General features: G+C 35.8%; 4 protein-coding genes and 1 long non-coding RNA gene across 5 annotated transcripts in view; 4 read left to right on the forward strand and 1 right to left on the reverse strand.

Moving 5' to 3' along the window:
• Nucleotides 1-467, forward strand: part of LOC121416602 — a 3,262-nt gene extending 2,795 nt beyond the window's left edge. Inside the window, exon 2 of the long non-coding RNA XR_005970212.1 lies at nucleotides 1-467. This exon is cut by the window's left edge and continues 420 nt beyond it. This is a non-coding gene — a long non-coding RNA (uncharacterized LOC121416602).
• A 17,303-nt stretch (nucleotides 468-17,770) lies between these two features.
• LOC121417369 (cornifelin-like) lies at nucleotides 17,771-45,447 on the forward strand. The gene is made up of 5 exons (XM_041611056.1): nucleotides 17,771-17,906; nucleotides 39,086-39,144; nucleotides 39,752-39,836; nucleotides 42,410-42,549; nucleotides 45,187-45,447. The coding sequence occupies exons 2-5, from the start codon at nucleotides 39,088-39,090 to the stop codon at nucleotides 45,292-45,294; spliced, it is 390 nt and encodes a 129-aa protein (XP_041466990.1). The 5' UTR covers nucleotides 17,771-17,906; nucleotides 39,086-39,087; the 3' UTR covers nucleotides 45,295-45,447.
• Nucleotides 45,448-52,075: 6,628 nt separating this feature from the next.
• Nucleotides 52,076-75,223, forward strand: LOC121417370 (cornifelin-like). The gene is made up of 6 exons (XM_041611057.1): nucleotides 52,076-52,181; nucleotides 59,283-59,315; nucleotides 68,131-68,186; nucleotides 71,908-72,001; nucleotides 72,649-72,788; nucleotides 74,688-75,223. Exons 2-6 carry the CDS (start codon nucleotides 59,300-59,302, stop codon nucleotides 74,793-74,795), a joined length of 414 nt encoding a protein of 137 aa, XP_041466991.1. The 5' UTR covers nucleotides 52,076-52,181; nucleotides 59,283-59,299; the 3' UTR covers nucleotides 74,796-75,223.
• Nucleotides 75,224-82,754: 7,531 nt separating this feature from the next.
• Nucleotides 82,755-108,396, forward strand: LOC121417372 (cornifelin homolog). The gene is made up of 5 exons (XM_041611058.1): nucleotides 82,755-82,900; nucleotides 90,336-90,435; nucleotides 98,681-98,774; nucleotides 104,672-104,808; nucleotides 106,152-108,396. Exons 2-5 carry the CDS (start codon nucleotides 90,352-90,354, stop codon nucleotides 106,257-106,259), a joined length of 423 nt encoding a protein of 140 aa, XP_041466992.1. The 5' UTR covers nucleotides 82,755-82,900; nucleotides 90,336-90,351; the 3' UTR covers nucleotides 106,260-108,396.
• A 5,720-nt stretch (nucleotides 108,397-114,116) lies between these two features.
• LOC121416603 lies at nucleotides 114,117-116,244 on the reverse strand. The gene has a single exon (XM_041610093.1). It carries the CDS (start codon nucleotides 116,106-116,108, stop codon nucleotides 114,447-114,449), a length of 1,662 nt encoding a protein of 553 aa, XP_041466027.1. The 5' UTR covers nucleotides 116,109-116,244; the 3' UTR covers nucleotides 114,117-114,446.
• Nucleotides 116,245-144,179: the final 27,935 nt, after the last annotated feature.

A 144,179-nucleotide genomic window follows, 5' to 3' on the forward strand; every position in this document is an offset into this window, starting at 1 on the left:
AATGTAAATATTCAACCAGAAAAAAATATTCATATCAGTAAGTCCATCGTGACTAAAATCAACAAATCGTTTGCATACAGGTATTTTCTTTTAAAGTGTCTTCTAAAAATTGACATAATTTTCTGGTATATAATGTAGAACATGATTTCATAGTTACATTGTTTCTTTTATTGTCTACGAATGATTATCTTTGTGGGTAGAACTAAATAAAAAAAATCAAACATAAATGCGTTACAATTTCTCGTGTTTAAGGTAATTAAAATATTTAGTTAAGAAAGTGGTGTGTCCGATTGAGCCGAGATGATTGCTAACGTTGTCCTGGATGAGTTTGGTCTAGGGAAGCTTTAAAATGCCAGCCACCTTGACGAGGTGGCAAAATATTTTACCTTACCATATCGACATAATGTTCTCTAATTGGGTAATGTCGCTATGCAATGTTACAAGAATAAAGGAGTTATGTCAACATAGCGAGATACATTGTTCTGCTAAATCATTTTAATAGCTTAATATGTTGAAATATTTCATCTCAACAAGTCGACTTGGAAAAAAATGCTGACACGACGAGATATATTGTGTTGCCAAGCCGACTTAGAATCAGCTTCATGTTGACAAGGCGGTACGATTATCTTGCCAGGTTAACTTATGCGAGTTATACTTCAACGTGATCCCATCTCGTCATGTCAACATAACTTTTTATAAATGTACCGTTGCAAGGTAATCATATATATATCGCCATCTTGAAACACAAACTTTCGGGGCCGGTTTTGGAAGGTAACCTATCTCGTCATGCCGATGTAATAACAAAACTACCAAGTTTAAATTGGCAAGACAACGTATCAGACCATGTAGACCTAATACCGTTATTTAGCCGACATGCGTACATTGCAAGATCAAATATTCCGACATATCGCCAAGTCCATAGCTTCCTTACACCCTAGTTGACAAACGAGGGGGTTGAGATGTTTCGGGTCTGCAAGAACAAGGGCATTGCGCCATTGAGACCTCTCAGGTAAGACGGAATTTCTTCTCCATGATGCTAGACAGATTCAAGAACATAAAAATATATAATATCAATTGCCCTTCATCATGTTCATGACAATGGTCAACCAAGAAGAAATTACCGAAAGTTGGTGAATCAAAACAGCTGTTTCGTCCTTCATGGACCCTGGAAAAAAAAACGGGCGGCGGATGTGCGATTTTTCGTCAGCTTCGAAACTTACACCACGGTCAGCTCTACGGCGGCCGTACGGCGAGTCGAAAACCGCAGTTTTATTCATTATTACTAAAACCACGAAGATATGTAGCTGGTAGAAACAAAATTTTAAAAATTGTTAAAACGGCTGTTTTCGAGTCGCCGTACGGCCGCCGTAGAACAAATGGGACGAATTTTCAACAAGGACCTCCAAGTTGTCGATTGCCATCATTGTCATTTGTGCGCACATTTTCAATACTTCTCCCCTTCTTGGATCCGTCGGGCGTCGCGACGCGAAAAAATGCTTCAGTTAGACCGGCGACATCTTATCCAGATCAGCAAAAGCTATTGTATGACATATAAAATTCGCCGTTTTCGTTGATGTGAATTTAGCAACAGTTCCGATCAAGAGTTGGATGAGATTTGAACACAAATTGGAGAGAGAGAAAGAGAGAGAGAGACTTGGGCAGCAGGGAAGTCTCTTGACTCTTGCATGGCGGAAATACCAGGAGGACAGGGGGGGGGACTCAAAATAGTAGGGGGCACAATATGAAATGCCCCCCTACTGTTTCTGGTCTTTTATGATGGTAAGAAATACATCTATTTTAGTACGAGATGACCTTCAATTTGGGATGATAACCTTTTTGTTTTTATTTTTGGTTTTGCTTGTCAAATTTTCAAGCCCTTGTCACCCCCACCTTTTGGGAGAGATTTACCAACTCTGGACAACGATATATCTAAAATTATTGGTCCGGTGCAAATCTTTGGATTATCTGCTGTCCCATTTCACCATCTCTCAGTTATGGTTTGACTAACATTTATATATGGTGCACTGTAGAGATCGCCCGGGGGGGCCACTTCCATTCACGAATGGATACCATGCGCGACCAAGGGGTCTCGAAAAGCACCCTAAACACGTAATATCCATATTCTGAAAATGAACCCCTTAACAAGTATTGGCGTGTGAAACCCTACCCTTAACAAGTATTGGAAACAAAACGATACTCTTGGCAAATATTCCCTGAAATGAACCCCTAAACAAGTACAGGAATGTTTTATTTTTACGGTTCCTTCGGTCGTCGGCTTTACCTTATTTGGTTAGTACGACCCCACTTCTACACCTCGCGCAAATCGGACTCTAAACACGAAGTGTTGGGGCAAAAATGATCCTTTATAAAACATTTTAATTTGTTTTATCATCCCCGCAAATTAGACCCTAAACACGTAATTTTCCTAGCGAAATAGATACCCTTTTTTCATTATTTTTGTGTTTTTGACACCCTTATCACGTTACGTACGTAACGTGCCCTATCGTGAAAAAGACATCCTTTTTACGTGTTTTTTTGGTCGCGCATGGTATCCACTCGTCAATGTAAGTGGCCCCTCCCGGGAGAGATCGGCTCCGTAGTGAATGCGTAAACTCTTATTCATTGAATGCACGGAGCGCTGGAAGGCAGCTCGAGCTAAGAAACCCGAGGTAATAATTATAATGATAATGATAACAATACTAATGATAAGCAACGGAATACTAGTGGATTATTTCTGGTTATCTAGATTTTTAATTTTTTTTCTATTTATCCTCAATTGAGGTACTTTATTATTCATAAAATATCAAAAGATACAGGTTTTTACATTTACAAAATTCACATATCACACGACAATATTTTACAAGAAATACAAAAAATACAATAAAATATGTTACTTACACTTCCAGTCACAATTCCTCGGCCCGCTGTCACCCGTCGAGAACCAGAGAACAATAGATTCAGTGGACTGAATCCATTGTTCTCCGGCTCCAACAGGCCAACCAACAGCGGACCATAAAAACCGCGACTGGTAGTGTATTCACTCAAAGTAAAAACGTAGCTTCCGCAACTCAGTTTCATTACATCTTTTCTGATTATACTTTAAACTTAGGTGAAATCTTATTTCTGCTTTCAGATCTTTCAATAGATAGTTTCCATGTAACACATGTTTCTTTTTATCATTACATTCTTTGACATAATTCTTATATACAGTATATTGGGCATAATTAAGGATGAAATTGACGAGTTTTGTTTTTCAGTTGCCTATATCATATCCTATAATAATAATTTTTTCATTAATGTCAATATCAAGGCCAAAAATATTCCGAATAAGACACGAAACTTTTTTTCCAAAATAACCTCACTTTTTTGCATGTCAGTAAAAAATGACATATAGTTTCTCTGCAGTTGCAAGTACAACATAAATTATCATTCAAAATTCCCCATTTGCATAAATTGTCTTTGCTGGGCAATATTTTGTGAAAAAGTTTAAAATTAAATTGTTTTATTTTATTGTCATTAATTTGTTGAAATTTGAATTTAAATACTTCACTCCAATCAAATTCGTTTGACAAGTCTAAACGATCTTGCCAAAAATGTAAACAAACGGGTTCTTCTTTATATTTATCCACTAACAAACTATAATAGTGTTTAGCTGACATTTTCTCGACATTTATTGAGTCACCTGTTTCTAACTCAATCACATTGGGTTCTTCTTTTTGTAGCCGTTGTGGGGTTCTTGTATTACGTAATTTCTCTAACCAGAAGTGTGGAAATGCTGGATATCTAGATGGATGGCGCTATATAAACATCTATCATTATTATCATCATTATTATTATAATCATTTTCATTATTATTATCATCTTCATCGTCATCATTACTATTATTCCCGGTATAGCTAATCCTATCATACACTCAAACATGTCCTAATCCTACCAAACTACATCTATCCATTGAAACCTGTCTCTATGAGTAGGATAGGACTATAATTTTGTTCTTAAACAATAAAGTCTGTATATACAGAGTAAAATCACAGCACTTTTTATTATATCTTACAGTATTGTTAAAAAGAATCAAACAATTTTTTCAAATCTTTAACAACTCAGTTCATCTTTTAATTTTCGATTCTCAATGAATGGGGTATAGTTGTTTAAAGTGTTTAATCAACTATAGTAATTTTCCTGTATTAAGAAACGTTGAGCATTCTTTTTTCTGTGGAGGCCTATACGTGACATGTATCGAGGAAGTTGTAGTGCAAGGCCGACAGACTGTCACCAGATTGATCCATAGGTATTTGCTTTACATTCTTCCTCTCAAACTTCTATTTACTTATAATGCGTTTTACTTTTGTCTTCACCTGAATAAAAGTTTGATTGAAATTATACGCTCTGTAACAAATAATCCATTCATGTCTTACCAAGCATGAAATATGACGGCGCCGAGGCCAATAATGTCTTTTATCTAAACCACACTGCGTGCAAACAACCATTCAATGCTGTAGAACTCATAAAATCAGAGCTAATCAGGGGCCGCGGAACGGGAGGGGGGGGGGGGGAGGGGGGCCATCTTTCTTCCAAAACCGTGTACAAAAACTTAAAAAATTACCATATGATTATGATTTTTAGCATGGTCAGCCCCCCACTTTTGGCTCAGCAGTAAAAAATAAGCGAAACTTTGAAATGTCATAACTTTCTTATTTTACATCCGATTTTGATGAAATTTTCAGCATAGTGCTTGACTAATTTTTCTCTATTAATTCAAATCAACATTTTTCTGAGGTGGACTTGACCTTTTAAGGAATCAATTTCTACCAGGTACCCAATCAATTCACCTGGGTTGAGTGCAGCATAATGTGGATCAAATTCTTGCTGAAGGAATTAAAATACGCCATTCGCTTGTAATCGAACCCATGTTTTTCTTATGAAAGGTCATGACCACTAAACCGCTATAGTTGCAGTATAGAATAACCCCGGAAAAGTCATAAAAATAAGGCTTATAAAAAAGGGCCACCAAATAACAAATTATACAGTGCATCTCACAAAAAAACAAACCAAGATTGAGCGATGATTTATCATAACTTTATCATAAATAAATTAGACAAATCACCTACCAATGTCAAGTAGAAAATTTCCTCCTTTATCTAAAGTTACTTAGATTATTCCTCAGTCACGCATGAGTGAGCAAAAAATTAGAAGACAGGTTACTAAAAACTTAAATGGCGGGGGGTATCTGAATTTCAAAAAAAAATCACGTTCCTAAAAAGTTCAATATCTGCTGTTTCATTTGATACCTTAATCCCAGAAAATGGTCAAGAAGTAAAAAAAAAAGTTCTGTTCCCTCGAAACAATGCCTGTATTCCCATAATTTCATTAGATAAACGTGTTTTTACACGGTTTCCCACAGAACAAGCAAAATGCGATTTGTTCCATAATCGAATCGCGAACACTCGTGAGGTGTGCGGCGGCCTTTAGTGATAACAATAATTGCTCGAAGAATACTAGTAATACAGAGTGATTACTGAGAGCACAACACTTGTGCAATACAGGTACACAATTATATTCATGAGAATCTTACAAATGTCAGTTTGAACTTGCAAAAAACATATCTTTGTGACTTTTCTTTTCTACATCCAATTCTGTTGTAGAAATCAATGGTAACAAAACAATTCATCTGTCCTATTCGGTTATCTTATACTAACATACATATTTGTATCTCGATTCCTTTCATTTTCTAAAAATGTGAATGGAACATATCATTTTATTTGAGGTTAAAATTAATTGAAGGAATACTAATATAATCATTTTGAAAGATTGCAAGCCTTTATTTCGGAGTAAAGGCCAAATTAGTTCCAAATCGTAGCCAATCCTACGACTGCTATGACGTCATTACGACTAGATATTAAATTCATTTTTATTCTAAGAAAGATGATAGCATAGTCACAGATTTGAACATGGGTATTCGTACGATGATTTAAAACATTGCATAGTAAGATATTCCAAGTCTCAATATAAGCATCAAATTCTACTACATTTTTTTCCTCTGAAATCGGGTCGCAGACCAATCGTAAGGTGTGCGGTCGGCTTTAAGGATAGTGCTTAAGTCAAACAGTGACGTACAGATGGGAGCTTAACCCCCCCCCCCAAAAAAAAAAAAGAAATATCACGACCAAGAAAAATTAAGGGAAAAGGAGAGAGGAGTGTAGCATGGTATTTTATGAATATCATTAAAAAAAAGTTATCACAATATTATTTGTAAAAAAAATCCTCTTTTTGCTCGCTAGAATTTTTTTTTTAAAGAGAATCACGCGATGCGCCATATCTAGCCCCCTCAAAATCTTTGTCTTATGTACGTCCTTGAAGCTAAAAATATCACTTTGTTACTCAGAAGCATTGCGTGACAAATGATTTCGGCATATAATACCTCATTGTTAATTGCACATTTTTAATGAAGTCGCGTTTCAATTTCGGTAACCATGAAATCAATTGAACTGAAAATGTTTGATTGTCATTGCACTTTGCATCCAAGAGGCGGAATAAGCTTGTTGAGAATGCTTAAAACTATTCCCACACCGGTCACACTTCGTAATTCCGAAGGTTCGTAATTCCGAAACACGCAAATTGCCTATACATGTACCTCGATGTTCGTTAATCCGAAAACGTAAAACGGTTCGTTAATCCGAACATTTGTGGCGTTATTCCGAAGGTTCGATAATCCGAAAACGAAATAAGGTTCGATGTTCCGAATGTCCATTAATCCGAAAACGAAATAAGGTTCGTTGTTCCGAAGGTTCGTTAGTCCGAAAACGAAATAAGGATCGTTAATCATTTCGTTTTCGGACTAACGAACCTTCGGAAATACGAACCTTCGGAATATCCGAAACTTCGGAATAACGAAGCTTCGGAATTACGAATGTATGCGAAACATTTTCAACCTAGACTATCCCTTTAAACAGGTGATGAAAAGCAAAAGGGAGTCCAAGGATAAGAGCAGTCAAATTCAACGCACGAACATCATCTTCGGACAGGGATCACTGCACCTTTTTTAAAACCTTACCATTCAAACAAATCAATGGAATTGATGACCCAAATCATTTTCATTGATTCTGACTTGAACTCTGTATTTTCATGGATATAGGCCTATGAGGCTGGTGAGCAACTTCTTTCTAAACGGTTACACTGTAAAAACTGTGGTGTTAAAACTGACACCAATCGGTGTTAATAGAGGACCACACCTGAGGTGTTAAAATTACACCCTAAAGATGGAACATAACACCAAAGAGTGTAAATGTAACAACAAAGGTGCTGTAATAACACCTATAGGTGTAAAACAAACACCATGAATTTAACACCGTGTCAAATAACTGGTGTGGTCCTGTATGTACACCGGTTAACACCACCCTTTTTGCTGTGTACATTTTGATTTCTATCACCCTGTAAATATAATACTCACTAAGGTACACTGTTTGAAAATTTCTTCTACCCCCCCCCAAAAAAAAAAAAAAAAATCCTGAAGCAGGGTCTCGAGAACACCTGTAATCTTACACTGTTAAAAAAAAACAGATTTTACAGAAGAAAAACTAAAAAACAGATTTTAGAAAAAGAAATAACCAAATCAGTCTGTAAATTGTTACAACAGGAAAGATTTTTTTTTTTTTTTTTTTTACAATTTTACAAAAGTGTGTTTAAAAAAGTTGAATAACAGTCTTATCACACAGCAAAAAATGTGGTGTTAACCGGTGTACATAGAGGACCACACCAGATATTTTACACCGGTATAAAATTGGTGGTGTTAGTTTTGCACCTATAGGTGTTATTACAACAAGTTTTGTTGTTACATTTACGGTCTTTGGTGTTATGTTTAATCTCTAGGGTGTAATTTTAACACCTCAGGGTGTGGTCCTCTATTAACACCAATTGGTGTCAGTTTCAACACCGCAGTTTTTACAGTGTACTTCACTTTGTAATTTTTTTTTTCTTTTTAACCCTTCCACAGGGTTCCTTTATTGAAATCATTATAATACATATTTTCAAACAATACATAATTGAATGATTAACACAGTATATGACACACAGGTTAAATATGTACATTACAATATTCCATGAAATTGTAATATTTGTATAAAAAAAGAAGAAAAATCAAAATGAAAATGAAAGAAAAAATTCATACAAGATATATACCCCCAACACACACATATATATGTGCGTGCGTGTGTTTTAGAATGTCATCTGAGAGATTTAATGTAATAAAATGAAAGATGACAATTTTTTTATGAATTTCTTCTCTTTCAGATTTGTTTTATATATATACTTTTCCATACTATAATAAGATTTTATTTCAGACAAAATATGGTCGAAAACTGGAAGACAGTGTTTGCATTTTGCTGCAAAAATTTGTTTTCTAACTATTATAAAAATACAATTAAGAGCTCCATTATTGTTTCCGTAAAAACCGAATAATTTATTCTGGTTTAAAATTTTGATGTGCAAATTGTTACGAGAAAACCAGATTTCGAGTTAAGACCATATTTCGTTTGTGTTGGCACAAAAACGAAAAATATGCATAATAGTTTCTTCATTATTATTACAAAAAGTGCATAAGTTATCTGTAACTAATTTAAATCGTAACAACGCATCTTTCATATAAATAATTCTATTCACTATTTTGAACTGAAACCACCTCATGTTGACATCTGCAGTAGAATAAAAGGGTATTTGAAAGTAAAACCTCCATATAGTGTTGTCAAAGTCAAACGTCTGTTTCCATTTTATGAGACTTTTGCAATCTTTCAACTTATACTTCAAAAAAATATTGTAAATGTAAGCACAACCTTTTTTCAAAAGCAGTGCTTTTGGAATAATAGGTTCCATAGCTTTTGGTATTACATGTTTATTGAAACTATATCTAATGGCGTTGCATAAGCCATAATATTGAAGAAAATTTACTTGTACATTGTATTTGCGTTGAAAATCAAAATATGAGAGAAAATCTCCATCTGTTCCTAAAATATCATTAACAAAACGCACCCCATTAACACATCAAGACCTGAAAAATATTACATTATTATTCATTTTAATTTTTTGGATTATTCCAAAGGGCTTTGGACTTTGTAATCTTACACTGTTATAAAAAAAGACGATTTAACAGAAGAAAAACTTAAAACAAGATTGTACAGAAAGAAATAACCAAATCATTATCCGTTAATTGTTTTAACAAGAATTTTTTTTCACATTTTTAAAAACAATTTTACACAACAGGTTTGTTTTTAAAAAGGGGAAGAACAGTCTTATTACATTTTTTTTTTAAGTTACATACACCAAATACCAATTTTATTTAATTTTACACAAATGCATGTAAGATTACACAGTGCAGTAAGATTGCAGGTGTTCTCGAGACTCTGCTGCAGGATTTTTTTTTTTTACACATTTGAGTAAAATTATAGAAAATTGGTATTTGGTGTATGTAACCTGAGAAATCTATTGTAATAGAACTTTTACCTTTTTTAAAAAAGACATGTTCTGTCAAATTGTAAAAAAAAGTAAAAAAAAAATCTTTCATGTTATAATAATTTACAAAAAGATTTGCTTGTTGCTTTCTGTAAAATCTGTTGTTTAACTTTTGTGATGTGAAATCTTCGGGTATTTTTTTAACAGTGTAGGCAAAAACAGGTCAAAATAATTTTGTTAGAGTAAAAAGGGGAGCAACACGACACAGAACGCGTTTAAGAACATAAAAATGTATTGTCAAATGTGCCTTCGCGACAATGAAAAACCAAGAGGTCTGTCGAAAATTGGTAAATAAAAACAGCAGTTTCGTCCTGGACAATGGAAAAAGACATAGGCTTATTTGCGATTTTCCATCAGCTCCGAAACTAACTAGGACGAAATTTATTCATTCATTTATTTTTTTGCTTCTTTATTTATTTATTCGTTTATTTATTTACTTACTTATTTATTTTCCTTCTTGACTTCGTTTTTGCGTCGCCGTGCGAAAAAGTCCGCATTATTTTGGCTGAAAACCAATCGTTTCTAAAAGATTGCACACTGAGATTAAAAACGCACTGTAATTGGTGAACACTCTGATCTGGGACCTATTTCATAAAACATGTTGTATTAATCGAAATTGCAATAACAGATAAAAACTATTGAAATTCTTCAATAGGATTGGCTGGTCGTATATTTGTTATAGATATCGTGCATTCGTATATGCATTTTTTTTTTAATGAAACAGAACCTTGATCCTTGGGGGAAGGTCGAATTATTTTATAAAAAAGTCAAATGGTGTTTTTGCATTGCGACGCAGAACTCTTTCTGGAATATGTGAGATGTATTGTCGAGTGCCCTTCCTGACAAAGAACGACCAAGAGGTTTTTGTCGAAAATATGTGAATCATAACAGCAGTAACTGCTGTTTTGATGAAACTGTTCCGGCTTGCACTCAGACCAAAGGACACACTACAATGTACTTGCAATTTTACGCGTCAGCTCCGAAACCTAGGACGACACTGCTTTACCTGTTTACTAATTTGCGACAAAGACATCCCAGCTGTTCATTGTCAATGGACGGGCATTTTCAATAGATTAACTGTGTTCTTTGAATAGGTTCTGTGTCGCTGCGCTAAACTAACTAAAGTCTGTCCTGCGAAAAAATAGACCAGTTTGCAGTTACTTCATGGGCAATTTTAGTCAAATGACCTTTCATTTCTTTCATCATGATAGGCAGATTTCAAAGCAAGATATTACTTAAGCTTGCCTTTCAAAGCAGGATGAAGAAATTGAATAGACCAGGTGACTAGAATAGCACACCATTGAACACTTAATGAAGGTATTTCCTACTTTGAATGCATATCTTAGCATGTTGCACAATATACTTGACAAACTGTGAAATACCAGTCGTTCGTGGAAGCATTGTTGTTTTTTGTGGATGTGAATGAAAACGACAATTCAAAAGAATATATGAATAATCAAGACATCAAAGTTGGTGCTTGTCTCATCAGATTTTAAAGCACCATGTCACTTTAGTACAAATGACTTTCTTCTGATCATGCGCAGAAAGGAACTACGAACTGGCTTATTTCGAAGTAGATCGTCAAAACGCAGCTTGGAATTGTGACAGGTCACTTCACAACTACAAATAATAATTGAGGCAACGATTCGGCATTTTTTTTATTCACTCAGGTTCGGTCTTCCTGTATGCCCTGTTCAGAATGGAATTGAATAATAGAGGAGTTTGTCATGGTGATAATAAAAATGCAATCAACAATGGGGAAAAATATATCATACAAAATGAATTTCGAGAGAGGGCGCTTTCTTTATATCCTCGCTCCACATTTTTTTCTGAAAATGTGGGCAAGCGAGTTACTTTGTCCTATACTTAGGTTTCAGGGGAGAGTTTCACGAAGGGGCTTGCCGGGCGTATTATCCGACAAGTCACGTTTCATCCGGTAGTTACCATAGGAGCTGAGCTCCACAGCCACTCAAAGCCAAGGAAAGATGTAAGATCTGCGATCTCCTCAGACATAAGTGTTGCTAAAACTTTCCTCTGATATCTTCTTTCTTTCTTTTTATGACATTTTTTCCTCCAAAAAAATGTCTAAGGACCCTCATACTTTGTAACTGTTGTGAGAAACGGTTGATGATAAACTAACAGTAGATTTTTTTTGTGGATCCATGCGAATAAGTGTTCTTGTTTTTTCTTCAATTCTACAGAATATAAGATTTATTTTAATAATTCTCTGTATGATTTTAAGATCAGGCTTATTAGTTATTATATTTGGACATAATGAAAGTAACACCCAGAACGCTGACTTGGGGGACTTATTGCAAGAAAATTTAATATCATGTCGCAAAATACTAGTGTAATCTATAACATGCGATGTTATTGTGTTACAAATCATCTTGATCATTCTACTTCGTGTTCTACTTACGTTAAAGTAGTGGCGAACGTACGGACCAACTTTTTTTATATTCATTTTGATGTGATTTGATATAATTTGATTTATCATTTCTCGGCCTTTGAAATGTCATTCGTATAATACATTTTTCATTACATAACAAGCATAATATTTTGATTACTATTATCATGAACAGATTTGGCATGAATCATTAAGAAAAAATTGTAAAATGTAATTCTAAATATGCATGTATCTGATCTACTACCAAATTATTTTTAACATTCACATAGGTTGGCTGATGATGTCATATCCAAACGTGTTCTTTTTTATTTTGGAATTAGGTTTATTCATTTTTTTCCATCAAGAACCAAAACTTATTGTAATAACAACTGACTAAGTGAAACAGATATTCATTGCTCCAACTAATTTCATTACAAGGGAGACATATCATTCGCACTAGTACACTGCAAAAACTGTGTTGATTTCGCATACATTCGTAATTCCGAAGCTTCGTTATTCCGAAGGTTCGTAATTCCGAAGGTTCGTAAGTCCGAAAACAAAATGAGGTTCGTAATTCCGAAGGTTCGTTAATCCGAAAACGAAAAGAGGTGCGTAATTCCGAAGGTTCGTTAGTCCAAAATTGTAATAATTAACGAACCTTATTTCGTTCTCAGACTAACGAACCTTATTTCGGATTAACGAGCTTTCGGAACAACAAACCTTATTTCGTTTTCAGATTAACGAACCTTCGGAACATCGAACCTTATTTCGTTTTCGGAATTCCAAGCCTTCGGAATTACGAAGTGTAACCGTGATTTAACACCAGCCGGGAATCTATATATGTCCACACCGGAGAAGTGCTAAACAACACCAGTTTGGTTTTGGTCTAACACCAGATAGGTGTTCATACAACGCCAATTAGTATCAATACAGCATGGGTTTGATTCCAAACTGGTGTTGTTTCAATACTTCTCTGGTGTGGACTTCAGTAGATTCCGGTCTGGTGTTAAATCAACACCGGAGTTTTCGCAGTGTATAAAAAAAAACGATTTTATGTAATAACATAAGAAAAAAAGGAAAGTGGGGATGTGACATCATCAGCCTATCTAAACATGACGACGCGCATATAACTGTTTTCTCATTATATTGCTAATCTTTACAATTTAATAACGTCGCTATTTTTTAATCAGATTTTGATGATATTTTTATCTTTTGTTTTGTGAATTTTACCCCATTTATTTAGATTTAAATATTTTCAGCCCGGACCATCCCTTTGATATTGAGTAGTGAATTAGTGTGTTATCATTCAAAAACTGGAATAATATGTTTTAAAGGAATACTCTCGTGTGAAGAAAACTTGATTTGCACACATTAGGTAGAATCAAACGAACAAAACACTGAAAATTTGATCAAACTCGGACAACGAATAACAAAGTTAACATATGGCATTTTAGAGATTAGCATTATTCCAGTGATACAGTTCTATGCATGGCTACATTCAAATAGCAAACTACTGATGTCATATCCCCACTGGTTCTTTTGTATTTTATTACATTTTCCCCTTCAAGAACCAAAAATATTGGAATAACAACTGACTAAGTGGATAAGATATTCATTTGCTGCAATCTATTTCATTACACTGGAGACATATCATTATCATTTACACGTGTATGAACGAATGAAAAAAGAAAGATTTCTCTCGCATAAGAAAAAGGAAATTGGGGATGTGACATCATCCACACATTCAATGAATATTCATGACGGCATATATACAACTGTTTTCACATATTATTGCTAAACTTTAAAATTCAATAACTTTGCTATTTGTTTATCAGATGTTGATGAAATATTAATCATTTTGCTTTTTGAATTTTACCCTATATATTTAGATATCAGCATTTACACATTTATAGATGCACTGCTCAGAACGTCGCATTATGCAGGCTTGCATGATATGAGAAGTTAGGGTTTAAGTCCAACCCAGAAAAAAAAATGTTGGTTTGAATAAAATAATAGAGAAAAATCAAACAAGCATTATGCTGAAAATGTCATCAAAATCGGATGTAAAACGAAAAAGTTATGTGGTTTTAAAGTTTCGCTTATTTTTCACAAAACAGTGATATTCACAACTCAGGGACATGTAAATGAGACAGTCGATGATGTCCCTCACTGTTTCTTTTGTTTTTTATTGTTTGAATTATACAATATTTCATTTTTCACAGATTTGACAATAATTAGGACCAACTCGATTGAACCATATAGTATTTAACAATGCTAATTGCACACGTTCAGGGAGGAATTAATCGTTGTTTCACGCGACAACACAATGAGAAAATTGGAATATTTCACTTAATGAAATGCTAAAGAAATAGTGAGTGATGTCACCAGTCTCCTCATTTGCACACCGAAAAGGATGTGAATATAACTCTTTTGTGAAATTAAGCGAAGCTTTAAAATAATAATACTAATACATAAGATTTATAAAGCGCTCTCTTCATCTTGACAAGATGCTCAAGGTGCTTCAGAGCGGAACAACAAAAAAGCTATTTACATATACATGTCATACATGTCTGAACAATAAGCCAATATCTATCAAAAAACACTTTTATTCAGATATGTTTTCAGGTTGCCCTTGAAGGTGGTCACTGAAGTCTGGGTTTTCAAACTGTGTGGGAGAGAATTCTACAGGCTAGGTCCTGCATGTCATAACTTTTTTTGATGAAAATTTTTGTTTTATGCTTGTTGGATTTTTTTTATTCGAATCAACTTTTTGTTGGAGTGGACTTGTTCTTTAAAAACTTGAGGTGGCGCTACTACAGGCTGCCTGTCGGCATGGGGGAGTCACATAAACGTCATGTAGACAAGATACTTAGGGGCGGGCACATGAGAATAATTCAACCGCGCGCAAAGCATGCCGGACAGGCGTAAGTAAAGATCACATGAGTTTATTGATTAAAATAATTCATTAAAAATAGACAAAATGTGTGTATATTAAGATAAAAATGATAGAAACAATGTCATATTTCATACCCTTTTACAATTAAGGTCTTTGGGGAGGCTAGACTGCATTTTTGTATTTCATTTTAATTATTATTACCCACAATGCAGTTCGGATTTTTCTGGCAGTAAACTGGCAAAAATTATGGTTATTCTTATTTCAGGCCATTTAACTTTTGATTGAGCTGGACAAGTACCCGATTGACATATCAAGTCTTAGTGTACTGTTAGTTGTGACTAATGTCAACGAATTAAACCAAAATCTATCGTGGGATTGATTTTTGATGAGCTACGTATGATTTAACATGAGTGAATGGGGGTCTGTAATATCCATATGAGCCCCTTATCGCACAGAAAGAGGACAGATATTCCATTTTTTATTTGTTGGTTGTTAATTTTTTGGTTGCTCATAACGCCACTGAGGGCAACAGAAAAAAAAAGAATCTGCAATTAAGTTTTTATATTGTACTGATTAATTTGGACAAGTTTGAGTTTGTGTTTGAAAGTATTGAGTGTTTTATAGACTCATCCAAAGAATTGGATAAATGAGGACGTGTGTATATCATAGTTTTCTATTTAGATAATGTTCTCAATATCAAAGGGGAATGAAACCCTTGAAACAGATGAGTGGGCTTGTGCGGAAAGAGAGAAATCAAAGAATAAGATCAAAGAAAGTTTGAGAAAAATCGGACAAACAATTAGAAAATTATGAGCATTTGAATATTGCAATCACTAATGCTACAGGGATCCTCCCATTGGCAATGCAAGAAATATGCGTGATGTCACATGTTAACAACTTTCCCTTTGATGGACTAAAAAATACTCCCAAATTATCCCTTTTTGCTCTTTTTTATGGTGATACCAACTCTTTAGCCATAATATATTCATCTGTATTACAAGCCCTCCTAGAGAAAAAAAAATCATGATCGACTCTCAAATTCATCATTTCAAAAAATAGAACAGTCACCTTGGTCCTCCTATCAAGAGACAATTAATGGAAGAAACCACTCTTCATAATGCCACGAGTAATTCCTTTGCTCTGACTGGTCCGAAGTTTGAGAACCCCCCCCCCCCCCCAGACCTTATAATATATTACTAGACCGAAAGCTGCGCGCGTGTTCAACACAAAACAAATGAGATTAAGCTCCGACTACCGCGATCATTTGAAGACAAAAATAAGCCCTCATTGACATTCATGAGCATAAATATATTCATAATCCGGCCTTTTCATTGGATAAGAGTGTCATTAATACGCGATTTCCCCGATTCATGCTTGATTCGCTGTATCCTTCGCGTCACGAGCGCGTAACAAAATGAATACATTAATGAATTTTCCAAGTTGACCTTTGTCATTGCGCTGATGTGCGTACTGTCTAATACACGTAAAAATTAAAACCACAGTTGACGATGGAGCATCTTGCGAAATTAATATTAATGAGGGCTTATTCTAGCTTCTAATGGATTAAACAAAATGGCGGTAGCTTCGGGGGCCTGCCCCCCCCCCATCGATGCTACTCGCTCTGTCAAGCGAAAATTCGTCTTGAAACTTTTTAAAATATTTGGCTGTTTTGGCTAAAGAAATGTCACGAATATGATACAATGAACTACCCGTTCTTTAATTGTATACCTGTTTTATATATTTAGCATGGTGTTACCCCTCTTAAAAACACATTTTTTATACAATTTTTGGTGTTCCTCCCACTTTTCTCTGCATCTCCCTCCCTATCTTTATATTTATCTATCTATATACCTTTCTATCTATCTATTTCCCTTTGCTATCTCATCACATTTCCCATGTTTCCTCTTTGTATAAAACTAAATTCATCTTAACCTCTCCTTTTTCCTGCTTATTTAGGCATTTTTTCCTTCAAAGTATCAGTTTTGTGGAACTTTTTTCCCTGGAATGTAATGACACGAATTTATGCAATCGATCATTTCATGTTTTTGTTTTCTATATTGAAAATCTGTTATTCATTTTTGCATGTACCATGTATGAATGCTTGTGTAGGACATAAAGAAATTAAAACTTTGAACTGTAAACATGATCCAAGTGGAAATCGAACCCCGCATCTGAACTAGTTCTTCCGATATTCAACAGATCATACGTGCTTAAAGATACACGTGAGATTTTTGTGATGAGTGTGTGGGATAATGATGGTGCGAGGGTGAGTGTGCGTGCGTGTTCGTTCTTCCTCCACTAAGTAATTTTGTAACGAGATCCGATTTCAGTTGTATTTGCATAGAGTCATAGACGTTGACTTTCGATATATATATATATATATATATATATATATATATATATATATATATATATATATATATATATATATATATATATATATATATATATATATATATATTCCACACACACACACACACTATTTATTTGGCCATATAAAACAAACATTGTACAATGTAAATGCAAAAGTACAATTTGAAGTTGAATAATTAAATATGAAATTAAAGTGGAAATGAAAGCAAAGAAGAAAAGAGTAACAACATTGTTTTTGTTCTATGCCCAGGGCTCGCAAAAGTAACATAATCAATACTATATTTTAATATCTACCTACATCTTTCAGTTTCACGTATTGACATGGAAAGTACAGGAAAATAATTTAATTAATTCCGAAAGTTAATGTGATTTAGGAGTTGATTGTAATCTAGCTATTCCTGACGAATACGTAGGACGTCCAAAATTTGAGTACATATAACTGCAATAAATACTTCAATAGCAAAAAAAAAGAAGAAAATGTTATATGTATCCCGCTTGCATGATCACTACGGAAACGAGTCTGGATACCGAGACTAGTTTAGGTTCGTGATTTGTTTCTGGAAGTCTGGCCTTGATCACTTTCCACCCCAACCCGACATTCCAACACGATAATAAACCCTGTATAAAACATCAGGGAATCAGACTGTGCTCTTGCACTCTTCCGAAACACACTGGTGAAGCATACACAGCTCATTGCAGAGTACTCTCTTCTTCACTTCGCCTATCGGCAAAGCTCAAGTTTGTTTTCAGGTAAGCAAGCTGCTCCAATTCCAATGATTTTTTTTTATTGTATAATTGACTCTGATATGGTGTTGAATTGACGATACTTTTCATGCCCACACACACATATATATATATATATATGTTTATTTGAATTTGAATGTTAAATCATATGTTGACCCGGTTTGTTTTCAATAGGATGCTGGCATAATTTATGATTATCGGGTGTGTGATATGACTCGATGATAATCTTTCAGTTTGATGGGCTGGGCTTGATGGAGCTGGAGCGATGCTAATTGGGTTCCATATGACATTTGCTCTCGCGACGAATTCCCCGCTTTTGAATTCAACATACTTGTGGAATGGCCAACTTCAACCCTTGGTTTAAAACTAATACCTAGTATAACCCTAAACATAGTAACATAAAACCCTTTTACAAAGCTAACCCTACATCTTCATGATCGACTCGGGATCGACTTTAGACGATATTATTCCTGGAGCAATTATCGCAGGAACAAATGTCGTGCCACCGCTGTTTTTTTCCAAGCATACGGGATTCCAACTAGGCTCTAGTTGCATGGAAACCCGTATGCCTGGAAAAATAGCAGTGACACATCTCGGTATCCAGACTCGTTTCCGTAAGGGTGCACGGTGATCATACAAGCGGGATACATATAACTTTTTTTTTGTTATTCAAGTATTTATTGTAGTTATATGCACTCAAATTTCGGAGTCCTTCGTATTCGTCAGGAATATAGCTAGAAATGATTTATTGATTCAATAGTGATAATTCAAATATTGAGTGAGGGGCATTTGCATATCACTAAAATGTTCATATAGACCCCAACTGTTTGTGAAAAAAAGCAGAACTTGTTGTAACTTGTGCCATTAGTTTCTTATTTTACCTCCGATTTTGATAAAAATTCCAGGTTATGCTTGTCAAGTATAACCTGGAATTTTCATCAAAATCAAGCATAAAATGGAATTTTTATCAAAATCGGAGGTAAAATAAGAAACTAATGGCACAAGTTACAAGTTCTGCTTTTTTTCACAAACAGTTGGGGTCTATATGAACATTTTAGTGATATGCAAATGCCCCTCACTCACTATTTATGTTGCTTTTTATTGTCTGAAGTATACAATACATCATTTTCTTAACAGGTTTGACAAAAATGGGATCTTTGTTTGACATGACAATGAGGGAAACATTAACAGCAAGAATAAATGGTGTTTAAAGTTCAGCCAACAAATTAATTTTTAAGCTATTAAAGATCAAGTCCACCCCAGAAAATTGTTGGATTGAATCGATAGAGAAAAATCAAACAAGCACACCGCTGTATATTTTCCTCAAATCGGATGTAAAATAAGGAAGTTACGACATTTAAAAGTTTTGCTTACTTTTCACAAAACAGTGATCTACACAATTCAGTGGCATGCAAATGAGACAGTCGATGATGTCCTTCACTCACTGTTTATGTTTCTTTTGTCTTTTATCATTTGACTTTAATATACAAAATTCCATCAGTATTGAACAATGCCAATTCCACATATTCAGGGGGAATCAATTGCTGTTTCACTTGATAATGAGGAGAAAATTTGAATATTTTATATAATAAAATACAAAAGAAATAGTCAGTGGATGACATCGTCAGTCTTCTTGTTTGCATACCGACCAGGATGTGCATGTAACAGTTTTGTGAAATTAAGAACAACTTTAAAATGTCATAAAACTTTCTAATTTTACATCCAATTTTGACGAAATTTTCAGGGTTATGCTTGCTGGATTGTTTTTTTTTTTCAAATCAAATCAACTATTTTTTGTTGGGGATGGAGTTGTCCTTTAACTCGTTTTCTGGACGATGAATTGTTATGAGCTCTCAATTGGTCCCGAGTGATACACTTTTTATTAGCCAAAATTTTGTTTGTATGATTCATGCAATCCGAAGTTTGTCATGCATATAGCAGGAGCAGGAGATATATTTTATACCGCATACTATAATGGGAAGGGCGTGGGCCAGTGGTGTTTGAAGAACAAGTCCACCCTAACAAAAATATTAATTGAATAAGAAAGAGGAAATCAAGCAAGCATAACACTGACAATTTCATCAAAATCGGATGTAATGCAAGACAGTTATGACATTTTAAATTTCGCTTAATTTTGCAAAAACAGTTTTAGATGAAGGTCTTGGTCAGTATGCAAATGAGGAGACTGATGATGTCACTCAAATATGAAATATTCCTACCGCCTCCCCATTCTCATGATTCTTCTGTGAAGCAAAGATTTCTTCCTCCCTGAATATGTGGAATTACCATAGATTTTGAGCTATAAGCTTAATCATTTTTCGTTGTTTCATTTGTGTGTGTGTGTGTGTGTGTGTGGAGGAGGGGGGGGGGGTGGTGACAAATTTAGGAGGTCCGTTGCCCCCTATTAAGGCCCCTAATCCTCCCATACTAAACTGTATGCTTAGGCCAGCGATTATTTTCATGTCAGATCTTTGCATTGGTCGAGCTCGATGAACTGGAACGAAGTCGGACAATGAAACGTTTGGAAAGTGTATCACTCTAGTCTGGATCCATTACGAAATTGGATCAGATAAAAAGTTTTCTAATCTCTTGCTACATTTCCGTCCTGGGGTTCGTTACACAAAGCTTAGCAATGATCGTAGAACATGTTTTCTACGATTGATTCCATTGACTACAATGTACAATCAATCGTTAAATTCAAGCGTACGATTGATCGCTGACCTTTGTGTTACATGATCCTGATTGTGTCTCAGTCACACGTGGGAAACCAAATCCACACCGACCGATCCTATTCTGTTGAAAATGACATAAATGGTTTTGATCGATGTCGAGTAAGATTCTTTAGTGTGACTTCCCCATTTAGCATTACATTGCATTGGCGTAATGAGCCCCCCCCCCTCCCACAAAAAAACGAGGGCAGACATGACAAATAAGGGGCAAAATTCATAAACAGCGGCTACGAGCGAGCGAAACAAGCGCGGTAGCAAACACTTCGACATTTTCAAAGACAGATCAAATTTTCGGATAGCTTTTCATTATTACATCACTTTCAGAAGATATATTGCACATTGTCTCTTTCTTTTTCTTTGTTCTTTTTCTCATTTTATTACCATTATATCTTTTCACGTTTTCTGAGGGGACGGGGTACATGGCACCAACCTCCCCCCCCCCCATTGCCCTTCCTACCCTACAAAATGAAAATACAGTAATCAAAGTGTAAATTGAAAGGCTAAGTTCGGATTATTTCTGAATGATTCTAACGTTCAACCTGTCACATAATTACATATATTTCCATTTTATTCCACAAGGAGACAGTGTCGTGCTTGCTCGCTTCGCCCGCGCAACCTGATGAGTTAGCTAATTCGTTAAAAACTCGCTGATTTTATTATGTTTCCCACCCGAGAATAAAATATGAAAATATTGTTATTTTCTTTTCTGAATTTTTTTTTGAAGAATATATATAATAATATCGAGAGCTGGTTTTTATCTAGCGATTTTTGCCCGAGGATACAAATCGTGCAGTGCATTCAAGGAATTAACCTCACCTGGGTCAAGTGCAGCACAGTATTTCTTGCTGGAGGAAAACACGCAATGGCTAGGATTCGAACTCACGACCCTCTGTTTGAAAGGCGAGAGTCAGAACCACTAGACCACGGCGCGCCCTCCTATATGACAAGGAACGTATTGACTTTGCTTTACCTTCATTCAAAGGAATGTAGAGGTGATCAGGGATTTTTGTGAAATGGTGCAATATTCATTTTGGTATAAGGAAATAAATCTTGACCTTTATCTGGCGGGGCGGATGAACAGATTAAAGTCGTGATTTTTTTTATCTGAACTGTAAGTTTCTCCGACCCGGAACTATCTTTTACTTTCGTTTCCAGTTTCCGCGTAGGTGATAAAATATGATGACAAACCAGAGCAGGTTTGTGTTGCAACCTGTTGCAATACACTTCCTATTGGGGCTACCCCCACCTAGTCTGCAGACACAGACACTGATTGAAACTTTGATCAATGATCAACAAGTGGGTCTCCACGCAAAGACTAGCACGTACAAAAGGCACAAGGCATTGTAAAATGCACTTTCAGAGTTTCAGACTCTTATGCTCCGGGCTGAAAATGTAACTTAATAGAGTAAAATTCAGAGCAAAATGCTGAAAAGTTCATCAAATATCTCCAGCCTGGACCATCCCTGTATAAACTCGAATTAGGGGTTTGCACACCAGACTAAGCACACCCCCTCCTCCTCAAACACACCTAGTAATCTACTTTTAATGCTTTCTGGATTTTGAAATTCTTGTCATCTTTTATTACGTATAGTATTGTCAGTAATTGAATTTGTCAACATAATTTGCTTATTCAATTCACCCCACTTTTTATGGAGTGAATATATATAGGCCTATTTGTTTTTTATACGATCCTCTGGGTGTCATACTGTCATACCCCTCAGATAATCAAAATAGAGTTAAAGGTATTGTTTAACTTTGTGAGCAGCCGATTTAAAAAATCTCAAACCAAGATGAAACATGTGCACAAGTGCATGTATTAGAACTAATAAACCCTGAAAACAACCATTATTGAGAATGAAAAGCCAAAACTACAAGGCAAACCCCGACTTTGTAAATAGGTGTCTTATAGACGCCTAAATAGTACACATAAGTGTATGGGACGAAATTAAGAAGGTGTTTCCGGTCACTTTATACTTCAATTTTTGAAGCGCTAAATAATTATTTTCGAACGCAATTTTTTCTGGGCTTCATTTTTGTAACATATCAGAGACACAGGTAACAAGTTTGACCTTCTAGCTCAGATTTTGTAAGTCAAACCAATGTTAACCAATCACTTTAATATTGGTTCTTTTTCAATACCAATCGTTTAACTTGTATTATTGCCTAGAGCACCACTTCCAATATTATTTTATCACGTTTTTCAATATTTTCATCATCAAGCATTTTATCCTTGCTTCGCGCTTCGAGGACCTCTTCCAATAATTCGCGGGCTTTTTGTTTCCATTATCAGTCATTGCCTCCTTGTGTCGAGTACCATTTCCGATATGTATCGTGTTTATGTCAGCCTGATACCTTTATCCAATGTCTAAACCTTAAATGGGGATTATATTACCTTTTTTGTTTGTTCCGTTTCTTTCATCTATACATAGCTTGACTTAATTTGTCACCTTTCGTTATCATTCCGATGATATATTTAATAGTGTTTTTTAATAAGATATTATGTTCAACTAGCCCAATTAAGGGTGTTGATATTAGCAACTTTGATACGGTGACTGTCGGTACAACGATTTATGAAATTTTATAGTCCTTTTATTTCTGCTATATGCAAACAACTTTTGACCATCGTGCCTCTTTAATTTTTGTTTAATCTTATTTGATCGCTGATGTCAAAAATACTCAGAAAGGCCTATCATACAATATGCTGTTTGAAAACAATAAATCCAAACATCACGAGTAGATAGACCTATTTTGGTGCTAGGTTTGTCTTCCCAACTGTGATGTAGGTCTTTTCTATAGGTTCCATGAGAAAAAAAAAAATAAGAACTAAGAACTAACTTCAAAGATATCGACATTGCGGCACTGTATAAAAATAGGATACCGACTTTCGTGTCTTTGAGATAAAAGCAGGCATATTTCATTGAAGGGACCGCCCTTTCACACGGTAAAAAAATGGTAATTTGAATGATGATCCCAGTGAAAAATAAGGCAAATGACGAATATTTAGCACGTGTGAAACCAAAGTAGAACATGATTAAAATCACGAGCGCGATATAATCGCAGTCACGATTACAATGGCACTCATCATTACAAATGATGATTCAAGATTCACGTGTGAAAAGGCCCGGAGTTTGATCTTATCATGGATCCTACTATCAACCCTGCTTCATGGCAGCGTCCGTGATATGATGAAGTGCGTCAAGGTTTTGAGACCTGCTGGTAGTCAGGGGCGGATCCAGGATTTTCAGAAAGGATGAGTAAAATTTTACAAGCGAGAAAGAAACGGTGGAGGGGGGGGGTCTCCTTCGTGTATAAACTACATATTTCCATTAAGAATACATGGGGTGAGCGGCGTGAGCCTGTGACTCGCATATTTACGTTAGAAATCTTATTTATGGCACATCCGCCAATGCTGGTAGTGGTATGTGGTATCGTTTGACCCAGAAAGAGTGAAGGTCAATCCAAACCCGGATTCATCTCTTCCCGCCTAGCCACCCCTCCCCCTCCCTCACCCTACCCCCTGTGACGAGGTCACCAAAGGTGGGAATCATATTGAAAATATGATAAAATGACATCGCCATGGACTTTTCCAGTCGCTGCCCACGGGGATTCTGAAAGAGTGTACAAAGTGTCTTGAAAATAGAATTGCCAAAAGATGCATATGTGTTTGATCTGCGTTCAAAATTCTCGTCAATAGACAAAAATACAGCTGGGAAGTCTCTGTCAAAAACTGGGTGCAACGGAATACACTTCGTTTTTGCTTCATAATCGAAGAAAACATATTGTTTTCCTTTTTAGGAGGCGAGCATAGTAGGCTTACCTGATATAAGTATTCTGAGAGAAATGCAGAAGCAGGAGCAAATTGGTGGGGTTTTGATGAAGGATACTACCCGCCCTTTTCACACGGTAAAAAAGGCAAACGTAATTTGAATGATGATTCCAATGAAAAGCAAGGCTAATGGCGATTTTTTTTAGCACTTGTGAATCCAAACCAGAACATGATTAGAATCAGGAATGCTAACCACAAGTTACGAATCCAAATTCTACTCCGGAGGTGAATTCCCGTAAGTTCCACTCAGATCACCGTTTTCGTGTGAAAGGTCCGATGATTCTAAAGACGAATTGCAAACATCACAACAATGATGATTCTAGTTTCCCGTGTGAAAAGACCCTACGTCAAAGTGATTCAGTCACGTGTGCCGCCAGATAGATCATCAATCACGCATACCATTCGGAGAGATGTAGAGGTGTTGTGGCTCAGTGGATAAGTATTCTGACTTTGAACCACAACGTCCGGGGTTCAAATCCCACCGCAGCACTAACGTCCTTTGGCAAGGCATTTATCTACATTTGCCACTCTCAACCCAGGTGTAGTAAATGGGTACCCGGTAGGAAGGAATTCCTGGAATGCTCGTTGCGCTTGATCAGGGTATAGCCGTGCTAAAGCCGAGGTAAAAGAATGCAGCGCTTTGAAACATTTGTATTAAGCGCTATATAAATGTTGCATATTACTATTAGTATTATTTTGATACCCCTTCTGTAATGAAAAAATTGTGACCATCATATTCGTTTCAAAATGCAATTTATGACATTGATATTACATGATTTAATCAGAATCATGTGAAATCTGGGAGGGCGCTGTTTGTACAATGTCTTTCAAGATGTAATTTTTGTATCCCTTGCTTTGAAGCAAAATTTCGCCGTGTGGATTTGTGATCGAATCTCCTGGATTTACAGAATGTTCTTTTGATATAATATACACTATCCTTATATAACAATGGATCCTTCAAAGAGTACACGTCAGCTGGAAAACACTCCAAACAAATCGTCCCCGCTCTCCAAGAAGCCGAAAATTGTTGACTCTAGTCCCACCGCTTCCCAAAGCCGTATGGTAACGAACGCGGACGCTGTTCCCAAAGGTCAGTACAGAAATGATTCGGCTACGCATTTGGCTTCGTCTAACACTAGCGCCAGGCGTTCTCTTGGTTTAGAGTCCACAGATGCTCCTCCTACCTGGTTTGTCACCTTTTTTAATGACTTTGAATCAAGATTTGACTCACGCATTGAAGCTTTGTTGGATAAAAAATTGTGTGATCATGATGAAAGAGTCAAGAGCATTGAGTTTGATATGGGGTCCCTGAAGGATTCTGTCAAGCAGTTAGAGAAGGAGAAGGAGGTGCTCATTGCCAAATTGGATGACCTAGAGAATAGGGGAAGGAGAAAGAACATTGTTCTGTTTGGGATTCCTGAACATCCAAACCAAGATCATGAAGATTGTTTGAAAACTGTCACCGATTTCTTACAACATGCCGATGTCTCGAAGGATGATTGTTCGCAGATAGAAAGGTGTCACCGTACCCCCACATATCGATCTGAGACCAGCTCTAGGCAGCCGAGAAGAATCCACATTGCCTTTTCTTCCTTCACAACCAAAGAACGGGTGAGGAAAGCGTGCGTGAAGAAGCTGAAGGAGTCCAATTCCAAATATCGGGATCGAAAGGTCTTCGTTGCTGAGGATCTATCAAAGAGAGTCCTTCAATTACGCCAGAAGAAGCAGGAGAAGTTCAAGCATCTACGATCAGAAGGAAAAAAGCCTTTTTTCGCATACCCAGACAAAATTCGGTACAGAGACCCAACCACTGGGAAAGTCTTTTCAGCAGATTGATCCTATTGTATTACAGAATGTCTTTTTCAAATGAAAACATCTACTAATGGATCTCATGAACAGTCTTCCACGTAGTTCTACATGTTTAAAGGTTGAACTGAATGGACATGCGTTATCTTTTTTAAGTGATATTTATGGACTCTGAAATTGTTTAATCTTGTATGATATTTCATAATTTTTTACCTTTTAACAAGTAGAGTGAGAACAGCTGTTGTTATGGCTCGTCTTATTTGTTTATGTCTTTGAATACAGGCTGTTTAACTGACTTATTTTTGATACTGATTATCTCTCATCTATCTGTGCACAGGAGTGAACTTTATTGTTGTATTGATATATATTTTTTGAAGTTTACCTGTACAGACACTTCTTTATCTCATGTGTAGATACTACGTGTATCAGTGAAGCTTAATGCTAGTTTTTATCTCCCTTCCATAGTGACATTTTTTATTACATTTATAAGGTAATGTCTTTTTCATATCTTTTGAAAATAATGTGCACATGTTTTAATGTACACTTTGATATATTTTCAAGTTACTACCCCTTGGCTTTACTCTCCTTTGTGATGGGGATCTGAAGAGTTTTCTTTTTTGTTTGCACTGTTTTCTTTTTTGTTTACAGTGTGTTCCCAAGAGATGTTTTTTCCCCCATAAAGCTACTCTAGGCATTTGTGAGCATTTTTTATATATTGACTCTGTTATTCCGATTTACTTGTATACCATACATGTACGAGTGTTTTGATTTCTGTATTGGCTACTGACTATTGCTGATGATATATTGTGTTTTTTTTTTATTATGCCCCTATGTAGATCATGATTTATATGTGATTCAGAGAGTCCATTTTGTTTGTTTTTGTGGTTACACGGTGGATTTTGCTCAAGGCTGTTTCATATTTCTCGTTGTATGCACCTTTGGACCAGGGCTGAGACTGATTTGAAGTCACTGGCCACTATTCTTGGTGCCATTTGCACCCTCCTTTCGATTTTACCTAATTTGTTGTTGTTGTCCCCCTCCCCTATTTGTAATATGTTTAAATTCAAAGCAGTTAATTGCTCACTTTGTTTGTATACAAGCTCTTATTTGCTAGATATGGTATCTTGTGATTTTACATGGTGGCAAGCAGTCATGTGCCTTTTACAGTGTTTATTCTTATTTCAATTTATCGTGCAATGCAGATACTTCAAAGAGTGGTATGGAACCAGTGATATTGTAGAATTTCATTTATGTCATTAAAGCTTAGCACATTTAACTGTCGGGGTATCCAAGATTATGTAAAAAGAAGAAAAATATTTCATTACTTGAGGTCAATTGACAGTGATATTATTTTTCTTCAGGAGATACATTCCTCCCCAGAAGACGAATCATTTTGGAAACAGCAGTGGGGGGAACATGCTTGGTTCTCAAGCCATACTTCCAATAGTCGTGGTGTCGCTATTTTGATTCGTAATCATGTTTCGCTGGTAATTCACTCCTCGTTCGCCGATCCAAATGGAAGATTTTTGATTTATTCTGTAACCATAAACGGTTTATCTCTTTTACTTGCAGGAATACTTACGGCCCCAATAACGATGATCCAGATTTTTTTCTAGATGTTTTTGCTAAAATAGAGCAGTTTAATTATACTTCATTAATCTGTGCTGGTGATTTCAATGCAGTGTTGGGTCCTCTGGATTACCGAGGTGGTAGACAAAGACATGCTAATGAAAAAGCTAGTGAAATTATTCAAGTATTGATGGAAGAATACAATTTATGTGATATTTGGAGAAACTTTCATCCTCATTTAAAACAATACACTAGGCATCAAATTAACCCAAAGGTTCTCTCCAGATTAGATTTTATTCTTGTTTCTGAAAATTTTGTTAACAATTGCTTGCAATCAAAAATAATTCCTGGGATTCAATCAGATCATTCTGTAGTTACCTTGAACTTTAAAGATGCTCATCCTCAGAAGGGACCCGGGTTTTGGAAACTCAACTGTAATTATTTGCATAATGATGCTGATTTTGTAAAAACAATGAAAGAGACAATTAATTATTTTAAAACAGATAATTGTAACAGTATGTGCAACCCACATATTATGTGGGATGCCCTCAAATGTACAATAACAGGTACTTGTATAGAGTATAGTTCCAGAAAGAAGAGAGAGAGGAAAGCTGCCAAAGATAAATTGTTCAAAGAAATAGACAATGTAAAAATGCAAATAAACAATGACCCAGATAATGTGATTCATATTGAGCACCTAGAAAGTTTGCATAGTGATTTGGACAAGATATTAGAATATGAAACTCAAGGCTTAATTATTCGATCAAAATTGCGCTGGGTAGAAGAAGGAGAAAAAAGCTCCAAATATTTTTGCAATTTAGAGAAAAGACATGGTGAGAGAAACTCCATTCATAGAATCAAAAATGTTGATGATGAAATAATTTCAAATCCCCAATCCATATTAGATGAAATTAATGACTTTTACCAAAACTTGTATAGAAAACAAGATACACAAAATTTGTACAGTACAGACACCTTCTTGGAGTCTTTTGAAACGCCAAAATTAAACGATAATGACAAATCATTTTTGGAGCATCCTCTTACTAAAAAAGAATTATATGAGACAATCACCTCTATGAAGCATAACAAAACCCCAGGGTATGATGGTTTACCGGTAGAGTTTTACATTGTTTTTTGGAAAGATATATCTGATCTGTTATTGGATTCATTCAATTTTTCTTTAGAAAATGGCCTTTTGTCTACATCACAAAGAAATGGTATTATTACTTTACTTCCCAAGAAAGACAAGGACCAGTTTTATTTGAAAAATTATAGGCCCATATCATTGTTAACTGTGGATTATAAGATTTTAGCAAAAACACTGGCAAATAGACTAAAGAAATGTCTCAATGATCTTGTTCACCCAGACCAGTCTGGCTTTTTAAAGGGTCGCAATATTGGGAATAATATAAGATTGATTATGGATTTGATAGAATACACAGAACTTCATGACATTCCAGGTGCCATTCTTTTATTAGACATTCAGAAAGCATTTGATAGTGTGGATCATGAATTTTTGTTGAAAGTTTTAAAAAAATTCAATTTTGGGGATAAGTTCATTGGTTGGATTAAAACTCTATATTGTAACCGCAAGAGTTATGTTGCTAATAATGGATTTTTTACTAAAGCTGTTATGATGGAAAGAGGAATTTTCCAAGGATGTCCAATCTCCCCCTATTTGTTTTTATTAGTTATTGAAACAATGGCTCTTAGTGTAAGACAAGATGTAAACATAAAAGGGATCCCTGTAGAAGGTCAAGAGGTAAAAATATCCTTATTAGCTGATGATTCTACCTGCTTTCTTGATGGTTCACTCTTTTAACAATCTTTTTGATTTGCTTAATAAGTTTGCAGCTTGTTCTGGTTGCAAACTTAATATAGCTAAATCTGAGGCTGTTTGGGTGGGGGCTAAAAGGGGCTCACAAGTGAATCCCTATTCTGAAAACGGTCTTAATTGGAAAACCGATACATTCAAAACTCTTGGAATTGTTTTTTCATTAGATACCAGGACAATGTTTGATCTTAATTATAAACCTAAACTGAAGTCTATAGAGGCAACCCTTAACTGTTGGCGTTGTAGAAACTTATCCTTAGTTGGTAAAGTTTGTGTCGTTAAAACATTATTATTACCTCAGCTATTGTATCTTTTTTCTGTGCTATGTATACAAACTCCAACCAAGCTATTCAAGGAGTTAGAAAGGATTTTCTTTAAGTTTATTTGGAGTGGTGGGAGAGATAGGGTAAAAAGAAAATGTTTTTATAATGATTATTGTTCAGGTGGATTGAGAATGATTGACCCTTATGTTTTTGCTTTGTCTCAGAAAATGGCATGGGTGAAACTTCTTCTTGATAAAGAATATGTTAGTCTGTGGAAGACAATTGAATTGTCAGTACTAGAAAACTTTAATCAAAACAAAGATATTTTGTGGAAATCCCATGCTCCTGATTCCATTTTGAAAAGTCTTCGTTGTTCTCAACTGTCAGAGTGTATTAGAACATGGTATATTTACAGGGAGGAAGCAGTGAAGAAGGAGTTTAATACAGTATTTTCACATATGGGGTCATGCCAATGTTTATGGTATAACAAACATATTAGATCCAAGACAAAGCAGTATTTTTTTAACCAAGAGTGGTTTGATTGCGGAATAAATTTTGTTAGCGATTTATTGAACCCCCCACTCCCAGGAAGCAAGCTTTTTGAAGAACTAATTCTTGACTTTGACATTTCTCCAAGGGGAAGGAAAAACTTCAACTTTTTAATGAAAAATATTCCAAATTCTTGGTTAAATATGTCAGATTGGGACAATGAAGAAATTTTTCATAAAATAGTAAACAATCTATGTCAAGCAAAGAAGGTCCCAAAGTATGTTTACCCTATTTTGCTCGGGATTTTTAGTCCAACAAAACACACTGATTTCTGGGAAGAACTGTCTTTGTCCCCAAACTCTGAAGAGTGGGATAAGATTCATTTGAGAACTTTCAAATGTTCAATAGACTCGCGTATACGTTCTTTCTATTTTAAACTCTTTCATAAAGCTATCTCCTTAAACGACTTCTTACATAAAATTAAAAGGAAGGATTCTCCGAATTGTACATTCTGTCACTCCCTATCAGAAACCATTATCCATGTATTTATTGATTGTGACATTGTGAAAATCATTTGGAACGAAATAGTTCTTGAAATTTCTCGACATACCAAGAAGGTTTTTAATCCGTCCCCCTTTGAAAAGATTTTTGGAGTTAAAGATGACAAATTTATCACTTATATTTTCCTGATATTCAAATATTATATTTACTTATGTAAATTCAAAAATAACATTCCTTCATTTCAGGGTTTTAAAGTCTATTTGAAAACTTGTAAGGAAACAGAATATCGCATTGCCAAAAAGAAAGGTACTCTTGCACTCCACTTTAGGAAGTGGAAATATGTGTTCTGATGTACACTGTACTTGTGTAAGAAACTGCTTGTATATTAGATGTACTTGTTTACTAGCTGAGCTCCTTTATTCCATGTAATACTGCTTTGTTTTGATTCATTATGATTATGTTATTTTTTTATTAGGTGGTCTGTCTGTGACAGATCACCTATTGTTTTCGTCAGAATTTTCTTTCTTTATTTCTTTATTTCTTTCTTTATTCTTGGCACCTATGTTTGTCGCCAACTTTTCTCGAAATTGGCTAAATCAATTTTGCTGATTTTTTCGTCATATATAGAATCTATCATAGAGACCTCAAAATAAGCTTTTCAAGGTCATATGGCCATGATGACGTCATCTACGCGCCATTTTGTAAAATTCTTCATTTGATCATATCTTCATTATCAATTATCAAAAATTAACAATATTTACATGACATTAACTTCATGTCAAGGGTCAACTGTCAATGTCATCAAAGGTCACCTGGAGGTCATGACGCGCGCGTACGCGCGCGTCAAAGGTAAAAAAATCGTCCAAATGACCTATAATTTTTTTTGGGTACGTTTCAGGTCATTTTAAGCATTTCAAAAATTTGCGCGCGCGCACGGATGCGCGCGCGTTTCCGCGCGTTACACCTTAACGCAACGCAGAAAAACCGTTTCTTTTAATATCTTTGCATTGAAAATAAAATTCTGAACAATTTGATACCTTGATCAACCTTCTACGACCATTAATATAGAAATTAACACCCGTTAAAGTTTGCAGCACGTGTGCGCGCGAGCTCTCACTATAGGCCATATATGGGCAAAAACATGCCTATTGTAAATTCACTGTAGCTCTTTAGAAAGTCCGTTGACCCCCAATTTTTTTTTCATATATCGATAGAGTATTAGTTGTAGATTTGATTTCATGTCACCATTGTCCCTAAATTATATCGTGACGTCATCAAATAGGCGCCCAAACTAAATATTTCATTTTTTTCAAAAATGACGTCATCAAATTTATGCAAATTTGGCTGTAACTTCTCGAATATAGATCATTTTTCGCCCAGATTTCAATATGTTGTAGTTTATAATGTACTCTTTCTCCTCAGTTACATGAATATTCGTTTTGAGAAACGCATCATTGCGTAAAACAGCGATGAAAAGAGGCATGTCATTTTTCCTCATTTTGCGTGTAATCTCTATGGGACATGACTTTTTCCCAAAACTAGATTCGACATTCCTCTATTTCGTGAGCCATATCTCCATTTTTTCTTGTCAGCTTTCCTTGAGCTTTTAACATGTTGTAGCTGAGATTCTGGGCTATCGGAAGTGTGCCCTTCATTTTTTGATCAGATGCCGGGATCATGCCCGTATTTCACTTGCAAAATTGGAATTGTAATTCTCAAAATTGCTTACGTGTAATCTCTATGGGGAATATCGTGGCTCAATGGATAACGCATTTGACTTGCTTTCTCGAGGGCGGAGGTTCGATTCCTGGGGTAGAAAAGATGATTTTTTTTTCATTAGGTGGTCTGTCTACGACAGATCACCTATTGATTTCGTCAGAATTTTCTTTATTTCTTTCTTTCTTTATTTCTTTATTCTTGGCACCTATGTTTGTCGCCAACTTTTCTCGAAATTGGCTGAATCAATTTTGCTGATTTTTTCGTCATATATAGAATCTATCATAGAGACGGCAAACTAAGCTTTTCAAGGTCATATGGTAATGATGACGTCATCTATGCGCCATTTTGTAAAATTCTTCATTTGATCATATCTTCACTATCAATTATCAAAAATTAACAATATTTACATGACATTAACTTCATGTGAAGGGTCAACTGTCAATGTCATCAAAGGTCATGTAAAGGTCATGACGCGCGCGTACGCGCGCGTCAAAGGTAAAAAAATCGTCCAAATGACCTATAAAGATTTTTGGGTACGGTTCAGGTCATTTTAAGCATTTCAAAAATTTGCGCGCGCGCACGTATGCGCGCGCGTTTCCGCGCGTTACACCTTAACGCAACGCAGAAAAACCGTTTCTTTTAATATCATTGCATTGCTAATAAAATTCTGAGCAATTTGATACCTTGATCAACCTTCTACAACCATTAATATAGAAATTAACACCCATTAAAGTTTGCAGCACGTGTGCGCGCGAGCTCTCACTATAGACCATATATGGGCAAAAACATGCCTATTGTAAATTCACTGTAGCTCTTTAAAAAGTCCGTTGACCCCCAACTTTTTTTTCATATATCGATAGAGTATTAGTTGTAGATTTGATTTCATGTCACCATTGTCCCTAAATTATATCGTGACGTCATCAAAATGGCGCCCAAACTAAAAATTTCATTTTTTCAAAAATGACGTCATCAAATTTATGCAAATTTGGCTGTAACTTCTCGAATATAGATCATTTTTCGCCCAGATTTCAACATGTTGTAGTTTATAATGTACTCTTTCTCCTTAGTTAACATGAATCTTCGTTTTGAGAAACGCATCATTGCGTAAAACAGCGATGAAAAGAGGCCTGTCATTTTTCCTCATTTTGCGTGTAATCTCTATGGGACATGATTTTTTCTCAAAACTAGATTCGACATTCCTCTATTTCGTGAGCCATATCTCCATTTTTTCTTGTCAGCTTTCCTTGAGCTTTTTCCATGTTGTAGCTGAGATTCTGGGCTATCGGAAGTGTGCCCTTCATTTTTTGATCAGATGCCGGGATCATGCCCGTATTTCACTTGCAAAATTGGAATTGTAATTCTCAAAATTGCTTACGTGTAATCTCTATGGGGAATATCGTGGCTCAATGGATAACGCATTTGACTTGCTTTCTCGAGGGCGGAGGTTCGATTCCTGGGGTAGAAAAGATGATTTTTTTTTTCATTTTTTTTTCTTTTTGCCACCTCCTTCATGATAATTAAAAGGTATGAAAGTTAAAATATGATAATTAAAAGGTATGAAAGTTAAAATTTAGCAAGATAAAACAGATTATAATTGTTTTTTTTCATATCACATGTATTTTGTGTGTAATCTCTATGGGGCATGACTTTTTCTCAAAGCTAGATTCGACATTCCTCTATTTCGTGAGCCATATCTCCATTTCTTCTTGTCAGTTTTGCCGGAGCTTTTAATATGTTATAGCTGAGATTCTGGGCTTTCGGTAATGTGCCCTCCACTTTTTGATCAGATGCCGGGATCATGCCCGTTTTTCACTTGCAATATTGGAATTGTAATTCTCAAAATTGCTTACGTGTAAAGTCTATGGGAAACATTAATAATCACATTGAGCAATGGTCAAAATTTATTCTTAGGATGTCTAGAATCAAGATTATCAATCATATCTAAATTATTCATTTTATACATTAGCCGACTCTGAATGAAAAATCATGACAGACCACCTAATTCGTCCGCATGACGAATTAAATTCTAGTTTTTTTTTTCTTTTTGCCACCTCTTACATGATCCTTTATGATAATTAAAAGGTATGAAAGTTAAAATTTAGCAAGATAAAACAGATTATAATTGTTTTTTTCATATCACATGTATTTTGTGTGTAATCTCTATGGGACATGACTTTTTCTCAAAACTAGATTCGACATTCCTCTATTTCGTGAGCCATATCTCCATTTCCTCTTGTCAGTTTTGCCGGAGCTTTTAATATGTTATAGCTGAGATTCTGGGCTTTCGGTAATGTGCCCTCCACTTTTTGATCAGATGCCGGGATCATGCCCGTTTTTCACTTGCAATATTGGAATTGTAATTCTCAAAATTGCTTACGTGTAAAGTCTATGGGAAACATTAATAATCACATTGAGCAATGGTCAAAATTTATTCTTAGGATGTCTAGAATCAAGATTATCAATCATATCTAAATTATTCATTTTATACATTAGCCGACTCTGAATGAAAAATCATGACAGACCACCTAATTCGTCCGCATGACGAATTAAATTCTAGTTTATTATTGTGATTGATTTCGATTGTATTTTGATATTTGTGTAATCATTTTATCGATTAATAAAAACTTAATGAAAAAAAAAGAATCATGTGAAATCTGCTCGCATATAACGTCACAAATTCGAGAATGAAAATTCATACGCATAAGCGCTCTTATCCCTTGTTGAATTGTCATCAAAATCTTCACCAATATGGATTTAATTCTGTTAAACTCAAATCATCGCAATGTAATACCTTCAAAGTCAAACAATCTAGGGAATTTAAAATTTCTCAAGTGTTTATTAGTGGAGGGATCGTGGTGTAGCGGTTACGTCACTTGACTTTCAAGCCAAGGGTCGAGGGATCGAATCCCCACCCTGCGCTAATGCCCTTTGGCAAGGCTCTTGCTCCGTGTTTGTCACTCTCCACCCAGGTGCCTGGTAGGATGCGAAAATCAGTGTGATTAGATTAGCATGTGTGCACTGATAAACGGCTGCATGGCCAGGATACTCCCAAGGGAGTGGAGATGGTGCACTTTATGTCTGGGACAGTCAGTGGTGGATCCTATCACCAGGGCAATAACAATCACAATATATGCGCTTAGAAACCAAAGTATGAAGCGCGCTTCGTAAATGTAGTTCTTTTGGCTTTTGCCATTATTTTTTTTCATTGTTGCTGTTGTTATTATTATTTATCATTATTATTATTACTGCCATTGTTATGATTCGTAGTAGTACTATTGTTGTCATTATTATTATTATTAAATTATTAAACAGTACATAGCCTGTATGCAATGTACCTGAGGGTCCCTACATACGTTGCCAAAGGGCAGAAGCCTTTCAGGTCTGATAGCGGAAATGGTGTTTGGCAATATTTTCAGTATCGATTTGATGACCAGGGATGTATGTTGTATTAACAGGATGGATAGAATCGGAAATTCAGTGTATCAAGATCATCCGGTACGCAGAATACAGCCAAGATTGAGTTAAAGGGGGGATCAAATCAGAAAGAAAAAAAAACTTTCAAAACAAAAAGAAAAGTAAGACAAGTGTAAAGGCCCCATACGTGAAAGTCTGCACAATATCGGACATGAAGCAAGAAAGTTATGAAATTCAAAATTTGTAATGATTGGTACACATTAATACCCATGCATGGATACTTCAAATTGACCGCATTGGTGATGTCATAGAGATTTTCATTTCACTTGACAACCTGCATGCATATAACATGGGGGTCTCCGTGCTCATTCCCAAACATTCCAGCCCACTGGCCAATGCATCGTGATCTCTAGTGTTATTGGTTGACGCCTTGACAAACTTGGCTTCTACGACCCTTTCCCCCGAAACGATGTGACCTCTAACACTAACATTAGTCTGTCTACTCAGACTCTATAAATTTTACAATTTTTTGCATTATTATTGTTTTTACTAGCAGCAATTACCCGTGGTAGCACAGGGGGTAGGGGGTCATTCTTCCTTGTCAATGTGTGTGTGTGGGGGTGACATTATTACTATGACTCCTACTACTACTACTACACTCTAAAAAATGAAGTGCTAATTTAGCTCTTACAGAGCGTGTATAGTGACTTCACTTCGGAATGCTGATTTGTCTAGTTTAAATTTGAACTAGACAATTCAGCACTCCGAAGTGCAGTCACTATACACGCTCTTTAAGAGCTAAATTAGCACTTCATTTTTTAGAGTGTACTACTACTACTACTACTACTACTACTACTACTACTACTACTACTACTACTATACTACTACTACCACCACCACCACACCACCACCACTACTACTACTACTACTACTACTACTACTACTACTACTACTACTACTACTACTACTACTACTACTACTACTTCTACTACTACTACTACTACTACTACTACTACTACTACTACTACTACTACTATTACTACTAGTTCTACTAGTTCCTTTACTTCTACTACTAGCACTATTACTACTCTTAATATTATCCTCATCACTATTATTATTATTACTATCATCATCATCATCATCATCATCATCCTCCTCCTTTGTTCCATGGAATAGGCAACGTATGTGCGCCTCGTAAAACATATAGACCCAGGCCGGTATCATCATTTAGTAGTTCGCCAGCTGCGAACCATCAATGTATAAAAGGCGAACGCAAATGTTGAGATTGATTTTCAAGGGGTGCGGGAACAGGGGGGGGGGGCATCATCCTCTTCCGACTCTTTTCTCTATAGATATGAATGGATATACCAGATTTGTCTCTTTTCCATTGACCTACTTGCTAGATGTTAGATATATATATATTTTGATAGTAATATGCAATATTATTTGCAAAATTAGCTAAATATTCTGTATTAAATTATCCAGCAAATATACATGTTCCCACTTTACCCCAAAGTAGGTTAACTTTTTTTAGAGCGTGGTAGCACAGGGTTGTGTCATGCCATTGTCCCTCTTCATCGATACGAAGATTAAAATCATTTAAAGGTCATATCCACCCCAAATATCATCATTTGAATTAATAGACAATGATCAAACAAGCATAATGCTGAAAATTTCATCGAAACCGGATGTAAAATAAGAAGGTTACAGCATTTTAAAATTTCACTTATTTTTCACAAAACAGTGATATGCAAATGAGAGAGACGATGATGCCACTCACCATTTCCTTTGTTTTTGTAGTATTTGAATTATACAATATTTCAATTTTAGCATGCAGATTTGACAGTAAAGACCAGACTTGACTGGACCACAAAGTGTAATGGTAGTTCCACATGTTTAGGAGGAATAAAATTTTGTTTATCATGACAATAAGGAGAAAATTTAAAATCTTTCATATAATGAAATACTATAGAACAAGTGAGTGAGTGATGTCATCTGTCCCCTCATTTGCATACTGACTAGGATGTGCGTATAACTTTTTAGTGAAATGAAGCGAAACATTAAAATGTCACTGATAACTTCTTTACTTTACATTGGATTTTCATGACATTTTTTAGTGCTATGCTTGTTGGATTTTTCTCTTTGTATTCAATTTAACTTTTTGCTGGGATGGATTTGAAGTGGAGATTGGAAGTTGATCTGCAATCATTTGAGTTGCAATTATGTTGGTGATACATATGTCTTTCTTGTTTGGAAGAAAGTGACAGAGAAGTTAAGACAGACATGACGAAGAGGGCGTGTATTTCTATATATTTAAACCTGTAATCTAATTAACCCTCTAATTAACCTTTGAAATAATCTTTCATCCTTTTTTAAAATTTATTTCTTGTGCAATTATTATGTGCAAAAGAGATTATTTCTATTCTATTCAGGGACAAAAAGACATCTTTTACAAAGTATTTTTTGTTATTTTGTCGATTGATATATATTTTTTTTCTCTGCTTTCGCATTGTTTTAGAAGAGAAATTTGGCAGTTTTATTTCGTTTGTAATATTTCTAATCTCACTGATATTGATATATTTATTTGTTTGATTGTTTATTGATTGTATACATGCAAAGAATCTTTATTTATATGAATTGTGATTGTAAACTTATTGATTTGAAAGAGGAAGAAAATAAAATATTATTCAAAACAAAAAATGTAATCGATACGTTAATATTAATCCTTCTTACCTCTGTTATGTTTATTTCGTTAGCCATGACGTAGAGGGCGTGTATTTCTATTTATTTCAACCTGTAATCGATACGTTAATATTAATTCTTACCTCTGTTATGTTTATTTCGTTAGCCATGACGTAGAGGGCGTGTACTTCTATTTATTTCAACCTGTAATCGATACGTTAATATTAATCCTTACCTCTGTTATGTTTATTTCGTTAGCCATGACGTAGAGGGCGTGTATTTCTATTTATTTCAACCTGTAATCGATACGTTAATATTAATCTTTCTTACCTCTGTTTTGTTTATTTCGTTAGCCATGAACCAACCAATCACACAGCAGCCAGGGCTCGCCCCACCGGCCACAGACTTCCAGGTGAGTGTTGATAAGGCACTTTTTGCATTTGCTACCGGCAAACTATCTACACCGCATCGATTCCTTGAAAAATGTAATTAAAATCACAATGGAGATCTGAGATCATCCGAAGATTTGCACCCGACGAACAATTGCAAATATGTGATGTGACCCAGCACTGTGTGATTTTTGATTGAGAATATTTGGTCATAATATTAAAACTTAATTTTTTGTGTGTTTTCTGAAAGAGTATACTCTCTCCTATTTAAAGTTAAAAAAAAGTGATGTACCAATTATACCTAAAATTTAATTTGTTATTTTTTATGAGACCTATTTTTGTCTTTTTGAGTTAATTGTAATTCATATTGTATTACTAGATATGTCTTGTTGTTATGTAGGCAACTATGGTTTTATACAAATATCGACTATGCATTGGACACTGTAAAAAAAAGTGCTAATTTAGGACTTACAGTGCTTAGTGACTGCACTACGAGTGCTGATTTTCTAGTTCAAATTTACACTAAAAAACCAGCACTTGTAGTGCAGTCACTATACAGGCACTGTAAGTGCTAAATCAGCACTTCGTTTTATACGGTGTATAATCAGTTGGGTTTCATTCTCGTTTCAGATGACTGTAAACCCTCTGATGCCACGAGGCGTTCCACGCGCTTGGAGCTCTGGTCTTCTCCAGTGCTTCGATGATATCCCGTCATGTACGTATAAGCCAGTTCGTAGTTCAATTTCAAATTTTCAATTTCAATTTATTTTCTCAGTAAAATCCATACAAAAACACAACATATACAAAGCATCGTATTAACAAAATAGAAAAACAACAACAACAAATAGAAATAAACATTGGATTGAATATGAGAGGGACAGCAAGAAAGGAACGAGCCTTGTGATTAGCTGACCCTATAACATAATAATCATACAAAGACTTTAATAACAAAGAAAAAAAAATCACTAAACTACAACATAAAGGGGGGGGGGGGGTGCCTAACATGCCTAATTCAAATTTATACAAACAAACTTTATGAATAACTATTTAAAATAATTTGCCTTGATTTTGACTTAAAAACATTTAATGAAACTGATTGCCTGGTCGGAAAGTTCCTTTCTGCGAATGATCAAAAGATTGTACGCATGATCAGAAGAAGGTCCTTTGTACTAAAGTGACATGGTGCTTTAAAATCTAATGAGATAAGCACCAACTTTGATGTCTTGATTATTCATATATTCTTTTGAATTGTCGTTTTCATTTACATCCACAAAAACAGCAACAATGCTTCCACAAACGACAGGTATTTCACAGTTGTCAAGTACATTGTGCAACATGCTAAGATATGCATTCAAAGTAGGAATGCAACAAATACCTTCATTAAGTGTTCATTGGTGTGCTATTCTAGTCACCTGGTCTATTCAATTTCTTCATCTTGCTATGTAAGGCAAGCTTACGTAATATCTTGCTTTGAAATCTGCCTATCATGATGAAAGAAAGGAAAGGTCATTTGACCAAAATTGCCCATGAAGTAACTACGAACTGGGCTATTCATAGGCCCATACACTGCGAAAATTCTGGTGTTGATTGAAAACCAGCCCGGAATCTATATATGTCCACACCAGAGAAGTGTTAAACAACTCCAGCTTCGTTTTGGTCTAACACCAGATTAGTATTAGAACGGCATCGGTTTGATTCCAAACTGGTGTTGTTTCAATACTTCTCCGGTGTGGACGTATAGATTCCGGGCTGGTGTTTTTTGCAGTGTATTCTGAATTCGGGTTTAACTTAAACCCAGGTTTAAAGTTGTGGTTTAAGTATCAATAGCCAATTGAAATACAGAAATCACTAACAGTACAGATATCACGTTTCAGCTCTTTTGCATCTCAAGTCATTCATGATGGTCCAGGACGTATAAAAAGATGATTGTCTTCACCATTGACGAATCGGGAAAGAGCACAGTAAACCTAAGGAACATATAATTTAGTAAAATTTTGAAAATTTTGGCTTCCCATAGTTTTAGTACAGACATTAGACCGTGGTTAAACCTAACTTCAGAATACATGCCTTGCTCTCTCTAGTTCAGTCTACATCCGGAAGGGAATTTTTACACTGTAAAAACTGTGGTGTTGAAACTCAAACCAATTGGTGTTAATAGAGGACCACACCCTGAGGTGTTAGAATTACACCCTAGAGATTGAACATAACACCAAAAAGTGCAAATGTAACAACCAGAGGTGTTGTAATAACACCTATAGGTGTAAAACTAACACCACCAATTTAACACCGGTGTAAAATAACTGGTGTGGTCCTCTATGTACACCTGTTAACACCACAGTTTTTGCTGTGTAACGGTTGCTAGGGAAGTATCCCCACCCCCTCTTGTTCTCATTTTACAAATTTAAATATGATGAATTTCGTTTTATTTAATTTATAATTTTTCGGGGCATTACCTGTGTTCTGCTTTGGACTTGTATTTGTTAAAGGTCAAGTCCACCCCAGACAAACTTTGTCAAATTCTGATGTAAAATAAGAAAGTTATGACATTTTAGAGTATCGCTTATTTTTTTTTTTTAAAAAGGCACAATTCGGTGACATGCAAATGAAGCAATACGTATAAATGTCAAGACTGTCTTATTTTACCTCTGATTCTTATGAAATTTTCAGTGTATTGCTTGTTGGATTTTCTCTTTTTATTCAAATCAACTTTTCATTTGGTTGGACTTTTCCTTTATATGTCCAAATTTTTAAGTCTCGCAACTGTGACTGGTATGTCATTTTATTGTTTTTGTTGATTTGTTCCCATTTTCATTTGAAAGTAAATCACCGTTAGCACCATATCCCGTTTCGGTATATTTTTATTTTCCTTAATAAAGAAAATTCTGAGTGGATTTATTTATTAACATTGCACACTTAAGACATTTAATCGTAAAGCCAGTTTCCTGACCCATAATGCTAGTGTAGTCTAGTAATGTAGACCAACTTGAATGATAACATGCTAATTAACTACTCAATACATTTATGCCGCAATGATCATGTTACCAAGTATCAAAATAATTACTTTCAAAACTTTCATTTTCTATATACAAATACAACTATAGGTCAATTTATTCTCTATAACTGTAGTGTTAGTAGATATCTGAAAACGTATATTTTAAGACTATGTATTAATAAGACACCGTCAATGTAAGACCACACAGTTCACTCCCCCTTTGAGTGAATATTTTGAGCAATATTTTCCCTCAACCATCCGTGGATTTCTATTATTTCCTTGTTGCCCTTTTCTAGGTCTTATTGGATTTTTCTTCCATCCCTGTCATCAATGTTGCATTGCTTCTGATATGGGAGAGAGTTGCTGCGTCCCAATGTGCCTGCCTGGCCCTCTGATATCGATGAGGGCGCTTCACCGTGGACGCCACAATGTGCAGGTAAATCTTGCCAAAGGCAAATTGCAGTTTACTAGTTTGATTTAAATAAAAGCATCAATATTTATATCATTTTGGTAAATAATAATAATAGGCATTTATATAGCGCCATGTATCTAGAAATATTCTATTCCGAGGCGCGTTATTATTATTACCCCGGCTTTAGCTCGAGCTGCCTTTCAGGTTTCAGCGCTCATGCATTCAAGGAATTAATCCTGCCGGGTACCCATTCACCTCACCTGGGTCGAGTGCAGCACAATGTGGATAAATTTCTTGCTGAAGGAAATTACGCCATGGCTTGGATTCGAACCCACGACCCTCTGTTTCAAAGTCAGAAGTCTTATCTACTGGGCCACAACGCTCCACAAATGTGAAAGAAGACATCTGGGGGCCGTCTTACAAAGAGTTACGATAGATCCAATCAATTGTAACTCTTTTGAAATCTATTAATGTCATACATTTCATAGGAAATTTGCACAATGCCATTTGTAAACAAAAAGAAGCACAGTAATTTTTTTAAGAAAACAACGCATGAATATACGTCATTGCTAGAAAATATTTCGAACAAACATGCAACATACCAGCTGTCATTGCTGGCCGTCCATAGTTGCGATTGATCGGATCAATCGTAACTCTTTGTAAGACGGGGACCTGGAAATCTTTCAGTTCTGAGTTCTTATCATACGGTTGTGTGTTCGAATCAATGGCATAGCGTCCTTCACCCTAAAAGGACTGGGATGTTGAAATGAATTGAAGACTGGGGGCAAGGTGCCCCCCCCCCCCACCTCCCTCTCTGATCTCGGCCACCGTTCACGCCGAGGTTTGGTACACACTTTTGTTTCAACATGAACTACAATCGGGTATAAAAAAGGTCTGAAAATAATTATGTTTTGTAAATAAACAAATTATGTGCAGATTTATTTGTGAAAAACATTATTTGCAAATTAAAAACCCAATTTCACTTCAATTTTTTCCCAGATGTCATCTTTGTAATCTAATTTAAAGATTTCCACAAAGCCTTATATATTTTTTTTCTTTTTCTTTTTTCATTGTTTCTTTCAATGGAAATTATTACAGACCATTTAACAACTAGATTGAACCCTTAATTAATCAAGCAGACGAATTCGAACAAAAAGTAATCATAGTTCCATGAATTTCATGATCTCCCTTAGACATAGTACACAAAGTATAAAAATGATCCAGTTTGGGCATGACATTCTCTAGTAAAAAAAACACGTGGCGTCACGATGTTAACCCGTATGTCGCGAATTTGGTCTCAAAAGTTTCGTGAGAATTAAAAAGGAAAAAAAATGCGGCGCTATCTCTTTGCGTTTCGGAAATATCGCGCGAAGCGTTGAGGGGGCCACCATCCCCCCCCCCCCCCCCGGTCCTTTTAGGGTTAAGCACTTTCCACCCAAGTGTTAAATGGGTACTCCATATAATGTAGACCTGTGCAGTATGCCTAGTACATGTGAGTATGAAAACTCATGTTGGATCCCCCCGCCCGCCCGGAGTGGAGAAAGTGCATGGTTATTTTCTCCAGGCAAGCCGGTATCCAAAACGATAGATGCTGGCTTGAGTCGGCGAGTAGAGATGATGAGTAGTAGTCTACTACTCATCATCTCTACTCGCCGACTCAAGCCAGCATCCCCTCGTCAGCTCTACTACTCAAGCTGTTCTAACTCAACATTCCTTTTGGTTTACAGCCCTTTTCAGGACTACTTTCAAGAAAGAATATTCTACTTTCAAATTTCCACTTTCTCGCCTATCCATTTCTTCTCTTCTTCTATCTACTGAATCTATAACACCCCACGTGGTGTACCGTAAACCACGTCAGCAATTGTACATGCCACCATGCAAACCTTCAAACAACATCTGACTCAAGAGCAGGCATGGCATTTCGCATCTTACCGAGTACCCATGTATCACCTAGGTGGAGAGTGGCAGAGTGTGGATTGATGTCTTGCCAAAGGAAGCCAGGCTGTGGTAGGATTCGAACACACACGAGCCACTGATTTCAGGACAAGAGCCTGAACCGCTATACCATGACGCTACATACATTGTAATATTAAAGCTTAAAAGTGCCACCGAGATGTTGAGATAATTATCTTGGGAAGTCGACATCATGATAGCAAAATATCAGATGACGTGATCCCGGATCTCATCATGTCGACATCTTTTAGAAGAGATGATCAGATGACAAGATCTTCGAGCCATGATCATGCCGTCTGACTATCTCTTTTAAAAGATGTAGACATGATGAGTTACGAGACCATGACATCTGATCATCTCTTCCACTGGATGTAGACATGACGAGATAGATCTTGTCATCTGATCATCTCTTCTAAAAGATGTCGACATGACGAGATAGAAGATCTTGTCATCTGATCATCTCTTCTAAAAGATGTTGACATGACGAGATCTGGGATCTTGTCATCTGATCATCTCTTTTAAAAGATGTCGACATGATGAGATCCAGGATCTCGTCATCTGATCGTTTGCTATCATGATGTCGACTTCCCAAGATAATTATCTCAACATCTCGGTGGCACTTTTAAGCTTCCATAGTGTAATGCGTCTTCAGACGACTTGTCTAAATGGAGGGATCACATTCTGTCCATTTCCTTTCATTTTATACAGGGGTCCCTCCTGAACGACTGTTGCACGTCCATCTTCTGTGGCTGGTGCGCCGGATGTCAGCTTGCACGCGAGGTACAGGGCATCAAGAGCGGACGCATCCCAGCATAAAGCCCTTACGGATGACCAATAACCTTCTAGAGCTGCGCTGTGTCATGAGATGGCTGGCAAATGAATGGGGCAACGAACCTCTGTGGTCTATCTTGTCTGTTATGAGATGAGAGAATGGATGACGATATTCAAGACATTTCAATATATTTTCTTCTTTTTTCCTTCCTCTTTTTATATATTTTTATCTCCTCCTTTTGATGTTGCTCTCCTTCCATTGCCTTTATTGACACCTTTTCTTCCTTTTTTTTCTGTCACTTTCTTTCCTTTCATTTTTTTCTGACTGTCTTTATTTTCGTTATTTATTTCCTATTCTCTCTCTCTCACTCCCTCTCTTTGCATACCTTTCTATCTCACTTTGTTTTTATTTCCCATTCCCCTATCTCCCTTTCCTTTTCTATCTCCACCTCCATATGTTTGTCTCTCTTTCTCTGATTACTCTTCTTCTTCCATTTCAGTTCTTACATAAATGATATTAACTTTGTGAGAAAGTCTTCCGGCAGCTTTTGTCTTACCCTCTTTGTACTTAACGTTTATATAATGTTATATCGGTTACATGCCTCTGTAACATAACTAATACGTCAAATAACATTGATGAGTAGTGTAACACCAGAAAACTACACAGTTTATAACGTTGTCTGTGTTGTTTTTGTTTTCTATTATAATGTTCAATAAACCGCCCCTTAGATAATTGCATTTGTGTTTTGGCGCAAACTTTTACTTTCTTTTACTCTTAGATACACAGATATAAAGAAGTTATAGGAATGGTTGGCATTATTTCTTTACTCATGGGGTTGCCAGTACAGAAGCCTGTTGAGCCCAGGTCCCTCCGCATAAAAGTTACCATTATAATAACCTTGGTAACTTGTATGGTTTATTGATTTCAATCGGTTAGTTAACATTGGATGGCAAATTTACCAACAAAATTGGGCCCAGGCCTGGGCCCGTTGAGAAAGATTTGCAATCGATCGCAACTCTAACAATCATGCGCAACTTGATTTCCAACCAATCAACAGCGCGCATTTGGGACTTGCGTTTGATTTTTTGACTTGCGTTTAAACGCAACTCTTTCTGCAACTGGGCCCAGATCTTTTCCAAGGCGATCGTCTGCATAGGATAACTAACTTCCCCCCACCCGAAAACGGTAATGGGTTATATTCTTATTTATAGCTTTAACACAAAGTGCCTTAGTTTTTATTGATAGTACTAAAATCACGTGTGCTAGTTTAGATGATATAACTATGTAATCATTCCACGATATTTTGTATGCCTGTAAATCTGTATATATTCCGTGTCCAAGTTGTTACATCTTGAATGTTTTTAGATTAGTGATATTGTTGTTAGTTTTTTTATGTTTTTACAAAATGTAATATGCATGTCTTCCCGCATGTTATGTACAGAATGATAGAAAAGAGAAAGTTACCCCTATCCCTTCCATGAATTCTATCGAATTATTAACTACTATTTCGTCTCTCTCCTCCCTGAATCTTGTTGACTTTGCTGATTCAGTTGTAGAAATTCACACAAACTTTTAAATGTAAAACAATATTTGGAAAATGGCGTTCATTTTAATCACTTGGTAGTTACGGTAAATATTTGTTTATGTTTTTGAAATATTATAGAATTTCCCATTAACTGGTTTTGTAACAACCAGTGCTGACCGCACAGAAACGTTGTTAGCCTAACATGGCACTAACAGTAAGCTCAGTCACATCTTTCGGATTGTTCAATATTAAGCAATGCATTCTTGTAACATTAGGTAACGCCGCCACATTACCGGTTGTAACAGGGCCTCTATTAGTGAATTGTTAGCGCTAACAACGTTTCTGTGCGGTCAGTTCAGGCCGTTAGAACAATGTGATTCGATGGTGCTATGAATAAATGCATGCTTACGGTAAATTATATGGTTTTTACCCGATACAGTTTTGTAGTTTTATATTGAACAATAAAGCTTGCTTTGTGGCAAACGAAAAAAACAACGTTGTTCAAAAAATATTTTCTTACAAAATGTCCATCTACGTTAATTTACTTAAATGAGTTTATATTATTCGCTCAACTCAGGATGGCCATGTGGTGTTACAGAAAGACGTAAATGTTTGGTTGTCGTGGTAGATCTGTAAAAACACATACAAAATGAAATGAAGGTTAAAATCGGTGTATTAAATGTCAGACTAGGGGACAAAAGAAATAGCTGTAATAACACTTCAAAAACATTGAGTAAAATTTTTACCCAATATTGGGTAGAAAGGGAACGGACATGTTTGCTGGGTATCCCCCCCCCCCATATTGGGCTATTTCAACGCAACATTACGTAAAATGTACAAAACATTGGGTATCTTTTTACCCAACCAACCAACATGCATGTTCCCATTTTACCCAATATTGGGTAAACCTTTTTTAGAGAGAAAGTGAAACGACGTTAAGGATAATATTGACTCCGGTCAATTTCAGAACTTGAACTGACTGTAAATATTGTTTTCTCCTATTTTAAGTGAAATATTTTTACCACTGACTTGTCACCTGTGATTCTTCTCCCTATGATATTTGTAAAACACGAAAACTTCTTTTTTTTTTATTTTTTTAGTATTACTTTGAAATATGCATGAATATTACCTTCCGACATTCCTGAAGAGAATCGTTTAGTTTCAATATTTCCAAAGACACACTTTGTTTCCGCATGGGAATGAGGGCGGGGGGGGGGGACTGCACGTACAGAAGAATGGGAGGTTATGTGGGGGTGTGTGCATGTGTGTTCCGGGGTACTGGCGTGATAGCGAGAGGATGAACTCCTCGACCATTTCTACAGTACCAAATAAAATCGAAAAAGCATAGTATCATAGACATCTTATGAGGCGTAGGTGGGAGACAGATGTAAAGAGAGAGAGGCACACACACCTACACAGGGAGAGAAGGGAGAGGGGTAGACAAATTATTAGAAATGTGTAAAGGGTAAAAAAATTCCCCCAGATGATGACCCTACAAGAGGACACCCTGAGGTATTAATATTATACACTAGTATGTAATCATACATATATATTATATATAAGGTGCAGTAATAACACCCATAGACACTGATAGGTGTTGAATTTAACACACTTAACACTTCAAAGTAACCCTAAATAGACTGGGCCATTTCGACGCCTAAGAAGACGGGGGGGGGGGCTGATTCAGCCCCCTCTTATGATCTCGGCCGTCGATCGCGCGATCGCGGCGAAAATTGGCATGCGCGTTACCCATGGCATTATCTGCAAAACTATAACATCAAATTCTGCAAAAATCTCATGTCTCATTAATTATGCTAATTTATGCGTAAAATCATAAGTTTGCTCTAATTAATAAAATAATGCCCCCGAAATGTAATTTTTGTTTCACATACTCTAGATAGGCACCTGATCATATTTATTTTAAAAAAATTAAACATCACATTTATTTTCCTATGTATTCTATTGTTTTCTAAATTTCTTATGTATTTCTTTGTTTTTCGACTTCTTGTTTTTTGTTGTTTTTTCAATGGAAATTGTCGGGGACTTCATTTTGACCATAAAAAAGATAAAATTAATTGATTTTAAGCAGTAAAAGGAAAAATAATGATACATTTATGAATTTTGGCTAAAAACACTATTTGCATTGGATATGTACACAAATTCACGTTTTTGAGTAATTTTGGGTCTGCACGCACTGACGAAATGTTGCGTAATTTCCGAACCGCGTACCCGGGGTCACAATTTTGGTCTCAAAAGTTGCGCGAGACATGAAAGTAAAAAGTCAGCGAGCGACGCGGTCAAAAAATTTTGTGCGGCAGATTTATCGCGAAAAATGTTGAGGGGGGGAGGCTGAATCAGCCCCCCCCCCCGTCTTTTTAGGGTTAAAGAGGTACTCCGGGCTGACTAAATAGGGTAAAATTCAAAGAGCAAAATGCAGGAAATTTCATTAAAATTGAATAACAAGTAATGAAGTTATTGAATTTTTAAGATTTTAGGGGCTGAAACAGTTCTAGGCATTGGCATGTCTTCATGGACATTCATAAGGTGGGCTGATGATTTCTCATCTCCACTTTTCATATTATTACATGAAATCATAATTGTTTCATTTTTTCATGCATGTGTTAATGATCTATCTCTATTATAATGAAATAAGTTGCAGAAATAAATAAATAATGCACTCAATCGGATGTCAATCCCACTTTTTTAGTTCTTGGTAGAATTTTTTTGTGACAAACCTAATTTCACATAATAACATGCAAAAGAACAAGTGGGGATATGACATCATCAGCCCATCTAATAAATATTCATGAAGACATGCATAGAACTGTTTCACTGGAATAATGCAAATATTTGAAATTCAATAACTTTGTTATTTGTTATCTAATTTTGTTCAAATATTCAGCATTTCGCTTTGAAAATTTTACTCTATTTATTGAGATATAAGTATCTACAGTCCGGAGCATCCCTTTAATATTACACGATAGTATTTGATTACATTTCAACTAAATGTGTGTGTGTGTGTGTGTATGTATATGTGACTGTGTGCGTTCGTAAGTGTAAGTGTTGAAATAAACATACTATCACAAATTGCTTGTGTGAACCTTTATGTGCACTACACTGTATGTGCACTAATCAACATCGCAGTTTATGCTGTTCAGAAACGAGAGGTATATGAGGGGATATACATGTACTAGGGGAGAAAAGAGAGACAGGGAAAAGTGGCAGACTAGTAGGCATATTATCAAGCGCATTAATTGATGTAATAACAAACAGTACAAAAAAAACAAGTCTATAAAGTGTTCACAGAATTTATACTCATGAGTAGAAATTGAAGAAAGTATTTTTTTCTAAATAAGATAAAACAAATAAAGGATTTGTTGCATACTTTTCATGCAATTCTGGGAAGATTTGCAATTTTAATAGAGATACAATTATAACAAAAAAAGAGAAAGAAAGAAATGGTCAGGCAACGCCCCACTCTCCTTGTGCGCATGACCATGGCGAAATAGAAAGAGAGAGAGCATAAGAGAAACGGAATGACGTCATTGGGAACTGTCAACTGCCTGAATAGTCAATGAACGACACTCCTTTTTACAGTGATAATTGAAATATGGTGACAATGGGCATTTTTTTATTCGTTTTCGCGTCTTATCAAATCCTCAATCTATTCAATCTCGTTTGCAATGGTAATTCATAATCATGCATTGGTAGTCTTTTCATTTAGGCCTTAGCACAAGTCACAAGTTTTTATTATTTTCTCTTTAGAAAAAATTACCCCTCGGCCCACGAATTGATGCCATAAATTATTTTTTGTTTGGCAGCCGATATAACATGGTTAATGAATGGAACGTCTGTTATGAATGGTTTAAACACATTTTGAAACTTGGGTCGCTCTTGGATAGTAAAAAGTCGTATACTGCTAAAATGATAAAGGTATAATTGTTAGCTTGCTTTTCGATTTCAGAAGTGAATGTGAGTAGTTGGAGATTATGCAGATATTGTTTTCGCAATACATAAATTATATTTCTCTCTTTCTTGTCCCTCACCTTTATCATGTTTATCATAAATTATAGTATAACGCATTTGCGTTTCAGCCTTTCTCTCTCCTTCTTTTCCTCCCATCACCCCCCCCACGCCGCTCCACCTCCAACTCTTCCTGGCATATTAAAATGAAGACATCTTCATCTCTTTATTTTTAATCGTCTGAGTTTTAGCCCCCCCCTTTCTATCTCCGACTCTCTGCAGTTACCATTTATCTCTGTCCCTTCCCTTCTTTTATCTACATTTTTTTTAACAAGTTCTCACCTTTTTACCGATAATGCATATAGCATTTCCATTTATTTGAAAGCAGGATAAAAGAGCATTGTCGATTAAATGCCTTGTTCACGGGCGTAGCTGCCGCGGTCGGGGATCGAACCCCGGACTTTTTCATGTATAGCCAGGCGCCTTAGACCACTCGGCCACAGCACCTCCTTCATCTTTATTTTACCTTTTCTAGTTCCCTTTTTCTTCCCTCTTTCCCCATCCCCCCAAATACAATACCCGTGACCTAGAGACGGTTGGAGGCGAAGGTGTGTGCCATTGTCACGGCAGAGAACAAAACACCATTCAATTTCGATCGAGGAAAAATCTACATTTTTATTTCTAAAAAAGAGTGGGTGTATGAAAAGGAGAGAGAGGGAAGGAAGAGAGAGAGAGAGAGACTGCCAGGCAGAGAATAGATATAGGAATGGAAAGATAGATCGAGAGGGAGAGAGGGATAGAGTGGAAAATAGGCAGAGAGAGAAGGGGGTGGGCAGAGGGATTGACAAAAAAGGGGTTTGGGGAACTGGGAGGCAAGCGATAGAGGGGGAGAGAGAGCAAATAAAGAGATTGAAGGAAGCCGGGGAATAAAATTGACACAGAAATGGAGTGAAGTAGAAGGGCCCGGAGAGAGTGTGTGTGTGTGAGGGTGTGTGTTCTGAGAGAGAGGGAGAGATAGAGGGGGAAGAAGGGAAAATAAACGGAAAGAAAGAATGAAAGGAAGGAAGAAAGAAATAAAAAAAGAAAGAAAGAAAGAAAGAAAGAAAGAAAAAAGAAAGAAAGAAAGAAAGACAGAAAGAAAGAGAGAAAGAAAGAAGGAAAGAAAGAGACATACAGACCGGCATATGCAGACAGAGAGTTGGGGAGCTCGACAAAAGAGAGAGAGAAAGGGAACGAAAGAAAGAGAGAAGAGAGAGAGGGAGAGAGAAAATTATGGAACGTTCACCACATTTTACTGCTTTTTTTGAATACCAAGTATAAACATAACGGGCGTCCCTGGGGCTGATCAACTGGTGTGTGACACTACTAGCAGTGCTAATACTACGGTCCTCATATTCCTGGCGTGTGTACATATCTACAGGTTCTTACCGCTCAGTAAATAGGGTAAGTCTTTTTTCAATTCACGGAATGAGATAAATTCATTATTGCATGGTATTTTGATATTTTCACATGCATTAATATGAAGAAGATTAATTCTGTGTGCAAGCTGTGCTTGATTTAGCGACATTTTTTTAGAATTGTTTCTGAAGTGGGAGGCAGGTTGCATTGCGAAAAGCAATGGGCGTGGCGGCGCGCTTAGCCATAACATGTCGATGTTCATTTAAAAAGGATTGACGAATGCAAAGTTTTGTAATACATTTTACAACTACAATAGATTGATGTGGAACGCCATTGGATCATGTTGATATCATTTAAATACAATGAAAAAAAATAACTGTAGATGTTTTTCTTGTAATTACATTGCATATTTTTTTTTATAGCCAAATAAATGATAATAATATTATTGTGTCGGTATGTATTCCACGTTTGTTGAATAATATGTTATATAATGTAATGCGTTGGCTCAGTTGGTAGAGCGTACGACTCACAACCGGGAGGTGAGGGGTTCAAACCCTGGCCGCGTCAGACCAAAAGACGTAAAAAGATGGGAGTTGCTGCTACGCTGTTTGGCCTTCAACGATTAAAGGGATAGAGCTTCGTCGATCTGGCGCTGCACGGTGGCCGTCGGGCCGACGATCAATTGGGCAAAGGAAATTGTCGGAGTTTTTCATTTCATGTCTATTTCGAACAATAAATGATGTATTTATTCATATATCATGATTTAATGTAGTTCTATAAAATGCACATGATAGCATGATTATTTTTCATTCCATAATAGGTGTAATGAGGCACGCCCAACAATCATAGATGCCCTTCAAATCACAAAAATGGGTATTCTCTACTTATGCTAATTAACATGCATTTTTTCAATTCCTTTGAATTGGCATGCACATCAATAACAAAAGCGAACTTTTTGTTTCCAAACCAATATGTTGATAGCGTAGTCACTGTACAGTTCAAGCTTGTTGTTTGCTGTAATGAACCTAGCTGCTCTTATATGTTAATTATTACGCATATTTTCTGTTTTATTACAATTACCCTCCAGTGTTGGCCCAAGACGGCAAGGTCAAGAGAAAAGGGGTATTTTTCAGACCAATGATACTCCATCTGCATTATGTTGATATTCGAAAATATTTCGAAAAAAAAAATTGTCCGTTATACATGTCAATGCCATCAGCTCCAGTCTTTCCTTATTTGTTGCAATCTCTATACTTCTAAATAATGTCCTTGTTTTCCATATAATCAAATTAATACCTGGGATGAGTAGGGTTCATCGATGAATCATTAAGCACTGCGTTCAATTTCATACATGTACATGTGTGTACGCATGCATTTACACACACATACAAATGCACCCATACATACACACACATCCATGCTTACATTCAGCTTATAAAATAATAAAATAATATAGGGAATTTATATTGCGCACAAATCCACCTTGCTAGGTGTTCAAGGCGCTCCTATATTACCCGGCTAAACTAGGCGTTCAGAGCGCACACAGCTTCTTAAGGAATTACTTCCTACCGGTACCCATTTACCTCACCTGGGTTGAGTGCAGCACATTGTGAATCAGTTTCTTGCTGAAAGAAATTACGCCATGACTGGGATTCGAACCCACGACCCTCTGTTTTAAAGTCCGGAGACTAATCCACTGGGCCACAACGCTCCAATAACATATATAAAGCGGTTCTTTTAGGTTATTATTCAAACATGTTTAAAGCGCTTAATAGCAAATAAAAGTTCTGCTATCTAGTGTTTACAATGTATTAAAAATGGGGAAAGTAAATATTTGTTTATTTTTTCAATGTTTCCACTGAAGGGCATGAATGTATGTTGTTAGGATCATAAAGAGCACAACATTATTTGCAGTTGAACATACGACCAATAAGTAACACTTCCTGGGGAGTTCGTTTTTACAGAGAATCTGAAATAATTTTTCGTAAGTGATTCAAGGCAACAAAATGGAGTTGGCTTTGTGATATTATTCTGATTTGGTTGCAGTACTCATGCCCACGGTAATATGTGGCAAAGATATTTTCCGGGGGGGTATCAAATATATTGCTATACACATGCCTGACCAAATTATTTCCCAACACCCTATAAATGAGTTTTTCCTCTGGGTGCAAAATAACCCCCTAACCAAGTCTTTTCGCGGGCTTCATTTACACATTTTGGCCCATTTTAAACAAGAATATGACCCCTAAACAAGTGCAGTGTAAGGATATTTTTAATCATTTATTTATTATTTTTTGGTGGCGGGGATCCCATATAGTAGTATGATTTTTCAACATATAATATTCACTCATACATGTAGTACTTATTAAAACAAAAAATGGTTTCAAAATTGGTTGGCTCTGTTTAACTTGTTTTCCATTTTCATTTCCTCCCTATTGGTGTCCCGACTTTAACATTACTTTAACCATTTACTTCAATAATTGAAACGAATTTATAATAGCGCTACATTGGAATTGCATAGATATGTCATGATGATCCTCCATAAATAGCAAAGTACATAAAATAAAAATAATGATAATAACAATAACTTAGTCTTATGTAGCGATTTTCATTAAAGCCGTATCAAAGCGCCTTACAATCTAGAACACTATAGAAAATATACAAGCAACAAACAAAAGTGAATTAGAAATAACCATCTATATAGATTAGATCGATTCGTGTTTCCACATATATTTCTGGAGAGTCAACGCCATCCTTGGATTTTGTGTATTATTTAACGGCATATATTACCATGGTAACGGATAATCATAGAATATCTTGTCTGATAAGCGCCGTCGGCAGATGAGTACTCATGTATTATGCAAGTGTTTATATGTCGCGCTTATATCACGGCGCTTATACTTATGTAGCCATATTGTTATCAATATTTACTGAACGATTGTTATAAACATGTATTTCATATATCCCATGTATATGCAACTTTCTTCACAGATAATCACATTTTTCATTTTTTTCACAAGACTCCATGAGACACGTGTATTCTAATTCTTCTTTCCATTTTCATAATATTGTTTTATCGCTAATAAAGCATTATTGACCTTTCATTTTAATTGATTGTTCCTTAATTTGAAAATAAATGTTGTTACCATAGTAGTTTAAAATGAAGTAGGCTTGATTATGGTTATACGCTGTGGGGGCAAGGGGCAGTCCCCTCCCCGCAAGATTGAAAACTTAACCAATTGCCTACCAGATCCAGGTGATCCCTATACAAATCATATGAGAATGACAAAATTAAGAAGTCAACAGGTTAACTTTTCTTTTACTGAAATTTGTAACAAATTCACCAAAGGTATGTAAGAAATCCTTGTATTTTATTTTGAAAAAGATGCAAAAGCGCCACAATGACAAGGTCGGTTGCTTTGCTCCCTTGGTTTTGATTTGTTTTTTCTTTCTCGAAAAAGTTTACGCTTGTTGCTACACCCCCACTCCCGAAAAATATCTGCGTACGACCATTGATTGGAAATGCAAGACCTCACAACGATTGTGGGTTTTTTTAGAATGTCAAAATTTCAAAAGCCCCTACTTTTTACAGATCTATCTTTTTTTTTAACCCCTTTATCTTTCCCTGTCCCTAATCTCTCTCTCTTTCTCTCTCTTTCTTTCTTTCTCTTCCATTCTCTTTGAATATATAATTCAAAGGTTGCCGCTATTTCCGGAATCCAGTTTCCTGTTCAATTTTTGCAATAGCTACATTAAAAAGTAATTATTAAAAAAAAATATTTAAAAATCGAGATTTTATCCAGGGGCCCTCAAATACACAATTACACCGTGTATCCATGCATCTATTTCACAACCAAGCCTTGTTTTATGCTTGCTATGTATCCGTTACCAACAATAATTAGTGTAATAGAACTGGAGGCTTTGTGCTGGGTGATTACAAGTAAATGGATACTCACTTTCAGAAAGGCGTCATGATCAAAACCAATAATATCAGGATGCATGCGAACCACTGGCGTACCTCCGCGGGGGTAGGGGGGGGGGGCAGGACAGGGGGGCAGTCTGTCCACCATGACGAGTCACAACCCATGTAAAGGACGTATCCCGCCCCCCCCCCCTCCCCTGACGAGCTTGAAGACCTTTTTTTTGCTTGTCAATTTTCTTTATGGTACTTAATCCTATATTTGTGTTTGAAGACCTTCTTTTTTTCGGGGGGGGGGGGGTTGTCAACTTTTTTTCTGGTACGAAATCCTACATTTGTGGTTGAAGACCTTTTTTTTGGCTTGTCAAATATTTGGGCCGACGGATTTGCCCCCCTCCCCCTTGTGGAAAATCCTAGGTACGCCACTGATGCGAACCCATGTTATAACCCAGTATGCTGATGATTTGATTGGATTTATAGCTCACCGGTTTGGTGCTTTCAAGCTGATTAATCCAGGGGGGTCACACCAAGAATGAACCCTTTTTGTTTAATGCAACCATTTCAGAGTTAAATTTGTTAACGAAGTGCGGTGTTCTGGTAGCTCTAAAGTGCTAATGACTTGACGCGGTGGCAAGTTATTCTATCTTACCAAGTTGGCTTAGGGGGTGTTGCAAGAAAATATTTGCGATCAATTGCGAATATTCTGTTGCAATTTTACAACTGATAGATCAGCGTTAGCTGAAGCAAATCAGATTGAACTTCTTGTTTCAAGGAGCAGATTCGCAATCACTAGTTTGCATTTACCTGCCGATTGGTTTAGGGACCAAAAATAGACTTGCGATTGATCGCAAGTTTCTGGCAACACCCCATTAGAAAGTGTTGCATGTCGACTTGGTGAAATACACTTTCTCGTCAATTCGACTTAAAGTTGTATGTCGACACACGTTACGTTGCCAAGCAAACAGTTTTTTGCAATAGGGCGAACTATGTTGTGGACGTATCTTACCATGTCAACATATAACCTTTTTATAAGGCATCTTTTCCACTCCCTGGAGAGCATTCCAACAAGAGTTCCAAGACTTGATTTCTGGGCATGCTGCATATTTCCCATCCTACCGCGTCCTATCGCTCTCACATTATGATAGACTATCAAATATAATCCTAAGTCTTTTCACTGAGAACCGGTCATGGTGGCTCAGTGGTAGAGCGTCCGCCTCATGAACGGGAGGTCGTGGGTTCGATCCCTGGCCGAGTCATACCAAAAACTTATGAAAATGGAACCTTCTTGCTAGGCTTCTTGCTAGGCGCTCATTATTTAGATTGGAGAAGGGTTTTAATAACATATTATGTTAAGCAGGGCCCGATGGAAGAGCAGTTTTCTAACTGAAGTGCTATGGCTACCCTGGGTAAATAAATGTATTATTATTATAACTATTGTATCGCATGGGAAGGAAAGAATAAGATCAATAAAAGTCTAAGAACATTTGGAAAATCAATAAGACAGTTTTGAGCATTTCAGTGTCGAAATTACTAATGCTATCAAGGGCGGAAATCTCTTCCCAATGATAGGGAGACCAGGGGCTGTAAAATTTGACAAGCCAAAAAAAAGAGGTTATCAGCCCAAATGTAAGGTCATTTGGACCAAAATAAATTTTGCCAAAAAAAAGGGTAATCACCAATAAAAGATAGGTCATCTCTGCAAAAATACATGTTTTATTTCGATTTTGAATAATAGTATGGGGGACGGGTCCCCCTGTCCCCCCCCCCTGGGATTTCCGCCCATGAATGTTATGGAGATCCGTGTGTAATAAAATCCCTACGGGAATAGAAACTATAACTCCGTTTGGGGAATGAAATGTTATATCCAATCTCTATATAGGCAAAATCTGTATGCTGTTCAACCTCCAGGTAAGCAGGTATCTGTTTGATATTTTATTCCCCTCAAAACTCATTACTTTATTACTCACAGTGATATTGCAGACTTAATTTGTATCTAAACCATGTAGGCATACGCTTGAATGGTCCTCAACCTATGGCAAAAGCTAACAAGGTCCCCTCTCATAAAAGGCTGGATGAATCATTCCAAATTTTCAACAATGCGTCATTTCACTTCACCTGGTTTCGTAAGCATTCTGAATAAATATCAGAATGTTTACTCAAACAACTAGATGAAAAGAAAATTGTCAGTGCGAGCTATTCACAGATTAATGGAACGAATTATAATTTATCATGTACATGGTTAATGTTCATGATTAGTGAACATTAATGGGCCATCCTTCATAATATATGATTGTTACGATTTGTACAATTTTATCATGTATATATTTTATTCGTTTTATATGAAAATAAATACAATTTTAGCGCCGTAATTCTTCTTGCCCTTTCTAAATTTTCATTCTTTCCATTAAAGATATTGTCTTTCTTTCCCGATATTCCACTCCCCCTTTCGTTGTCTCCCCTCCTTTTTATCAGCTTCTTCTCTTTTTTTTAAGCATATCATGCATAATTATCAGTTTTCGCCTTTAAAGGTATTGTTTAACTTTGCGAGCAGCCGATTTTAAAAATTCTCAAACCAAGATGAAACATGTGTACAAGTGCATGTAATAGAACTAAAAAAAAACATGAAAACAACCATTATTGAGAATGAAAAGCTAAAACTACAAGGCAAAACCCCGATTTTGTAAATAGGTGTCTTATAGACGCCTTAATAGTACACATAATTGTATGGTTTGAAATTAAGATGGTGTTTCCGGTCACTTTATATTTCAATTTTTAAAGCACTAAATAATCATTTTCGAATGCAATTTTTTCTGGGCTTCATTTTTGTAACATATCACAGACACAGGTGACAAGTGTGACCTGCTAGCTCAGATTTTTTAAAAGTAAAACCAATGTTAACAAATCACTTTAATTGTGCATTGATCATGTGAACAGGTAGGGTCCATGATGTGAAATAGTACCTTTATCAGGGGAACCGCATTATTTAATCTTTGCTTTTAGTGGACCTCTCATTTCCATACACTTACATTTCTTTTTTTTCTTATACTTTATACAACAATGTATATAAACTTTGATTCATATTATATTTTCCTTTTACATGGAATTGAAATAAAAGGTATTTAATTTTAAATTTGTTTGACTGTTATCACTATTGAGTATATATTCTATATTTCATGGAACTATTCCAATATAATGTTACATTTTTAATCTGTGTTGTTCTTTTCCAGGAGTTTGAATCAGCACAATGGCCACTCAATATCGTGAGTATTTCTTGATTTTATTTTTCTTTTCCAATATTGTCATGGTAATTATTATTATTTCTAAAATTATTATCATTATTATTATCACCAATACTAACATCATCATTACAACTATTTATACTACTACTACACTTTATCCTTCAAATAAAAGACTTTCCTGCAGCAGATTCTCGAGAACACCTGTAATCTTACCAGATTGCGTAATCTTACATTATATGATGCAAAATTACAGGAAATTGCTATTTGGTGTATGGAACCTTACAAATTTCCTTAAATAAAACACCCCCTTTTCCCCTTTTTGAACGGACCTGTTCTGTTAAACTGCAGAAAATTTTCTGTTTTATGAATTTTCAGAATGGTTCTGTTATTGCTTTTTGCAAAATCTCTTTTTTATCTGTAAAATCAGGGTTATGTTGACAGTATACGACGACGACTACAACTACTACTACTACTACTACTACTACTACTACTACAGCTGTTGCTACAACTATTATTATTATTATTATCATCATCATTATAATTATTATTGTTATTATTATCATCATTATCGTTATTATTATTTGCTAATATATTTTTTTTCTAGTTAAGACCTTTGAATAATCAAAGTATTATGTCATATAGATCAATCAGTCCAATCATATTCTGAAGGTAATGCACCCACGATAATTATGCAAACACATACAGGCTTTTCTTCTTCTTTTTTTTTTTTGGGGGGGGTCGTTTCATAAACGCGTTCTCGTAAAGAATGTCGACATCGATGTACCATGGGTCGACATTTATGTTATCGAAAAGTAGACAAGCTTAGGAAAAAATCTGCTTCGTGAAAATCGTTTACCTTATTGTTGGTATTTGCCTTTCCAAAGTGCAATGATGTACATGCACCTCTTGGCTTCTAATGCAGTCCATTTTTTGTAACAGAATATGATTCTGACTCTATTGATTTAACTCCAAAGAAATGTGAAATTTTGAGAAATGTGCATTTATAAAAGGAAATGAATTATTTTAACTTTAATCAAATAGATTGTAAACCTGCGTTCTTAATAAAAGGATGAAGAATGGATCGAAATCCCAAAACAGCAGTATTATCAATCATGCAGGGTTATGATATATTTATACAAACATACATGTGACGCCATTCGCGCTTAATTAGTAATTTTATTATTGAAAGTTGAAATCATATAAATTATTTTTCAATCTAGCGATTCAACTTAACATTGTTCCATGTGAATTTCAGCTTAGTTTTTTTAGTCGTACTAAAAACCAATATATTGGTATGTACGTTGATTCAGATATTTTAGAGCAATTATGAAAAAAAATATGAAAGGAACTACACCTTTCTTTAATCATCATCGTCATCATCATCATTATCACTCCTACCATCACCATCATCAACATTATCATCATCATCACATCATCACCACCATCATCATCATCACATTATCCCCATCATCATCATCATCACATTATCCCCATCATCATCGTCACCATAATCACAATCGTCATCATCATCACCATCATTATCATCATCATCACCATCATCACCACCACAATCATCATTATCATCATCATCATCATCATTATCATAAACAAATTTGTAAATCGTTCGCCTCACTTGTGCACTTACTTTCAGGAATAGTACTCACTTTATAGAATTCAAATCGAGTTTCAATAATGAGTAATCATTATGAAAAAATTAATCACAGTTGGATTGGCAATTTTAGATATGGTTTTCAAAAGACTGACTTCCGTTTGTCACTGTTGGAGGTGCGGTGGACCAGTGGTCTCAGGCGCCTGATTAGACACATGGAAGCCCGGGGTTCGATTCCCGGCCACCCGCACGGTTGTGATGATTTTTTTTTGTTACCTGATGGCTTAGAATCCTTGTAAGCAACCAACCAGTGTACTGACGGCTTAAAGTCATCTCCGAGGGACCTGGTAATTGGCATGAATGGTTTATTATTTGGGCACTATCGCACCAATGAGTAATTGAACGCCGGTCATCGGAATTCAAAACCCCCGCTCCGTCGACTGAGCTATCGCGCCTCCTTATTCCACTTGTGATCTTGAGCAAGACATTCTAGCAACAGTATTCTATCCTACATTACAACAAATAAAATGCTATACGTATCATTGGTGTGAGCACGAATAAATGAAAATTTGAATTGCTTGCAATGCAATACGTATGTATGTGTATTTCCATTAGTTTTTTTTTCAATAAAGAAATAACATCCTAAGTCATGCTGTTTGTCTACAAACCTGGGGGAGGGGATGAACTCAGAAAGAGAATGAGTTCATTTGATATTGATTCCAACTCGGTGACCGATCGATTAATCGTCAAAATGAAATAAATATAGCGCTAATCCTTAGAAGGTCATGAACACACTCCAATATGTCCAAGGAAACATATGTGTCCTTTCATTACAAAAATGATGATTGCGGAGTTTGTCTAGAAAATGTGCATTGTGCACTACCAACATCACCTTAAAAGCGTTTTCCACTTGTTTTCCATGCAGGATATGTATATGCCTATACAATAACTTTCTTTTTTTAAATCAAAATATCTCTCTTATAGTGAATAGTTTAGTTCAAAGACAATCAAGTTCACGGTAACATATTTTTTGAATATTTGTGTGACGTATAATCCAATTTGTTCAAAACAACTTGTTACTTGGCACTTATTAAACCTTGCAGTAGTTGCTTAACGATTCAGACAACAATGCTTAATTTATTAAGAATAGAATAATGAAAAATGGATTTGCTTGAAATATACTAGATATTTATTTAAACCGTTTAAAAAAAGTAATGCAAGGTTCACAGAGTTAACAGCGTTGTGTAAAAAAAATGAACATTAACGGCATTTTTACTGTGAATTGGGGTGGGCATATAGCCTGTAATATCTTCCTCAGCGTGTACAACTAGTTTATTCAATTTCATGCAAGGGAGCTCCTTAGTGAAGTTTTGAAATAAAATACAAAATAACTGTGAAGGACCTCCGGAAAAGACCGACCCCGGTAAGTGTCTGGGAATATTATTTTTCTCTATGCTAATATTCAATCATACACCGTATTTACTGAGACGAATGAAAACTGCAAATATTTGCGAATCACATTCATCCCCAAGAAACCTGTGCATTGTAAATTGAAAGAAACTTCTTCTGTATACATGGTAAATAGGGTGTAAAAGGGGTGGCGGCTACCGACAAATGGAATAATGTTGGGGTGAAAAATCAGTTTTACGCTTCCCTAATTGGTTGAGCACCCCACGCTACCCACCCCCCCCCCCCCCCCCTCTCTCTCTGTGTCCCCTGTCTGACTGTCTCCCTATTCGAGAATGATGTTGTGTGGGGAAAGCTATGCCGCACAATACAGATATTCACAAAATAGCATTGCTCCCCCCATACATCCACTTCAGTAGAAATAGTGCTGGCTGCTATTGAAGTTCAAGGAGGGGGGGGGGGGTAATGTGATTGGTGGTGATTGTTTACCCGATTGCTAAGAAAGCATGAATGCCTGTAAGCAAGCAACCAGAGGACCGACGGCTTAAGGTCCTCTCTCCGAAGGACCTGGTACTGAGGATTAATGCCTTACCAAAGGGCATTAGCGCACCAAGCATGCCAAGTGGGAATCGAACCCGGGTCACCGGAATACGAATCCCTCGCTCTGCCGACTGAGCTATCGCACCTCCCCCCTCTCTATATCTCTCACACACACACCCTCCCGCTCACATATTTCCTTTCTCTCTCTCATCCCCCACCCCATTCCCTGATCATCCCTTAAGCCCACGTCAAATTTCATCACATGAGACTGAGATTACTATATCTCTCTCCACCCCACCCCCCTTCCCCTCTCTCTATCTCTTCCTCTCTCTCCAACATCCCCTTCACCCCGACCACCCTCTCATCATATATCTCCTCCCTTTACGACGCACACCAAAATTAAACCAATTTTATGTTCTCTTTCAAGTCACGTTTCTTATTGTAACGATGCCCTTCCCTCTTTCCATTCAATAAAATTCATTCCGTGGGCGATTCGTGCCCCATTCAGACCAGAGAAAACGGTAAAAATAACCCAATCGCATTATCAATATGCATTTTCCTATTTATTCAGTTATCCATTTACAACTCATTAATTCATTCATTCGTTCATTCATGCATTCATTCGTTCGTTCACTCGTTCATTAATATTGTTCATTTATTCATTCGTTCGTGCTTTCATTCGTTTACTCTTCCATCCATCCATCCATTAATTCATCCATCCATTCATTCATCCAGTCATTCAAATCAATACAATTCAATTCAAATTCATTTTATTTTCCACATGGAAATTTGTCATTTATTCATCAATCCATCGACCATTTATTCATTGAATCATCGTTCATAATCCATTTATTTATTTTATTGCCTTAATTAATTTGCAATCGTTCATTATCCATTCAATCAATACACTTTATATCTCTTATATATTTCTTTTAAAACAAGTGCACACTTAGCATGCTTAGTTTGATGATATTGCATATAGCACTTCATTTTTGAAAGTAGGATAAAAGAGCATTGTAGATTAAATGCCTAGCTCATGGGCATAGGTGCCGCGGCCGGGGATCGAACCCCGAACTTCCCTTGTATAGCCAGGCGCCTTAAACCATTCGGCCACGGTACCTCCACCGTGGCTGAATATATACAGTGCGTATCAAAAAAAGTTTACACTTATAAAAAAATCCTGTAAAATAATACATTTGTAATATCCTGAAGATTTTTCGACATTTTAACATTGGTACAGATCCATTTAAGCAAATGACGATATAACTGTCAAAAAATATTTCCGCTTGAGTGAGCACCACTAACTTTTAAAAAGTTAGTGAAAATGATTTGCGCAGAACTTTGGAATAGTTATGTGAATAAAAGCAGACCTTAATCACAAAGAACACGTTGAATTTAGCTATTAAACTTGATTTGAAGATATATTTTACCTTTTTTAACTTGTTTCCTTGCCCAAAACACTTCAAAGAGTGCATTGCGCCCCACCCCACTTCCCAACACACGGAGGCCATCATGACGATATTTGCTTTACAATAAGCTGTGATTTACATGAAATGGCTTAGACTTGATTTCCATTTTGTTAATTATTTTCAAGCTTGGGAGAGTGTGGAGAAACAAGTATTAAATAAAAAATGAAATTTAAACCTTCTTTAAATGATAAAAACTTAGTGAAAAAATGCTGGAGATGCCTGATGTAAACTTTTGTTCAGATTCAGTTATGTCCTCAGATCCAGCTGGCACATAAAGGGTTAAGGTTGTGCTTACTAAGTGTTAAATATCAATTTAGGTGGCAAAATTGTTACAAAAATGCTTAAATGTATCCGGGTTTTTTTTTTAAATTGACTAAAAGTACAGGGGAAGTGTTTGAGAAATGTTTAGCAGGGTAAGCTTGATTTTACCCTTTCCCCTTGACACATCGTGAAAACGAGCATTTCTGCGCAAACAGATTTCTGCTCACTTAACAAAAATGGACAGTGCTCACTTAACATTCTCTCGAAAATTTTACTGTCATTGGATAGATGAGACCCAAACCCAAAATTATATGTGAAAAAATTACCCACATATTGTAAATTTTTTAATTCCCAGTGCTTTTTCAGAGTGTAAACTTGTTTTTGATACGCACTGTATTAAGATGTATCGATCATAAACGCCCTACACATAAATCTGACAGTCCAAAATAGCCAAATAAACCCCCCAAAAAAAATCCAAATTAGACCCTCGAAACATGTTAATGAAATGTATGAATAGATAGAATTAAAGCCAATTTCGCAAACTAAAGGAATTGTTGAAATGTTTTGACAGACTTTTTTTCTGTCTGGGCATGTAACGAACTCGTATCCATTTGTTAAAGCAAGTCATTAATTCCAAGATAAAACCTACCCTAAAAATCATTAATTGACACAAATTGGTATATGATATAAACTATGTATTTGTTGCTTTATTTTCTTACGATGAAAATCATGTCATACTCTGCCCCCCAAAAAACTAATTATGATTATTGTTATTATTAGTTTTAGTATTAGTAGAAGTGGTAGTAGTACATGTAATAGTAGTAGTAGTAGGAACACGCAATTAGAAAATGTAAAAATGATTAAATACTTAGGGGTCATGCTCGATCCGGGCTTGACTTGGCGTGAACATATTACTAATATCGTTTGTAAAATATCTCGGCAATCGGTTGTATAAGGGGATTAAGCATTTACTGTCCTTTAATATCATAAGCTGGACTTTTCTATGATTTTTACCTTACATTGATTACTGTAGTACATCTTGGGGAAGCAGTGCAAAAATACACTTAGATAAGATACAAAAACTTCAAAATAATTATGCCAGGATGGTTTTGAAAAAATATTATAATACATCACAAATTTCTTTGTTGCAGTCACTGAAATGGCAGTCAGTAGATCAGCGTATAAAATATAAGTTTTATGTTCTTGTATATAAAATAATGAATAAATTAGTTCTAAATTATTTAAAATCTTTACTATGTAAACGGCCCGTGAAATACAGGACACGGTTTTCTTTGCGATGCCCCCTTCAGCTTCACAAAGCTAGAATTGAATATAAAAGAAAATCATATTTCGGACCCAAATTATTTAATGCACTTCCTTCAAATTCACCAGCCAGTACCTCCTTGTTTTTTTTAATTATGCAAAGCCTTTCATACAAATTGATAAAGAGCGAAATAATATTCCATTGATTTACAATGCTATGTACTTGTATGTTCAAATTGTCACTTCCCACTCTATATTTTTTGGTGTTAATTGTTTCTGATGTTAAATAGTTTGTATTTTGTATTTTTGACGTTGATTGTTTTTTTTTAATGATATATTTTATAGTTATCTTGTCATGTATTTTAAACTGCAGGGCGCCTTTGTAAAGCAGTTTTAAGAACTGAACAGGCCTACCCGGCAGTATAAAATGAATAAAACAAAATAAATAAATAAATAGTAGTAGTGGTAGTAGTGGTAGTAGTAGTAGTAGTAGAAGTAAGATCATCATTATCATCATCATAACAAAACAACGTATAAACGAAATTCAAAACAGAAAGTAATTCATGAAATATAACGAACATATACCAAATCTGTGGTGTATATAAAATCCAATAACATGTGTCATTCATGGTACTAGTATATCACAGTGAATCCATTTGCCGCTAAACAAAGAGATCATAAGGGAGACAAACATGATCATATTCCACTTCATTGATCCGGCGCTAAACCTTGATACGTGTGGACGAAGGTGTTCGTGTATGCCTGCGTTAACATGGTTAAAGGGCATACGAAACAGCTTAGCCCTACGTCAGGCCCTCAACTCCTCATGTCTGGCCAAGTATATTACCCATAATGCAACAATCTGAGCAGAGTATTCTTGCGATACGCGCCCACTTGAATGATAACTATTTAAGCCGATTTGACTTCAAACACAGAGCAGGTCAGCAAACTTCCCATTTAATTTTTTTTTTCAATTCTGCACACAGCAACGCCGCCATAGAGGGAGGGGGGGCACCGCCTTCATTTTCATTTTTTTACACCATGTTAGGTTGATTATACGACTGATCACATGATTGGTTTCAGTCAATCACTTGATTTAATACATCATGTATCAATATGCATTTAATGCTTTTAAAGAGAAGACAGTGTTAATTTTTTTTCTTTCTTTTGTGACGTCATATGCGGGCAGCTGCCACTTAATGTATTGTGATGTAGATTTAATAAAATGTTATGAGGTTTTAAAAATGAAAATGATTTTATCTTTGCATTCTGAAAGACAACCAATATGTCCTCATCAAATTAGAGGATGAACATTTTACTCAACCGGTAGCAATTACCACACTTTTTCAAACGTTGAAAAAAAACCTGAATTGTGGTTCTATGAATATTGCTCATTCTAATACGAACAATAGTCCATTGAAAAGAACCGTAGCGGACATTCCAGTGTCGATCAAATCGACCAATCAAAGCAACATTTTCACCCTTTACCATTAGGGTTTTGCATTCGTCAATAGGAAAATAATGTGTCAATACTATTTGAAAAGCCTTTAGGGCCTATATTCTCCAGAAGTAGTTCAAAGATTTACCAAAACCTTGTTCAGACGTGGGACCCTAGTCGGAATGTCTATTATGCATCGATCAAATTCCAAAGATATTTCTCTTATCAAGACCAGGGCTCCGTAACACAAAGAATAGCGATCAATCGCTAAATGGACTGACCAATCAATATCAATGTTACACGCGCATTTGGTTTAAAATACTGAACATGGACCAATCAGTGCGGTTCTTTCATATTTGCAATCGTTTGCAATCCATCGCAAACCTTTGTGTTACGGAGCCCAGGACAAAGGCTGATTTGCACGGAGGATGGACGGACTATAGTGCCCTTCTGGACAGAGATACTCCGACCCACCTCCGTCCAAGTTACCCCTACTTTTAACCCATCGGTTATTTTATACCGAGGTTTTTTTTTACCTGACTGCTAAGAAAGCACGAATGCCTGTGGGACCTCCGAGGGACCTGGTAATGAGGATAAATGCCTTACCAAAGGGCACTAGCGCACCACCTGGGAATCGAACCCGGGTCACCAGAATCCAAAACCCCCGCTCTACCGACTGAGCTATCGCGCCTCTAGGCCTTCATGTCGTCGTATAAAAATCTATATTACATCCCATTTATTTTACCCAGCCATATTAATGATTGTTAGAAACTAATTAGAAATCAACCACGATCATAAAGGATATATGTTGGCATGATCATACATGTATTTTTGTTTTTGTTTTTTTAGAAAAATGTGAGACTCGTGAAGTGGTTATCACCCAGCCAGGCTCGACGGTGGTCCAGGTGAGTTCAGGCAGGACGGTCATACAAATCAAACCGTCTCCAAACCCCACCGATGGTTTGCCTTTGGTAATAACGTAATAGCCTTGATCGGTTTGGTCTCGGTTTCGTTGGTGTGACTGTAACCGAAACCGACTCCAAACCGATCGATGCTATGCAATTGGTAATAACGAAATAGCCTTGATCGGTTTGGTATCGGTTTTGTTGGTGTGACTGTAACCGAAACCGACTCCAAACCGACCGTTGGTATGCCATTGGTAATAACGTAATAGCCTTGAACGGTCTGGAGTCGGTTTCGTTGGTGTGACTGTAACCGAAACCGACTCCAAACCGACCGATGGTATGCCATTGGTAATGTCGTAATAGCCTTGATCGGTCTGGAGTCGGTTTCGTTGGTGTGACCGTAACCGAAACCGACTCCAAACCGACCGATGGTATGCAATTGGTAATGTCGTAATAGCCTTGATCGGTCTGGAGTCGGTTTCGTTGGTGTGACTGTAACCGAAACCGACTCCAAACCGACCGATGGTATGCCATTGGTAATGTCGTAATAGCCTTGAACGGTCTGGAGTCGGTTTCGTTGGTGTGACTATAGCATAAAGACAGTATGCATAAATCAGTGTAATAGGCATAAGCTCAACTACATAACTAATCAAATTGATAATGGTTCCTTTCCCAGAATGCAATTTGTTGGTCATGTGACTCAATGAGATACATTACACTGTAAAAAAATGAAGTGCTAATTTAGCACTTGCAGTGCTTGTATAGTGACTGCACTACGGTTGCTGATTTTCTAGTTTAAATTTGAACTAAAAAATCAGCAATCGTAGTGCAGTCACTATACAAGCACTGTAAGTGCTAAATTAGCACTTCATTTTTTAAAGTGTATATGAGCAATATTCTCTTCAAAAGTTTCTGCATTTTATTCATAAATTAATGATAAATTCATATCTTCATATAATAAGAATGATATAAATAAATACATTTGAATATGACAATCTAAAAAAAGTATAATAAATCTGATATGGTTTACAGTAAGTCGGGTAAAATCATAGAAATATATACTAATTTGCGTTATTATTTACTTTATATCTATGGGAAAAATGCAAGGTCCAGCAATTATAAGGAGTCATTTATGTAGTTTATTGAAGTCTTCGGACTCTTGTCACGTTATGCAATGCAATAATAATAATAATAAAATAATAGTAATTATAATTCATAATAGTTCATGTATTCATAATTCATAACAGGAAATATTGTTCATTTCATTCAGCAAATCATTTGTTAGCAAACTTCTTCCATTTCCTACAATAAAACCATAATTGAATTGAAATTAAATTGAAATTGAATAGATATTTTCCCACTTGAGGCCATTTTATCCGTTTACTTATACAACATTTTAAGAGCTCACTTGCAGAAGGGGTTAGGTCCATTTTTCATCAAATTTGATTTTTATGTGTTAATGTATAGATTTTAGTAGCTCTATAAGAAAAGTTGAAATTACTATTAAAAAGTGAACTAAAATGATAAAGAAAAATCTTTTTTTTTTTTAAAGGGGTTAGGTCCATTTCAGTTTAGTTTTAAAAGGGGTTAGGTCCACACATCCTTTTTTTGTAAAAGAATATCTTAAAAAAAAGACTGGTACATTTCTCTTATACCCAATTTTATGTTCTCATGGTAGGGTATCATAAAAATTCAGTTTCGCATACGAATATTGCAATATGGGAGAATAAAAAAAAAATGATTTTCTTGGAGTGGACCTAACCCCTTTTGCAAGTAAACTCTTCTGAAGAACTCATTTGTCAAAAGGGGTTAGGTCAATTTTTCATAAATTTTATTGTTTCTTGTTTGTAAACCACTAAATTTTTAGTCACTCTGGTGATACCAAAGACAATTTGAGATTCAAATGAAAACGTGACTGAAAGTGGAAAAGAAAAATCACCTTTTTAATCAAAAGAGATTGGATTCATTTCAGTTTAGTTGCAAAAGGGGTTAGGTCCACAATGATATTTTTTTTTAATATAGAGAAAAAAATTGAAGACAGGTCGATTTCGTTTATACCCGATTTTATGTTCACATGATGGGGTAGTACATCATGACAATTTAGTTTCTCGTAAGAATATTGCAATAAGTGAGAATAAAAAACGTGGTTTTTCTCGGAATGGTCCAAAGTGGACCTAACCCCTTTTGCAACTAAACTCTTCATTTATACCTCGACGTTGTAGGCTGCCAAGAAACTGAATGGATAAGAGTACGAGTCCATCATTCCTGTTTTGTTAGTGATCAATGATCATCGCACTTACCATCTTTAACCTTGCAGTTCGCTTAGTTTATTTCGGTACAGAATGATTTTTGTTTTATATCAGTATCATGATTCTATTGTTATTTAGTATCCCGTCTCTCCTTGCTTTACGAAAATCGACTACTGAGTGAAATGAACAATATTTCCTGTGAGTAATTGATACATGGACTATAATCAATTAATTATTATTATTATTGTTATTATTATTATTTCTGCACTGCATTTTGAAGTAAGATGGATATTTGATGGGCAATTGTCCCTTTGTTGTGCAAGTTTGGACAGAATATGTTGATATTACCACAATGGCGTACCTGGGATTTTCCACAGGGGGGCAAAAACCGGTCGAAAAATTTGACAAAAGAAAAGGTCTTCAAGCTTGTCAGGGGGGCAAAATAGGTATTCAAGCTCGTCGGGGGGCAGGGATATGTCTTTTGTATGGGTTGTGACTCGTCGGGGGGGGCAGACTGCCCCCTCTGCCCCCCCCCGTAGGTACGCTAGTGTATTACCATAGTTATAACAAATGAATTGATTGAAGAAAACGAGGGGAGTATTTGGAGCGTGTCTCGCCAAATGTGAAGCCTGAGTAGGTTGTTGCTGTAACGAAGCCCGTCAGTTTTTGTCTCACCCGCGAAGCAGAGTGAGACTATAGGCGCCGCTTTTCCGACGGCGACGGCGATGGCGGCGGCGTCAACATCAAATCTTAACCTGAGGTTAAGTTTTTGAAATGACGTCATAACTTAGAAAGTATATGGACCTAGTTCATGAAACTTGGACATAAGGTTAATCAAGTATCACTGAACATCCTGCATGAGTTTCACGTCACATGACCAAGGTCAAAGGTCATTTAGGGTCAATGAACTTTGGCCGAATTGGGGATATCTGTTGAATTCCCATCATAACTTTGAAAGTTTATGGATCTGATTCATGAAACTTAGACATAATAGTAATAAAGCATCACTGAACATTTTGTGCAAGTTTCAGGTCTCATGATTAAGGTCAAAGGTCATTTAGGGTCAATGAACTTTGGCCGAATCGGGGGTATCTGTTGAATTACCATCATAACTTTGAAAGTTTATTGGTCTAGTTCATTAAACTTGGACATTAGAGTAATCAAGTATCACTAAACATCCTGTTCGAGTTTCAGGTCACATGATCAAGGTCAAAGGTCTTGTAAGGTCAATGAACTTTGGCCATGTTGGGGTTTTTTGTTGAATAACCATCATATCTCTGTAAGTTTATTGGTCTAGTTCATAAAAAGTGGACATAAGAGTAACCATGTATCACTGAACATCTTGTGCGAGTTAGAGTAGTATTCAAAGTCAGCACTGCTGCTATATTGAACCGCGTGATGCAGGTGAGACGGCCAGAGGCATTCCACTTGTTACTTTTTCTCTCTTCTTTTTTTCCTGGTGAAATTGTCAGGTGACTAGCACGGTGACCAATCCTCTGATGCCACGTGGTAACCCACGTGACTGGCACACTGGAATTTGCTCCTGCTTTGAGGACATTCCAACCTGTAAGTATGGTCTTGAATAAATGAAAAAAATTAAGATATATGTTCGTTCTTGTCATCCTCTTTCACTTATCACAGAGCATGGCTACTTTGAGACTAATGTAATGAATGCGCGGCTATTCATCCTTCAAGTAACATTATTCTTATGACGTTTTGTTAATTGGTTGTTCGCACATTCCTTCCATTGATTATTGCCAAATTGAATTTTCTAGCGAATTAATGAATTTTTTAAATTATTATTCATCTATGTATTTCTTAATCCTTTGATTCCTGAATTATTGAAGAGTCAATTTTAAAACTAACGGAGATCGATATGATTATGATGAATAATGACAAATGAATGATATCCTTTTACATGTTTTAGCTGCATTTAGTGTATTTTGGTGGTGGTCACCGGGGAGTCGTGCAAAGGGGCATCCCCCTCCACCAGAAATTTTGAAAAATGAAAAACAAAAATTGAAGTGCAGTCTGCCCTTGCAACCCTTTACTACTTTCCTACCTTCGACTCGCCCCCTCCACCACTTTTTTTTTAATAATAAAAAAAACAATGCTGGTGGAGCTAGTGGCGGATTTGACCCTCATTTTCAGCTTCTCCTCAACTGCAATATCTAAGATTTCAACCTACTTTTCAACCTTATCTTCAATTTCAGGTCTGTTGGGACTATTCCTTGGCCCATGTCATCAGTGCTGTATCGCGACCGATATGGGAGAGAACTGCTGCGTGCCTTGCTGCGTACCAAACTCACTCATCACGATGAGGACCCAAATTAGAGGGCGCCATAACATTCAGGTAACTCCTCCTTCCACATGCTGCGCCCATACATGATACGCCTTCACGCACACCCACACATACCGAGGTTAATCCCTCTTCCACGTACTAACACACACACATTCACACATAATACACACATTATATCGAAGTAAATCTCTCTTCCACTCACCCACACATACACCCGCACACGGAAGTACACACGATATCGATGTAACACCCTCTTCCACACACCACAACACACCTACACACACAAACACACACATATCGAGGTTAATCCCTCTTCTACATACTAACACATACACCCGGGGCCCGTTGCATAAAGAGTTGCGTTTAAACGCAAGTCTAAAAATCAATTGCAAGTCAGAAATGCGCGCTGTTGATTGGTTGAAAATCAAGTTGCGCTTGATTTTTAGAGTTGCGTTTGATTGCAACTCTTTCTGCAACGGGCCCCTGCACACACATTATATCGAAGTAAATCTCTCCTCCACTCACTCACACATACACCCGCACACGCACACCCTCTTCCACACACCATAACACACCCACACCCCACATGATATACAGGTGACTCCCTCTTCCACACACACACACACCCACACGTATACATGTTATCCAGATGACTCCCTCTCCCACACACTCACAGACACAATCACGTACATCAAATTGTGTTTAATACCTCAGATTTTACTGGTATCCCACACACGCTAATCATACATCCGCATCCTCACATACTTTAAAGCGTTCAGGAGACTCGCCTTGCCTCACACACTCATGTATCTACCAAGTACGCATGATTTTTTTTTCATTTAAAGGACAAGTCCACCCCAACAAAAAGTTGATTTGAATAAAAAGGGAAAAAATCCAACAAGCATACCAGTGAAGGTTTCATCAAAATCGGATGTAAAATAAGAAAATTTTGACATTTTAGAGTTTTGCTTAACTTTAACAAACAGTTACATGCACATCTTGGTGGGTATGCAAGTGAAGAGACTGATGACGTCATCCACTCACTATTTCTGTTGTATTTTATTATAGAAAATAGGGAATATTCTATTTTTTTCCTCACTGTCAAATGACTCAACGATTAATTCCTCCCTGAACATGTGGAATGGGCATTGTTCAATACTATATGATTCAGTCAAGTTGGTCCTTATTGTCAAACCTATAAGAAAAATGAAATATTGTATAATTCAAACAATGAAAAACAAAAGAAATAGTGAGTAAGGGACATCATCAACCCTCTCATTTGAGTTGTGCATATCACTGTTTTGTGAAAAATAAGCAAAACTTTTAATTGTCATAACTTTCTTATTTTACGTCCAATTTTGGTGAAATCATCAGCGTTTTGCTAGTTTGATTTATCTCTATTTATTCAAATCAACATTTTTCTGGGGTGGACTTAAATATTTTTTGGATTAATTCAGGGCTATACAGTTAAAGTAATCATTCGTTTATATATTTTAAAATTCATCCATCCGAGATATCAACCATCAAGTTATTCCCCATTCAATGTTGCTTGTTACCTTGGGGGTCACTGTATCCCCCTCCAAAAAAACAATAACAATAAAGAATATATGATAATGAAAAATAGATCTTAATATTAATGATAGTATGGAGAAAAATATCCATGTCCAAGTAAAAGGGACATGATATATACATAGAGTACAAAAAAGGAAATACATGTGAAATATGATATTTTTCTGCATACAGTATTCTATATCAAAATTTATGCCAAAATCAATTTGTTACTACATCGAAATTCTGGAAAAGGTCTGAATTTTCGTTCCCTTGTGACTTTTATTTTCAAATGCAATAGACACCATGTTTTGTCCTCTCTCTCGACTCTGAGTACTTCACTGTTTTCCATTTAGATTTAATTTATTGACATGTTTCTTTTTTTCTATAATCATGTGACAGGGTACTATCCTCACCGACTGTTGTCTGTCTACTTTCTTGGAGCCGTGTGCACAATGCCAGCTTGCCCGGGAAGTTAAGGCCATCAAGGCGGGAAAAGCACAGGCCTAAGACCCCCGGCTACGATATATGAGCTCAACAGCAGGTCATGGGCAAACGACATCTTTCAATTCGCAGACATTTACACTTTAAATGTAGTTTACTTACATAATACTATTCCGATAATTCTAATATTTACAATTCATTTACTTTGATTTTTTCTCTTTGTGTTTGGGCTAAGGAAATTTGTAAATTTCTTTCATTGTTAAGATGTCGAAATTCAAACACGGTCGACTGATTTTCCAATTTCATTTTCATTGTTAATATTCTATATGCTGCCAACCTAATCGAAGTAACTAGAATATGGTTGGTTTGGTAGAACTTGTTTCAAAGTCAAATGCGATGAGAAACAACGAGAAATGGTACATTGTAAAATAAAAACATGTTGGGTAAGATTTTAACCAGCACGAGGGTAATTATGTGTCCAACCAATTCGGGGCAGTATTTTACCCAATGCGGGAAGCATATTGTCCAGTAAGGTAAAAAACACACAAACAGGAATTACTTTAGAATGGGTACAATATTCATCACACTGGATTAATACATATGCCTAAAAGAATTGCCCAATGTTGGTTGGACACATAATTACCCTCATAGAGTATTTTTTACCCATTATGTGTAGGTAAAAGGGAATGAAATGATATTTGCATTTTAGCTGAACCTTAATAATATTTCTTTTTAAGTCACTTTGTTCTACCATGTTTAACTGTAATTAGGCATAAATGAGAGCTTCTTAATCGTAGTACGAATTTGATTCAAACCTCAACGAAGCATTAAAATCAGCACTTTTCCTCTAATTTCTGTGTAAGGGGTTTAAAATGTCCCCTTTTAGCATGTTTAGATATTAGATTGATAAGAAAGCTATACCACAATATCCTGGACCAAAAACTTTCACCCTTTCAAGACGGTCCAAAATGCATGCGTTTAGAACGCGTCTTGGCTGAAACTATTTCAGAATCTGGGGTAAAAGGTCCTCACTTCTTTCTCAAAACTTGTTGTCTTCATGGCTTATAGCAGTAGATTATAACAGTAGTTTGCAACTTGCCATTGACAAAACTTTATGGAATGCAACCCGTCACCGTAAGGTTTAAATTAAAGGGTTGCTATATAGATTGACGAAAAAATCGACTTACCTAAGGAGTATTCTTTCAAGAACGGCTAATACTTTTGAGAAAAATATTCGGTGTTGCAATGGGTAATAGACGTATCAACACGCAACAGTAAGAAGCACATAAATAATTGTTTACACCTTTTTTGTACAGTGTAGCCTATTTACAGTGAGATCGTAAGGTGTCGGAATTGATGCTCACCAGAAAAGTAAATTCGAGCGAAGACAGTGAAGGAGCATTTTTTTTTAAATTTTAATACTTGGATTCGGTGTGTGTCTATGATTCAAGGTTATATGATATATTCAATGATCATGAATATTTTATAATCGTATTTCTACACATCAAGATGGTTGTTTATTATTGGAATTATATGGTGAAATACTTAATAATGCATTATTCCTAATGAACATGTTATTAATTTGTTAAAATTTGTCTTTTAATAATTCATTCCTTTCTTCATAATACATTTTTTTCTTCATTGTATTGTTATAATGTAATGTAATGTATAATGCAATAAATAGATAGGCATACATTGCAATTTAGTAAATACTGGTCATGCGCACACTTAATATTCCTAATTATTCATAGTAGTAATAATTACTTTAGCACTTTTATAGTGATTTCTTGTAACTTCTTGCCTTTTATAATGTTCTGAATGTGTATTCACAGTAATTTGGACAAAAAGTATTGACAATGTATATTTGTCACCTTGCATAGCATGTAAAAGGATAGTATACATGGTATAGGTATACATGTGTACTTAAAATATGAAGAAAAAGTGAAGTGTCATTTGTGCTTCAGAAAGCGTTTTACAAGTCCGTAAATAGAATACAATCCCTGGATTTGTTTAATATTCTGGATGCATATGAATGTAGTATAGACGGTATCGTGAAAAGTTCCTTTTTTTTCAAGAAGGGGGAGCTAATGGCTCAACTCTAAAATACAACATATTAATGGAAACTATAAATCGAAGGCCCTAACAACAAAGACTCATTAATTCAAAACAGTGGACTCATGAATAAAATAGCGTACATGACCATGCCAACAGGCGTCAATTTGGCGCACTTTGACAAAAGCGCGCATCAGCATTGGACATTTGTGTAATATACGCGGTAAATAACCGAAATTCATACAGGAAATCTGCATAAACAATGGGTTCAACCGATGGTTTTAAAAAGCCACCTTTGTGAATTCCGGCCACAGAGTTCAGATTTTGACCCCCTTGACTTAGTGTGTATAGGCCTATAAAATCACTCCAAAAGTTGCAAGGGGATATTTCGAAGAGAACGAGATCACTGTGACCTTTTCCAGTGCCTTGTGCTAGGGGAGAACCTCGATGCCAGAAACCCCCATTCCAACAAATTATTCAACCGAATTAATGTTAGTAATAGATTCAAATTATTGAGTATTCAATTTTAGGAAATTACCTGTATGCACTTCGCAAATAAAGACTAGACAGTATCAGTATATTTGAAAATACTTGTCTTCATTTGATTTGTGACTAGTGAGTGGTTGGTGTGTACACCTCGGTCGTATGGCAAGCCGTTTTATCATTTAATCCTATTTCCTGATATCAAGAATTCACTTCTTGATATCAAGAAATCGAATTCTTGATATCAAGAAATGTTTTTGTGTAGTTAAGCAATGGTAATTCTTGATATCAAGAAATCGAATTCTTGATATAGGAATAAACGCTTAAACGGCTTGCCATACGGTCGAGTCATGGATGTAGACAAATTGAATCGTTATTTCGTCGACGCGTCGTACATCGTTATGGTACGTTGCGACGTACCGTAATATTCATGTGCGTATGCCAAGCTACCTTTGTACATGTTGTATGGTTACACTTCGTTAATCCGAACATTTGTAGCATTATTCCGAAGGTTTGATAATCCGAAAACGAAAGAAGGTTCGTTAATCATTTTTCTTTCGGACTAACGAACCTTCGGAATTACGAACCTCATTTCGTTTTCGGATTAACGAACTTTCGGCGTTAACATCCTCACTTTGTTTTCGGAATAATGGACCTTCGGAATTACGAACCTCATTTCGTTTTCGGATTAACGAACTTTCGGAATTACGAACCTTCGGAATATCCTAACCTACGGAATAATGAAGCTTCGGAATTACGAATGTATGCGCTTGGTATGCGCGGTACCGTTACGTAAATAGTTGGTTAATCGTCTAGAACTACATTGTAACGATGGACCATGCACGTGAAATGGGTAAATTGCCAATTCTTCCACTGCCAGTTCGTCCACTCACCACATGGTCTACCTTGATTTGGTCTGCCATTCCGTCCATTAACATTTCGTCTAACAACCATTTGATCCAATTACCATTTAGTGCAATCATCACTTTGTCTAATCACCACTTCGTCTATTACCATTTAGTCCAATACCCGTTTCATTTTCCTTCATTTCGCACAATAAATGGCTTTTGGACCAACTGGTTATTAGACGGACTGGCATTAGACTAAATGAAAGTAGACCAAATGGTGAGTGGACGAACTGATGGCAGACCAAATGATAGACGAGTTAACAATTTGACGAATTGGCAGTGGACGAATTGGAAATAAACCCGTTAAAATAAGCTAAGGGAACGTTACACTGACACAAGTTCGATTGACGGGAACCTCGTCTTTTTGGCCGTGTTGGCAGTGTATAGCAGTGGGGTGACAACCATGTTTTCGCAATTGCATTGCAGTGGCAATATTAGACGAGCAACAACTAATTGATGTTTTTTCTGTCATTCTCTCTTTCCTTTTTTCCTCTTCCTCACATATCTCCTTTTCACCACTGTGCTATGCCACAATGCTATTCGGTTTTTCTCGCAGTAAACTGTTGTTGTTATCTTGGGTTTTAAAGGGGAAGTTCACCCTGAAGAAAACTTTGTTGTAAAAATAGCAGAAAAAATAGTAAAAATATTGGTGAAGGTTTGAGGAAAATCCGTTAAAGAGTAAGAAAGTTATTAGAGTTAAAGGTTTTGGATTTGTGACGTCATAAACGAGCAGCTGTCCCATGTGTTATGTAATATAAAATGCATGAATTTCAAATTTTGTATGGTTCCTGATGACTTAATTTTGTTTTCTATTCATGATCGGGTGTGAAGTAATTTGTCTATTGACATACAAAAGGTACAGTGAAAACCATTTTCAATTTTCTGAGAAAATGACATTTCGTTGATTTTTTACCCTTCGCTATGTAGGAATGCTGCTCGCATATGACGTCACAAATCAAATAATTGAAATTCTACTTACTTTTTAATTATTTAATGAATTTTTCCAAAACCTTCGGCAATATTTTATTATTATTTTTCTGCTATTTTTACAATAAACTTTTTTGTCCGGGTGAACTTCCCCTTTAAGGCGCGTATCATTCAGATATGAATATTTACTGGCTGAAATTATGTTTAGTCTTATTTCAGGCTATTTAACTTTTGTTTGAGAAAGGACAAGTACACAATTAACATATGGGTTTGCCATATTGTTCATCGTGATTTAACACGTGAGTGATTGGGGGTCTAAATACCCATGTGTGACCTGCCATGTCTAACCGAGAACTATCGTAGATGGCGTACTAATGCAGCGTCCCTGGCTTATTGACTCAAAGGAAAATAAAGAAATCATGAGATTTAAATTCGGAACAAACGTGAGCTTATAGAGAGGATAATTATGATAAAGAGGATGTTGATCAGGTCACACTTCTCTGGTGTGGACATGTATAGATTCCGGGCTGGTGTTAAATCAACACCAAAGTTTTTGCATTGTATTATGGGACATATTGCATTAACAACAGCAATAGAAATAATGAAATTGATGATGATGATTACTGGGCCCCATCTTACAAAGTGTTGCAATTAATCCAATCAATCCTAACTCTGTGGTAATACAACGGTGCCATATTTTTTCCTACAGGAAATTAGCAAAATGTCCTTTGTAAATAAAGAACACACCAATCAGTCAAGAAATCAATGAATTTATGGATATACATTCATAATGTACATGTATTTTATATGTTGACTTTGCTGGCTTTCCATAGTAACGATTGATCGGATCAATCGCAACTCTTTGTAAGACGGGCCCAGATGTATTTAAACAGGATTCACACAATGCGAATGAAAAACAGTGTTGAGACGGGGTTTTCTTTTGTAGATCAATGTAATTAATTAGTCATAAGCTCCAAAGTAAATCAAAATTTAGGTTTATAAAACTAGAATATTTAGCAAAATATATTATTAGAGCATTATTCTATTTACAATGTGATCGTGAGTTCAAATTCAGAGTTGTTTCTTCCCCTCACATACACACACACACACACCCTCACATGCACCGTCCCCGCTCATACAGATACGCCCCTACACCATTACACACAAGCACACTGCCTTGTTCAGCTGACAGTCCCTGTCCCTTTTCCATTGTTTTCTCCTCTCTTTCTATATATCTCCTCTCTCTCAAGTCAGTCGTTCTCTCTCCCGCATACACAGAGAAACACACTCACTCACACTTATAAGCACCTGATTTATCCCTACCACCCCGACTTCCATACCCTAAAGCAATTTTTCTTCTCATTTATTTAATCTCACTGTTATAATATATATATATATATATATATATATATATATAAATGCTTGGAGACATGTAGTATTAAAATACAAACTTTCTGCGATACGTATGACTATAGGCCTGCAGGGTTTTTATTCATTTATTTATCTATTCATTTTATTGAGGATAAAGGTCATATTTTCTTATTCTATAATCCAACAGACCAACATTGCTCTATCCGTCTTCGAAATCATTTGCTATGGTCATTAGTGATGGTAATCATGTCTCGGGCAGGGGTGGAGGGAGTAGCATGTATCGCATAGTGTGTTCACATTCTCTTTACGATGTTAACAGTGTGTTCACAGTGTATTCTGCGTGTTCAACGTGTATTCAGGGTGTGTTCACTGTGTGTTTATAGTGTGTCCCCTGTGTCTTCACGGTGTGGTTGCAGTGTGTTCGCAGTGCACTGTACAAACTGTGGTGTTAAAACTTACATCAATGGTGTTCACAGTGTGTTTACATCGTGTTCAGTGTGGTCACACGGTATGTCATTTGTTAACTCTTTATGCGTTCACCTGTAAACCCCCTGTGTGTTGCATTATTTTAGCAGTGATCCCCTCTACGCAGTATAATACACTCTGTTATTCAGAGTGCCATAACTTTTTATATGATCATTTTGAAAAAAAATGTTGCGTAGCAAACTTGTAGAGTGTTTCCTGGGCTTTCTTATCGTATATAAATTTATCGGATAAATTATGGAAAAATGAATAGTAAATTACATTTTCTAAATGCTTTCTCCTAATACTTCCAACAAAATATAGCCCCCCTTTTACTTTGGTTCTTGCGTTAGTGGCATGATTTTTATTTATCCTCTTGGACTGTTCATTACATAAGCTTTGTATTGATACCAAAAATCATGATAATCCGATAAAAATAGCTAGTGGAAAATAAAAGAGTAAATTTTTGCCTGGTCAATGTATTATTTGTGAGGAGGGTTTTATTGATTTTCCCCTCTCCTTTTTCAATGAACTTTCTGGCTGTGATCAGGATGTATTGATTTTTTGGAAAAAGTCAATGATTCTGTAATTTTGAAACTGCGATAATCCGTCGAACGCTAAACTAATGTCGCACTCGCGATCGATCGGTACACAGGTACGGTATACACAAACGCCAGGCTATACACTGTAGCTAGGCACGCTCTGGGGCATGCAATTGTTAAAAAACAATGGGGCAGGGGACGTCTATGGGAAATGCGTGGTTTTGCAAAAATGCGAAAGAAACACGCCTGCGGATGTGCAATAATGCGAATGTAACGTATGAAGAGTTAATATAGAGGACCACACACTGATGTGTTAAAATAACACCTTAGAGATTGAACATAACACCAAAGAGTGTAAATGTAACAACAATAGGTGTTGTAATAGCACCTATAGTATACACTCTAAAAAATGGAATGTTAAATAAACATTTGAAAGGTTGGAGGAGTGACAACCTTTTCCAAATGTTACATCCAACTTTGTATAAAGCTAAATCCAACATTTTAAATGTTGGGTAGAACCATTTAAAGTGGTAAATGCAACATTTAGAAAATGTTGTCACTCCTCCAACCTTTCAAAATGTTGATTTAACATTCCATTTTTTAGAGTGTAGGTGTAAAACTAACACCACCAATTTAACACCGGTGTAAAATAATTGGTGTTGTCCTCTATGTTCACCGGTTAACACCACAGTTTTTGCTGTGTGTGTTCGCAGTATGTTCACAGTGTGTGTTTGTTTACAGTGTGTTTACATCGTGTTCAGTGTGGTCACATGGTATATCATTTCAAAATTTAATTTTTATGCTGTAATGATTCTTAAATTCAGGAGTGTGAAAGTGGCTCCCCAGTGTGTTTTGAACTGCGCGTCCCAAGAAAATTGAATGCAATGAAAAATTCGAGCATCCTCTTAAATGCTCTGAGATAAAATATGCCACTTTATAATAATTTGGGGAAAAATGAAAAGTAAAATGGAAAGTCACAATTAATTGATCAATAAGTTCAATACAATAGCTAAAAAAAGAACTCTGCAAACCCAAATGTCGTTGTCAATTAGTTTAAATATTATGAGTAAATGCTGTAACACGAAAAGAAATAATTCTTAACTCACAATACCGGGGGAATGATTAGTTGCTTGGCTGTATTCATGGTATTTTCAATATAAAAATTGTGTTTTCTTCTGATGGCGAAATACAATAGAATGGATCAAACGCTTTCCATGTCCTCGTTTTACGCGACAACTCTGAAAGGCAAAACTAGGCACACAACTCCCATTTCGATATAATGCTGTGCTTTTGATATTTAATTCAGAATCGTGCGCACCGCTAACAAGTCCGTCGCACATGAAACACCCGCCATATTCCTACCAGTTGCGCTTTCGCTTTGGAGATAAAACAACAACTCCTGCTCCTAAATTCATCTTTGAGATAGGTGAGTAATACTATATAAAGTAACATCATGCTGTTGAAATGTTCATTTTACGACACGTCAGTTAAGTCTAACTACTAACTTAAAGGTAAAGGGTGTACTAAATAATTTTCTTTTAATTAATCAACAACAAACAAAAAAATGCAGGCGAGAATGGCCGGCATTCGTTTTGTCGTCCCGTGTCAAGCATTTAAGCAACAAGCAATGCATCATGAATATTGAAAAAAAAGGATGAAAGTCCCATTGTATTTGATATTGGTGTACAATATCTTCCTGAATAGCTGGAAAGCGATGAATCAAGAGGTGCTGGCGAATAAGTAATGATTGAAAATGTTGAAATAGCTTCTGTAAATCAGACGTTAGGTACATGTAGTTGCATTTTAGAAAAGACCAATATGGGGAGAATTTGAATTCAAGGAGCATTTTGGGGTAAAAGTTGGGAACTGATCTATTTCACCTAATTTGAATGTGCTGAATCTGATAAGACCGATTCCCAAGCCAAGTTTTCATGTTTTGACCACTTCATTTGCAAAAACAAAATGGCTGCCAAATTGACCATTTATAATCTTATTTCTGCAATATTATTTTATAATATTCGCTTTCAACAATATGGATATTGCAAATCCTGCATACATAACATTTACCATTCGGGAATTTTTTTTCTGTTGCGGCTAATTAATCATGCAAATTTATGCATATTTTGAATATTATGCAATAATTTGTTAATTACACCTAAAATGTTTATCATTTTGGGTACTAATAACATTTGTATCATTATGATAATTGTTTGGTCCTTAAATGTAGTATTTAAGTCAATATTTGTACGTATTTTATTGTTCTTTGATATCTTATTTATGTTCTTATATTTTCTCCCATTTGCTTTGTATATGTTTGATATGAGATCTTTAAAAACTAATATCAATGGCAAACAAATACTAAGCTTCAATGATTTAATCATTTGATATACCTCTTTTGCCACAACTGCTAATTGTACTTAGAAACAAACACACATATATGTATGTACATTATATAGAAAGTAATATACTTGCAAGGTATATTACACATGCCCAATATAAAACACATTCATTGCTGATCCTATAATCATGACAATTACCAAATTCAATGAACCCGTAAGAAAAGAATAGTTTAGAAGTTGGAAGAGCTGTTATCATGCTGAAATTATTTTTTTAAATAGATATATTAACATGTTTTATATATCCTTAATAATTAGATCTAATAATCAATTAAACGTATGATTTATGCAGTGTACATGTAGCATCAATCGGATATAAGTATCAGTACATTGTTAACATCCATGTAGCAAAATTATATCCTTTGATTCAGCTCCATCAGAACTGCAATCATGGCAGTTTACCAAAGTACAATTTGTAATAAATGCAAAGGGTCTGTTTTACTGGATCACTTACTAATTTTGGGGTCATTATCGATTTATTAATTTATTTGGTAACGATACATTTTCCCCAAGTCAACCATCAAAGTGATAACGGAAAACCACAGCTTCTATCCAATCCTTGCCTTGAAAGATTCTTTTACGAACGATAAGGAATACAGAAGAGGAAATGATAAAAACATAGGCTAAACACAGATTAGCCCCATGGTAAAAACATGTGCAAGAAGGTTTCTATTCACTGCACAATGTAGAACAAACTTCCACACTGCGTCCTATGGTTGAAAAGTGCTAGGGGTGCCTGATGAGGGCAAACCAGCTTGGAGACAGTTGCAGAAGTCCAATCTTGAGGTTATCCGGTCATGGACAGGATGGATGATATTTTCCCCCATCACCTCATGTAAGACAATGTCTGATCTCAGCAATTCTTTGGAGCTGGTAATATGCAGATTGGAAGACATGTGATGTGTATTTCTTCATGCTTATTGTTCTATCAAAGACTACGCAAAGATATCCAACCTTGCATACTGGAGACATATAGCTTCCTCACCGATAAAAATTACGCATATGGAGATGACAGAACAAGATACTTCGCTTTTTATCGGTAAGCTCCAGGAAGTTGACCTTCATCCAATCCTTAATGGCAGCACCAAGAACACCAGCTGCACGAACCCCTCTATCTCCAACTTTTGGATCAAAAGTTAGGTATACAGCTGGATGCTATCAGCATAGAAATGTATACCAAGACCATGTTGCCACATTATAGAGCCAAGAGGAGTGATGGGATACAGTTTGAAGAACAAGGGACCAAGGACAGACCTCCAAGGAACTCCATATATAGCAAAAGGTAGTCACAGGAAACTGCATGCCAGTGATGAAGACAGCTTGTCCTCTGTTGGCAAGGTAAGAGGAAAGCTATTGGAGTGCAGAATCATCAATTCAAAAACAGACTGTCAGTCTCCCAAGAAGAATGCCATGTTCAGTTGTATCATAACCGGTTAACAAGTCAAACGTATTAACTAAGGCAACTGCTTTCCTCACAGAAAGAGATATACTGGCTCTACAATCGAAGAAATTCTTGACCTAGACTTTGATAGTGATATCTCAGACTCGCATGCAGCCTATCAGAACTGGGTAAGCTATTGGATGCTGTTGGGTTTAATGCCGATCTAAAGAAGTGGATTAATAATCACCTACATGAACACCAAACATGTCAGGAACCCACCATCCTCTGAAAGGTATCTTCGTTATCAATTAGAAATAGTCTTATCTTATGAAGATATGAAGATATATGAATATTAGAACTTCGATAAATGGCCAAGGGGACATCAGAAAATTCACTGCAGTATTGAAAAGGTGCACTCCAAGCATTTTAACACCTGAAACAAGATCTGGTCAGACAGCAGATTCTCTCTCAAGACAAAAGTTTAGGTTTTCTCTATGGATCTGTGACATGAGAATCGGGCATATCTCAAGAACACAAACACGATGACTTCCATATACGAACTGCCTCCACAGAATACTTGTACTAAATTGGTTTGATTTCAATGATTAGAGATGTTAGAGACTGTTAAAATATGAGGCTGCCCTATAAATCAAGCCATCCAATAGAACACCACATCGATGATAACTGATATTGACCATTCAACACTCCAAAGAAAAAGGTGTATATCAAGCTGGGGGAAGCTGGATGCCGCTAAGTTGGATGAAGCGGCAATCCTTGATAGGACAGTTGCAGTACAGCATTGGAAAAGATATACTATGGAGATGCACATGTAATCCGTAAATGAAGTCCAATGATCAAAATGTGTGATTAAAAGGACATGCAGTGATTTATTCGTTGCCACGGTGGAACTTTAGAACATCACTGTCTGGCTTTTAAAACCTGGAAAACGGTCAAATTGATAGGTAAAATAAGAAATTAGATGGTTTATGTGTGGGTTCAGTTCTGAGATTTTTTTTTCTCCAAATTGAGACAATTTGACCAGCATGATGGAAAATATACGCAACATCTCACTTTCAGCAGAATGTTTTCACTTCATTTTGCTAACGAAAAACATAATATATAAACATGTATGTGTGATCAGATTCTGTTGGTCGGAGAGCATAAGTACTCCAAAGGATATTAAATGCAACTGATTAACTACTAGGAGTTGAGAATTACAGTACTCTCATGATTCAAATTTAATAATTCATCATCTAAAATTGTAAATATGATTTAATTGATGGATATCATAATTCAAGAAACCATTTTATAATCAAATTTTAAGCAACTAATAGTGAAATTTGCTTAAATACAGATAGGTTCATGAAATTCGTTGGATCACCACCAGTGCGCTTTTAAATGGGAACGCCCTCCCTGCAGGACTTTACCTTTGTATGCTGAGATGTGGGTCTGGGATTTAGTGCATCTGTTTATGCCCATGGATATATACGAATAAAAAAATGTAAAAAAGTTATACATAATTAAATCATTGAGGCTAATTATTTTCTGCCATTGAAAATCAATGCTTTGACAGATCCCACAACAAAACATGTACAAAACAAAAGGTACAAAATAGAAAGAAATACATAAGAAATTTAAAAAAAATTATTATTCACTGTGATATTATATTCTAAGGGCCGTACAATTATTTATGATGATGCAGATACTATTTGTACCAAAATATAAACATTTGAGCTGAAATTATCAAATTATAGCATAATGATAAAAATATGCATAAAATTTGCATAATTATTCAGCCGAAAACAAAAATAACAAATTTTCCCGAAAGGTACACTTATGAATGCAGGATTTCGCAGTATTCATGTCTGTGAACGCGAATATAATTAGAGAACATTGTCGAAATAATATTCTGAATTGTCAATTTGGCAACCATTTTGTTTATGCAAATTAGGTGGTCTAAACATGAGAAATTAGCTTGGGGGCCGATCTTATCAGATTCAGCATTTTTGAATTGTGTTAAAAAGTCCGGTCCCCTACTTTTACCCCAAAATTCTTCTTAAAGTTTATATATATATATGCCTCTTTTTCCAGAGTGGCTCTAGTCTATGCATAAATTTGCATAATTAATTAGCTGCAAACTGAAATTGCCAATTTTCTCGAATGGTACATGTTATGTATGCAAGAGTTTGCAGTATCCATGTCTGTGAAAGCAAATATAATAACAGAACATTGCAAAAATAATATTCTGAATTGTCAATTTGGCAGCCATTTTGTTTATGCAAATTAGGTGGTCAAAACATAAGAAATCAGCTTGGGAACCGATCTTATCAGATTCAGCATATTTGAATTGTGTTAAAAAGTCCGTTCCCAACTTTTACCCCAAAATGCTTCTTCAAGTTTATATAGGCATCTTTTTCCAGAATCTTTCTAGTCTATTTGTATTTGTTTGTATTTATTTTTTTTCGTTCTCGTGAACGAAAAAAATAAGAGTCCTTACTCGTGTATATATAATGTACATATATACAAAAATTTATAAATATATATATATATATATATATATATATATATATATATATATATATATATATATATATATATATGAATATATAAAAATATATAAATATATGATACATACATATGATTTATATACAGTGTAGCGTCTTTTCCATTTTGATTAAATGCTCAAGGCGCTTAAGAGAGCAAAACATAGAAGTAAAGAGAACTAAGAGAAATACAACTAAGGGTAAATTACAAATGTCTTCAAACCTACATGTATAGCCTAGTACCTGCTGGTGAACAAATGCAATTTTAGGTTGAGTTCTTCAGCTTTTTTGGTAGTGAATTCCACAGGGCTGGTCATGCATGAGCAACGGTTTGGTTGCCCCAGGATTAGAGACTAGATAGGAATGATCGCAGTGTGCGTGCAGGTTGATAGTGGTGTATAAGAGACTTGTTGTATGTATGTATGTATATATATATATATATATATATATATGCATGTGTGGGTGTATAAAAACACATCGATCATAATGATTCAAAATACATTTGAAGAAAGAATAAATCTAAATAACTAGCTAGAAAATACCTAGGGAACCAATTATTAGATGTCGTATCGAACTTGCTTGATATTTTTCTTTTGAGATAAAGCCTTAGAATCCCAAATTAATTGTATTATATAAAAAAATGTACAGTAAGATTTTATTCATATTATATGGATAGGTAAGTTTGTAACTTTTTGAACAAACTTCAGAAAACTGTGAGCATTGTAAGAACGACTGGAAAATTTGATACGTGCCATCCTAAAATGCTTTAAGTGTATATTAATAGTACCGTCATTTGTTTTTTTAAGTGATAAGTCGATATGTGTATATATATGTGTGTGTGTGTGTACACTGTACGTCTTGTGATTCGTTTCTGCGGTAGTCGTAGTTTTAAGAATTTAGAAGTTTTATTTAAATGTATTAAGGAGAATGGGTGTTTCTGAAAAGTAATGAGTTAAGTGACCTTATCTTAATTCCGTCTTGAATGACGCACACCATCAAGCATTTGTAATCTCACACTCAACGGGATGAGCGTGACCGCGTTTTCATCAATGGGATTACGCTTGAAACGCGCGAGATGGAGAGCTAAATCTTGCCAAATTGACTTGATAGTATTTATCATGTCAACATATTTGCCTTGCAGGTCACATTAGTCGTTTAAGATAGCTTGACCATTTAAAATCAGCATGGAACATGAACACCGTAAAATAAATATCATACCATTCATCATTTGGCAAACATATTTTAAAAATGGCCAGGACCCAAAAGAAGCAAAACTGCTTATAAACTGGGCCCTACATAAAAATACATGTACAACATTATATAGTCTGTACACATACACACACACCAACCCACACATCCATACCCATCGTAATACAGTGTCTGAGTAGTTATGTTATACATTCCATCTAATCAATTTATGAAGCTTGCCAGACAACGTGTAACATGTAATCTCATCAACTTGATGAGATAAGCTGTACGACCAAGGTGACAAGTCGATTATGATCCTTATATTAATCGTCTCGAAAAGATAATAATTCGTCACCCCGTCAATCAGAATTATGGCACTTTACTTGCAATTTAGCATGACTGAAATTGATACTTATTCTTTGTCAGACAACCTCATGAAACGTAAAGTTCTTTATAATCCATATGCGACTTTAATCAAGACTAGTGACTCGTTCCTGTAAGCCAAATAGAAGTCTTCATTTCTTTTATTTGCATGAGCTGAAGTTGAAATAAAGTCTGTGTATTAAATAGCTGCAATTAAAGTACATTTCAATGCGAACATTATAAATTGTAGATAGGTTGTTTCATGAATGTTGGGTAGATCGCCCCCCCTCACACAATGCTCGCATAGCAGTGTATCCGGAATTAAATTACATATAAATATGACGATCATTAAAAAGTCAACGACATTTAGGCTAAAGCAAAATGACATTGTATTGAATATCTTAAATCAAATTTTATTTAAGTACAAACATTCAAAATTGCACATAAGAATGTTAAGCACATTGTTAAAGGAGTAGATTTTTTAATCATGCGTGCATGACGATAATTAAATCAAATTCATGAATATGTACATTCGACAAACAAGGAAGGGTAAACCGACTTCACGCATGGCGTGACCAGACGTGAAGTCATGCTTAGGCCTTAGTTAATGGTGACGTCACATATAACTTGAAATACACTTTTTATAAAACATGCTTCAGGAATCCTACGGGCATTACCATGGAAACTGAGGTTAACGGCACAATTTTACACACTTTTCATTGTGTGTATGATTATCTCTAAAACACAAATGATGGGAGATTACTTTTCATTTTAGAAATAAAGAAGAAAATCAGGTTGCAGATAAAAAAAACCGAATGAATGAATCTGTTATCACTATCATCATTATTATTATTATAATTATTATTTTTTATAATTATTATTGTTATTATTGTCATAATCCTTAGTATCATTATCATTGTTATCACCATTATTATCATTATTATATTAAAGTATTGTAAAGGTCTAACCTTAATTATATATTACCTGTAGAGAGTGAGTGGTCAAAATGCAGGCATATCCTCAAGGCCAACAACCGGTGATCAACCAATCAGCTGTGACGCTACAGCCAGCACCACAGACAGTAATTCAGGTTAGTTTCAAAAAAATTTATCTATCTTTTAGTTTAACAACCAAACTTTTCCTCAAGCCGAAACCCGTCGGTTAACCATGCAGGTTGGTGTTTCATAAAGCTGTTCGTAGAGTTACGAACGACTTTACGCACGACTGGGACATGTTCTTAGGTCATAACTCAATTACATAGGGATATCACATTGCACAGGAAAGGATCACCAGTCGTCGTATCTTACGAACAGCTTTATGAAACACCCACCCGGCCTGTCTTCAAGGCCAACCCATTGTTTACCAACCAAATTACTGGGGCTGTCCAACTAGCACACCAGACATCATTACATTGCAAAACCTCCGGTGTTGATTTAGCACCAGCCCGGATTATGTCCACACCAGAAAAGTATTGAAACAACACCAGTTTGGAATCAAACCGATGCCGTTTTAATACTAACTGATGTTTTATAAACACATAATTCTCGTGCTAGACCAAAACGAAACTAGCGTTGTTTAACACTTCTTGTGTTCATATGTAGATTCCGGGAAGAGTTTTAGCAGTGTAGGGTTAGTTTCCAAAATATTAACCTAGATAATCCACCAGCCTTTAACTCATGGCCAATCCGTACAACCAGGCTCTCCATCAAGATCAATTAACCCATACTTAACCAACCAGGCTTTTCCTCGACCCCAGCCTGTACGTATCCGCCAGGCTTATGCTCGAAGCAAACGTGTACTTAAAGGACAAGTCCACCCCAACAAAAACTTGATTTGAATAAAAAGAGAAAAAATCAACAAGCATAACACTGAAAATTTCATCAAAATCGGATGTAAAATAAGAAAGTTATGACATTTCAAAATTTCGCTTCATTTCACAAAAAACAGTTATATGAACGAGCCAGCTACATCCAAATGAGAGAGTCGATGATGTCATTCACTCACTATTTCTTTTGTTTTTTATTTTTTGAAATATGAAATATTTTAATTTTCTCGTCATTGGCATGTTAAATGAAGTTTCATTCCTCCCTGAACACGTGGAATTACATTATTTTGTGCTTCAGGCAAGGAGGTCCAAATCGTCAAATTCGTAAAAATTGACATATTGTATAATTCAAACAATAAAAAACAAATAAAATAGTGAGTGACATCATCAACTCTCTTTGGATGTAACTGGCTCGTTCATATAACTTTTTTGTTAAAAATAAGAGAAACTTTGAAATATCATATTATTTTACATCCGATTTTGATGAAATCTTCAGCATTGTGCTTGTCTGATTTTTCTCTTTTGATTCAAATCAACATTTTTCTGATGTGGACTTGACCTTTAGCCAACCGTGCTTTTATCATTATTATTTATTTGGCATTCAAACAAAAACCATAGAATGATGACATTACAAAATATGACAGAATTTTAAAAAGGACTCCCCGCTGCAGTCCTGGAGTTGCCTGGAAAAAATATATAAAATTCCTGTTACCTGCAAGTCATTCCTTCCGACTCTAGGTAAGGCAGCGAGGGATGTCTTTTACAAACATATACAAATTATATACAAACATATAATTCAATAGAAGAAAATAAATAGCAAGTTCTAGGGCCCGTTGCAGAAAGAGTTGCAATCAGTTGCAACTCTACAAATCTTGCGCAACTTGATTTTCAACCAATCAACAGTGCGCATTTGGGACTTGCGATTGATTTTTTGACTTGCGTTTAAACGCAACTCTTTCTGCAACGGGCCCCTAAGTTCATAGTTAATGATCTGCAAAATAAATGTAAGTATCCATCCATACACAGCAAAAACTGTGGTATTAATCGGTCATAGAGGACCACACCAGTTATTTTACACCGTTGTTTGATTGGTGGGGTTAGTTTTACAACTATAGGTGTTATTACAACACATTTGTTGTAACATTTACACTCTTTGGTGTTATGTTCAATCTCTAGGGTGTAATTTTTTACACCTCAGGGTGTGGTCCTCTATTAACACCAATTGGTGTCATATTTAACACCGCAGATTTTACAGTGTATGTCATTGATGTATATATGTCAACAATATAGCAGATGAAAATAAATAGTAGATTATTGAACCGGTATTATATGAAAGTTGAGTTTGAGGGGGGGGGGGGAATCCAATATGAGTCAAACGTCAAGCTATAAGTATGTGATATACAAACAAAAAATGAGGAAATATTTATATTCAATCTAATTCAAATTATATATCATACAGAATGAATAAAAATTATTTTTCCTCAAGTTTTCCCTCAAGCCAACCTGTGCTTAACCAACCAGGTTTTCCCTCAAGCCCAAACCCGTGGTAACTAGGCCTACCATCATGGCCAAACAATAGGTAACCAACCAACTCGGCGGACAAACCATTCCAGACAGTCATTCAGCTTGATTTTCAAATAGTTTTCTTCGTTAAGTCAGGATTCACTTTAAAAATGCGGCACAATCGTCTTGCTTGTTTGCAGGAGTTTCTGCATTTATGTTAACTATGATCAAAATAAATAAACATACTTTGAGTGAAATATACCGCCGCCCTTATAAAGTGCCACTAGTGACCTTAAAAACATGACATATTAATGAGTTTAAAAATAATGAAAACATCGCAACACGTAAAATTTACTTATACCAATACTGCTGTGTTTTTTTATGTCAAAATAAATAGGTGAAAGCACAACAAAATTATGGCTATTTTCATTTCAGCACGCCAACAAAGAAAGCTCTTGTTTTATACATGTATATAACATGCGAATAAATGAAACGTAGAACGATTATACAAAAATACAGAAAATAGACTCCGGTAGAACATAGTTTACCAACTCTATTCAAGCTAGTAGAATTTTTCGGCATTTTTACAGTTCAAATTTTCATTTTGCTTCTCAAAAGGGGGGCACGTGCCCCTGCCCCCCCCCCCCCCCCCGGGATCAGCGCCTGCATAGAGCAAAGGGCAATGGGCTGGGCGACAGCATCCACAGTAATTTTGACAAGTAGTAAAAGAAAAGAAAAACGAAAAGGGGGAGAAAGAAAATTAAGATGTAAGAGGAAAGGATTAAAACAAATGTTTAGTCTAATAATTTCACTTGTATAATCCTCCTATGTAAACAAAATATAGATAGATAGATTTATTCATTAATTTCCGTTCAACAAGTTTTTCAAAATACAATCAAAGTAACAATACATATAAAATTTGTTGCAGTATTTTTATCAATGAAAAGAAACAAGAAATGAACGGAGGGACTTGCCAAGAAAAAGCAAAAGCTTGTAGAGAAGGCAGGCCCCTAAACTTAGTTTCAATACTAATTATAAACAAACTATATATACAACTATATACAAAATAGAAATATGGCGTCATCTAAGATCTTCACGCCTATACATCGATCGATGATATTGCATTGTAAATCGCATAATAGCTTTGATCGGTCTGGAGTCCTATTCAGCGATGTGACTGCGCCACAATTGAAATGCGATGATTACTGAGATCCCTGAATGTAAATAGAGTCTGTGGTGTGTGTGTGGTATCCGTGGCAACCCATTTCCATGGAGATCCGAAATAAACAAAATGGAGGAGGGGATGAGGCTAAGCGGGGAAAATGGTTAGAGATGATGAAACACGGATATCAATACCTAAAGGTTCTTTCATTAATGCCACATAAAGGTCACCATTCTCGTATTACGTTGTCAACAAAACTGCAAAGGGAATTTACAAAAAGCAAGCTATTAAAGGCACAGGGAAACATTGAGTTGACTTTAAAACATAACCTGCAAGACCCCTCTTTCTCCCTTGTGTCTGTGATATGTAATAAAAATAAAGTCCAGAAAAAAAATCGCACTCGAAAAGTTTCATTCAGAAAAGTGAAAAATAAAGTGGCGAATAGCCTGTAACACAACGCTGAGCAATGATCGTAGAACCTTTTTTTCTACGATTGATTGCATTCGCTACAATATACAATTAATCGTGAAAATCAAGCGTATGATCAATCACTAACCCTTGTGCAACGGAGCCCAGAAGTAACATCTTAATTTCTTCCCATTTCATGTATTATAGTTTTCTCCCCTGGAGATGAAATAGATCACGAAAGTTTGCATAAATAATAATGATGATAATATGTCAAGTTATGTAGCGTACTTTGCGTGATGAGTGGTATATGATAAGCCGTATCATATCATATCCGAGGAAGTAACAGAGGCACCCATCATGCCCATGTAGGCGCCTAAGCGTTCAATGAATAAATCCGGCCGAGTACCCATTCACCTGACCTGGGTCGAGTGCAGCACGATGTGGATTTATTTCTTGCTAAAGGAAAATGCACCATGACTGTGATTCGAACCCACGGCAGTCCGTTTCAAAGTTGGGAGACTAAGCAATAGCCTCAACGCTCCTCGGTCACTAATGTATTGAAAAAATCAAACTTCAGTATTTTTGCAAATAAATTCTTTATGATATTGCCCTATGTATTTAACATATCAACATATACACTGTAGTTCAAACTAAAGATAGCGCAAAATTAAATGAAAACGTGAATTTCAAAAACGAAAGAGGAACTATGCAAAATGTTAATAATAATAATAATAGTAATAACGGCATATTTACCCAGGGTAGCCAATCAGTTCCAAAAACTATTCTCCCAGCGGGCCCTGCTATTTTTCATTATTTTTAGTATGATTCAGTACACAACTCACAATCATCACATTGTTTGTACAGCATTATAGCATTTTCCCGGGCACATTCAATATACGTTATCACAATGAAAGCAGATTTAACCATAATCATGGGGTTACTTTTTTTCTATAAACTAAGACGAAATATATTCTCGTCCAATAGCAATTTAGGATAGGTTCTATTATTTCGTTTTTCAATTTTCATTTTCAATGTATTCTTTCAATTAAAATCATAATTTCGAAAATTACCGATCCTTCCAACACATCACGTGTTCGTTTTTTGGTATATTGGAAATAAATTTAAATGAATCCGATTATAATTTCGATAGGAAAGCAAATTTTAATTGATTCCGATTTCATCTAAAGAGATTGCTTATAACATACACGGTATAGCCCAAGAAGTCTCCCTGGGGGGCTTCGGGTTATCTTTACCACCCCCCCCCCAAAAAAAAAAAAGAAACCGCAAAGGAAAGGGAGGAGACAAAAAAAAGAGAAAGAGTTTTAAAAAATTATCTGTATATTATTTCCAAAATCTATTTTTAAGAAAATGACATTTGTAGGGTCATAAATGTTTATTTGCTTGCTCACATCTTTTTTGCACTTTGGCTATACATTCGCTATATCTGACCCCCCTATTGTTTTATCTTTTTTCTCTTCGGGGGGGGGCGTTCACTTATCACACTGATGATTTTACTACATTCGAAGTGCAACAATAGCTTTGAAATTTCAACATTGTACTTGTACTTTAATTAAGTCCTAATTCTTTTTTCAAAGTTCTAAAAATGGCTTCGGACTCATAACACAACTTATGAACCATGTAGCATGGTGGTGGTGATATATATTTTTTGTGTGGTGGTGGTTATTTTTTACCTGATTGCTAAGAAGGCATAGAAGTTTGTAAGTAGGCAACCAGAGGACCGACAGCTTAGGTCCTCTCTGAGGGACCCGGTAATTAAGATTAATGACTTACCAAATAGCACAAAGTGGGAATCAGACCCATGCAGTAATCCGAAACCCCCGCTCTACTAACTGAGCTATTGTGCCTCCAGGGCCCCGTCTTACAAAGAGTTACGATTGATCCGATCAATCGTAACTCTATGGAAATCCATCAGTGTCATAAAATTTGCACAATGTACTTTGGATGCAAAGAAGGGTGCAGTAAATTTTCAAGAAAACAATGAATGCATGAATGTACATCATAGCTAGAAAATATTTTGAACAAACATGCATAATAGCTTTTGACGTTGCTGGTCGTCCATAGTTGCGATTGATCGGATCAATCGTAACTTTTTGTAAGACGGACCCCTGGTATCACAATGGATGCTCACTAGAATACTAAGTTATAATATTCATGAGTCTTGCGGCATCCACACAAAAACATTTTTTCAAGAAGAATTCACTTTCACTTCTTCAATGAACATGAAATACCCATTTGATTTATTACGCGATTTCTTTTTTATATCTTGAATTGTTTTAATGAAAAGTTATATGAATCGAGACTATTAAGGATGCAGATGCATGCACTCTAAAAACATTGAGTAAGATTTTACCCAATATTGGGTAAAACTTTTTTCAGAGTGTGGGCTTATGGCAAGAGCCCCACTGTACGGCAAACGTGATATGTGCACAGTTAGTTCCAATTCTCTCAAAAAAGTAGTAAAAGGGGAAGATAACCTTGAACAAATGTCTGTTTTAAAAATAGTAAGAAAAAGAAAGAAATATCGGTAAAGGTTTGACGAAAATCAATCAAACATTCACAAAGTTATTATAGTTTTAAGATTCTAATTTGTGACGTCAAATATGAGCAGCTGTCCCATACAGTGTATGTTATATAATGAATTAATTTTGATTTGATAATTGTTCATGGCTTGATAATTCTATTGTGAAATTATATGTCTCTTGAAATAAAGTTGAAGCAATCAATTGCTTGAGAAAATTAAACTTCATTTTTTTGCACGATGACGTCACTATTCTTCTGCTACTTTGGCAATGAAATTGTTTGCCAGGGTGGACTTTCCCTTTAAGATTTAATTTGCAAAAGCAGCGCGGTACACGATAGTCATTTAATAATGGGACAATACGTGGAGCAATTTCATTTCATTTCATTCGTTTATTTCCATTTTCAACAATTACAGTTTTTTCTGTACATGTTGACATATATAAATAACAAAACATATTTCAATTATTCCTGTACAGAAAATCATATTCAAGATTATTACAAATCAGGTTGAGAATGGAGGAGGCTGCTAAAAAGCGGAGCTTGTAGAGTGCAGCCTCCTAAACCAATTAAGAGTAAACCAATGAAAAAAGAATGTGCATGTGTCGAACTTTCATTTCCATTGATATAAAAAAGTCGTTACCAGTGGATTATGTGCTTTGGCGTAATTTCTAAATTCTCGATGAGATACAGAGCCTGAGATCGATTTTTAAAGAGGGTATGACTATGGCAAAACATAAATTGATTAATTAAAAAAGAAGGTTTTCACTGCAAAATTAAGGGGACATTGGTCAGAAAATGCAAAAGGGGGGATTGGCTCCAAAATAAAGAGGCCTGCACACAAAGAAATAAAGGTTCAAAATTGAACCCCGAAATGTTGATGCAAAATCAGCACCCTTATGGGTTCAAAAATTAAACCTCTAATTTGGGGTTCAAAAATTGAACCCTGCGGTTGGGGTTCATTTTTGCACGATGCGGGTTCGAAACTGCACCCCTAGGGGTTCAATTTAAAATTTAGGGTGCAGTTTTGATCCCGCAGAGTGCAAAAATGAACCCCAACCGCAGGGTTCAATTTTTGAATCCATAGGGTGCTGATTTTGCATCAACCTTTCGGGGTTCAATTTTGAACCTTTATTTCTTAGTGTGTAGTGTAAAACCAAGTGTTGAAGTTGGTTATTCAATCAGTGTTTGGAATTTAGAGATCCTCGCCGGAGCTCATATCATGAAACTCATTTAAGTACGTTCATGAATTCACAGAGGCGCACAAACCCACACCCACACAAACATAATACATGGTATTTTTTCCAATAACTACACACACATGCACAAACACTGTTACGAAGTATACTTCGAAATATGTCCATTTATTTCAAATTTAGGGTTAAAGAGCACAATGTCTTGATCAAGGGCATAGGTCCCTTGGCCGGGGATCGAACCCCACTCTGTGTCACACTGTAGGCAGGCACCTTAGAACACTCGGCCAACGTGACGGCACCCTCCATGTAAAAGCACACACACACACACACCTCCGCAAATGTAACACACACCAGCCTATTTCACACACACGAACATGCAGAAAGAAAATCACCTATACATCACAACTACCTTGATAAGTTTTATGACATGACTATAGCTTCTGATTGTCAATCGCGTATAACCATTTCCTGTACATGAGCATAAGTTTTATTTAATTACTCAATTCGTCCTCGATTTTGTATCATTTTTAATAATTCCTCCTTCTCCCTCCGAAAAAGTACGGAATAGTATCTGCTTTTCTAAAACCACCAAATGAAGTAAATAAATCCATATCAATATTTCAATTCGCCTACCGTGAATGATAGAATCAACAATAACAAATGAATAATTATGAATCATGAATTTATTGTTACGTCAAACTAGGTGACTCAAGTGACTGGCAATCCCATGATGCCTCGCGGGCCATCACGTGACTGGTCTACGGATATGTGCGGATGCTGTGACGATATGACCATTTGTAAGTCGTTGGCGAAAGTCAATGTCACCTCCCCCCCAAAAAAAAAAAAAAAAAAATCTCTCTTCCTACGATTTTTGTCTCGCTTGCATAGCAGAGCGAGACTATAGGCGCCGCTTTTTCGACGGCGACGGCGGCGTTGTCAACACCAAATCTTAACTGAAGGTTATGTTTTTGAAACGTCATCATAACTTAGAAAGTATATAGACCTAGTTCATGAAACTTGAACATAAGGGTCATGGCGTATTTATATAATATTGACTGGCCTTAAGGGAGATACCAAATATATTTCCCAAACTAGTCTCATATTGCCCCGAGTCGAAGACGAGGGCAATATGGGTCTAGTGAGGGAAATATTTTTGGTATCTCCCGAAAGTAACGCCAGTCAATATTATTATTATTACCTGTTCAACTTTTTCTGGTACATTAAATCAACATATTGATAGATTATATAACTAAATTGTTGGACTTTACCTTGGTCAAGCCTGTAGTGTCAATTCTGCACTTTACCATTATGACGTACTTACAAGTGCTCGGATCCAGCGTTGTCTTTATTATGACGTATATTGTTGGTGCGCGGATCGTTTATGAAGCGTATCTCTTTATACGCATCTACAAATGCGCTCCAAAATGCCTCATTCAGGTCAGGTAATAATCAGTATTATTACCTGACCTGAATGAGGCATTTTGGAGACATGATATAAACGCGTATTCTGTCTGTCTAACTGATAAACTCAACATAAACTACGTCACAATGGCTGGGTCCGCGATCAGCTGAATGACGAGTGACCATAATATTCGTACACCCCTCCTCCCAGAAAAGAGTAATTTTCCTACTGCACCTACGTACATTAATAAGCGGTCCATAATATCCGTATTCCGAGCTCATCAATCCCCTGCGCATTTGTGGGTGCGTATAAAGAGATACGCTTCATAAGGATCCGCGCACCAACAATATACGTCATAATAAAGACAACGCTGGATCCGAGCGCTTGTAAATACGTCATAATGGTAAAGTGCAGAATTGACACTATAGGCTTGACCAAGGTAAGTCCAACAATTTAGTTATAAATCTATCAATATATTAATTTAATGTACCAGAAAGAGGTAACAGGTAATAATAATAATATTGACTGGCGATACTTTCGGGAGATACCAAAAATATTTCCCTCACTTGACCCATATTGCCCTCGTCTTCGACTCGGGGCAATATGAGACTAGTTTGGGAAACATATTTGGTATCTCCCTCAAGGTCAGTCAATATTGTATAAATATCCTGGCCGAATTCCAGGTCACATGATCAAGTTCAAAGGTCATTTATAGTCAATGAACTTAGACCATTCTGGGGGAATCAATATCAAATTCTTAACCAAGGTTGAGTTTTTGAAATGTTGTCATACCTTCAAAAGTATATGAACCTAGGCCCGTATTCCATAAACGAGATAAGATTTTTGCTTAAGTCTTAGCAATTTGTCTTAGCATTTTGCTTGTCTAAGAAATCTTCCCTAACGATATTCTATAAACTTTAAGACATTTGTCTCAAGTCAGCCGATATGGCTAAGCCAAAGTCTCAAATGATATGACCTTCAGTGACCTTCTTAATAATAAATTGCTGCAGAGGTGACTGCAACAAACTTGCAAAAATGTCACAGAAGTTGTTTTTTTCTTAAAAATTTGGATTTTATTGAAACTAATTACAACTATTGTAGTAAGAGAGGAGCATTCATCACCCATATATGGTAATAATTTTTAATTCAAATTATCTATATTTTTGTTAATTACCAAAACATTTCAATCCCAAACCGAGTGACTTGCACAGTTTTTTTGTGTATCAGTCCCATTTATTACTTTTCATGTATTGTTTGTCAAAATATAAATTGAAATATTCCTCTCGACATCTCTACTCTTAACTTCAGTTTAAGTAGACCTAGGCCCCCTTAGGGAAAACCTTTGTCGACTAGTCTTGGGTCTAACATTAGGCCTAGATCTAGCCTAGGCCCAAAATCTATAGTATCCGTCTGTTTGGAGGAGAATTGAACATTATTTTGACTTTTTATTTTCATGAGACATGAAGGCTGCAAAATGTAACTTTGTTAGACTCTAGTCTAGTGCCATAGACATAGTGGAGCAACCGACACTGAAGCTACATAAAGTACATAAAAACCTAGGCCTATCAGTATTGGTCTAGGCCTGGAACAACATTCAGGACTTAGCCTGGCTTAGCCTTACTTAGGACAGGGATAGATTTACATGCAGGACTAGAATAGATCTGACTAGGTTACTAGGTAAAGTTAGAACAAAAGCTTCATTTCAGTCTCCGATTTTTTTTTTGCTAAACTAACGTTACGACTACGTCTACGAATACGACACTCAACAGTCTAATTGTAACATTACTTTGGCCTAGACCTTAATCTCACCAATGTGATATGACAGTATATGTCAGAAACTTTTAAATAACTCCCAGAAACGACGGTTATTCATGTTTACAGTGCTAGAGTACCCATCGCTATACATTGCTTGCCAAAACTTAGATCTAGTCCTGACCTAGGCCTATATATCTATATGTAGGCCTAGATTTGGAGGAGTTTCTATTTTATACATTTTGGGGAGTTTGTTTAGATCTAAGGTTTCTAGAAAACAGGCCTGAAATAAAACCTAGACCAACAGCTCAGACTAGACTGGGGCCTAGATTTATATAAATTTACTAGATCTAGGTGGCCTAGCCTAGTATTACTAGGCCTAGTATAGCTATGCTTTCTTCTATTCATTCTAGATTCTATTTCTAGCCTAGTCGGTAGCCCTAACGCTAGGACTGGCTGATCTAGTCTACTGTTTGATCTAGAATCTCTAACGTAGATCTAGGCCTAGATCTAGACTAAATGACTAAGACTAAAAGTTACACCCTATCTAGATCTACAAGTACAACTAACTATATCAATCTAGGTGTAGGCCTATATAGTAATAGGTCGAGATCTAGAGTGGAGACTTGTAGACTCTATCAAAATATAGATTCTAGTTCTAAAAAAAAGTAAATGTAGGCTAGTCTAGATCTATTCATCTAACATTAGGCCTGAAAAGGGAAGTGAGCTAGGGATCTAGCATTGGATTATTTCTAGGACTAAAGAATCTTGATTTAGGCTTAGGCCTACATCTAAAGCTAGGGGCTGTAGTTTGAGATCTAGAGGCCTAGCCCCCCCCCCCTAAAATTAAAAGCTAGAACTAAGCCCACAGCTACATGTAGTTCTCCATGTAGCCAAACAAAATTTAGCATTGACCATTGTCTTAATCTTATTTCGGCGTAGATGTTTGCAGTTACATGTACCAATACAAACACATGTTTTGATGAATGAGAAAATGTGTCTTGCAGATTATTTTAGCGCAAAACCTGCATTCCATGAGCATACAGGCCAATGTCATAAAATAAGAAGTAGTTTAATCCACATCATGCTGTTTAAGCATTTATTGATTTGATATGCTGTTACCATGGAAACACATTTTTCAATATAGTCTATGTTTTACAGATCTAGTCTCAAAATCAATGTGTGAGCCCACAAAGTCAACTGTGAGCCAAGAATTGGTTGAAAACTAAAAAGCGGTTCAAACCACAAGTTTTTCACCTAATTTCATTATATTATATGTTGTTACCATGGCAACACGACTTTTGATACAGTCAAAAATATGTCTTAGACATCTTCAAGACTAATGTGTATGCCAAATTTTAGGAGAATAGACCAGTTAAAAACTGATGAAGTAATTCAATCACAAGATTTTCATTTATTTTTGGTATTTTTTTTTTACCATGGCAACACAATTTTTTATATAGGCATAAAATATGTTTTGTACATCTTCACATCAAGACTAATGTTTGTGCCACATTTAATGAAAATTGGTTAAAAACTGAGGAAGTAGTTGGAACAGAAAGATTTATACATAATTTTTGCCAATATATACCGTTACCATGGCAACACAATTTCCGACACATGCATAAATGTGTCTTGCACATCTTTTCCTCAAATCCAATGTGTGAGCCAACTTTCATGAGAATTGGTAGAAAATTAATGAAGTATTTTAAACGGCAAAATTTTGGCCATAATATATTGTTACCATGGCAACACAATTTCTGAAAAAGAAAAACATCTTCCACCTCCTTACCTTAAGACCAATGTGTGTTCAAAATTTTATGAAAATCGGTTTAAAAAATGAGGCAGGAGCTCGAAATGCAATATAGGTATAAATTCTAAAATTTTGTTGTCTGAATTACCTTGAAACTAATACAATTAAGACAACTCACAGCTGTCTTAAAGTTAGGGCTAAATTCTTAGCCATGTTGTATTTATGAAATACAGAATCTGCAGTTTTTAAGAAAAGTTACTTAGCCATTCATCCTATATCAGTCTTAGTTGCGCAAAACCTCTTAGCCAAATTCTAAGACAAAATTCTTAGCCAATTCTTTATGGAATACGCATTTTGGCTAAGAATTTTATCTTAGACAGAAAATAAGACAAAATGCTTAGATTTTTTTACTTAAGCATGCTTATCTCGTTTATGGAATACGGGCCCTAGTTCCTAAAACTTAGACATATTAAGGATAGAGGTGTATTACTAAACCTGAGTTTTGCATCACGTGATTAAGGACAAAAGTCACTTAGGGTTAACAAACTTTGGCCATGTTGGGGTCATTTGAGGAATTGTCATCATAACTTTAAAAATTATGGATCTAGTTCATGAAACTTGGACATAAGAGCAACCATGTATCCCTGAATATAATGTGCGAGTTTCAGGTCACATGACCAAGGTCAAAGGTCACTAAGGGTCAACGCACTTTGGCCATATGGAGGGTATGTGAGGAATTGTCATCATAAATTATAAAAGTCTATGGATTTATGTCATGAAACTTGGACATAAGAGCAGCAGTGTATCCCTGAATACCCTGTTAGTGTTTCAGGAACATGGCCAAGATCAAAGGTGATTTAAAGGTCAATGAACTCTGTCTGTGTTGGGAGTATATGTTGAATTTGGCATCATATCTTAGGAAGTTTATGGTACTTGCTCATGAAACATCGACATAAGGGTAATCATGGTAATCAAGTATGAATGATAGTTTTGCACAATCCTTAGGTCACATGTTCATGGTCAAAGGTAATTTTGCGTCAATGGACATAATATTTTAATATCTTATTAACGTTTCTTCTGTGAATAATTATTCATTAGCTGTTTTTTTTTACAAAGGAAGCAATGCTGCGCTATATCGAATGCGTAATGCAGGCGAGACTGCCAGGGGTCGTTCCACTTGTTATTTTTTAGTCCCCTAATTTTTCGTTTAATAGCAAAGATTTTGAAGTCTTTGAATAAGGTAACATTTCTTTACATTGTGTATTTTTTCTCACCTCTTTCATAAAAGCTGTTAAGAGCGACTTTAAGAACGACTGGTGAACCTTTCTTACGCGTCAATCCATCACAAATGAATATATCATTTACAACAAGAATAATCAACAGTCGTTCTTAAACTAGCCTTTAACTTATGAACAGCTTTATGAAACACACACCACAAACCTTGTCATTGATTATAAGCGTAATAATGATCACAATAAGCAATTTGACGAGATAAATGATTGTCGCAAATTATTTTAGCTTTGCGATTCGTTTTTGTGAATATAAAGGACGTGTAGTCTGTAATAAGGCCTACCATAATGATGACAATGACGATGAAAATTGTAACAAAGGTCATCTTACTAATGACAATTAGCATAATAAGGACAGGTCAGTATCTCATTAAGAAATAGTAATATCGTCGCACTACGGCTATCTATATACGGTGAGAAAAAAAACACTAGTATATTATTCATCAATAATCATGATGATAAAAATTAACTATTTGGGATCTCTGCTATATTTTGTAGGTCTGTGTACGACATTTGTGCCCTGTCATTCATGCATGCTGGCCGCTGATATGGATGAGTCCTGCTGCGTGCCTATGTGCATCCCGTCCGCTCTCATCGCTATGCGTGCAGTTGTACGTTCACGCCACAACATCACTGTAAGTTATCTTTGAATTCAAGCTCTTTGCTAACTTCCCGAGTGTGAAAAAAACAATATCAATGTTTTTATTAAAATAAATCATCCAAAATCACAAGGTACAAAGATTCTACAGGATTGAAAACACAAAATAAAGGAACCTAAAAATATAACAGATAACATTTAAAGTGGGAAGTGGGAAGCCCCAAGACAAAAATGACCAACCTACGGGGGGGGGATTTAAAATAGGAGCATGATGAAATTCGGGAGTGAGCGAGGACAAGTAGCTGAGTGAAAATATAGTTATACTACAAGCTTATTCTAAAAATCGTTTTTCTGGAATTTACACGCAGAAATTCAAGGAGAATAATTAAAAATACTTATTTATACAATAGAATTGCCCCCGCAATCAATAATAATAATTAACATTTTATATAGCGCTTAATACAACAGTTTCTAAGCGCATTGGAAAGAGAAAAAAGAAGTAGATAACCACAATCGATGTGAATAATTGCTTTTATTTGGTGGTGCCTCCTTAAAAAAATCATTACACCTGTGGCTTTGATGTTTATATCAGTGACTCTGATTGATTTGTATGTTTTGGTTTATTTATTTTTGTTGTTTTCGGTGGTGGTGTATGTTTGTCTTCTTTCATTTGTTTTTGGTTTCTTTTTTTTTTTAATTTCCGGGGAGGATTTAAAGGGAATCATAATCCAATACAATGACTCCATAGTAATACTATCGTGGTGTGTTAATCTTTGATTTGATATTGGATTAAACTTTCAAAAGGCTACAAAAATCGGTAGGTATTGTTTGTGGCATTTGGAAGTCCATAACATAAGATTCCTTGCAATGCTGAATACCATTTCAGACTAGAAATGACATCAAATGGTCCTCCAAGGTTTCAGTATATTTTCATGTTAGTTGAAACTATTATGATTAAAGTAAAAAGGAAATTCAGGACGATTTTATAACTTGTTCTCTTTGTTCTTCCTTTTTTCTCTCTCCTTCTTGAAATAGTATTTAGAGTCCTCTAATGTTTAACTCTTCAAATTTATGAGATAGTACTATATGTACAGTCATCATACAATAACTTCAATAACCTACAAGCTGTATATGAACATTGTGCTAACGATTGTGATGAATTATAACATGTTGTTCATATTCGTTTATCTCCAATGTGTGTAAGCAAATGAGTGTAATTTATATTGTATAATTACACTTGGAATTGATTTTCAAAGTAAAAAAAAAACCTGTTGAAGGGGGAAAATCAGAAATAATTTGATATTGAATTCCTCTAATGATTTTACGCGCAAGAAGAGTGCAATAAAAACGACTATTACCGGGTTATATCTCCCTATACAGGGCAACCTGATGAACGATTGTGCTTGCATGACCTTCTGTGGCCCTTGCACCACCTGCCAGCTGGGACGCGAACTGAAGATGATCAAGAATGGACGCGCTATGCCATAAACGCATGTCGTGACGTCACAGTCGCTGGACGACGCTACTAAGGAGACGCGAGGAAAAGGGGCGGGTGTAGCATGTTGTAGAATTCGAAATTGATTTAATGTAATTCACTTCACGTTCTTTCACTTTGTTAATGGTTGTGCCTTTACTTTCAAAAAGTTTCGTAAGTATTCACGTGTTGGTTCTTTTGACATGGATGTCAACTGACTCCTTTGTAGATATTTCATCATTTTTAAATCGCGGGTTTTAATGCCCCTTTCTATCATAATTGTACTATTCTTATATCTATTGAAAGTTCAGAATACTCTGACTGTTACTCCTAAAAGCCTCTCCTTTTTTTGAGGGGGAGAGGGGTTTCATCTTATCTTAAAGGGTAAAGACATGGCACAGCCGTATGTCCATGAAATTCCGGGGGCAACACTACTGGAAGTTTATTCTATACCGCACCGTAATGTGTTTCAGAGTGTGTCTTTGTGGTGGGTTTTTGTGTATAAAGGAGATAGTTGTGTTATTTCTCTGTGGAGTTGACAACTTGATGTCTGATTCTATTCAGCTTTTTATAAACTCATCCACTGATCGTGGTTAATGCACTGAACATTGCACTATTCGCAGTGCACCATCAGATTTTGTCTATAAAAACATGAAAACGGTGATTATCCTTTGAAAATTTGCAGACCGTACCAATTCTTTAACAATTTGGTTTAAATTTGGCGGTCTTTTATTACTTATCCAACCATGGATTATGCCAATATTCAATATCAAACTTTTCGCCAGAGAAGGAGGTACAAAGTTCAGTCGTCAGTATGGTTTATGCTTTATTGATATGGTTTGGGGAAAATATTAAAAGAAAAGTATGCGCACTTCTTTTTTAAATTGTTTTATTGTTATTATTATTATCATCATTTTTGGGGGATCGGGTTCACTTAAGTTACTATACACACACACTCCCCCCCCCCCCCACACACACCCACCCTCACACACTTACGCGTATGGAATACCAATGTGGGACACCGTGTCTTTTGCCTACCCTTGTTGGACACTGACCTATTTTCAGTCCTGTCCGACAAGGGTCGGTTAAAAAGTCAGGTCACGCAGATTGTCCTTACGTGTGTGTTTGTGTGTGTGAATGTTATTTCAAAGAGCGCCAACTAGCGGCAGTGCATACTTTATGTTTGCAAAAAATAAAACTTGATTAAAGAAATCTTTGCTAACATAGGCGCTGGAAGGGGGGGGGGGGCAGAGTACGACCTCCCCAACTGAAAAGTGCCCCCTTAAAAAGATACAATAAAAATATTTTATAAAAAAAAGTGCGGAGAAAGAAAAAGATGAAGGGTTTTCAAAAGATCATTAAACATTTTTTTGTCGCACTCCGTGAGCAAAAGATTATGTCAAATATCAGAGTAGCAATTTGACAGTTGTAGCCATATACAAGGAAGGAGGAGGGAAGAAGCACTGCCCCCAATGAAGAATGTGGGGGGGGGAATGCATCCCCCCCCCCCCCCGCAATAAGGATGAAGACAGAGGACTGGAAGAGGAGGAGGAGAAAAAGAAAACGAAGAAGTAGAAGAAAAAAAAGAGAAGAAAAAAGAAGCAGAAGAATCATTATCTACCTTTCTACTATTCACACTCTCCTTCATTTTGTACACTATGTATGCAGCTTTTATCATCAAATACAATTGTATTATATTTTCAAGCCTTTTAAACAATTTAAAAAAATCAATGTATGCATTTTTTCCATATTCTGTTTTATGTATTACGTGCAATGATTCATTGTGTATTTTTATGTGAAAATGGGCTGTAATACAATTTTCATCCTTTGCATAAAATTCAATTGATTTGTTTTCAATTGAACTGAAGTACTTTGTGCATTCTCTCCCACCACCTTGATTAAACCCATTATCAATGTCATCATTGTTATCCAAATTGAAACATCATCATCATCATCATCACCAACACCACCACCACCATCATCATCATCATTAACAGTCACTGTAATTTCACAAAATGCGACCAGGGAGTACTGTGATGTACAAATTATATTTCTTTTCTTTAATCCTCTGCAAACTTTCAGCAGTTCACTATAATTAACAATAACAGAATGCGTTCTATTTTGTTATATTAAACTGAACAGCATGCACCGCATGTAGGTCTATCATATGGCTTTGTTTATTTTTTATTATGCATTTATATGCAACCAGATACATCTATACTGCTCATTTGCTGTTCCAGAATAGAACAGCTAGATCACCATAAAGAAGAAGGCTTCTTTGGAAGCAATGGGCTAATCTATGTATTTTTGTCAAGATATATTTTGATTTATCCTTTTTTAAATGATACATCAAGCAAACAGATTGGTGCATGCATCTCCAAGTACCATGGCTTTGAAAATGTATTTGTGAAAAAATAAATAAATAAAAGGAAGATGCATTCGTCACACTTTGGTGCTTTAACACAGCTATGAAGATTATGTGTGGAAGTCTTACCCCACAATTGACTTTGAAGTTACCCTTTTCCAGACCCCTATACTAATCAATGAATAGGTGTCAGTTGTCATTTGTATACCATTCGAAAGATAATTTTTCAAATATTAGCTTTAGCACTGAGTGATTCAGTACAAGTTTTTGTTCTAGATTTATTTTTTTTTTCACAAAATATTTTGTAGGAAAGCTGATAGTTTAGCAAATGATTTTTTTTTTCTTCAAAATCTTAGTGCTCAGTGCTTAGAGATACATGAATAAATAAGTGAGCCTATCGTATCATTTGAAAGAAGATAAATGTTACTTTTTAAAACATATTATTTAAATCATATGATCCATTGCTTCTGCACAATACCTTTAGAGTTCTGGGGGGTGTTTCACAAAGATTTAAGTATGACTTAGAGTCGCACTTAAATGTCTAGTTGCGCGCAGTATAAAAGGCATGACAGCATTGGTCTGGGGCGGTATTCTGAAAGCTCAATTAGCGGTCAATTAGCGCTCAATTAGCATTTTGGTATTCTGAAAAGTCACTTAAGTGCCCTTTCCTTATTTGGCAGGGTTGCGTTGCGCGCACTTGCAATAGTACGCGTTTTGACCGCGCAAAGACTTAATTGAGTAGTTACAAGACTTTTGGTATTCTGAAAAGTCTCATAGCGCTCAATTAGCGGACTTTCCAGTGGGGGAAGATAATGGTGATAAGAGGTCCATTAAGTCTCATCATATCTTGATAAATGTGGCTTTCATTTCGTATAAATATCATCAAATCGGTTTAATAATAGGAGGAAGGAAGGAGGAAGCAAGAGAATAAAGGAGAGAGCTAAAAAGGGAAAAGAATAAAGGGGAAAAGGTGGTGTATAGAAACAAGTAAAATAAGGAATAGGGTCTTTGATTAAACCCCATACTTTCATGTGCCCAGTCGGGCTCCACCTTGACCACTCGGCCACGTCACCTCAGTTGATTCTCTTAAATGGGACTATATTTGGTAATAAATAAATTAGAAGAGGGGTAAAAAGGAGACAGAAATATTTGTGTACTTATAGGGAAAATATGACTATTATTTTTTTCTATATTTTCTTTAATTATTAGCATCGTAAACTATTTTGTTTTGCACACTTTTTTGACAATAATGAAATTGCCAAATTACGATAGATGCAGCAATGTGCATGGTTGAATTAAACCTTGTTTCTGACAATGAAAAATAAGCATAGACCCCTTTAGTATTTAAACGAATATATAGAATAAAATACAAAAGACAAAATAGTGAGTGCTGCCATCGTTTTCCCCACCTATAAAAACCTATAAATGTCATAACGTTTCAACATCCAATATCAATAAAATTTCGGCTTTTTTTTATTATGCTTTTTTTATATTTAAAATATGTTTATTCAAATTTTGTTGGAGAATATTTCTCATATAAATGAAAAGTATGTAGTTTTTAAAATAAGTAGGAATTAAGTTAAAGAAGAACCCCCTCTACCATGGCCCCGAGACAGAGGCAAATAAAAATTATTGTAAAAAACAAGAAAAAGAAAAAGAAAGAAAGCTACAAATGGATTCAAATAGAGAGTTGTGAAAATCAGAACGCGTTCGAAAAAAAGAGAAAAGCACAAAGGTACATTAAATGAGAGAGAAAGGGAAAAGACAACAATTAATTTCAACAACATAACAAACCTATAATCTCATATGCAAATGCTTTAGCATTTCAGCAAACAATCTTTTTATCAAGATCGTGGTGCAGTGCACCTGCAGCAGCCGGGCGCTGCGCTGCAAGGCAGCAAAGTGAAGAGACACTGCGCGCTAGGAGAAAAAATTTACGTTGTAAGAGCGCATTTGATTGGCTAATTCGGCTCAGTAGGGGAGTGGCCTAAAGGGACTTAATTGAGCGCTAATAGAGTTTTCAGAATACGAATTTGGAGGTACATTAGCACTCCATTAAATGGGTAACTTAAAAGGATATTTAAGTGGAAACTTACGAGACTTTTCAGAATACCCCCCAGATCATGCCAAGAGGACGCGCACTACTGCGTATTGATCAATAAGATTGCGCGTTGCATATCATGTACGCGTCGACATTTAAGTGCGACTCTAAGTCATACTTAAATCTTTGTGAAACACCCCCCCTGGTATGCACTGTGAAGCTGCTCATAATTTACAAAGAGCTTATATGGAACACCATCAAGACCTTTACAATTATAACACAACTAGTTCAAGAAAGTATCTTGAAAACAAACATTGAGACCATGTAATGAAAAAAATACATATATAACTCAAGAAATCCAATAACAACAACATTAATTCCTTTGAGGCATCAAATCTGCCTTTCTGTAAACACTAAACATAGATAACAATATTAAAAATTCCCTTTGAAATGACATTCAGCCTTACATTGATCTAGAGGCAAAGTTGATTACTAACCCCCCCCCCCCGGAAAAAAAAATCATCTTGGGATTTAACACTCGTTAAGCCCATGTAATGTAAACAATGATCAACAAACAATGTATACTGTAATTAGGTAGCCCGGGACCAAGTAAACATGTTATTAAACAAACCTGCTCTAAATTATAACAGCAGTGACTTTATATACTGGGTGGCCCAGAAAGAAAGGAACAAATATAATCCATAATATTTGGATGATAAATGATAAGAGAAAATCACTGAATTCATTTAAAATAAAACACTTTTTCCAATTATATGACACCAAGATCATCCATTTTACCCTATGTCTTCCAAAGTTATGGCTCATAGGGCAGTGCCATTTTCAAATGTGCTTCTTAAGTCGGTGTATTATAAGAATTTCATCAATCAATACACACGGCCTTATTCTAAATAATGACACAACTTCATTCAAACGAATATTAGGCATGCGCTACAAAGCTATTGTTGTGGAAAACTATTTTTGCTGAATATTTTTCTCTATGGTTCTTGAATTTGACCGTTAAAGTAGCAGATTTTGAAAATAAAATAAGCCATATCTTTCAAACACATATCATGATATTGGTGTCGTATTATTGCAAGAACTTTGTATTGGTTCTGTACTTTTCGGGCCATCCCGTATAATAAACAATGAATTAATAGTAGTGATAATGAACTCTGTATATGTAACTCAACAAGTCTACACTGATACTTACAAAAAAAATAAAAATAAAAAAAAAATGGAATATAAACTTATCATACAAATACTGGTATATACTTTTATGACAGGCTCTTGTTAAAACTATAGGCTCCATGGGCTGACTTGCCAAGAGGCACAGCCCCAAAGCAAATATTACTTTTGCAGTCACCATAGTACCATAGTTATACTGCAGAGCTTTGAATGAAGATAATATATTTGTTTTATATAATGGATTCATTGAGTTAACATCCAAATGAATACATAATATCCTAGAATAATCCAAATTTAAATCAAAATTGATGAAAGGGTAGACCCTAGTCCATCTCTCGCTTAAGCGGTACAAAGCAAAATGCACTAAATTTGTGCACAACACAGTTTATGTAGACATATGCCTGCAGTGGGTAGGAATGCCTGTATAAGGGCAAAATATGACATCATCATGCAATAACCTTATATGGGCATACTGACATTATCAGTCAAATATGCATTTTTCGTGAAAATGCTATTACGAATCCTGAAATAGTCTTCAGGTACTATTAAGGGTTCCATACTGAGAACTATGATATTCATTTCTTATCATGTGACAATAAAGCAATCAATGAACAAGGATGTATGAATCCAGTATATAAACAGAATGATAGCAGTATATAATTTTGCATGCATATCATTATTTGTATTACTTTAATGTGGCCCAGAAGCAAATATTAAAGAAGATGCAATTAAAACAATGACCACTTATGATTAATGGTGAAAAACACAAATAATGCATCTAACTGAATGAGCAATCGATATTTTGAAACACATTCTATAACTAAAACTAACAAATCCCTGATAATCTTTTATGTGCTAATTTAAAATCAACAAAGTCAATGCTTCATGACCTAATAATGCCAAGTACGCATCTTTTTCCATCAGAGTAATTGGCATCTTACATCGCAGCATGATTCATGTATTCCCACAGACCATTACCATGCTTTTAGAATACAGGTTATATATATCTTTACATGTGTTTGTAAAGCAAATATGAAGTCGCAATCTTGCACATATAATTATAATAGAAGTAGTAGTAAATAGTAAACAGAATTGATAAAAATAACAAAGATGATGATGATGATAATAATAATGAAATAACAATTATATTGTTATTCTAAGAAAAATTCTAAGAAAAATTGTTATATTCATGGAGTGCTTGATACTTCTGTCTCAATAGTGCTTATTATAAAGGCAGCCATTACAGAGCAAAATATACTAGTAGTAAATCACATTAGTGGAAAGAAGGCTATAAGAAGATGATTTTTTTAGTATGTATATTTGGTATAAAACTGAATAATTGTTTGAATTTCACTCCCACACAAACAATAATCATGTACTCCATCTACTATCAGCATATTGTACCTTTTAAAGAGAATTGATAAGCAAAGCTGCGTAATCCTTAATCCAAGAAAATAGGAGGCTTTGCATGCAATGATTTCACATTTTTTTCACAAAATATCACATTAAGGAAAAAAAAAATTATCTTGATAGAAAGAATAAACTTTCATCTTGAAAGAAAGAACCATTATAGGGGAACTCCTGCCCCCAAAATAATATGATTTGAATAAACAGAGTAAAATTAAACAAGCATAACACTAAAAATTTCATCTAAATCGGATGGAAAATAAGGAAGTTATAGAATTTTAAAGTTATGCATTATTCTTGGGAAACAGTTGTATGCACATCATCATGAATATGTAATGAGTGAGCTGATGATGTCATATCTCCACTTCTTCTTTTGTATTTTATTATATGAAAATATAACTATTCAATTTTTCTGCTTCCAGAAGATAATAAAGGGAATGAAACCTCATTTAACATGTACAATCATTACTACTGTAAATTATTTTGTTACAAGGGACATATTTTTCATATACATGTATGAAAAAAATGAAAAAAATTAAGATTTCATAAAATAAAATACAAAAGGAAAGGTGGGGATGCGACATCATCAGCGAACTTATTGCATATTCATGATCATGTGCATATAACTGTTTCATCGAAAAAATGAAAAACTTACAAATTCAATAACTGCCTTATTTTTCATTCGATTTTGATGAAATATTTAGCATTTTGCTTGTTTGACTTTTCTCTCTTTATTCCAATCATAGAATTTTTGGTCCAGAGTTCCCCTTTAATAAACATGTAGCTAAAATGTTTAACATGTACAATGTCATTTAAATGCATATAATATTTATCGATAAAAAATCACGAACTTTAGTTTTTATTTAACCCTGATACATACATTGTCTACAGCTGCCACCCTTGAAGTACTGTTAAAGATTCACATTCGGTTGATTACTACGTACATATATAAATATATAAGTATATATATCAATACTCAGCAACACCAGCTCTACACAAAAAGCCAGTAATATGGCTTATCTTTTTGCAGAAATCTGTGCCCCCATGAGGATGATGGTTATCCAAACATACCTCTTTACCCTATTTCATGGTTAAGTTCTGGCTTCACTAGGGTTACAGATATAAAACCGGTATGACAATTGTCATATTAGGGAATTTTCACATTTTATCACTTTAAGCAACTATAATTACTCACATTGCTCATCATTTGTCTCTGTTTTTTTCTTTCAAAATTGCATTCCAGATCTTTGATTTTATTTGAATAATTGATCTGTCTTTCAAGCAATTGCTTTTATCTTTGATTCTAGCACAAGTCGCAAACGAAGGTGGACACATATTTGCAATTGCAGAGGAACAATCTGGATGACTGAAGACTGCTTTTTCTTCCTCTTTAGACCATGTTTTTCTCCCGTTTGATTTCTTACGCTTAGAAAGTACAGACATGTCTCTCTTATTAGAACTTTTCCCTACAGATTTTTTTCTCTTTCTATCAAAAGGCTTGACGCCACCAGGCTTGGGACATGCCCCTTGGTTCTCATTCAAGCATTCTTTATTCTTATCATCATCATCTTCATTCATGCTGTCATCTGCACTTTGTAGGTTGTCCTCAGCATCTAGGTCAGCCTCGGCTTCATGACTGACCTCAGCTTCACAGTCACTCCCAATCCCTAAGTTGTCCTCCTTCACTGACATGTCCACACTGAGTTCAGTGCTAAGATTTCCCTTCTCGGCAGCAAGAAGTAATTTGCTTACTTTTGCTAGGAAAATTGTTTCCTGTGGCAAGCGATAATACTCTCGATGGACGTGGATGTTGTGACCAAGAAAGTTTGCTAACTGCTCAAGTTCATTGCCAGACAAATTGAGAACTTGAGAACATGTTGCAATATGTTTTATCACCTTTGTTGCAGTCAGAAGATCTGGATGTTTTGCCCCACAACTTGAAGCAAATCTTCTGATACAATCATGACCCCTTAAGGGGTTCAGTGAATTGCCTAGGCAAGCGAAGACAAATGGATTGTCTTCATTGATACCAACTCTGTCTCGTTGTTCAATCAGAATGTTAACACACTCTGTCATTTCTTTTGTCAGTAGAATTGGAACTCCCCTGTCTCTTTTCCCGCGCACCATAACAAGATTCAGACGACTTGCTGCTATTTTCTCAGCAGGGGATAGACTCGCGAAGATCTCATCATGTTGCATGATTCCTTCCTTCATTTGTGACTTGAAATCCTGTACTTCTAGATGCTGAGTGTCTCCAGGCCTCCTGCGATTGAATACTATTGCTTGCGCAAGAGTTACTTCACAAAGCCCCCTCCAATTTTCTATGTTAACCTCTTGCTGCAAATTGGTCTTGGCTTCCTCCATATCTGTTGCAAGTGTCTCATTAAGCTTTACCGTGTCCTCAGTGAATGGGATGTTCTTTCCTTTCTGCCACTTTGTCTTCTTCATTTGGCGAAGAACATGGCGAGTAATTTTCTTCGACCACTCATGATCATAGAGGTTCTGGAAACCTTTTGCTGTTCCCTGCATGGTATGATCACTTTTCTTTATTCCTATGGCATGCAACACCTCAGACATGCCTCTCAGGCTGTGTCCAACCTTCTTTGCTAGAGTTGGCGTAGTAAACTCCATTGTTTTGACATTGAATCCAGCAAGTCTCTTCACACCTTTAATGACATCATCAAAGTTTCCTGGATCAATAAGATATACTGATGCATTGAACTTTTCACTGTTCACATCATGTAGCTTGCACTCCTGCAACAATCTCCCAAGTTCCCGCATTTTTTTGTGAAACATAATTTGCGGATTTGTGTAGGTATCCAGCTTGTTCGAAAATATGATCACCATATTTACATATGAAGTCATCTGTCCTTACCAGTCGGGTGACACTATCCGGGATCAAACCATCAAGGGCTGTTTTCAGTTGTTCAGAAACATGATCAACTGCTGGTAGAAGAGATGTTGATGATTTTTGATGGCTATGGTGAAAAGACTGTGATTGAGGTTGGCATTTCATACAGGTTTTCTTATGCCTCCACAGGTTAGACTTCTTGAAATAACCCTTACAGGTAATGCACGGAAGATACTGCACTGCATCTTCGTTGGCATCAGACTTTGGTCGTTTGTAGACCAAAAGTCTGCCCTGCCCATCTTTTAATACTTGGGTGTTGTACTCATAGTCTCCTTCTTTCCTTATTTCTTCAAATGCTTTTCTCCTCTCGTTAGAAGATTTTGGATGCATTAGAGCTTCCTTTACCTTTTCTTCATTGGAATGATGTGTTTCCAGATGTCTCGGCAGTTTTGGGTCCATTTTTTTACAATACAGACAACAGTGCCTTCTGTCCCATTTCCTTTTGTTAGGTTGAGAAGAACATTCTGTGATGACAATACCACCATATCCATTTATGCTCTATATTATACTGTTTTTTTTACGAAGTAAGAATGCCCTTCTGTAAAACTGTATTTGATTTGTATTGTTTTATATTACTTTGTATTATGTTTTGAATGGAAATGAAATAAAAGAATTGAATTGAAATTGAACCAGAGGTTTGGGTACAATCCTGTGAAAAAAAAGAAGAAACCTTGTGTTCATTTATATAAATATTTTCATTTATTTTACACAAGTGGCTATTCCCGAAGAGACATTATTTAAATTCAAATTTATGTTAATTTCTTTCCAACAGAAACAAATAACACAATATTGTTTCATGGTTTACATTTAGTGACGTAAGAACAAATAGCAAGACGGTTCTCAAACCATGTGTGCCACCTAATCTCGTAATATACATTTAAAATTACATTGTTATGTGACCTTTGACTCTGTCATGTGACCTCAAAGTGTGTCATAGTGTCAAGGTTCCCATAGTACAACTATGATATAAGTTTGCTTACAAGTGAAGCAAACCTCTTCAAATAGCAGCAATTTAAATAAAGGTTAACCGAAATAACTAATAATTTGACCTTAACTGACCTTGTCACATGACCTTTGACCCCTTCCTGTGACCTTTGAAAGTGTCATATGACCTCAAAGTGTGTCATAACTTGAAGGTTTCTAATTAACCTATTATCCAAGTTTGGTTATAACTGAAGTGAACTTCTTTGAACAGGAGCAATTTGCAACAAGAGCCCCAGGGGGCTTTACGCTCACCTGAGCATAAGGTAAATTCACATTTAATGCAAGCTCTCTGAAGTCTGATTAGAAAAAAAGCCCAAAAGCTCAACTTTTCTGCTTCTAGAGCTGGAGAAGAAGATGTTGAAAATCTATGTTTTGGCCCACCTCAGAGCCATGGGTACCATTTGAACAACTTTGGATCCTCAACTGTAAGGTTGATTCCTACCGAGATTGGTTGAAATCTGATTACCCATTCTGGAGCAGAAGACAAAATACCCTCTTTTCTTGAAGTTCCCCACCCCCCTTTTTACACCCAGCAGGGGCCCAAGGGGGCCACCCCAGGATCTGCCATGAACAACTTTTATGCTTTGCTTATTAAGGTATCTACACACACTAAAGCTTGACTGCTCTGCTTCTAGATCTGGAGAAGATGTTGGATATTTACAGTGTTTTGCCCCTTGGGGCCCCGCTCCTGGGACCCCTTGGGGCCACGGGTACCATTTGTACAACTTTGGGTCCCCCACCCATAAAGTTGATTCCTACCAAGTTTGGTTGTAATCCTATAACCCGTTCTGGAGAAGATGAAAATGTAAAAGTTTACGGACGACGGACAACGCACGACGGACAAAAATGGACGGCAATAGCTCACATGAGCCTTCGGCTCAGGTGAGCTAATAAAAAGGTTAACTGAAACTTTAAAGGATGGACGGACGGACAGACATACAGTATTTGAATCGGTATGTGTCCGCATGAACATACATTCAGGCGACACAAAAATATGTATTATACAAGCATAGAATTGTTTTGATATATCGAAGCAATGATTCTAAATAACTCATTGTAAATTAGTATTTTATGTAAATGTAATTAATTGGGTATCTAACTGGGAGGGGGTGTGGTCTCCTCCAGATCTTGGCAGCAGGTCACAACGAAAAATTGTACATTAGAGAATGACAATAATGTACAAAGCTGCGTATGAATTGATTGTATCATTATAGTAAACATGTATAATACACGTGCTGATTGGTAAGAGTCTCATCACGTGATAGACAAAAATTTGTGATAGTGCACAGTCGTGCACCATAATTTCAATTTCTGCATGCCTAAATGTATTTGTGTACAAAATCCCATAATGCTTAAGTGCGCAAGAAGCAAATGACATCAGCGATCATTTGATGTGGTGCATTGCGCATCAATTTGGACAGCCTTTGTGACATTACAATGAATTTATGAGTTTGCACTTTATGGACTGAGGTTGCTAGTTATATAGATCTGGGGGTCTATTTACTTGAATAATTAGAGCATGTTCTATTTATGCACCATTACTGGACTATATGAACTCCAATTACTAAATTATCCCTCATGCAGGTCTATTTCACCACGGCCTGCAGCCTCGATGAAATAAAACAGTACTCGGGATAATTTAGTATTTGTTGTGCACATAATCCAGTACAGTGCATGGTAGACCATGCACAATACATGCATGGAATTAAAATTCATTAATTAAAACTGATTGGTATTTCATGTGTTATTTTCATGGGGTAGTTTTAATGATATTTATAGAATTGACCCTTAAACAATTCATGTCATGAATGGGCTAATTACATATGTGTCTTCCAAAAGGAATACTGATTGCTTACCGTGACTGAAGTCTCATCAGGTGCCTTCTGATCAATAGAGCAGCATGTTTCTCTAACAGTATCCATAGGCTGTAACAGAATAGAGAAAATTAATTACCTGATACAGTTCACTTTGATAATGATGGCTTCTAATTGTAGATCCCCAAAAAGGTGTAATGTACTTATGGAAAGTGTTCAACCCTGGAACTTGGTGAATGAACAGTCATCTTCTGGTAAAGAGTGAAGTCAATATAGGACTCGTTTTAAGTCACAGAACTAGTAATAAAAGTGTTTACAATAATTACATTTTGTGGGATTTCCAATGGTATTTACTGTACTACTCTTGTTGGACAGTTTGTATTGGTTTTTCATCCATTCCTTATATAGGACAGTTTTGATAAGAATTTCACATGATTGGATGTACCCATGTAATTTTTGTTAGTATTTATAAGAATTACCGACATGAAGTCATAAGACACCACTGATTAGGATTACCCGTGTGACTTTTGTTGGACAGCACCACAAAATTATTTGTGTGACTTTTGTTGGACAGCACTGATTTGAATATCTGTGTGACTTTTGTTGGACAGCACCATAGAATTACCTGTGTGACTTTTGTAGGAGAGCAATCTTTAGGATTAATTGTGTGACTTTTATTGGACAGCAGTGATTAGATCAGAATTACTTGTGTAACTTTTGTTGGACAGCACTGATGAAATATATAAACCCCTCAAAAAAAGTTTTGCAACTGAATTTGGGGATGAAATCTTTTTGGTTAATGAAGTATAAAAGATGAAACTGGTATCATTGGAAAGCTGAATTATTCTTCTTTACAATGACATGCCATTTGCTGTGATTATGTAATCACGGAATATGCAATCACCCTGAACATCGAGAAAAGTCAGAAGTGAAATGTTGCAAAATGCATTGATTTCTAACAAGAGTCTCCATTACTATAGAATTTCCACTATGCAGGTGACAGTGAATGCACTCGATCCATCCTCGAAACAATTGGAAATTCGCTGTTGCAAACGACGCATTTAGCAACATTTCATGTCCAACATTGCTGCGTATTATCATGTCTGTGTATTTTATGATAACACTAGCATTACAAATGACACACGATTGTAAAGAAGAATAATCATGCTTTCTAAAGATATCATTTTAACACATGATGATGGCACATTAAGAAATTTATTAGCACTCAAACTTGCAGTTTGAGTTGCAGAACTCAAACATGACCTGGCAACGAATTTGCAACATTTCATTTTTTACATTGCTGCATATTTATCATGTCTGTGTATTTCATGATAACACTAGCATTACAAATGACACATGATCATAAAGAGTAATAATCATACTTTCAAATGATACCACTTTTACATATGATGATGGCACACTAAGAAATTTATTAGCACTCAAATTTGAGTTGCGGAACTTTCTTTGAGGGGTTTACATGTGTGAGTTTCGTTCGACAGCGCTGATGAATTACCTATGTATCTTTTGTTGGACAGTAATGTTTAGGATTAACTGTGTGATTTTGTTGGACAGCACTGACTAAAGTTATCCCTGTGTATATGTAGTCCCTACTGGTGTTGTGTCATGTTGAAAGAAGGATGTTTATGTAGGACTGTTATTTTGACATTTTGTTTCCTTTGTTTCCTTTAACAGTTTAGTTATTTAGTTATTTACAGTTCAAGCTTTGGTATTTAGTTCAGCTTTGTTTACATTCCTGATGCTTCTGTTGTCATCCATTTACATTTGACTTTCAACCTGCTTCTCCTGTCATTCCTTTCCTATTCAGATGTGTTCATTCATTACATTCCCACATCTGATTCTTTTGTTCAACATTTTTATTATGTAATCATCCCAACATCTTATTCATCTCCATCCTCTATCTCTTATTGGTTATTTTTATGAATTAGACTTTTCCACTTTCAGTTGGCTCCTCCATTCTCTTAATTTTCATTGGTTGATTTTGTGTAATTTAAATATATGCTAATTTTGTATTGCCATTATGAGTTTAGCTGAGGCAAATTAGCCCAGCAAATAAACAGTGCACTACCAGACTTCATCGAGTTAAGTTCTATTTTGTTCCCGTGTCTTTCGAGTTAAGTTCCCTCTTCTCCTCTCCGTTTGCTTCTGTTTGATGTGTGATTGAGCTTCCGTTATTCCCATTTTCAGTTAAACATTTAATTTCCCTATAAACCGTATTATTTTCAACCCCACACTACCATATTACAGGTGAACGCTATGCCAATTTATACAAAATATGTGACATGACTTCCAAAACTTAAGATACTTGCTGAAATTATAAGAACATGATTCATGTATCTCATGATCTTTGACCTTATGACCCCAAATCCACCAGATCATTGTTACTCCTATGTTCGTACAAAAACCAAGTTTGAAGTGGGGCTGTCAAATATTCCCTAATTATATAGATTTAGGGGTCTATTTACTTGAACAATTAGAGCCTGTTCTATTTATGTACCATTACTGGACTATAAGAACTCCAATTACTAAATTATCCCTCATGCAGGTCTATTTCACCACGGCCTGCAGCCTCGAAGAAATAAAACAGTACTCGGGATAATTTAGTATTTGTTGTGCACATAATCCAGTACAGTGCATGGTAGACCATGCACAATACATGCATGGAATTAAAATTCATTAATTAAAACTGATTTGTATTTCATGTGTTATTTTCATGGGATAGTTTTAATGATGTTTATAGAATTGACCCTTAAACAATTCATGTCATGAATGGGCTAATTACATATATGTCTTCCAAAAGGAATACTGATTGCTTACCGTGTCTGAAGTCTCATCAGGTGCCTTCTGATCAATAGAGCAGCATGTTTCTCTAACAGTATCCATAGGCTGTAACAGAATAGAGAAAATTAATTACCTGATACAGTTCACTTTGATAATGATGGCTTCTAATTGTAGATCCCCAAAAAGGTGTAATGTACTTATGGAAAGTGTTCAACACTGGAACTTGGTGAATGAAAAGTCATCTTCTGGTAAAGAGTGAAGTCAATATAGGACTCGTTTTAAGTCACAGAACTAGTAATAAAAGTGTTTACAATAATTACATTTTGTGGGATTTCCAATGGTATTTACTGTACTACTCTTGTTGGACAGTTCGTATTGATTTTCTGATAGTACATGTTTTACTCATTCCAAGCGTTTCCTGTTTAACCAAAGATATGCACATGGCATGACAATTTGATATCTAAACTCCGAACCCTTGGGGGTGTATATGATCTCTTAATGAACAGGATGCAGATGTGGATTAGCCACAAGCATAGCATTATCGAGGTTTGACCCAAGTGTGTATACAGTAGAGGGCAGTTTGGATATGAATATTATATACCCCTGATTCATCGGTGTCTTCAGCAGAGTGGTTACTTGGATAGTAGTCTGGATCTAATTGATGTGATGAATCAGATTTGATACTTTCATCAGATGACGTTTCAGCATATGTACGTCTATTCAACCGCTCAAATTGAAAACGGTTCTAAGAGGGAAAGGAGAGTAAATTAATAACATATTTGAAGGGGACGTCCACCATACCAAAACAAAACAAAAATATTGGGATGAGAAGATAAATACCAAAAACTTTATCACTGAGTGTGTATTCCCTTATCTCACCTGCCTGGATTGTAATATCTGAAATAGGGAGGCTTGCAACAGTTAACAATGGGACCAGGAAGCTGTCAAACATCTAAAATTGCTTGAGTGCACTTTGACATAAAAAATGTTTCTTTTACAGCTAAAAGTCAGAGTTTTTTGGTTTGCTTGCTCAAAATAAAAATGGATTGTTTATACTCTAAATAGGTTCAAGTTCCATAAAGATTAACTGAAATAAAGGGGATGTACAAACCCATGGATATTTTTTGAAAAAGAAAGCAGTTCATTTGATGAATAGTAGTGGTAGATCAATAATTAATGTAGTAAACACACACAAAAAAACCCCTCTTATCATGTTTAAACCTCCACTCCCTTTCCCCACTCAGTTGCTATGTTCTGTGACTGAGGATATTCACCATCAGTCATCCCTGCAAGCTGTGAGCACAAACTAACACCCATGGAAGTTTTACAATGCCAGGGACTCATAAATTTTCATAATTTATTTCTCACCATGAAAAATAACAATCATATAGATAAATTTCCTGCTTGAATCCAACTGGTACCACTCTGGGTGAATCATTAATAAACACATGTACCTCTAGCACTTCCTACTTTTGAACCAGTGTTAGAGTGACTTCAAGGAAGGTTCAAAATACATTATGCCAAGATAAACCCATATCTATCAAAGATTAACACTCTACATGAAGGAATTAATGCAGAAACCTACAAGGGGGTGGGGGATGAAGACGTACTCACATGCTAATTACTTTCCCTGGTCTTCCCACCCCCTCCCAAAGCCCCTGAGAAAGATTAACAATGAAAGTGGAAACTAAGAACAATGAGGAGAACTAATAAAAAAACTAAGAGAACCACACAAACAGTTACAAGCAGCAAAATGAAGGGGGGACTGGAATTACTTGATGAAAGGAAGGTAGAAAGACACTGGAAGGATTGCTGGATGAAAGAGCTATGGGAGGCAGATCCTGAGGAGTCGATGAAAGTGAAAGAGAAGGGGAATATGAGTGAGAATTAGACATGCATGCATAAGAGAGTGATTGCGTTGAAACTGAATGCCTGACAGAAGGGAATGTTCACAAGACAAATCAAAGGATTGTGCACAGGATGGAGAAGAAAGAGAACATGATCCCAAAGAGCTCATAGAGGAAGGGGGAGGAGGTGGACAATACCTGACTTGCAACTGTTAAATGATAGAATGCAAGTATAATGAAAATAAACTTTCAACTTTAAGCAAAGAAATGTTCAACAGTGAAAAAAATGGAATATGATTTTCTTTATGATCTTGAGGATAATGTGCTCCATGCATAATCATTCAACCTCTGAAACCATCCTGGTAGAGATCCTACCAAATCTGGTAAACTTCAACCATTCATTTGAGAGTTAGGATAAAAATGTTGAACCCCAGTACCCTCCAGTCCCAATCCCTTCCCCATTTGCAAATAACCTGTTAGCCTTGTATAGCTTTTAGATGTTTACCCAGGGAAATCAAGAAAATATTTTCGCACTATTGTATACAAACTATGACTCAGTATTTAGCAGAAATCTGAACATGGATATGATGAAGATGACACAGGAGACATATGAACTTAACACGAAAGAAATAGGAATTAGAGAAAATGAAAGCTACCAATATAAACTTGCTTCCATATTAGCTATTCTTGCCATGCTTATAAAAAGTGTTGTAATCAAACTGGACCTTGCTGAATGAACAGTCAACATCTGGTAAAGAGTGGAGTCGGTCGAACCCCGGGGGGCCACTTCCATTCACGAGTGGATACCATGCGACCATGGGGTCTCGAAAAGCACCCTAAACACGTAATTTCCATATTCTGAAAATGCACCCCTTAACAAGTATTGGCGAGTGAAACCCTACCCTTAACAAGTATTGGTAACAAAACAATACTCTTGGCAAATGTTCCCTGAAATGAACACCTAAACAAGTACAGGAATGTTTTATTGTTACGGGTCCTTCGGTCGTCGGCTTTACCTTATTTGGTTTAGTACGACCCCACCTTCTACACCTCGCGCAAATCGGACTCTAAACACGAAGTGTTTGGGCAAAAAGGACATCCTTTATAAAACATTTTAATTTTGTTTTATCATCCCCGCAAATTCGACCCTAAACACGTAATTTTCCTAGCGAAATAGATACCCTTTTTTCCTTATTTTTGTGTTTTTGATACCGTATCACATTACGTACGTAACGTGCCCATCGTGAAAAAGACATCCTTTTTACGTGTTTTTTTGGTCGCGCATGGTATCCACTCGTCAATGTAAGTGCCCCCCCCCCCCCGGGGTCGAACTCGGTTTTAAGTCACAGAACTGGTCACAGAAGAATTCCCAATAAATACATACCTGGGATGCTAATAAACTCAAAATTTGCTAAAATAGTCCATCACATTTTTTTCTACTTCTTACAATGTACATATCCAGAATTTGAAAAAAAAATGCTTACCATGCCTGTGGGTTCATCAGGTTCCTCCTTGTCACTGGAGCTGCATATTACTCCAACAGTATCCATAGGCTGTATTAGAAAAGAGAAAAATAATTGTCTGATGCAGTTTAATTTCATATGATGATGGCTTCTTGTATAGCCCCGAAAATATAATGTATCAGATGATCTTTGAAGGTTTGTACGGTGGTGCAGTTAACGTGGAGGAGATTTATGGTTGAGGATGCATGTAATCCTGACAAGGACTGTTGGGTTAAGATAGGAAAGGTAAGTAGATATGAAAATATGAAAATTAAAGGCGATATAAGGAGAGGATAGAGGATCTGCAAGGAGAATGAAAAAGGGTTAGGAGAGAGAGAAGGCAAGAAAAAAAGAGAAGTATGTAACGATGAAAATGAAAAGCTAGAAAAGGAGAATCGATGGTCTGGATGGAATATGAGAAGAGATATTCTTTTATGAGATAAGTTGGAGTCCTGAAAAGAACTGTAGAGCAAATGAGGTGAGGGCTTGAGTAGATTGATGACATAAGACTCAAGTGAGGAGTGAGGGTTATTATTGTAAAAAAAAAGTGAAGTGTATGTATTAAGTGTTCTAAACAGAACCCTGCCAAATAAATAGTCATTTATCTTTGGTATTCTTGTGGGACAGTTCTGGTTTGTAGTACCTGTGTTACTTTTGTGGGACAGTTTTGATTTGTAGTATCTGTGTTACTTTTGTGGGACAGTTTTGATTTGTAGTACCTGTGTTATTTTTGTGGGACAGTTTTGATTTGAAGTACCTGTGTTACTTTTTTGGGACAGTTCTGATTTGTAGTATCTGTGTTACTTTTGTGGGACAGTTTTGATTTGAAGTACATACCTGTGTTACTTTTGTGGGACAGTTTTGATTTGAAGTACCTGTGTTACTTTTGTGGGACAGTTTTGATTTGTAGTATCTGTGTTACTTTTGTGGGACAGTTTTGATTTGTAGTACATGTATCTGTGTTACTTTTGTGGGACAGTTTTGAGTTGTGGTTCATGTATCTGTGTTACTCTTGTGGGACAGTTTTGATTTGTAGTACCTGTGTTACTTTTGTGGGACAGTTTTGATTTGTAGTATCTGTGTTACTTTTGTGGGACAGTTTTGATTTGTAGTATCTGTGTTACTTTTGTGGGACAGTTTTGAGTTGTAGTATCTGTATTTGTTACTCTTGTGAGAAAGTTGCTGTCTGTAGTATCTATGTTACTTTTGTGGGACAGTTTTGATTTGTAGTATCTGTGTTACTTTTGTGGGACAGTTTTGATTTGTAGTACATGTATCTGTGTTACTTTTGTGGGACAGTTTTGAGTTGTAGTATCTGTATCTGTTACTCTTGTGAGAAAGTTGTTGTTTGTAGTATCTGTGTTACTTTTTTGGGACAGTTTTGATTTGTAGTATCTGTGTTACTCTTGTGGGACAGTTTTCGATTGGTAGTACCTGTGTTACTTTGCTTGCACAGTTTTCATGGTATTTTATAGCCCATTAGCCCTCGCAACATGAAACGGTTAACTACATATGTGGCACCCTGACAAAGTCACAATTTGTACAACCATCTCAGATTTTCCAACTTCTTGCAATTTTACCCATTACGAAGGAATGAAGGAATACTGATTGCTTACCGGGACTGTAGTCACATGGGGTACCTCTTCCTTTTCACTGGAGCTGCATGTTTCTCTAACAGTATCCCTAGGCTGTAAGAGAAGAAAAAAGCCTCATTACCTGATACAGTTTAATTTGATAAATTGATGGTGGCTTCCTGTGTATGAAAGTTTATCACATAAGCTGAATGAACAGTCAACTTCTAGAAAAGACTGAAGTCGGTCGAACTCGGTTTTAAGTCACAGAACTGGTCACAGAAGAATTTCCAATAAATACATACCTGGGATGCTAATAAACTCAAAATTTGCTAAAATAGTCCATCACATTTTTTTCTACTTCTTACAATGTACATATCCAGAATTTGAAAAAAAAATGCTTACCATGCCTGTGGGTTCATCAGGTTCCTCCTTGTCACTGGAGCTGCATATTTCTCCAACAGTATCCATAGGCTGTATTAGAAAAGAGAAAAATAATTGTCTGATGCAGTTTAATTTCATATGATGATGGCTTCTTGTATAGCCCCGAAAATATAATGTATCAGATGATCTTTGAAGGTTTGTACGGTGGTGCAGTTAACGTGGAGGAGGTTTATGGTTGAGGATGCATGTAATCCTGACAAGGACTGTTGGGTTAAGATAGGAAAGGTAAGTAGATATGAAAATATGAAAATTAAAGGCGATATAAGGAGAGGATAGAGGATCTGCAAGGAGAATGAAAAAGGGTTAGGAGAGAGAGAAGGCAAGAAAAAAAGAAGTATGTAAAGATGAAAATGAAAAGCTAGAAGAGGATCAAGGGTATGGATGGAATATGAGAAGAGGAGATATTCTTTCATGAGATAAGTTGGAGTCCTGAAAAGAACTGTAGAGCGAATGAGGTGAGGGCTTGAGTAGATTGATGACATAAGACTCAATTTTTAGGCAGCATAACTGTCCTTCCTCAGGAGAAAAGTGTGCTAGAAGTGAGGGTTATTATTGTAAAAAAAAGTGAAGTGTATGTATTAAGTGTTCTAAACAGAACCCTGCCAAATAAATAGTCATTTATCTTTGGTACTCTTCTGGGACAGTTCTGGTTTGTAGTACCTATGTTACTTTTGTGGGACAGTTTTGATTTGTAGTATCTGTGTTACTTTTGTGGGACAGTTTTGATTTGTAGTACATGTATCTGTGTTACTTTTGTGGGACAGTTTTGAGTTGTAGTATCTGTATGTGTAACTCTTGTGAGAAAGTTTTGATTTGTAGTACCTGTGTTACTCTTGTGGGACAGTTGTTGATTGTATTATCTGTGTTACTTTTTTGGGACAGTTTTGATTTGTAGTATCTGTGTTACTCTTGTTGGACAGTTTTCTACTGGTAGTACCTGTGTTACTTTGCTTGCACAGTTTTCATGGTATTTTATAGCCCATTAGTCCTCGCAACATGAAACGGTTAACTACATATGTGGCACCCTGACAAAGTCACAAATTGTACAACCATCTCAGATTTTCCAACTTCTTTTGCAATTTTACCCATTACGAAGGAATGAAGGAATACTGATTGCTTACCGGGACTGTAGTCACATGGGGTACCTCTTCCTTTTCACTGGAGCTGCATGTTTCTCTAACAGTATCCCTAGGCTGTAAGAGAAGAAAAAAGCCTCATTACCTGATACAGTTTAATTTGATAAATTGATGGTGGCTTCCTGTGTATGAAAGTTTATCACATAAGCTGAATGAACAGTCAACTTCTAGAAAAGACTGAAGTCGGTCGAACTCGGTTTTAAGTCACAGAACTGGTCACAGAAGAATTTCCAATAAATACATACCTGGGATGCTAATGAAGTCATCATTTGCTAAAATAGTCCATCACATTTTTTTCTACTTCTTACAATGTACATATCCAGAATTTGAAAAAAAAAATGCTTACCATGCCTGTGGGTTCATCAGGTTCCTCCTTGTCACTGGAGCTGCATATTTCTCCAACAGTATCCATAAGCTGTATTAGAAAAGAGAAAAATAATTGTCTGATGCAGTTTAATTTCATATGATGATGGCTTCTTGTATAGCCCCAAAAATATAATGTATCAGATGATCTTTGAAGGTTTGTACGGTGGTGCAGTTAACGTGGAGGAGGTTTATGGTTGAGGATGCATGTAATCCTGACAAGGACTGTTGGGTTAAGATAGGAAAGGTAAGTAGATATGAAAATATGAAAATTAAAGGCGATATAAGGAGAGGATAGAGGATCTGCAAGGAGAATGAAAAAGGGTTAAGAGAGAGAGAAGGCAAGAAAAAAAGAGAAGTATGTAACGATGAAAATGAAAAGCTAGAAAAGGAGAATCGATGGTCTGGATGGAATATGAGAAGAGATATTCTTTTATGAGATAAGTTGGAGTCCTGAAAAGAACTGTAGAGCAAATGAGGTGAGGGCTTGAGTAGATTGATGACATAAGACTCAATTTTTAGGCAGCTTAACTGTCCTTCCTCAGGAGAAAAGTGTGCTAGAAGTGAGGGTTATTATTGTAAAAAAAAAGTGAAGTGTATGTATTAAGTGTTCTAAACAGAACCCTGCCAAATAAATAGTCATTTATCTTTGGTATTCTTGTGGGACAGTTCTGGTTTTTAGTACCTGTGTTACTTTTGTGGGACAGTTTTGATTTGTAGTACATGTATCTGTGTTACTTTTGTGGGACAGTTTTGATTTGTAGTACATGTATCTGTGTTACTTTTGTGGGACAGTTTTGAGTTGTAGTATCTGTATGTGTAACTCTTGTGAGAAAGTTTTGATTTGTAGTACCTGTGTTACTCTTGTGGGACAGTTGTTGATTGTATTATCTGTGTTACTTTTTTGGGACAGTTTTGATTTGTAGTATCCGTGCTATGTTTGTGGGACAGTTTTGATTTGTAGTACATGTATCTGTGTTACTTTTGTGGGACAGTTTTGAGTTGTAGTATCTGTATGTGTAACTCTTGTGAGAAAGTTTTGATTTGTAGTACCTGTGTTACTCTTGTGGGACAGTTGTTGTTTGTATTATCTGTGTTACTTTTGTGGGACAGTTTTGATTTGTAGTATCTGTGTTACTCTCGTGGGACAGTTTTGATTGGTAGTACCTGTGTTTTAATACTTTGCTTGCACAGTTTCCATGGTATTTTATAGCCCATTAGCCCTCGCAACATGAAACGGTTAACTACATATGTGGCACCCTGACAAAGTCACAATTTGTACAACCATCTCAGATTTTCCAACTTCTTGCAATTTTACCCATTACGAAGGAATGAAGGAATACTGATTGCTTACCGGGACTGTAGTCACATGGGGTACCTCTTCCTTTTCACTGGAGCTGCATGTTTCTCTAACAGTATCCCTAGGCTATAAGAGAAGAAAAAAAGCCTAATTACCTGATACAGTTTAATTTGATATATTGATGGAGGCTTCCTGACAGTATAGCCCCAAAGTGTATGAAAAGTTTATTACATAAGCTGAATGAACAGTCAGCTTCTGGTAAATAGTGAAGTCACTGGAACTCGTTTTAAGTATACACAAGCCTTAACCATTTAAAAGTGAATGTACGTACACATGCAAATATCTTAAGATTTATTTGAAAACACATACCCTCTTCCAAGGCATTTCATCCGTTTTCAATCCATAATCATATAGCACTTCAGTTCCCACTGTAATAGGTCTGTTTTGATACAAATTTAAAATGTTTAAATCACATGAAAAGTAGTACACTCTTATAAATACTTAAACAATAAAAAACTGACCAAAACAAAGAAATGGATATTTCTTTTAAAAAATAAAAATAAAATACCTGTACATAAGAAATTAAGTTCTATAGGAGATTTCCCTTTTTCAAGTACATTGTTTTAAATGCTACAAAATGTATTCACATGAAAAATTAGGATTCTAAAAGATTCATTCTCTGAATAATAACCAAAAATATAACTTTATACTTAAATTAGCATAAATATAAAATACACAAAAAAGTTTAAAGGGGAATGAAACCTTTGGAACAAATAGGCTTGTGTAGAAACAGAAAAATCAAAGAATAAGAATAAAGAAAGTTTGAGAGAAATCGGACAAATAATGAGCAAGTTATGAGCATTTGAATATTGCAATCACTAATGCTATGGAGATCCTCCCATTGGCAATGCGACAAGGATGTGTGATGTCACTGATGAACAACTTTTCCTTTGGTGGACTATGAAATACCCTCAAAATGTCTCTTTTTGCCTTTTCTTATGATGATACAAACTCTCTATCCATGATGTATTCTTAAAAAATATGTATTACATGCCCTCATGTAGAAAGAACACATGATCTATGGATAGATGTGATAAAAGAAGCGATTCAAGTGAAATATATACTAAAGTAATGGGGAGAGTTGTTCACAAGTGACATCACACATCTTTGTCACATTGCCAATTTGCTATCTCCATAGCATTAGTGATCGCAATATTCAAATGCTCACAACTTTCTCATTATTTGTCTGATTTTTCTCAAACTTTTGTTGATTTTTCTGTTTTCACACAAGCTCTCTTGTTCCAATGGTTTCATTCTCCTTTAATTATTGATTTTTTTTTCTTTTTACATGCCACATGTAAAGTATGTGCAAATTTTCGGTAAAGATCTTAGTGGGGTTGAATCAACCCACCCCTTCCTTTGGCTACAGAGCCGAGCCTGGTTTAGGGCTAAAGGGTTAACTGAGATAATTTTTCAAATGTGCATGTGTTTTGAACTTGCCATATTGGTACTGCATTACACCACTTAAATCTAAGAATTTGGTATCTGTCAGAATTTAAGAGGCCATAACTTTTGTTCATTTATTTACTAAGTATTTTTTAAATAGGATATTGCCTTTATTTGAATACTGTTTTACCTAGGGAACTTTAAAAAAAATGACATTGTGTACATTGTGTACATAAAATTGCCCAGAATACAAAAATATTATTTCTATCCCTACAAAAGTATACAATTTCTGAAAAGAAACATTCCAAGGGCTTAAAGAATGATTGAAGAAATAAAGGTGAGATGGTAAAATATTATGAGTGAAAATATTTGGCTTATGAAGACTTCAAATACTTGATTTTGATCTTCTGTACCTCTCAAATCTTTGATCTGACCTTCAGTTTCTCACAATATTTGAGTTCCTCATGAATTTCCTCTTTGAAATTATAGGACAGGACAAAATTTGGAAAATTGTAACAAATTTTCTCTTTTTGGTGGCAAGTTCAAAACACATGTGTGGCCAAATTCAAATTTACCAGTGCTACAGTGCATACATAGACTCTTCCCTTCTTCATCTACATGATCAGATTGTACAAAATATTGTAATGTGCAAAAATATATTTTAAAAAAAAAATCAAAATTGAACACATATATAATACATTCGTTTCAACTGTAATTTATCACCTAAATCTAATCACCATACATTAAGAAAAATCAAAATTGAACGTATCTATGATTTATTCGTTTTAACTGTAATTTGTCGCCTAAATCTAATCACCACACTCTTTAACAACCAAAATCAACATGAAATATGAATTGAAGTCACTCACCTCGTGCTAAACAAACAGAGAAGAGGCTTATTATCCACAGTAATCACCTTCATTCTACTATTTCTCTCACATTTCTCACCATGATTCACCAGTCGGCAGAGTTTGGGCCCACTGGTGGGCTCTTCAGTAGCATCAATACTGAATCATCAATATAAGACAAAATGAACTTATAAATAATACAATCAGGTCTTCTTGGAATTTAAGTATTTTCGCAGGATCTAAATATTCAAAGATTTATCATATAAAAATTATTCATAATTATTATTTTACTTTCAATGGATAGTATTCCATACTAAAGACCCAAATATGGATAAGTACACAAGAGTTAATTTTGAAAGATCAGCATATACATTATAATTGGTTTCAGAATTGAAAAAAAAATGAATGAGACTTGAGAGGGAAAAATTATTACTTTGCTGTCTTGAAATAATTTTATAGTTAGCATGTTGTAAGGAATGCTGAATAATGTGCAGTCACTCAAAAAGGTATTTATTCTAAGACTACAAGATAAGAATGCTGTATTCAGAGATCGCTTCAGGAATCCAGGTGGCCACGTAGCGCTTACTGGAAAAATATTGGAAGTTCAGGACTGAGATGAAGGCATGGAGCTATTTTGGGGTACTTGGAATACTATGGCTTTAAGAACTTTCATTAAATTTAAATTCTGGTGACAAGGGAAGGGTAAAGGTACTTCAATGAGTAAGACTCACAAATAAAGTTATAATCATTCACAGTGACTCATTCTACTAAAATAATTGTTCTTATAAAATATCACAGCCTATGAATCAATGAAACTATTATATCAATTTAGATGTTACGTGGACAAATTAAAAGGACATTTAAAGGTAACATGCTCTACCATACATCAGGTTTTATTTTACATTTATTATTATTATTTTTTAATCCCGGCAGGTGGAACATGATTAAGACCCGGTTTACAGAAGCAAATGTAATATGAACCACCCTCTATTCCTTCCCTCATCTCCTGAAAACTATATGTATGTACTTACCAAAAAAAATTTCCTCCCCATGAGAAAAAAAATTGGAAGACACTGTCCTCACACTCCTCCGAGTCCTCTCTTTTCCTTCCCTCGTCTCCTGTAAGAAACTCACCACCATATTGAGCCAATAACTGTCCAGGTTTGATGTCCTCCACGGCAATTACTCCACGCCCTAGAATTAAATGTTTATAGTATCAAGATTACAATACTAAAACAAACTAAAGTATAAGATATTATTGCCTCTTTCTTGCTCCCAGGAATGACTCAAGGTCCACATAGGAACTAAGAGGAAAAATCCCAACTTTAAACAAAAATTCAATAGCAATTGATTAAAGTGATCCGAAAGTATGATATTCTTTTGCATTTCAATGGAACTTCTAGGTTCAGTGTGCCAATATTAAGAACATCCATGATCAGATTCAAGAGCACAAGTGATGGCACTCATATTCCTGTTTCATATACCTTGAGTTATATAGTGGCATTTTATAACCGTTGACCAGGGTGAGCATTCAAGTTATTTTATGACGAAATTTCATTAACTCATCTGAAAAAGCTTCTTTTTTTCATTTTAGATAGGACAAATCATGCTGATGTAAAGTGCTGCAATTGCCTATTGTGAAAACCCACATGTGCAATAAAACTGAATCATTAAGATATTATCATATGGTGCTTTGCTATAGAAGGAGAGCTAACAGGTAGATCACTGACAAGCATATTAAATAATTTTTTTTTTCAGAAAATAAAAATTTGATTTTCTGTATACATAGAATTTTCCCACATTCAAGTTTTAAAACAGTCTCAAATTGTCTTAAATACTACTATCCACTTTAGCTCATGAAAGTTCTATACATTGAAATTTTTACCTTTCTCCTTGTTAATAAACTGCTCTATAATATATGGTGGATCACAATTTTTTCTGATGTATTCGTTTACATAGTCTAAACGTCCTCTTCTTTCTCTTGGCATATCTGTGTAAAAGATATAAACAAATAAAAATACATAGAAATATGATCATACATTTATGCCTGTATACTCACTTTTCTCTTCTTGACTACATGTAGGTCATATTTATCTATTCAGTAATAAAAAATGGCACAAGTAAAATTAAAATCAGTGCTGTCAAAGAAAAGTCACACAGGCAATTTCATGCTGTCACAGAAAATTCACATTATAATCAGTGCTGTCTAACAAAAGTCACGGAGATAATCTTATATTCAGTGCTGTCTAACAAAAGACACACATGTTATTCTTATTAGTTTTGTTCAACTGTTACCTGTCCAAATTGGATCCCATAACTATAATCATTACATTAAAGCTTAAAATCGTTCCACAACCCCAAAACATGCACTTCCAATCCAACTCCAGGAAGAGGAGAAAAGGAGGAGGAAGAGGAGGAGGATGAAAAGGAGAAGTGGGAGGAGAGGAGAAGAAAGAAAAGGAGAAAAAGAAGGGGAGAAGAAGAAAGATTCCGAGTTCTGACAATAACAATATGTGAGCAGCAGTGAGCTGCATGGTTGCCTAATAGACAATTTTCTTGTAGAAACATGAGAAGTGAACCTAGATACCTGCTATCTATACGCGACTGCAGTTCTCAGGACTGAAAAAGGAGGTCGACCAAAAGATGGATGAGCTCTTCCCTTGATATGATGCCAAGTCGATACCCCTCAATGATTACCATCAAAGCATTGAGTAAGCCATCAATCTCTATTACAAAAGTGTCACCTTCGTTTATTACAGGCATCTCATGTCAGTATCAATCACAGTATTTGAAGGTGTCAGCCTACATGTAAAGTAACAATTATATAAAAAAAATAATAGATGGATTTCGACTATGCGTGGTCGAAAATCATGCCTCCGCAGAGTGCATGATCAATAACTGTACAAATCTCAATCATTGTTTGAAATGACCACAATTGTTTTGCCCAAAAATAATCAAATATGTGAACTGTTTACCTGCATAACAACTTTGAAAATGACAAGAATGTATGTAATAAAAAAAACCACAATATTTTCACTGGCATAACGACCTCCATGATCATTGACCTAACACCTCACGTGAAGTTGATTGGTTACATTTCTCTAAACCCTTTATGGAATTCTTTTAATCCCTATACACTTTGTACAGGGACCACCCATATCCTGAAGCCAACGGGTTAAGTAATAATTGAATTCCCATATTTAAAATAATGACCTGACCGCAATGCCTTTGACCCAATTACATCCCCCAATCATAACACACTGGGCGACTTTCTTGGCGGAGGCATACAAATATTGAAATAAGATCCTGTTATAACTTAGACCTCTTTAAGATATGTGCCCATTTTTATTAAATAAGTCTCAGTTAAATAAATACTACCTCAACCTACCCTTCACCTTAAACTACTTTTTTCCTGCTCATTTCGATGTTAAAGGTTGTGATTTCTATGAAAAACTGAAACTGATAAACTCCAGAAGAAGATTTATAATGGTAATCCATATTAGGTCGCATTTCATAAGTTGGGTATGCAAAAAGGGTGGCGTATGAACAATTTTCCACACGGTGCCATGGATAAATTGTTGCTACATCACAGCATCTTGACCAAATTTATTGAGTAATATCTCATTTTGAAGCTAGAAGTATAGGCTAAATATATTACTATGAATTAGATCAATACAATATCAGGAACAAAAACTATAGCACATTAAGTTTGAAGTAACAGGGGTGGCGGAGCCGGTGGATGTGGTTAATGATAAAATATTAATTAAACCTAATTAACAACTTACTATAATATGTAATATGACTGTTATCCTCATATTTTTGGGCGTTTTAAAGCAGGGAACAACTAAATGTCATAAAAATTTGACAATTTTGAAAATATGCAGCAATGGAATACATGTGTATGTCAGCTCTGATCTGCAACTTAATCAATTAGTAAACCGGAGAGATTTGGTTAATTATCTAATTTGTAATCTTAATTTTTAGTACAAATGTTGTGTATCATTGCAACAAACATTTCTACCCATGATATTGTCTTTTTGCCAAGCATATAAATACAGTGACATGTATTTTGGGGGCAAAAATGTGAAATTAAATACTGTTAATCAATTAGTATAATTAATATGCATACAATAATAGACAATTATTTGATTTTTGGTACAGATTTAATTATTGATGTTTAAAGATTATAACTGCAAAATACTAGGGTGATTCAACGTTGCATTAACTTTTGACACCATTTTATGAGCAGCAGGTCCAATTTGAGAAAAACACATTTCAAAATTCACATTTACATTGACGTCTATGTAATAATTAGCTGTTAATTAGTCATTTTAAGGAAAAATAAAGGTATTCGAGACCAAACTTTTTCATTATTTAGAGAATGGTAATAGCTATAACATATCAAAAAATATAATTTTTGACCATTTTTACCCTGTTCGCAAAATTGGACCACCTTATGACATGCGACCCTTAATTCATTTGAATTTGGTCAATATCATACAATGTAAACTGATGTATGTTTTGATTCATCCAGGAAGTCAAATATCGATGGAAAAAATAAATCTATTCATCTGGACTTACTTGTTGAAGCAGAGGACAGTTTCACGTCCGATCCGGGACGCTTCTTCAGCTCTTCTGAACTGGCGGGAATTCTTCGTTGCCGATTGGTGCCGAAGCACCATCTGCCGTATACTCCCACCTGAACACGTCTAAACACAACTTCAAAGATAAAGACGTGCTCATCCTAGACAAAGAACCTAGGTGGTTTGAGAGGGGGGTCCGTGAGGCGGTCTACGTCAACGCAGAGAACCCATCTCTCAACAAAGGAGGAGGATTACGACATAACCTCTCTCGGATTTACAATCCGGTAATCCGAAAAATTCCTCGACGTCTCCAAGATAATAACATCGATGGTGCTTCGGCACCAATCGGCAACGAAGAATTCCCGCCAGTTCAGAAGAGCTGAAGAAGCGTCCCGGATCGGACGTGAAACTGTCCTCTGCTTCAACAAGTAAGTCCAGATGAATAGATTTATTTTTTCCATCGATATCATACAATGTAGCTATTCCTGTCCCCTATTCTCATTGAAGACTTAACTTTCCCTTTAAAAAAATTATATCAAGTAGTTCTAATAATTGTAAAAATTAATTGCAATAGTTACAAGCACTCTTTCAAAACTTTTTTTTTTCTTCTGCACTAGATCAAATTAGCCTTGCAAAGATGAGGAATCTGTAGTTGTGGTCATTTTAACCTTGTGCTAACTCATACATGAAAATGAGGTACACTTGTCATTTGACATTTTTGGCAGTCAATATAAAACTAGTGTTGCATGCCTTCATATGGCGCAAAATAACAATAAAAAAAAACTTGTTTAAAATATCATTACATGAAAATCAGAGCATGGCTGCCTTTGAACTTTAAAGCAGTGCTCATTAGATCATGACTAACAGGGTTTGCCTGACTTTTATAAGAACTGTAGTTGAGAAGTGTAGCAACATTAATCATCAAATAGGGGTTGTTTCAAGAGGTTTCCATGTGGCACCACTAAAGAAGAAAGATGGGAAATGCTTCAATAGGATTTATGATAGTAAACTACAAGTCGGAAAACTGGTGAGTTCATATCTTTAGAAGATGGCATTTTTGTGAAGTTGTTTTTAAGGCTTCAACTTTAATATTTATTGTTAAAAAAATAGCCTTAGCAATCCCCGGGGGCTACTCAACTATACAGAAGCTGACCAAAGATTTTCAAAAGCACCCCTAAACGTGTTTTATCACTTCCTCAAATTTATATTCTATTCACATACCTTGCTTCATTAATTCATTTTACACTTTAAACTAGTGTCCCCTTTTTAAAAGCATACTTTTATCAAGAAATTCTAGGTCACAAGAAAATTCAGATCATAATCATAGGGGGAAAGAATAACCCAAATGCGACTGATAAACTCTAGAAATACACCTTTTAACATGATTTCTATCTTTTAATTCCAGAAACATGTACCTTTTTTTTCTGAATTCTTATTGTTTTTTATACCCTTACCGGATCAGGCACGAATGGTTTCTTAACAAGCAATTAGAATTTAACAGTTCATAACAAGGCCTCTCTCATATTACTAACAATCGAAAGAATGTCTGCATATCAATATGTTGATTAGATTTCTACTTACAGATTTATTCCCATCTTTACAATGCACTCTGAACCCTTTTAGAAAAGGGGCTGAAGAAATGTTATTAAATCATCATTACCATCAAATTAAAAATGTATTCTTTAAAAATTGTAACCATATTCATTTTTTGGTTTGGCAGCCAATACACATGCATACATGAGCATTGATCAGACAATTTTCCATAGTGCAAAGTAAATGGCAGTCACCTATTTTGGCATCATCATTAAAAAGGGGAATAATCGCTCACTTGTACAGCAGTTCATTTAAGTTTAATTGGTTCCATCTTTTCCCTACATCCACTCTATCACTGTCCATTCATTTTTATTTTGATTAACAAGGGTACATGTACAATGAACAATCAACATGATTAAAAGGACTTTCCTAAAACTACCATATACTACAGTAGTCCACTCATCCAGTATACGAGATAATGATATAGCCTCGTAAAGCTGTAGGCGGTGGTGACGAGATCAGTGAAATATATTTGTGGTCTCTCTAGTTATTTATATCTGGAACTATTGGTCTTATAAACCCTTAGTAAATTAATTATATTCTCATTATAAAAATGAAAAAAAAAAGCTGAAAAAATCTAACCAATATCTTCTGCCAGTTTTCCCATATACAGTCAAACCTGTGTTAGTGGCCTCCTGTCTATAGCAGCCACCTGCCTATAGTGGCCACTAAAATTGATTCCCATGGAGGCAGATTTGTGTATAAGAACCTGTCTATAGCAGCTACCTGTCAATAAAGGTCACATTTTGTGCTTCCCTTGGTGGCGCCACTATAGACAGGTTTCACTGTACTATAGACTAGTTCTATAGCGTACTCCAACTTCTTCTTCTTCTTAGATTGGTTTGAGTGGCGATTAGTCATATTTGACTATTGTCGCCATTTACTCTATTAATAAAAAATCTCACTTCTCACATAATAAAATTATTACCAATACATATGTGAAATATTTTTCATGTGCATCCTTCTAATATGAAAAAGGGATAATTATGGTATAGTTTGCCGTAACTGGCGTAACTCTAATCAAAATGGCATATAAACAAATCTTCACCAAAAACAAACCGCTAGCTTCAGCGCAGTTCCAGGTGCCATGAGCCTAATTACATCAGGAGGGCTCAAGATATCCGTTCGACCCAACCCATTCAAATTTTTTTCAATTTGATGTTGCTGATTGACAAAACTGTATGAATATGATTCAAAATCTAACACTGATTCTAGAAATGGTAACTACTGAACTTCCTTCGACCAAATTGAGAAGATAAAAAAGTGACTTGGAACTATTTTTTTGACTGGCGGACTAATTAGGGCTATTTTACCGTTTGAGTCGATAAATTTGATCCATTCATAGTTATCTTCATAAATGGCAATTTATTTTTAAAATGAGCTGGCTACGCTACCCTTTCCTGGTCAGATATGGAATGCCAGATATATATCCTATCCAATGGTAGTAAATATTCCACCCTCTAATTTCACATTTATTTTTTATGAATTTTTCAAAAGTGCCATTTTAACACACAAGTCTATGGGGAATGTTTTACGCGCGTGGCACCTATAAGTAATATGGGAAATCCCTAGTAGTGGATGGAATTCCTGGCCAAACTCTTCAGTAGCAAACAATTTCTCACTGATATCAATATGTTTAGTCATCAAGAGGTGCAAAGAATTGATTTAATGGCTAGCAAGGCTATATCAGCTAAAGTTAGTAGGTCTGTGTATATGTAAGCCTATATGTAGACTGGTCAATGTATAGAGCGTCTATGCCTCTTTTTGTTCTGATTCATCATTGGTTTGTGTTAGTGTACATCACATACTTAATATTAGAAAGACCTTTACAAATTGCTCATGTAAAAGGAAGGGGGTAGAGAGGAGCTTTGAGAACTTTACTGAAGAGAACTAGAGTGGTACCTTCAAGAAGGTATTTAGAAAAAGGCACAGAGTAAGGTAAGGTATCTAAGGGCTAATAGTGCTCAACTAAGGAGGGATGGGGGGGGGGGGGTGGCTGTGTGCTCCAATCTTAGTCTACCCCCCCCCCTCTTTGTAAGCCATGCCATCTATGAAATTATCTTTCTTTCTCTCTCTCTTTTTTCTCTCTCTCTTCTATCTAATTTTATGTATCTCTTCCTTCTTACATCTGAGAGGCAATAGCCCTAGGAAAATTTTGATATAATAGGTCAAATGCAAATGTACTAAAGTAGTATGTTCTTATACTTTGATTGTTTCCTCATTCAATCTCATGTATATCTGGTAATTTTGTTTGAGGCAGTTCTGGTATCCTGATATCTACACAAAATTTAATACACCTTTATATTACAATTAGTAGGGACCTATTGTCATTACATTCACTGCTGGGCTGTATGCAGGCAGGATATGTATGCATCCAAATAGTGAATATAACATGTATGAGTAATACATTAAAATGGGTCATTGCATAGAAAATAGGCATTTCCAATGCATTTCTTTGTGCTAGTGTGAGTGTACTGATATGAAAGAATAACAAAGTAGCTATTCAATAAAATAAAATTCATAGGTCATATAATATAGGTGCCATGAGCCTAATTACATCAGGAGGGCTCAAGATATCCGTTCGACCCAACCCATTCAAATTTTTTTCAATTTGATGTTGCTGATTGACAAAACTGTATGAATATGATTCAAAATCTAACACTGATTCTAGAAATGGTAACTACTGAACTTCCTTCGACCAAATTGAGAAGATAAAAAAGTGACTTGGAACTATTTTTTTGACTGGCGGACTAATTAGGGCTATTTTACCGTTTGAGTCGATAAATTTGATCCATTCATAGTTATCTTCATAAATGGCAATTTATTTTTAAAATGAGCTGGCTACGCTACCCTTTCCTGGTCAGATATGGAATGCCAGATATATATCCTATCCAATGGTAGTAAACATTCCACCCTCTAATTTCACATTTATTTTTTATGAATTTTTCAAAAGTGCCATTTTAACACACAAGTCTATGGGGAATGTTTTACGCGCGTGGCACCTCCAAGTAATATGGGAAATCCCTAGTTGCGCTTGCCCTGTCCTTTCAAGATGCAATCATACCGGTCAGCACGGTACAATGTGCCGATTTTTCGGACGTAAATGCCTAGGTCACCCATGCATAGACGAGGGGGCGCTAGTGTACCTGTGCTTACAGATGGGTTAAACATTAAAATATTTTTTTTTTTAAACAACATCAACAAGGCGAAAACACTTGTGGGCTTTGTTAGTTATATGTGCAGAACATATTGTATATATTATATCATACATTATTATGTATATATACATATTTTTTTCTTTTCACATTAGACTTGTACAATCATATCCTTTCATATTTCTTAATAAACAATACAATATAAAAGATAGTACATCACTCCTTACTGAAACGTTTCGTTCTTGAAACGAAACGTAAAAGTGCTTTCTGTATCCCTGGATCATCTTTTTTTAAATACTCCATTATTTGTCCAGGCTGTGATTCATTCAAATCTACAAGGAGCATTGATCTTTCAATTATATATTTTGGACAATGTAACAGATAATGTCTGACAGTTTCTACCTCACGACATGTATCACAAAACCCTGTTTGATGGATCCCTAATCTATGTAGATCTTGGTTAAGACCAGCGACTCCAAAACGGAGACGATGGAGCACAGTTTCCTGTCTCCCTAGATTACATTTATATGTGTGTAACACTGATGGTTGCAACTCTTTCAGTGCTGAGTTAGTTTTATTCCATCTTTCTTGCCAAACTATCTTACAACTTTTTGAAATAAGTTGCATAATCTCTGATAATGTTATTTGATTATGAATTTCTATTTTGTTTGATAAAGCTTTTTTTTGCGCAGGAGTCTGCTATTTCATTTCCTTTTATTCCACAGTGACCAGGGATCCACTCTAGGTATATATCTAAACCTTTATATTTTAGTCTTGTAGTAATAGTCAGAATTTCTGTGATAATAGGATCGTCTTTCCGATTCTGTAGAGATAAAAGTGCACTTAATGAATCACTGAAAATAACAACACCTGTATATATATCTAAATATTCTATCCATTCCAGTGCAAGAATAATCGCAATCAATTCCGCCCTGTAGGAGGAGGTGAAATTAGATAACCTTTTGCCTTGGTGAAAAGAAAAATAAGGTACATAGAAAGCGGCTGAACTAATTCCCTTTTCAGGAGCTTTGGATCCATCAGTGTATATATGGAGTTGGTGTGACCATTTTGTATGTATCAGTTCCAAACTCAGTTGTTGCAATTGTATTGGATGGTCCGATTTCTTAATTTGTGAACTTAATTCAGTAGATATAACTGGTGGACAAAATAACCAAGGGGGAAAGGCTGGAGAAATAATATTTTCAATACTAATTTCTTTTCCTATCTTGGATTGAAGCCTATAACCAAACGGTTTACTAACGTTCTTACCTTTAAGATAATCGAACTGCCAACATGATTTGATACGTGTTATTAATGGGTGATTACGATGTCTTTCTATATTTTGTCTGTACTTGCTTGATAACATTTGCCTTCTTAAATCTAAAGGAGGTTCTCCCATTTCCACCTGCAGTGAAACTAGCGATGTCAACGGCAGCCCGCCAGCACATATTCTGAGTGCTTGATATTGCACCGAGTCTAACAACTTTTTTATAGTTACTGGAGCACTATCATAAGCTTGACAACCATAATCAAAAATTGATCTAATAATTGCCCTGTAAACCATGAGTAAGGACTTAGATGAACTTCCCCATTTAGTTCCTGTTAAACTTCGCAATATATTTAGTTTCCTTTTACTTCTTGAAACTACGTTCTCTATATGGGGAAGCCAAGACAATTTGCTATCAAATATCATTCCTAGGAAACGGTGATTATTTTTATAAGTGAGTATACTCCCTTCAAACTTGACTGTTGGAGGTGTAACGTTTGTAAGCTTAGTGAAAAATACCGGAACAGTCTTCTCAATAGAAAAATTGAATCCCCAGTCTTTAAACCAGGTACATAATATATCTAGATAATTCTCTATCCTTAATCTAATATTCTCTACATTTTTTCCAGAAAACCATATTGCACAATCATCAGCATATATGGATATTGTCACTTCAGGATCAATTGGAATATCTCTCATCATGACATTATATAAAAGGGGGCTCAGAACACTCCCCTGGGGGAGTCCGTTATGGATTTGGAATGTTCTGGATTCAGTATTTGTAACTCTTACCTGAAAGGTACGTTCTGTTAGATAATTTTCTAAAAAATGTAACATATTTCCTCCTATACCACATTGAGCTAGTTTGTACAGTAATCCATCAATCCAAAGACTGTCATAAGCCTTTTCGACATCCAAAAATACTGCAAGAGTGTGCTCACTGCAATTGATAGATTTTTGAATGTCATTTTCTAATAAAACAATATTGTCAGTTGTACTACGACCTTTTCTAAAACCGCTGATGAAATTAGGCAATAAGTTATTTTTATCTATGTACCACTGCAATCTATTTTTTATCATACGCTCTATAACTTTGACAAAACAAGATGTAAGTGATATTGGTCTGTAAGAGATAACGTTTTTTGAGTCCTTACCAGATTTCAAGATTGGCACTAAAATTGAGTGTTTTAGAGAACTCGGGATATCCCCGGATTCCCATATTCTATTAATAATGTTCAACATAATTTCTTTTGTGTTTTTTGGCATATTTTCGTATACAATGTATGGAATATTATCTTTTCCTGGAGCAGCAAATTTAGTAGATTTAACTGCTTTCTCAAATTCATTCATCGAGAAAGGTTCATTAATGACAT

This window comes from Lytechinus variegatus, chromosome 6 (assembly GCF_018143015.1).
Source record: "Lytechinus variegatus isolate NC3 chromosome 6, Lvar_3.0, whole genome shotgun sequence".
Lineage (NCBI taxonomy): Eukaryota > Metazoa > Echinodermata > Echinoidea > Temnopleuroida > Toxopneustidae > Lytechinus > Lytechinus variegatus.

What these genes read in the sequence shown, in the direction of transcription:
- LOC121417372 (XM_041611058.1), top strand. Translation starts at nt 90,352, where the DNA reads ATGCAGGCATATCCTCAAGGCCAACAACCGGTGATCAACCAATCAGCT. An exon ending in CACCACAGACAGTAATTCAG is followed by an intron (nt 90,436 to 98,680) that starts GTTAGTTTCAAA and finishes ACGTCAAACTAG; the next exon opens with GTGACTCAAGTGACTGGCAA. An exon ending in CTGTGACGATATGACCATTT is followed by an intron (nt 98,775 to 104,671) that starts GTAAGTCGTTGG and finishes TATATTTTGTAG; the next exon opens with GTCTGTGTACGACATTTGTG.
- LOC121416603 (XM_041610093.1), bottom strand. Translation starts at nt 116,108, where the DNA reads ATGACTTCATATGTAAATATGGTGATCATATTTTCGAACAAGCTGGAT.
- LOC121417369 (XM_041611056.1), top strand. Translation starts at nt 39,088, where the DNA reads ATGAACCAACCAATCACACAGCAGCCAGGGCTCGCCCCACCGGCCACA. An exon ending in CACCGGCCACAGACTTCCAG is followed by an intron (nt 39,145 to 39,751) that starts GTGAGTGTTGAT and finishes TTCTCGTTTCAG; the next exon opens with ATGACTGTAAACCCTCTGAT. An exon ending in GTGGACGCCACAATGTGCAG is followed by an intron (nt 42,550 to 45,186) that starts GTAAATCTTGCC and finishes CATTTTATACAG; the next exon opens with GGGTCCCTCCTGAACGACTG.
- LOC121417370 (XM_041611057.1), top strand. An exon ending in CTTTGAGGACATTCCAACCT is followed by an intron (nt 72,002 to 72,648) that starts GTAAGTATGGTC and finishes CTTCAATTTCAG; the next exon opens with GTCTGTTGGGACTATTCCTT. An exon ending in GAGGGCGCCATAACATTCAG is followed by an intron (nt 72,789 to 74,687) that starts GTAACTCCTCCT and finishes ATCATGTGACAG; the next exon opens with GGTACTATCCTCACCGACTG.